Raw genomic sequence first — 119985 nt, 5'->3', positions numbered from 1 at the left:
ACATCACTTAGCATTCGCCTTGTTCCTGAACAAGCGCTTCAAGCGTGGTATTATAGGGAAATACCACATCACCTTCGCGGGAACTCTCTTCTTGGGAGACTGCCCCTCGACATCACCAGGATCATCTCGCCTGATCTTATACCGCAGGGCTTCGCAGACGGGACAAGCATCCAATTCCTCGTATTCATCACCACGATAGAGGATACAGTCATTAGGGCATGCGTGTATCTTCTGAACATCCAATCCGAGAGGGCAAATAATCTGTTTAGCTTCATATGTTGTGGACGGTAATTCATTATTCTCGGGGAGAATCTTCTTGACAATTCTCAACATCCCCTGAAATGCCTTATCGGACACACCATTTTTTGCCTTCCATTGCACAAATTCTAGTGTCGTACCTAGTTTTTTATGGCCCTGCTGGCAACCTGGGTACAACAATTTTTGGTGATCATCTATCATGCGCTGCAACTTTGCTGCTTCCTTCTCAGTTTCGCAATCTCTGTATGCATCTCGTATCACCTGACCAAGGTCATCAGTAGGGTCATTTTCTGCAAACTCATCTTCATCAGCCTCGCCCATTGTAGTACCTGCAAAAGCTTGACCTGCAACCCAGTCCGGAATGGTGTCATCTTCCTCCTCCTCCTCGCCATCTTCCATTACAACCCCTAGTTCACCGTGCTTGGTCCAAACCAAATAGTTAGGCATGAAACCGTATTTAAACAAGTGGCTGTGAATAGTCCCCCAGGAATCCTTTGAATACTCCTTCCTGTTATTGCATTGGAAGCATGGACAACATATGAACCCATTCTCTGCCTTGTTCGCTTTTGCCACTTCGAGAAAATAATGCAAGCCATCAATAAACACCTTGCTCCGTCTGTCTACATTATACATCCAATGCCGGTCCATCTGCATCGTATTACGCACGAAAATGGATTACACTTGACAATGGATTACGCATGAAAATCGATTAAAGATCCAAACAACATGGTACAATACAACAACATGAAGATCCAAATACACATATTTAAATTAAAGTCCCAAACACTGCATAAGTTGTTCAACTAGAAGGCCGTGATCATCTCGCGAGGATGTCCTCAACTGGGCGGCACCGCACTTCGTCATGAAAGAGGTTAGATGCTACGGAAAAGGGGACACGGTCACGATGTCCGTATCCACTCTTTCTCGTAGAATCGAACCTCCTTCTTGACATACGTTGCTACTCGGCGGAGAACATCCTCGCCGAGGCGAACACGGTATACAAGTTCAACAAGTAGCAGAAGTCATCTATGTACAAAAATTCTTTCCTTACCACTACAGAAGTTGTTGAACTTGAAGACCGTGTTCATTTCGCGAGGATGTCCTCAGCTAGGCGGCACCGCACTTCGTCATGAAAGAGGTTAGATGCTACGGAAAAGGGGACACGGTCACGATGTCCGTATCCACTCTTTCTCGTAGAATCGAACCTCCTTCTTGACATACGTTGCTACTCGGCGGAGAACATTCTCGCCGAAATGAACACGGTATGCAAGTTTAACAAGTATATGGATTTAAAAAACCATATTAAATTTGATAAGATAAACCGTCTAGACAAGGTAGCATCATTTTTAAACCACTGAAATAATGCATACTATATATGACACATCAATCTCCCTCACATTCTAGCTCAAAATACCTCTCCATTTTTCTACTTCATCATCACATTGTAGCAAATAATCTTTCCATCTCCAAAGCATAAATCAAAGCATAACACGAGGATGAAGTAGCAAACCTTCGCAGCACTTGTTGGCTGAGTCAAATTCCCACAAAAATGAGGGAAAAAACTTCGGGCAGCACCTCCCTTGCTTGGGCACCACCGGAGAGTAGGTGAAGCTCAGCTCTCTATCAATGTGCTGGACTGCTCGGGCTGGAGGAAGAAGAAAGTCTCTGTCTCGGGATATAGTGGGGGATGAGTTTTTATCCCGGTTAAAAACTCCAACCGAGACAAAAGGAAACACCTTTTGTCCCGGTTGGAAGTTAGTCCCGGTTGGATCCTCCAACCGGGATAAAAGGGTCCCGCCACCGACGCCCCCCCCCCTAGCCGTTGCAACCGGCACTTAAGGGGGGCCTTTAGTCCCGGTTGCAATTACCAACCGGGACTAATGCTCCCCTCCAAATTCCCGCTCCCCCGCGCACCCCCTTTTGTCCCGGGCCACTTTTAAACCGGGATAAAAGGGGGTGGATCGAAAGTCACTTCTCTACTAGTGTGTGTTAGGCGCAAAACGAACATGCATGCTTACTACACCTTTTGTCACCCTCCCCCCACCCAGATCTCCTTAACTATATGTAGCGTCGGCCGGTCACGTCGGTCTCGCATGCTTTGCAGATCAGGTAGGTAAGTGATGGCATTTTATTAACAAGGTTCCTAATGAGCTACGCCATTGGCTAAGCGCCAAAGTTTGAGAGGGACTGAGGGAGTTAGGGCAAATCAATCCCCTCTTCATTTTATTCATCCACCTCTTGACAACGCGCCACGTACGCCATCACTTTAAAAGGCTAGCTCTTTCTTTTGGACCGGAGCTTTGCAATTGCTTGCTACACTTGCATTACAAATTGAGTTCATGATTTGATACTGCATGTATAGCGAGATAGTGCACGCGTGGGCCTTTATATCCCCACCTTTAAATCGCTACGGCAAAAAGGAAATCATAAAATCTAGCTAGGACGAGTGCATGAAAGTACGAAAAACTAATGGGAGATGACTAGATTTTATGATTGGGTGATATGGAAAGGCATGGATATCTTTTGTTGACATCTCTGTTGGATTGAAATACATATTGAGGCTTCAACTTTTCATTTCAACTCCATCCATCGTGAGTTTGTCTCTTACTAAGCGTGCCAAACTCTGGTCTATATTAGCGGATCAAAGTGGCTCTATAAATTTCATGTATTTGTGGCGTTGAAGGTTTTATTATGTACTACCTGGTGAACTAATATATAAAGGGACTAAAATTTTGAAATATAGGTATTGCTCTCTCGTTCCAAGAATTTTAGAGTAATGTATGTGGCCCAGATTTTATTTTAAGAACTACTGTGGTTTGGAACCCACAAGCCCCCCTTCATTCAAACAAGTTCTATTAATTAAGTGGTAAGCACAATTATTGGCTACATTTGTCGGCAAGGTTGCATGAAAGATGGAATATGGCAATATGCGCAGGCAGCTCTTTTCACACAATTATAGACTGTATTGGCCACTAGATATCGATGTACCATTAGCTTATTTTCTGGTTAATTACCAAAAAGGAAGATCACCACTAGTATTTTTTTTAAGCAAACATCCTATCTTTGATCCATGTACAGTTGCATTTCCTGTAAAATAATATTATCGTCTCATTGTATCAAGGCTAAATTAACCTAATCTCTCAAGGGTCCAACACAATACGAACAACTTTCCAATTCTTTCTTACTCATAATTGCATCTACACATGTAGATTCATTCATCCATAGCAAATAAATACTATACCAAAAAAAGTATCAACACCTTTTTCTCCATATCACTCCTTAACTTTTCTTAGAAAATAGCTGTGGAATAGTCCTATAAAACCATATCGAACAAGCTAGATTGGTTAATATAAAGCAAGCAAAATCCTACATCAAGCGCACACATTTGGAAACAGGAGGTGCAGTATGTGTGCTCTCTCCCTTGCATCGCATCTACCTAGCTATATAGTAAAGTATATATACATGTATGTGATGATGCTAGCATCTACTTTTCTTTTCATGTACCACCAATTGATGTAAGAGTCCATCTAATGAAAATTGTTCTTTCTGTCACAATTTACATTTTAATTATATATTTTTTATATCAACGATAACCGACTATATCCTATGATTATGGTTCTATTCAATTTGAGAGATTATGGTTTTCATGATTTTTTTTGTCAACTGTATGATTTCAGAATGTTTATATAGTTTCGTTCAGCTGATCTGTGCTATATCTGCAATTACTTAATCATAAATAATTGAAGAAGATAGATCAACCTAATGGCTACAAAATCAAATATCAGTTCTCAGAACATTAATGGCCACTAAACTGTCTTTCAGTGTTTTTGCAGTGAACATGCTGTCTGGACAACCAGTATCTTTTTGAGACTGAAAACGAGCAGAACATTAGAGGGTTCGTGCTTTACAATCCTCAGTGCAAGACATGGAGTACCGAAGAATCAATCTGCATAGTCCTTGGGTTAAGAATCATTATGCATGCACCTGTCCTTGTGTCCGATACAAAGGCACAGGCGCACAGCTGTTCATGCAGAAATTCGTTACCTGAGGCCTGTGCTTCTTCTATGAGATTTCTAGCAAGTGGGATGTGCGTAACTTATAAAGTGCATTGTTTGGCCTCTTGGAACCGTCAGATTATTGCGCACAGCATCTTTAAGGAAGAGTCTTTTCCGGCACCCACCCTCAAGAGCAAAAGGGAGGGGATCTAGCTATCACTAGGTACCTGCCTAACCAATGGCTTGTCAACTTAGTTCTCCTGTTATGTGTCCTCTATTTGGTCCCCAATTGGGTCTGGAATTAATAGGCTTTGGAAAGGACCTTTGACGTGAGATGGTGCAGTACTAATTGTAAGCAGTTCATGTGCGTACGCTCCAATGGAATTTTAGGATCTATACCTGTTGTCTCTGAGTGCTACAAGAGAATCTGCATATGGGCATGTAAAATTATTCTGTTTTCTTCCGATTTACTGCGTTGGTGGTATCCACTACTGCATCTGTTTTAGTTTGCTGAAGAATCGTATTTGTGCTAGATGTGCACTAATGGTAACTGCAAAAGCTCCATGCATGCTGCGTGGGCCTCCCAAGTCCCAAACAAGATCTTTCTTTGTAAAAAAAAAAATCTTCACATGCATGATATGGCATCTCCATGAGTGCATGTCACCATGGTTTCTTTACAAGTGCACCTCCGGCCAGTATCCTCTCTCGTTCATCACCCAATCAGAACCCATACTAGCTAGCTAGGACGAATCAAGATCTTTCTCTCTTTTGGCCCCTAAACACATTAGGTTCTCTTGATCACATGCACACCTCCGATCCATGTTTGACTACCAACCAACGCCCATATCTCACCTAAACTCGCTGGAACCATCTCAAAATTAGCATCTTCAAAAGTGACGAGCCAGATCGTATCGTCACATTAGGCCAGGCCAGCCTTTGATCGTTGCACGCACGCTTAGCTTGCAGCTGCTGCTCATTTTCGTGCGCCTCGAAGTCCGTAAAGAGACGAATTGTTAACAACGTGTTCAGCTAGGCCGGCAGAGCACTTTATTCTTCCTACAAATGTGTCGTCGCTGATGTGCTCGTGTAGCGCTGCGAGTGATCGATGCTGCTAATGGCTACTCCGTAGAATCAAGCGTGCAGTTGCTGCTCAAACCTCCTATAGGCCTTGGAATCTTGGAAACCTCACGCAGGGACAGGCACGCCGAGTTCAAAAGTTGCACGCTTGGACATTAGTATAGTGCGCACGTACCTGCAGCTGCCAGAAGCCCAGAAAACCTAACTGGTTAGCTTCGGCGACTCGATCGCTCGCTGATCTTTGACCGGCCGGCCTGACGACGACGACGACGTGCTCTTCTTCTCGGTCGCAAAATTAAAGCTGCGCGTGCATGAGCGAGAGGCACATGAGGCGCCGCGCGCAGCAGTGAACTGGTGGTGAGAGCGATCGAGCTGACCAAGCATTGCGTTGCTTGCGTATGATATGATTGTGATGCGATGCGTGAGTGTGATCGACTTGATCTGAAGGGACGATCCAACTGCGATGCGATCGATCTGCCCCTACCGTCCCCTTTTTCATGCATCTGTCGTCGTCGGCGCCCTCGCTCGGAGGTCGCCCGCCATCCAATGGCGCAATCCGCACGTGTTGTAAAGCACCTGGGAAACCGAAAACAAGACGGCCACGGCCAGAGGACGACGGCCACTATTGGCCCTTGGAGTATTACCAGAACAGCCGAGGCCAGCACACGCAGACCACGCAGTAGCAATGGCGCTGCTAGCTTTTTCTCACTGCTCTTGGGTGGGCGGCTGGGCGCCCCTCGTTTTGGGATCCGGCCGGCGGCCAATTAGGTGACGGGAAACTGCCGGTGAGCTAGATGATCCCGAGAAAGGCGCGACGCCTTTCTTGGAGTGAGATGCCTGCTGCGTGTCCTTGGACGACGCTTTTGTTTGCTAACTCCTTTGGTCCGTTTGCTTAGTGCTCTAGTGTTTCCCGGTTGGGAGTTCATTCAGAAGTGACAAAAGGCACGCAGCAGGAGTCTGATGAGTAGCAGTGCGTCCACTGTGCAGCTTTGGCGTGCATGGGCCTCGAATTGTTGAGGCTGGTCGAGACAGGCCAATAAAGCACCCAACTATGATGGACCCAAAGGATTGGCGCTTTTAGTCAGTGATAGGCTCAGGTGTCCGCATAGTTCCTTCCATTCAGAACTGAGGGATGAGCAAACGAGCTTTTGATTTCCTGTTTTTTGCCAGAACTTGGTGGTTGTGGTTTCGGTAACTTGAGCTTCCTGGTTTCAGTGGAACTATATACAGACCACAGAGGCCGAAAGCCCGAAACGCCCCGGCACTACCACCACCTTTCGCACCTACAGCCCGGCCCATCGAACTTGCCGACGGATGTGCCGGGCCACACGTAAAGCCCCGCGATGCGGCCCATCAGACAGCAGCGATCGTGGCCCCTCGCCACGGGAGCGGCCCAGCAGAAATACGACTGTTTTTTAGTGGGCTGCAAATTTCAGACCTGAGAGGACATTATGCTGCGAGGAGCTTCGGCCTGCGTATAGTTTTGCTGGGCCTGGGCCTTCTTTTGCAACAGCCAACAGCACGAAGCTGAACACCAAACTCCCCATCAAAACTAACACTGAAACTTCTTTCTCAAAAAAAAAAAAAAAAAAAAAAACTAAACACTGAACTCCATCCGCACAGCATAGCTGTATATATGAAATTATGAAGTGACACATGCAAAGACTAAGGACTGAAAAATTGCACATCTTTGCCTGCAGGTCTAGCAACTAGTACACTGCTTTGCCCCTGGAGTCGGGTGTTTCGCCGTTGGCCAACTCAACTGACATCTCACTTGATAGATTCAGAAATCAATCAGAGAACAGGGCATGATTGCCTCTGGACTGCAACCTGAAGACAGTTGAACCGTTGGACTTGCATGTGAGAGCTTTTCGCCTGCTGCAGCTGCACAAGTCACCGGAAGAGAAATATAATCCTGCCCATTGACTGTCTTCTATCGCTGCTAACAAAGTTGTCATGCCCATCTTTCTGCTGATCTGCTGAAGAAATCAGAGTCACGCCCTGAAGAAACCGGAATCCAAAGCTGCTGGAACTTGCAGAAATGGTAGGCGCACATGACTTGCAGGCTGCCGAGTCCCAGGTGGTGTCTATCTGCACGTTATGACACTGTCATATGCTAAAGGCCATTCCATGCTTTGCTGCTTTGCGTTGAAGCATCAAGCATACGCACACACTCAACTGACTGATCAGAAATATGTAGGTGCAACCAACCCGTACATGGTTGAACCAAAACTGTTGAAAAGCCTTGCGATTTTTTTTGGGGAATCTGAGGCCAAGAAGCTGAAGCTGGTGGTCTCAAGTCTGAACAGTTGACCTGAATCAAACAAGCTGGAGGCTCTATTATACGTTAAGATTGGGTTAAAGCGGCGATCACACTCCAAATAATTTGGTCAACCAAAAGCACGGAGCTGATAAAGATAGACCAAAATCTAGCACAAATATAATAGGCGTCCAATGGATCTTTTAATTAGAAGCTAGATGGGGCATATTGTGCTCATCATCTTTTGTACTGCGGAATCTGGAAAGTTAATCTGCACGCCTCAACATTTGAACTCCATTAAAGTTATGCATGCATGCGAATGTTAAACGTTTTAGGTTTTTTTTATTCCCGGCGCAGTCCAGTCAAAAGTTTGATTCTAATTGTACGAAGGCAATCATGCACACAAGGAAATGATTCAGAAATCAAAACTGAACTTCTTTTTCTCTGCTGATAATGGCTTCTCTGGATTAGTATAATGACAAAGACATCATCAGTAGTACGCCATCAGAAACGTTACTGGCGCCTATATCACTACATGATATCAAAGATTTTCCGATCGCTCTTTCTAAATGCCCTAGGGATTTTTTTTTCTTCATAATTTCTTATCAAGTGGCCGAAGCCATTCTAGTCTGATTTGAACATTTTCAGGAAGGGAAAAGTAAATTAGCAACAAAAATCCCCGACCAATACTTTTCAAACATAAAAAAAGCATCTGTTACTTATAGAAAACTCTTGAGGATTGCCTCTACTATTAAAAAAACCTAGGGTATTTAAGAAGATTATAAAGAAGACAAAAACCCGCCGGGCATTTCTAAAAGGCACTTGGAAATCTTATTATGCATTTCTGCCAAAACGAGGGTAACAGCTTAACAAATGTTTGCAGATGCTACGACCCAAACGGCAGTACAATGTAGATTCTAGGCACGAAGAAAACAAACACGGGCAAGGCTAGGTGCTTTCTTGATGTGCAAGTTTATTTAACCCCTTTCAAAAGTCTGATGAGCTAGAATATTTCTTTGTTCTACCACTGGGAAGGTTTGCTTATAGGCCTTTAGGGTAGAAAATTAGAGCTCGAATCGCGCTGTGACGCGATTTATTCTGTTTACCATGATGGCGATTACCTTCTGATACGACATATTGACAGTTTGACATCACTTTGTCAAATTTATGTTGATAAGTAAATAAATAAAATTACTGTTCTTGGTCTAGGGTTTATTCTTCACCATCCAGACAACTGTACGCTCGTCATGTATATATGCTCGAGTGCATATACTGCGTATATAAGCGTGTATGCATGCGTCAAATATGCTTGTGTGAGAGATGGGAGGGACAAATAAAGGGTTAGCTCGATTTGTTTCGAGTTCAAGTACGAGCGTACTCCGTAGTTTAAACGCTTCGGCGTACGTTGTACGTGCAGGCCTAAAATCTGTACAGGATTTAAAGGATTCCGTACAAGAAATCAAGAGCAGTTAACTGGACGGCTCATCAATAATATCTCGCTACGGATTTATATAAACTAATAAAACGAGCAATAATGTTAACGGTTGCTGAGATTCTATTTTTTAAAAAAACAAATCAGCTACTGCAGTACTGCTGGTGGATTGAAAGGTGTACACACTAACACGCTCCTGTCGTAATTCCGCCGAGTCATCACTCACTCTCAGATCTCAGTCACTAGGACCTTCCTAGATGTAGCATAGATTGCTCCCCGGAGTCATTGTCAAATCAGGATTATTTTCCAATTTCAAGGGTGAAAGAACATAATACCCGCACTTGATGACCTAAAGTTATCTCCAATGCAAATGACAACGCAAGGCTATGGGTGGTGGTAGCACCATAAATAATGTGAGCGTAAGCTCATAAACAAAAGTTTAGCAAGGCAAGGCTATGATCATGGATCTAGGGGTATCAATGTACAAAATAGCGGGCTATGAGATTTAGCATAGAGCTGTGCTCAACCGTTATATCTCACTATAACGCCACTATAGCCCGCTAATTAGTACAACACTGTTGTAGTGACAGCTAGCATCAACTGCTATAGCGTCGCTATAGTGAGCCCGCTATTTCGTACATTGAGTGGTATATATAATTGTCGTATTGGCCCATCAGAAGGTTTGGATAGTCCTAGATACAGGGCTGGACACCGAAACATGTCTAACATGGAGACTACAGTGCAGGATAGCGTGGTCTACGTGGCAGGACAGGAACTAGTCAAAGATTAGGAAACTACTCATAACAATTAGAGTAGGACTCGCCTAGTCGAATCCGACTAGCATTCTCGTAAACAACCGACCTGTAACTCTGCCCCCGACAATATAAGGCGAGGCAGGGACCCCCTCCAGAGCAATTCAATCCAACCAACACACAGGACGTAGGGTATTACGCAATCTAGCGGCCCAAACCTATCTAAATCGTGTGTCTATATTCACCTTCGAGTTTCTGATCTCAGCGAGCCCCACAAACCAAATACAACCTCGGGCACCCCCCCTCGGTAGGTTGCTGGGTCTAAACACCGACAGCTGACGCGTCAGGTAGGGGCTCTCACTGAGAATCCACTGGCGAACTCGATGGCCCAAGTCATCATCAAGCCAATGGCCGCGTTCAAAGTGGGCACGACCTTCATTTTTGGCTCCTGGGTTTGCGTTGCAGATGGCGCTGGAAACTTCCACCACTGCATTGCGCCGGCCTCGGAGAAGAAGCAGCAAGCCATGAAGCTCCAGTGTCAAGCTCTGGAGGATCTCATCGAGAATTTCGGCGAATTTTGAATTTCTAACTTAGTCAGAGGCTGGGGGGACGAATCCAAGTACGTCCAGTCGGACTGATTTTCATGAGAGGGCGCTTAAGCTACCATGCGAATCAGACTACAACCCAAGTCGATTCCCGTTCGGACTCTGAAACATGGTTGCTAATTACCAAGCTACCCTGTCCAGATCACAACGCGACATGGATATGATCGAGAACCCCGACTACTACTCGGACCCAGTCGAGGAGACCCCTTTATCAGGTCTGTAGCAGGGCCTGGAAATTACATCAACTCTACAAGGCAGATTCGTCTACTGGCCCAACATGAAGCCACCTGCTCTTACCAAGAACGACGATTCACACCTTATCACCTACCTGACACCCTCCCACCCTCCCGTTCCAGGAGGAAGCTCCTTTGTCACCCATCTACGAAGAAGGCGGCTCCACGGAGGTCATCACATCAAGCTCGGGAAGCTACTCTCTGAAACGAGAACTCTTCGCTCTCATTGCGGGATAAGAGGGCGAAGATGAAGAGCAACCAGAGAGAAATCCGCAGCATGAACATCACCCGGATGATGTCTCGCAAGATGAGCTCACCACCAACGTTGCTGGAGAGGAGACTGAAGCTCAAAGAACTCGACAACGAGCAAGAAACGCCACAAGAGCAAAGCCCCACCACCTTGTAGCAGACTTGCCAATCATGAACTTGGATAGCGCGTTTGAAGCAGTTCAATCGTGTCAACATCGTAATCCATTGATCTTATTAACCGCGCAATGCCACAGGACAAGTACACTAGACAATTGGCTGAACTGGCAGAGCGCGTGTATGAACAACTCGATCAGCAAAAACCCATACATTTAGTTCAGCATACCCCATCCCAGCATAGTCAACATGGCAGCAACCATAGGCGTACTCCATCCAGACCAAGTCAAATTGGAGGTGCCTAGCCAAGCTAAATTGGAGCAGAGGGTAGTCAGGCGGGACCCTCGGAAGGCCGTGGCCACCATGGGGCTAACCCAGAATGCCCAGTATAAGATCTCATATTCTTTGAAATATGAGAAGGTACCACTGATGTTGTTAGTGTCGTACATACATCTATGGGCCCACCAGAAGGTTTGGACAATCCTAAATATAGGGCTGGACACCGAGAAGTATCTGACATGGAGACTATGATGCAGGACGGCGTAGTCTACATGAGGAAAATAGAAACTAGTGGAGGATTAGAAAAAGTACTCGTAGTAATAAGAGTAGAACTCATCTAGTCGAAGTCAATTAGTATTCTTGTAACCAACTAACCTGTAACCGTGCCCCTAATAATATAAGGTGAGGCACGGACCCCTCCAAAGCTATTCAATCCAACCAGCACACAAGACGTAGGGTACTACGCTATTCAGCGACCCGAACCTATTGCGTTTACCTTCGAGTTCCTGATCTCGACGAGCCCACTAACCAAGACACTACCTCGGGCACTAGGTTGCCGGATCCAAACAACGACAATTAGTTTTATATAAAAAAATATAAATTGTAACACTTCCAATGTTTAAAATATTGTATTTCATTGAAATTGTTAGACGAAGTATCCTCTCGGTAGACGTCTTAAACGACCCATATTGTGGACGAGAGGAGCATGTCAAGTTCCACACAAACTTTTCTACTACTTTGAACTATGTTGGAAAATGGAAATGTCACCGAGTTAGCACACGCATAGTCAAAACCCAAGCTCCGCCACTCTCTCTTCTCGCAGAGGCACACGCAGACGTATGCTCGTGCATCAACCCACGTCAGCAAGACACCAACCCACTCATATAGTCTCCAACCCTCTTCCCCACCAAACCCTACATCTCCATCCCACCCCCTCACGCCCTCCGATCCTCCCATGGCGTCCACCGCCAGCGACAGCCCCCCGTCCTCCCCGGCCGCACCGGCCTCCGCTTTCCTCGACGATCACCACCAGCTCTTCCTCGACCCGGGCGCCACCAGCTCCTTCTTACCCGCCACCTCCTCGCGGGAGCCCCTGCCGCCTGCCCCGGCCTCATCATCAGCCGCGGCGCGCAAGCCGCCGCGGAAACGCCCGAGGGCGTCGCGCCGGCCGCCCACCACCGTGCTCACCACCGACACCTCCAACTTCCGCGCCATGGTGCAGGAGTTCACCGGCATCCCCGCGCCGCCGCCGTTCGCGCCCCACCTCGGCGGCCCAGGCGTGCTCTTCGGCGTTCCCCATCACGATCCCGCCGCCGCGGGCACGCGCGCGCCCCTCGAGCTGCTGATCCGCCCGTCGCCTCTCAAGCTCCCCGCCGCACCGCACGCCTCGCCTCCCGCCGGCTCATTCGCGCACTCCCTGTTCCCCAGCAGCAATAACCCGAATCCTGCTGGGTCGAGCTCTGAATTATTCTACAGCGGCTTCGCGCCGACGCTCTCCGGTGACGTCCCGCGATACGACGGCGGCGGCTTCGAGGTCGAGGCGGCGGAAGACGAGAGAGTGGGACATGGCCACGGCCTCTTCTCGTCTTTGTTGCACTCCGGTGATAGGTACCACAGCCACTAATCGTGTGCATGTGGAGATGGGAGGAAGATGCTAATTCTTTCATCATCTACTTGGCAAGGCTCTGATGACAAGGCTAATTCAACATATACGGTATGTTTAGTTGAATAATTCTTCTTGATTTTGGTGTGAGAGATGTAAATAATATACAAGGTTTTCATCTCTTGTTTTGCTTGTGTTTCTTGGAATGAAAAGACTCAATGCATTGTAAAAGGTACTTTCCTTACTGGTGTTTGTATCCTCATCAGTTCGGCTCACGTCCCTGTCGAGATGAGACGATACGATGAAACTCTTTCTTATGGTCATTTTTGTTTTCTCTTCTTTTTCAATGCACCGTGAAGGTTATGTTTATTTCCTGTACCCTTTGGACTTTGGGGATAATTCAGATTGTGGTTAGAAATCTGTTATACTTGCGTTGCATATCTTAGCTGAAAAGGTGTCCCTTGATTACCATGTTTCAGGGGAAATAGAAAAATATATACACCCACTAGCGGAAAACTCAGCATTCCCGAGGCTCAGTGCCGGTTGCATTTTGGCCTAGTATTAATGTGAGCATTAGTACCGGACCTAACGGCTAGTCCCCGAGGAACCCGCCATGACCCCCTTTAATACCGGGTGGAGGCTTCCCCGATACTAAAGGTCACCCATTAGTACCGGTTGAAGCCTCCAATCGGTACTAATGTGCCTAAGGTTCTTTAGTACCGGGTGAAGGCTTCACCCGATACTAATGGGTGACCTTTAGTACCGGGTGAAGTCTCCACCCGATACTAAAGGGGTAGCCCTCTCTCCCCATCCACACATGCAGACCCCATGCAAGCCTTATCCCCTTCCATTCTCCCATTCTCATCCAATCACGGCACCCCCTTCCCTCTCCGTTCTCTTGCTCCCACTCTTGCCGACCCTCCACCGGCCCCCTCCCTCCAAGAGGTCCCGACCCCCTCCCTCCCCCTCCACCGGCCCCCTCCCTCCCTCCCCGACCTCCCTCCTCTGCTCGCCCCTCACCTCGTGCATGAGGCAAGGAGCGGTGGCGGGGCGAGGTGCGGCGGTGGTGGCCATCGGGGCACGGAGCGGTGGCGGCTAGCAGGCTCGGCGTGACAGGATGTAGCAGCGCGGATGGAGCGACGGTGGCGGCGACGAGATCCGAGGATGGCGGCGGCGACGAGATCCAGGGGCGGCGGTGGTGACGAGACCCGGTGCTCTTCACTCTCTCTCTCTCTCTCTCACCCCCTCCCCTACTTGCCCGACCTGCCCCTCTCCCGGCCGCATCCTGCCGGCTGCACCCAGACGCCCCTCCCCCGCGACTCACCGACGCCGACAAGGCGCGGTGGCGGGGCAGCTAGGTGCGGCCGGCGGATGCGGGGCTGAGCACCTTTTATTTTTTAATACCCCTGTAGTACCGATTATTTGGCCTGGTACTGAAGGGGTACCAGGCCCCCCTTTAGTACCGAAGTAGCAATACCGGTTGCACAACCGATACTAAAGTGGGGTTAGAAACCGGTACTGAAGGCACTTTCCCTAGCAGTGGCCTTTGAGTCTTTGAAGCTTATTTGAGTCTTTGAAGCCAAATAAGCAATAAATTATCAGTAAAATTTGGTAATGAATATATCAATTGAAGCAACATTTAGGGAATCCAAATGAGATCCTCAAAGTTTGACAAACAACCCTTGAAAAAATTAAACCAGGTGAAGCACATGAGTTCTGAATGTCTGATATATATATTGACGACAAAAGTATGCAAATGTCTGCAAATGTCCTTGATATGCATCAATTCAAATTTTTCTTTTACACAAAAAAGCATTTCATGGTGTCGAGTTAACATGACCATGTACCATGTGCTATGATCCACATATGACAAGGTGAATCCTTTCTGCTATCTGTCTACACACATGCAGTCTTGCATGCAAAGCTACGATCTGGGTTCTTATATAAAGCAAGATCAAAGAATCACCATGGATATCACCAGCTAGTGCAAAAATGGGCATCACATCTCACTGTTCCATTGCACCTGAGACAGCAGCTCTGTGCCGCTGGAACTGATGGTGCGCCATAACTTAATAACTACTGTACCTTTTGTGTCATACTGTCATCACGTGCGAATTGTTGAATCGGTAGAGGTACATCCATGTGGAAAAAATCAATTCTTGATGCGCGTATGTGTACCTTGCTGCATTCATATGAACTTCGTACAGAAGCATATTTCTGATGCTGAAGCTCTCCACATATAGCGTGTGCAAAGATGCTGGCGGCACGCAGCCGTAACTACAGGGAGCCGAATCTCTGGAACGACGAGGCAAGGTGATCTTTGCACTGTGAAGCGAAGCGAGGATATCGTTGTCTTTGTCCGGACAGTGAAAACACGGACAGGACGCGGTAGGAAGGATCTGTCTGTTTTTGCACAGAAATATGCATGTCAATGTCCTGCTCACTGTTCGTGTTCATGTTATGATGCGCTGACATGTGACCTGAAACATGCAAACAGCAAACCACATGCTGCTGGATCGTGTAGATATTTTGTCTAGGGCCTTGTTGTAACTCACAGTTCGTATAGACAAAGTGAGTGTGGGTTCTAAAGTTTAGCCTATTTTAATTTATCAGATGAGAAACTTTATTTGATCTCCTTGCATGCTGAAAAACTGAAGCCAGCATTATGTTTAATTTCGTCTACAAGGGTCCGAGAGCTAAGCAGCCAGGCCCAAGGAAGGATTCAACCAACACTCTTCTCTATCTGGTTCACCAAAGAAATAAGTAAGTCAGGCCGTGCTGTTTAAGCCCAGAAGAGGCCCGGTCCATATACGAACGGTCTCGGCTGATCGATCCACGCAAGGTTGGTTCTTCTCCTGTAAGCCCATTTTATTCACCTTTTGTGTGCACGCACCTTCTCTTCGATCGCTGTTTGTGTTCACCTTTGATCGTCTGATAGGCCAGTTTGAAAGCAAAGAACAACCCTAGCCATGTCCATGAGCTAGGCCAAACTGGCCCCTTGCTCGTATCAAGAGCTAAAGTTACAGCACACCACACACCCAGTGACCCCGTTCTTGTTGGAGCTTGCACTCGCTTGCCAAAAGTTACACACACCTACACCCTTCCTCGATCTCCACGGATAGCCCCATGCACGTATAAATATTAAATAGCCTCGTCGACTCTTCGTTGCGGCAGCCATGGATGGTGATTGCGGCGTCATCTGCCATCTCCAGTGCGAGATCACCTCCGTCAGCGTCACGGGCCTCGGTTGCGGCGGCGGCAGCGGAGGCGAGCTCTTCCTCCGGTGCCACGTCCCGGCGGGCGGCGGGAGGGCGATCCAGATCGACAGCAGCGGCGCCGAGCAGCCGGACGGATCAGGAGAAACGACAACGGGCGCCAGAGCCGTGTCGTGGCGCGACGTGGCGTCGCTGAGCTGCGACGGCTCGCCGGCGTGCGTGCGCGAGCTCGTGGACCGGGGCACCGTGGTGTTCGAGGTGAGGAGGCGGCGGGGAGGGCGTAGGCGCGCGGTGATGCTGGGGAAGGTCCTGGGTTCCGAGCTCGTGGGCCGCGCCGAGGTCCCGTGGAAGGACGCCGCCGCCGTGGCAGTGGAGCGGCGAGTCGAGCTCGCCGCGCCGAGAAGCCGGCCGGGCCTGGGAGAGGAGGCGCCGGCGGTCCTGTCGGCGAGGATGAGCGTGCGAGTGTCGGAGACGCCGGTGCCAGCCGGACGGAGGCGGGCGGGCTCGTCGGCGCATGCGCACCGGCGGCAGAGCGGCTGCGAGTGGAGCGTGGGCGACGAGGACGTGTTCGCGGCAGTCGCGTGTGCTGCTGACGATGCGTTCGAGTAGCCACTCCAAGCTGCAATGCTGATCGCGTTGGTTTGGGAGGAAACTGGTGTGACCGTGTGAGTTTTTCGATGAACTCACGGGTTGTTTCAGTGAACCATATGCAGTTCTTCTTGATCGTTGCTATCGTCTCAGAAAAAGATTTATCTGGGAGGATTAAGTGGCTCATGGCCAGGGGTGTAGTATAGTTGAATTAGGGCCTCAGTTGCATTGGAGGATTTCTGAGGAAGTTCAAAGAATTTTTCTGTAGTATTTTCTGGTGTAGTATTTTCTGCATTTTTGGTACAGTACCATTGGGGTGCATGCTAGATTTTTTTTTCTTCGAGTATTTTCACGCTTCTTGAATTTTCGTGACGAAATTTAGAAGAGGGCGATGAATTTGCTGTTGTCGCGTCAGTTAGCCGAATAGAGAGTTGGGCCTGTATGAGGCTCCCCATCTTGGCCCATACGAAGATCTACACGGTTTTGCTCGACCTTGACCCATGAAAGAGGTTGCAATTGCACCTTTTGCATCGCTTGGTCGACGTATTTTGCGCTATATCAGGCGACCTCACATCGCACGTGCCGACATACGCAAACCAGCCAAGCTGCCAGTATGCAAGTCCGATAAAATATAAACCTGTTATGCCTTACTCATATTTAATTTCTAGTGGACTTAGGCCGTGTTTTAGGATTTTTGGAATGCAGGATTCTCGAAACACAAGAATAGTAAAATCATAGGATTTGAATGCACAAAAAATGAAATCCTACAAGAATCTTAAATGTATGAATGTCACGAACAATCTGATGGGACGATGGCATGATGAATATAGAAATCCTGAAATACAAAGAAAAGAAAACATGAGTTTGGACCTCATGGTTATTTTCCAATAAAATTCTCATGAAGTTTTAGATTCCATAAAAAATTAAAATAGATAGAATTGAATCTTTCATTCCAAAGTCTTACATAAAAATCTTAGGGTCGAGGGCACATGCCCCCACTCACATTTAAATTCTAGTGGACTTAGTTCGTGTTTTAGGGTCTTTGGAATGCAGGATTCCCAAAAACATAAAAATAGAAAAGTCATAGGATTTGAGTGCAAAAAAAAAGAAATCCTATAGGAATCTTAAATATAGGAATGTCACGAACAATATGCTGGGACGATAAAATGAAAAATATATATAGGAATCCTGAGATAAAAGGAAAGAAAATATGAGGTTGGACCTCATGCTTATTTTTCTTCTAAAATTCTCTTGAAGTTTTAGATTCCATAAAAAGTTTTAGGAATAGATAGAATTGAATCATTCGTTCCAAAAGCTCACATAAAAAAAAATTCTATAGGAATTGAATCCTGAATAATTCATTTACTTCTGTTCTCCTCCATTCGAAAGGGGTCTTATGAAGCTAACGCTCATGCGCAACGATGTTCCCTCAGAAACATGCAATTTCAACGTGATCACTGCCCAACGATGTTCTCTACTGCTTTGCGAGTTGGTCTGGACACCAGTCATCTCGCAACCGGATCGAAACCTGACGCCTCAAAAAGAACCCGGCACTCGGTGGCATGGTCACCGACTCGCCAACCAAATACACGCACGCTTCAAAATATATCCAGACTTTGAGATGGCAAGGCGACCTTTTTTTCCTTTTACAGCTCCGCCGTATCTTGCTCACAATTATACGACGAGATCGATGGATATCCAGACGCGAGCGAGCGAGTAGCTAATAATAAGTTCTGAGCAGACCAGACAGATCAGAGCCGAGCCCAAAGTTGAGACCGACCTGGCAGGCTCTCTGCAGGCGCTCCGCCCAGCCAGCAGCCCAGCACCCAGCAGGCCAGCACAGCCGGCCTGCAGCCTCCCAGCTCACGCCCCACGCATCCAAAGCTCCGCCGCTCCGGCGAGCCCCCATGTGCGCGCCACCACCGGCCGATCCGGGCCGTCCATCTCCCCCCGGCCAAAAGTAAAAGCGCGCGCGGGCACGTGAAGCGCCACGCCTTTTTCAACCGGCCGGGCCGGGCAACGGTGAGGAGCCAGTAGCTTTTCTGGAGGCTTCGGTTCGATGGCTTCTTCGTCTCTCCGATCCATGCCAGCCATCGCCATTGGTGCCGTCCAGCCAGTGCGCGTGAGCTGGCCACTGGCAGGGGTTGCAGGGGATCCAAGCAAAGCGAAGCGAAGCAAAGCCGCCTCCGATGCTGCTTCAACGGCAAGGGATGGATGAACCGAGTGGCTGGCCGAGCTAGCTTAGCTAGATCAAGGCAGGGTTTGCACGAAAGCCCGGAGCAGCAGGTGCGCGTGCAACTGACCAAACACATGCTTACTGGCAGCTGTTACGTGCTGATGACTTGATGCTGTTAGTACTGTGTGTGCCTGATCTGCTTTGTGTGTTGGGGTGCATGTGCTTTGCTTGGGATGGGGATTTATCTTCTTCCAAATGTCAGGCGACGACGTATATGCAAATGGGCACTTGCGTAGACGAAACAATACCGCAGAACAGATACCTCGTCTAGGCAGGCTACTACCTCCGTATTAAAATATTTATCACTGTTGACTTTTAATTTTAGCAACGGCGTTCGACCATTCGTCTGTTAAAAAAATTGTAATTATCATTTATCACCGTTGACTTTTAATTTTAGCAACGGCGTTCGACCATTCGTCTGTTAAAAAAATTGTAATTATCATTTATTTTGTTCGCAATTTACTTTGATGATATCAAAGGTATTTTGATAGTAATTTATTTTTTTATAGTTGCAATAAAATTTTAATTACGATGAATGGTCATAAATATTTCAATACCAAGGGTACTTATTACCTGATCTTCAATTCCTCTCGACGCCCCGGAATTCCTTGCGCGAATGTCCTCTCGATGGCGATGTACCCGTTGCCAGCCAATTGCATGCACGTGGACAGGCGCAGAACTTGGCACGTGCGTTCTTTAAGACACACATCGTATGCATCGTTCATGCTTGTCGTCCTATGATTTGCCTCTCATTCCACCTTTTATTTCTGCGTGAATATTGCCCGACTTTTCTCTGACGCTAGCTACTGGTGCATGCATTGGTCCCTGCTGGCCGTGCACCAGCAGTGATGCACGGGCGGCAAAAAAGAATGCATGCTACGTTATTTCAAGCGTACGTAAAAGGCAATGGATCGATCGATCAGTGTCCACTTCTCCTTGTCTTAATTCGGACACAGCATACCTTATCTTCAAGTGTTAGAGTAAGTACATTGCTACACCTCAACAGTCTCATAAGTCCATGAAGTGCCACGTATAATTTTGGCTGATGTGGAGGAGAGAGGGCGAGGAAAGAGAAAGAGGTCGATATTTCGCGAAACAACCGTCTCATAGGCTAGATTTTATGATTATAAGACGACTACTCCACCATTGTACGAGTTGTGGTTGCAATGCAACTCATAATATTTTTTTTCTATGCACAAATTAAGAAAATAGAATCCTATGAGATAACTTAACAAGATAATCCATTGTACGTGCATGTTGTTTGTTAAATCATCTCAAAATTACGTGTTAATGCATGAGACCGTCTATTAGACAACAACAATGTACTTGCTCCTTAGATACAAACAGAAGGGACAAACAACACCTGGTCGATCGAACAACCTTAGCACACGTAAAATTAAGCAAGCTAATCATGTCTTAAGGTCGAGACACTGACGTGCAGTGGGGCGTAAGTACGTGCCATGCGACCACGGGGCACAAGCAATGCTAGCTTCTACGTAAAGTCAAAGCTATACACACAGCATGCAGCTTTGGAAGTAAGTGCCAATTATTGGGAATATTTTTCACCGGTAGAGATAATGCCAGCATTGAATCTCTATGCTCACCTTTTTGTTGAACTCATGGCTGTCTTTTAAAGGGATTTTAGTAGGGGCCCTCCTCCCACATTTACCTAAAAAAGGTTGTACACACTATTGTTGCATAGTTGAAATCTATTAAAGAATGGTTAAGCTTGCAACCTCAACTCCTCCTCAAGGGCACCTTGCAGCATCCTTTTCTTTATGAGCGTGCAAAAGTGATATTCGATTTGCAAAGGAAAAAAAAAAGAATTGATGTAAGATGTGTCATTTTCTCTTATGAATTAAAATGCAGACCAATTGCGGTTAGCGATTTAGCACTAAAAGAATGAATATTCCTGTTGCCATTAATGTAGTTCATAATCAGAAAAGACAAAATGAATTAATGTCTGAATGGTGCTTTTGTTTTTGCCATGCTTGAGCTTCTCAACGTACTCCCTCCGTTTATCTTTATAAGGCGTACGTGCATATCAAGATTCAAAGTCTACTATCTTTGACCAATAATTTAACCAATAATTTTTTTATTTTTATGATGTAAACTTGAATTGGTTGGATTTGTAATCAAATGTACTATCCAATGATTATAAGTTTATAACCATAAACAATATAAGATAAGATAATTTAATGGTCAAAATGTAATTTGGGAGACCATGTCATATCATACCACGCCTTATAAAAATAAACAGAGGGAGTAGTTAAATACATTCAATCCCAACATCTTTCTTACATTTAGTTCTTTCCTATTTTTTAAAACAAACAGGAAGGAAAATGAAGCTGCTACTTTTATTTGTTGATAAAGATCTACTGAAGCCGAAGCGAGACATTATATTAATTTCTTTCCCTTTGGAGCCAAAGTGAGAGATAAATTGCAATTCTTATTTGGCAAAATGATCCTACATGCTAAGAAGAAAATTACCTGTGATTACCTTTTCTTTGTATACGAGCAAGAATATAATTTAAAAAGGAAAGGTAAAGTAACCATCCTAGACTAGGACCATAACACCCATATTTTGCTAGCTAGACTAGGACCATAAGTCCATAACAGCGATAAAAAAACATTTCCCACATGTGGAGTAGAAGCTCGACCTATAGTACTAGCTAGTAGCTAGCCCATAGAGTGTTTGTTTGTTTTTCCTTATTTTAATATCCCACGGATGTCATGCTTATTTTATATGCATCTTTTTATTCATTGCTTCATTTCGCAGTGTTGAGCATGAGATAATTTATCGGTGACATTTGCTCTTGCGAGTTAAAAACCGTTGTATCGCATTCATATTGATCCTCCTTTTACATTTTTTATTCAACTCTAGGTACTACACCTTTTTTTTCCTTTTCTTTTGCGACCATGAGCGGTCCAAACAAAGATTGCATTTGTAGTGGCACGGTACAGTCATTTCGTACCAAACAAAGAATTGCATTTGTACTTTTGCAGTAGACAATTACTCCTATAAGCTCGAGATTGTATTACTCTCTATCGTTAAAGAAAATCAATCCCCTGATCTTTCCTACCAGTGGCCTAGTGCTTTGTTGTTAGGACATGTTAGGTGTTTCTTGCACGTTTGGTACGTACAGTCACCCTTGCTAGCAAATCGATCTGAAAACGGGTGCTCCATTGGTCATTCCGTCGTAGCCTCAAGGGAACCGTTGCTTTCTTGATACTACTGCTTGTCACCGTGATTTGTTTGATTCTGGTTGCTGTTTGGTACGATAACGATCGCAACGCAAATCAGGACGAAACGGCCACTTCGTCGGGGCATTAGTGCCTGCTACATACAGTGCTACGAGAAAGCCGTTGGCCCATCCGCTCCGATGGCGCCACCGTACGTTGATTATGGTTGGGAGTGGTTCCAAATCCCCTCACTTTCTTTGGGGGTCGCAATCAAACTTCCATCAAAGATTTCCTCTAAAAAAAGTTCGATCAAATAGTGAAATGGCATGCATGCACCTCCATGCGACCATGCCTAAAGAACTTATTTTACATGTAGAGAACACAAGTAATCTTTTTCTGACTTTTCTTTTTTAAATGATTTTCTGACTTTTCTTGGTTTTGAGCTTTCTTCTGTCTTATGGCTATATACTGATTACTGATTATCACTGACAGAGGGATGAAAGCGGATCGAACGGAAATATAGAATACAAATACACATAGTTATTTTTTTTCTCGAATTGAATTCGGATACAAATAGTGTCAAGATGTGTTGAATATTGATATTCGTCCTATTCACATCTTAAATATTCAAGTTTGTACTCTTTTTTATTTTGAATTAAAAAGTAGAGTGTACGCACAAATGTTAGGGGAAATGTCTACTTTAGAGCCTTGAATCATTCATTTTGTCTACTTGACACTTTGTATAGGAAATGTCAACTCAATTTACTCCTAAGTATCCAAATTGGCAAATTAAAAAATGATTTTTTTTTCTTATCTAGGTTCAAGGTTATATTTTGAAAACATGATAATATCAGCGAGATAAAGTGTATTCTAAACGAGCTACGTGCTCTTTTTTTTTTCTGAATCGTAATGGCAGGAGCTCTGCCATTTATAATTCATCAAGCTAGAAAACGTGCTCCCGCTGCTTCGTCACAAAAATTTAACCATCATGATACGAATCCTTATCCAAGTGTTGCACGAATACCAAGGTAAATATACGACCAATAGTATAATCGACCGTAGCTTGTACTTGCATTACAAGAATACAAGATCCAGAACATTCTTGACTCGTTGTCAGCCTGCTCCTGCTCCTGCTCCGCGTCCGTAGCTGACGAAACAGACAGGGAGAGAGAGAGAGAGAGAGAAACGGCGACCGTTACGGGAGCCGATCCGGCCCGTTCCGTGCGTGCCGCCCGCACGCGGCACGCGTTCAAAATTTCAAATACTGACGGGCGCTGGGGGAAGGGACGCGCACCGCACGGCGTCGCGACGCGATCGTTACGGGCGCCACGGCCCCGTCCCGTCACGCGGTCAGCCCCCCTCAGCCCGCGGGCCCCGCCGGGCAGCCGCACAACGATCCCCTTCCGCCGACGACCGGGCCCGCCTGTCATCGGCCGCGGGGGGAGTGGGTGGGCGTGGGTGGGGTCTTTAAAAAAGGGTGGGGGCCGTGAGCCACCACACAGCGACCCCTCACCTTCCTTCCATTCGACTCCACACTCCACTCTCCTCCCACCTCACCTCGCCCTCGCCTTTTTAGAGAGAGAGAGCCCCCCAGCGAGCTAGAGAGAGAAACGCAGCGGCACCTCCCCTCCGTTTCGTCCCCGGCAGGAGTGTGTGTGAGAGGGCTGTGCGAAGTGAGGAGGGCGGACATGGAGAGGCCGGCGCCGGTGAGGAAGTCCCACACGTCGACGGCGGACCTGCTGATCTGGCCGGAGGGGGCGCCGCAGGAGCCGCTCGCCGGGGCCACGCCGCCGTCCAACCGCCGGCCGCACCAGGTGAGCGGACCCCCGGGTCCCCCACGAGGCGCCGCGGGGGCGACCAGCTCTCGGTCGTCATTGTTGACAAAGCAGGGGTTTCGGCTTGTCTCAACTTTTTTCTCTTCGGTGCAGCCGTCGGAGGCGGTCAGGAAAGTGGTGTTCGGCGGGCAGGTGACGGAGGAGGAGGCCGAGAGCCTCAACAAGAGGTGAGCTTCCGAGCGTTTACCCTGCCGGGATTCTTTCGGGGTGGAAGGATTTGGTGCTCTGTTCTTGTTCAGCCGTCTGATGACGGGTTTTTGGTCTTGGCGATTACTAGATCTCTCGAGATTTACGGCCCCAAGTTACGGAGAAGTTTAAATTTTTAGGTTTCGGTTATTGATCTGTGGAGATGCGAGCAGAGAAATCCGTTGGATTTGAGTTTTAGCTAGTTTTGCATATGCGCGCCGAGTTCCGACTCTGTTCTTTAAGATTTTTCTGTTTTCGGTTCTGCTCTGCAGGCTCCAGAAAAAGGAATTGCTAGTAGTGTATTCTAGTGTGGCATGGTTTCGATGTTCATGTAGTTGCCATCTCACCAAATATGTTGGAATCTTGAAATCTGACCGTACCTTTTGTAATGTTGAAGGTCAGTTGTGAGACAAACAGAAAGAGTTTCCTTGAAGATCACTTGCACTGTTTAAATAAGTAATCATGCTTTCGAGCGCTATTGATGAATTCGTGTCGATCATGAGGCTGCTGATCCGTGTAGGTTTCGGCAAGTTCTGCAAGCCATCTTAGTTTTATTGCTTATTCAGATTTCAGATTAGCTCCTGTATGGAGCTGTGATTTACTAGCTGTGGTTCACCAAGCTGTTTGGAGCCTTGATTTACTGGTTGTATTTCACCAATCTGTTCTTCTTTCTTCAGGAAACCATGCTCTGCTCCTAAGTGGAAGGAGATGACAGGAAGTGGCATATTTGCAGCTGGAGGCGAGGTTGAAGAGGATGAATCTGCCAATGCCTCTGCTACTCCCATCCGAACGGCTCCAAAGAACTACCAGGTACAGCTTCTGGTTGTTTTTTGAAGGACTATGTAGGCTGATTTCCCTTCAGTTTTGGTGCGACATGGTCAGCTAGGCTGTACTCCTGGCAATGCTGCAGTGTTGATAGTATATTTTTATTTTCAAATGTTGTGCCAATTTTTTATTTTGCGGTGAAGAAGTTGATTTACATTCTTGCTTTACTATGCATTTAGAATGCCATTGATAAGCTGCTGATTGCTATGATCAAACTTGCTAAATGTTATACCTGTCCTAAGAGTCAGAGGTTGTTGGGATGAATCTTGAGTGAAGGGTTTGTGCAAGCATTATTAGTTTGTATACGCATTGGTTGGTGAGTGGTGACCTTTCCTTGTGATAGAACCGAACGTTTTGATTGGTCAGTTGGACTGAAGGAAATATTCAGAACTTTTATTGATAGACAAATTAGATTTAGGTACTTATCTACTGTCGGTACCTTTTGTTGCTTAAAATGTCAATACACAACAAACCTTGACTAAATTTTAAAACATTTTAGATTACAGCAAGTTCTGTATTTTTCCTGCATAATTAGCTACTGGAACTGAATTTTTGTACTGACTGCTAAGCCTCTCTAAATCTATCATTTAGTAATACACTACTTGCTGCATGCACACTTAAGCAGGTTTTTAAAACTTAATCATCTTGATGTAGCCTTCAAAGTGAAAGGATGAATATCCATTCCCATTGATTTGATGATAGGTTTAACTGAATTAGTAGCTGAAGTACAGTTACACGGATAGACTAATCCTGCTGAGTTTTTGTCTAATACAGGCAATTAGTACTATAAGCCACATCTCATTTGCCGAGGAAGAAAGCGTTTCTCCAAAGAAGCCGACTTCCATAGCTGAGGTTGCAAAGCAGCGCGAGCTAAGTGGCACGCTTCTGAGCGAGGATGACAGCAAGATGAAGAGACAGATATCTGACTTGAAATCCAAGGAGCTCAGCGGCCACGACATCTTCGCTCCTCCTGAGGACCCGCGGCCACGCAACTCGGAGAACGGCTCGACCTCACAGACACCGGGCAAAAACGCTTATGTCCTGATCTCTCAACTCATTTCGTTCTTAATTGAGCCACACACACACAAAAAAAAAAGTTGTGTTGCTTACTGTTTGTTGTCGTTCACGCAACAGGTAAGCAACTTCAAGTTTGGTGAAGCCGACGAAGACAGCGTGGTGAAGACGGCGAAGAAGATCCCCACGAAGAAATTCAGCGACCTGACCGGCAACGGCATCTTCAAGGGTGACGAGGCCCCCGGGATGGCGGAGAAGCACCTGAGCGCTTCGAAGCTGAAGGAGATGACCGGCAGCGACATCTTCGCGGACGGGAAGGCCCCTTCCCGGGACTACCTGGGCGGGATCCGCAAGCCTCCCGGCGGCGAGAGCAGCATCGCGCTGGTTTAACAAAAGCAGCAGCAGCTTCAACAACAACCTGATGGACATAGCAGCCCCTACACCATTCATTTCCTCATCGCCGTCGCCGTCCTCTAGGAGTGATCTTTTAGGAGTTCCTTTTTCCTTTCCCCCCAAGGACTGATCGATTGGAACCGCCGGTTTGCTTTCCTGTTTCCCGCGACTTCGCGCCAGGTTTTCCCTCGTGATCGTTGTTAATCCCCCCTCTGATGGTGGTGGTGGTGTGTGGGTGCGACAGCAACGATGGTTATCTCTCTAATTTAACATTGATGATTTGGTTTGCGCTTTTGTTGGTTGGTCGGACGTGCCGTGCCCGTGGTGCGCGTACTGATGTAACAACCTAGCGGTGCATTGTCTGATTCCGTGACTGGATGTCTCAGCTGCTGGCTGCTGGATCAAGGATCATGATCCTTGCTAGCGCTGGAGCTGCTGCCTTTTTTTTCTTCCGTCTTCTCAAGTCTCCACTTTCAGTTGCATGAAGCGTCCCTGTTGGTAGGTCAGGAGGATGGGGATGGTCCCTTGATTGATGCCGGTCAGTGGCACCTAATCCCATTTTACTAAAATTGTGAGGAGCTGTAGCACCATCACCGCTGCTACAGTACGAGAAAGAAAACTGAGAGCGTAACGAGCTTGTCATGTTCTGGTGGTCTCGTTCCCATGGAGGCATGGAGCGAGCCATTGGTGGTGGGCCCAAGAGGCAAGAGTTTCTGTTACTCCTCCATGTTAGGGATAGCCCTGAGCTGCCTGCTGCCTGGCACGCTAATGATGGTGGCCATGCTGCATTTGCATCAGTGGCGCAGCCCATAGGATTCCCTGCTTCTGTGAAAGGCTACTGCTCTGGCCGTCCCGGTGAGTGACCACCGGCCGGGAATTATTCCACTCTCCATTGCTGCCATGGCAGACAATTGGATCTGGTTGAGTCATTTAGCTCCAGAGACTGTAGAGTCTTGTAGCTGTAGCATGCTCTGTTACTCTTTGAGAGTAGCCGTGTAGGACGGTAGGAGGGGCCGTTTCATATTTGATCTGCAAGCTCTACACTTCTACAGTGAAGTCTGGTCTGTAGTCTCCAGCTGCAGCCTGGAGGAGTAGAACAGTTTTTTTTTTTTTTTGAGAGTAGGAGTAGAACAGTTGGCCTAGAAGGACAGTGGCCCATGCGCTATGCCTCGCCCACCACACAGCAAGCAAACACCTTCACAGAGCGGCCCAACCAAACTCGTCGCGCTGCTGCTTCCCCCCGCCGCCGCCGCCGCATCCCCCCCCCCCCCCCCCCCCCCCCCCGACACGGGTGGGCCTCAACGCTTGACGGGCCCGTTGATATCCCTGTTGGGCTGAGACGTAAGCCCAAATCTTCCGATGCCACACACACCAAACAGGTCCACAATACGACGAAGCGACGAGAGGGAAGCCCAGCCAGAGTCCGTGTCCGTGCGAACCAACGCGAGGAAGAAGAAACCGAGAGAGAGAGAGCTCTCGAGGAGAGGAGGGAAGCGAGCAGGAAGCGGGGGCTATCGGAGCGGCGAGGATGAGGGGCGGCGGCGGCGGAGGGATGATGGACGACGACGACCGGGTCACGCACGCGCAGATCCCGACTAGCTTCGGCCCCGAGCTGCGGGCCTGCCTCCGATGCCGACTCGTCAAGACCTACGACCAGGTACCTTCCTCCGCCGGCGTCTCCTCGCTCTCCTCTCTCCTAGGGCTATGGTGTAGGTTCTCTAGCGGTCCAGCCAGGGTAGGGTTCTAGGATTGGGGATTTGTTGGGGGGGGGGGGGGGGCGTTTATCCGGGAGCAATCCGTTCTCGGCGGCGGCAGTGGCGGACGCAGGATTTCAGAATTGGGTGTACAGAGATTCCAAACTTAATACCTCCATAAAAGAAGGGGAAAAAAGTCTGCATAAGCAATTATAACACAGTCCACTATACTTCGCGTCTAGGTGATTGTCATTGCTGCACGATTTTACACTTATCTTGGAAAATCATATCCTCAAGGTTGTCATGGCGCTAATGCAACATATCTTCGTCTTGCAGAGTTGCAGTAGCTTGCTTGTTGACATCATAACCTAACATGGCACGGCACTCATCCCCCCGTGGTTATACAAAAGCTAGCCAACATCATAAATTGTCCATCATCTTCAAGAATTTAGTCATGTTAATCTTCATGAATTATCAACACCACATGATGTCCCATCAACCCGACATTTTGTCCTTGCAATTTCAGTTTCTCTACTGCAATGTCAGTATCCGTTTGCAGATGAAGATTAGGGGAATTTCAAATTTCTTTCTTATTGATGTACAACCGAAACTGCCAATTTTTTATTACTGAGTAGCTAGTAATCGTGTACCAACTATAGCAAGATGTGGCCATTGCGGAGACACAAACCTTCTATATAGATGAGATGCTAGCTGATGCCCTTCCCTTCCTCACTTCCACTCGTCAAAGAATCCACAATGAGCTCGATGCCTTCTCTCAGCTTGCGGCGGGCCGCTGGCGTAGCAATCCATGATAGCATTTCCTCACTCCCGCCGATGTTGGCTTGCCCCTTACCTCGGCGCTCACTGCTCGCATCTGGCCTGGATAGCGCGCGCTTGCTCCCCTGCCTGACGAGGTGGCTTGAATTGTGTAGACTGCACATGTGGGCAATACTAACAGGCCGGACATCATTGCATGCGAGAGAGAAAGAGAGGGTGGAGGGAGTTTGGGATATTGGCTGGGCTATTTCTAGTGCTGGGGCTCAAATATACACATTCTGGACAAACTGTGAGTACGCATATGGATTGTATACATACAAGATGCTAGTGTTTTGCAAAAAATATTGGGTGTACATCTGTACACCCATGTCCCTATACTAGGTCCGCCCCTGGGTGGCGGCTAGGGTTATAGCGCGCTGTCCCCTCGGTTCCGGATTGTTGTGTGTTGTGGCATTGAATTCCTGGGGCAAGTTGTATCGTTGACGCTGATGCTGGTGGCGTTTGCACCATCTTGTGTCTGATTGTTCTTTGGGGGATATGTGTGCAGTTCAGGCAGAACGGTTGCGAGAACTGCCCATTCCTGGAGATGGACAAGGAGCACGACAACGTCGTCAACTGCACCACCCCGAACTTCACTGGGTAACTCCACACATCATTGCAACCAGCTTGTACTTATTATTGCTCTGTGATTCTGGAGAGTAGCTCATGAAAGCAGTTTTAATTGCAAAAATTCAAAGGATAGATTGATATGGAATACTATGCTAAGGAAGGTTCTTTATGGTATGCAGAATAATCTCTCTGATGGACCCCAGTAGGAGTTGGGCTGCTCGTTGGTTGAGAATTGGTGAGCGTTCAATTCTCTTGTATCCTGCAATTTGTTTTATCCTCCTAGGTCTACTGCATTATTTTTCCTTTCTTGCACTTGTATATGTTTATCTATTAGCATAGCTTACCATGGTATGCATATTTTTGTTGAAATGCCATTTTGAAGGACGCAGCCTGTATTGGCATATTCGTTTAGGGGGAAAAAAACTGAGGTCAGATACATGAACTGGGCTTCATCTGCTTCATACTTCTACCAATTCCTGCTGACCTGTTTTGTGTGGTTATTAATTGTCAAGGATTATAAAACCAAGCTAAAAACCTTGGCCTGGGTTTTTTTCCCCCAGTTTTAGCAAGTTTAAGCCCAGCAGTTTGCCCCAAATCATGGCACTAAATGAAAATTGCTTGTTGATTAGTTCATATCATCTCACAAAAGTACAGAACGAATTGTTTTGTCAAGAATTTATGTTAATGCCTATTTTGCAGTGCCTTTATTTTTGGTTGACTTGTTACAATCTTCCAGAAGTATACTGTGCTTAAATTCCTTTGTTTCCTCTCTGAATTCTAAGGAGGCTTGCACAGACTGCTGCTTCATAACAGATCTAATTCTTTGATCTTTACACTTTTAACTTGAACCGTCTAATGATATCTTAGAAATTATGCTCAAACAGTGAGCAAAGTCTCACTCACATCAAAGTGTACTTCGTACTAAATGTTATTGTTATAGACAGATATTGAATTGCGTGTTACATTTGTCAGAACTTTTAGGTGGCTGGCATGTTCTTTTCATATGATGTTTAAGTATGTGGTAGTGATCAAGAGCTTAACAAAATCATTACTGTAAAGTTGTTGAAAGATCACTTCTGTTTTGTGCAATACATGAATTAAGATACGTTATAGCTTCCCGGTGATAAGCATGCCATTTCCAAATTATGTGTAAGCTTGCAGTTTAGAGCTTAACAAAATTAATGCCTTACGTAAAACTCTTTTTGTGTATTTGTGCAATTCAAGATAGATATACATTTGTTGCTCCATGGCACTACTAACCAAGATCATCCACCTTCGTCATTCTGCAGGTAGGTTCATTCCAGGGTGCTACACACTGGCAGTCTCGGAGGAACTTCCGGAAGAGTACCAGGTAAAACCACATACATACATTTTAGAAACGCTTATGCGGCAATGCTATGCACTTTCCAGAAACCTCATGTTTCTGTTTATCATCGCAGGGGATTTGCCAGGACAACAACGTGCAGTATGTGCCGCCCAAGCGTGTCTAAGGGGCTCAGTGTGTTCACGGCAACCAATCCTGAAGCAGTATGATAATGTAGCATAGCTTGTACTGGTTGTTGCCAAGGGGACTACTCGCCTCGCTCGTCATATCAGAGATTGCAGCTAATCTGGAACTGATGTAACGCTTGTGTACTCAAGGAGGCTATTTAGTAGGCGGTGCTGGTTGAGCCTACGCAATTGTTATGTTGCCTCTTTAGCTGCTTCAACGTGTGATCATGCCGTGCCTATCTGTCGGAGCAAGTAGTAGTTCTGTGTACAAGCTTCTGCATCTGTACTACGCTGCAGTGCCGTACGTTCAAGGCCTTGTGCATTGACGCATTCTTGCCTCCTCATACTCGTGATTTTTTTTAAAAAAAATGCTCGTGATGTTTTTTGGCCAAAGAAGTATGGCCTTCGCCGGACAGAATGCGAATGCTGTGGTTCTGCACGTTCTGATATATGGCCTTCGCCGGACAGAATGCGAACGCTGTGGTTCTGCACGTTCTGATATACCGGTTGAACTGGTAACTTGTTAATGAAGTCGTCACAAGTCACAACATTGCCAGTGAATGTGGTGAATTGCTCAAGAAACTATCAGGTGAATGTTAAATATGTTCATGAAATTAGCCGCTGAATGTCAAACATGTTATGGTCCATGCCGTCGGGATCGGGGTCGGGAGATTAGCTAGCAGCGCATGCGTTATCACTTCAGTGTTTCTTTCGAATTTTGTGCGTCCGTACGAATCAGCTATCTAGCTTCTTTGAACTGCTCCGGTATGTCAGTATGCCTGGGGTAGCCGTTGCACCTGGCCCCGATTCAGGATGACGCACTGGCGCTCCAGGCGCATGGTGCACGGCTGCAGGCACCACACCACCACTCCATGACTGACCAAGTGGCCAGCAGACTTCACGCAGGAGGCACGCTCTGTACCCGCTTCTTACTCTTTCTTCACTTCAATACCATCACCTTTGCGCTACCAAACAAAGCACGCAAACGGTGATCCCACCTCCAAACCCCCTGTAATGCATTTTCAATACCATTACAGTTACCTATGTGCCAACCAAACACTGAAGGTTTACATCTTCAAGAGCTACCAATGTTTATCGTGCTGGGGAAGAAAAGAGCACAGCACATCAGTTGTCGAATTTCAATAACTGGATAAACGCTCAAGCATGCATAGCAGAGATTCCCTTTCTTCACACGAGTGTATCAAAGTCAGCGTTACAAATTATCGCAGGTTACAGAACTTAATAAATTGGTCAGCAAACATCTTTCATAAGGGCCACGGGACGAAGTCTCTCAGCAAACCATCACCATTCAACCAGTCGATCAAGCGAACGGAAACCAGTTCGGCTTCTGTTGCTGAAACCTCTCCCACACGCCTTCTATTGCTGAAGAAGGGTCAAGAGCAACAACAGATCCACCTTTCCAACTGCACGATGCATGAGTGCGAGTGCAAAGAAAAACTTTTCGTATTCCACTCAAAACATTAACTTGCATATGTTAGTGACGTTCAATGTTGAGCATAGAAATAAAAACGTATGACAAGACCCCAAACAGAAGAAATCAACAATTGATCTCTATGTTCATGAAAGGCTCATGACAAAAGAGATCTAAAACGGATCTGTAAAAACATCACCGCAGACGAACATTAAAATCCAAATATTGAAGAGGGACACCCAGCAAGTAGAAACTTGGGCAAATCATTTCAAGATTATAAAAGAAATGAAACTCTGAACTCAGCTAAATCTTTGGAATCTTACTTGTCAGCATAAAAGGTGCAGACAGCAAGGGATGCAGGCAGCTGCAGTGCCACTATCATCTCATCATCACCATCAACTCATCATCATCAACAAGGCAAACGGCACAGATAATATCAACTTCAACAGTAAGCTACGTGCATGTTGACCGCATATCAGCCATCACATCTTCACTCCATCATGTAACTAGAAAGGTGCAGTCACCATGAATAGTAAGTACCCATTACTGGAAAGACAGTGATAATATGAAGTACTAATAGGAAAGGAAAATGGAATGGAACTGGTGTACACAAAGTTCTTGACAAGCAGTTCTGGTGCCAAATGAAAGTAGCATTCGAAGATTGAAGCAGCAACTGACAGCCAGCGTTACAGAACTGTAACTGAAGAGGGCCCACCATCAAGCAAATGCATAGCCTCTAGTTCATCCATCCTTCTAAAAGCAAGGAATTTGCATTAACAAATATTAGATATAAACTACAATCAACATAAAATAAGATGAACAATCTAGGGACCTGAGCTGTTCAAGATGTGCTGCAAGTGATACACTGCTCATGTCGAAGGGCTCCGAGAACGAGGAGACCGGTCATCATTGCGCCTGACAGGAGATTTCTCAGGAGAAGGTGATGCCTTGCGAGGAGGGGAGCGGCTAGGGCTCCTACTTGCAGGTGACGCACTGCTACCAGTTATGGAACAAAAAAAAAATGTTCAGTACAATACAGAAAGACAAAAAAAAAAACACCAGTACTCTCAAATGTGCAAACCTGTCTCTGCCACGCCTCTTGTAATCATCAGGACTATAGCTGCGACTTCGGCTACGACTAGGGCTTCTACGTGCAGGAGACAAACTGTTCATAATCATAGGACAATATTGGAATAAATCAGTGCAAACCAGCAAGATGAAAAAAATATAATTGATGTTTTAATGTGTATACCTGTCTCTCCCATGCTTTTTGTAATCATCAGGGCTGTAGCTGCGGCTCCTGCTACGACGACGATAGTCCCTCTCTCTGTATCTGTCACGTGTGTACCTATCTCTACTCCGACTCCGACTTCGCCTTCTATAATCTCTATCCCGATAGTCATCTCGATAATCATCACGGTACCTTCAAACATGTCAAGAATCACGATAGAAAATGAACAAGACTCCGGCATTCAGAAAATGAACAGAACAAGACTTGAATAAGCTTGAACATACACAATAGAAAATCACAGCTTATGGTGGCAATGCGTAGTTCAGAAAATGAACTATCATGTTTGTACACAGGCATGGAATCATGGCATGTGCATTGGCTTTGGCTAGATATTGGCACTTATCAATCGATGATATGCATCATCATTAAACACACACGAACTGATTAAGTTTACACTTAAGTACAGTAAAAGAAAGTACTGGGTATCATTTATTCTACAAATTTTGAAGAGTTAAGGTTCAAAAAATAATGGTAGTGTTATACCTCCGTCTTGGACTGCGGCTTCTGGAACGGCCCCTTGACCTTGGAACTGGCTCGACTATTCTTCCTTTGTTACTGTGAATATAAAAAATAAGAATATTATGAATGGTTCGGAAACTCACACCATATTGCTTTCCAGTGAGATTTTTTAAAGGATCAGCTGTGGTTGATTTGGTCACCATGTGGCACTATAGACCATTTTTAACTATTGTGAGTGTTGTGGATTTCATTTTATACATCCTTCTTGCTAACTCCCAAAGAAAATTACATTAAAAAAATCAGTATATGCACTTAGTCAGTGGTGTACCAACACAGAAGACATAATGAAAGAAAACAAAAGAAGACACTCACGACTGTTGTGACAGCAAAAGTGACAACTATATTGCGTAAGAGACCAGCGCGACTAAATAAATGGCGAGTAAACTCAAGACATGTAGACACTCATAATGACAGGTAAATGTAATGGAACTATTTAAACAGTCATTCTTAGCATTATAAATCCTCTACCTACCAGTGTTTGCTCTAACATAAGGTATTCTGCCATTTGAAAAGGCAAAACAATTTCAGAATTTCGCTGTTGCTTAATGTATCCAACCAGTAGCAGATAGCAGTTGCATATTTGCATTTATGTTTAGCAAACAATTTACATACTACAGCTATATCATTTCAGAACAACAGATAGAGCAAAGGTAAGTAAAAACTAAGTTACTGATTGAAGATCTCATTAGTAGCCATAAAAACAGCGTAAATAAGAGATAGAGATATCTTACATCCGTTCAGCATTTGGGCCATACTTGGCAAACTGCACCATGATCTCCCTCCCATCTACCAGTTTCCCTGCAAACAAAACACACCAAATGAACAACAATCCAAACACAAAGCACACATGACACACATATATTTCCGCCGGTGAGGAATTTAGGCGCACCATCGAGCCTATCAACTGCCTTCTGCGCCTCGTCCTCGTACTTGTACCTCACGAACGCGAATCCTCGGGAGTCACCAGTCCTACAGCCATAGCCATAGATAAGCATACACAAATCAATGAATCGAGCATAAATCAACTCCCGGCACCTATACAACGTCACTCCCTAATTCCATATTCCACACCACTCAGCCTGCCTACAAATCGCACACAGGTCAACACTCGAATCGGCGAATGAGACAACCAGGGGTCCATGGCCCCAGTTCGCCTCACACTCACCTGCGGTCCCTGGGGATGTAGATGTCGACGACCTCGCCGTACTTGTCGAAGAGGGGGAAGAGGTCATCGGCCGTCGTTCCTGCGAGGCCCCCAAACACAGATGAGCTGCCAACTCAAACCACGCGAAGGAGACGGAAGCGCCGCAGCGAGAGGGAAACTCACGGAAGGTGATGTTGAGGACGAGGAGGGAGTAGGTGTCGCGGATTGGCGGCGGGCCGGATCGCCCGAAGCGCGACATCTCGCCGGAGATGCGGCGGCGCGGAGAGGGGGTCGAGGCGCGGCGGGGTGGATGGAGGTGGGAAAGCGAGGGAAGGAAGATGACAGGAGACAGGTAGGGGACGGGAAGGGGAAGAAGAGAGGGGCGGCCACAAAAGCTGCCGATTCTTCTAGAGGCTTGCGCACGCGGCAGGGGCCAAGAGGGCAAGTGGGCCCCGTCCACACAATGTTAGACGGGCTATTCTTGTGTGGGCCATGCTGATTTCACCTCAGACCGGCCCAACTCGGCCCCTCTGTTATTCTACACGTCATTTTCTCTGTCCCTGAGATCGAGCTGAACAGTAAATTCCCAGAAATAGACATCTAAAACATTGAAATAAAAACTTTTAGTGAGGCCTTGGGATGCAGGAAGCCACCCATCAACACATACAAATTTGGACAATGTACCAGTGATACCAGATTATCTGCACATGCTGAGTAGCAACACGAAACAGCGCAAAGGTAAGTTTAAAACAGACAGCGCAAAGGTAAGTAAAAACATGAAAGCTATCCAAAAGTTCAAGAGACTAATATTTATCTTTATAAACAGCAAGGAATACAGAGGAATGAAGAGCGGAGTCATGTACACTCCTTGCCTTGCAACAATGGCATGAGATCTTAGCCCATGAAAAAGGAAGCACTAGAACACTAGCACTAAGCCTGAGCTCCATGAGAGGGAACACAGAAATTCGGGTTGCAAAACTCTCCCGGGCTCCCGGCAACGAAGACAGACGATGTTGAAATGAACCATGTGATCATTCATGTGACATCACTTATATTCAGTATCAACTTTGTTTGGCTTCATCTTAGTCTGTGAAAGAGTTTTAAAAATAGTGTTAGTGGAGTTCATAGTACATAAGAGATTCTGTTTCAAAATGCTAATGAAGATGTTGCAGTAACCATGAACCCCAAACATACTTCAAGCTAAGACCTAAGAAAACTTAACTTCTTTCCATAAATAATACGCGTATATGCTAGGAATCTGTGTTTCAGAATTCCGATATGAAACATGGAAACATTGTATTGTTCAATTGAATTAGGATACTCATCCAATGGGTTGATATACTTCTAACCAAATTATAGCAGGAAATATAGCTGATTCAGTTTTGGTCTACTCTGTACAATGATTATAAAACATGGTCTATAGATTCTAGGACTTCAAAATTTCCAAGGAAGTATCCGCATTGAAATTAGTGTTTGATTGGTAACTTCCATAGTTTAAAATGAAGAAGCAGGAACTTCTTAATGTAAGGATTTAAACAACTCAATGTATTCATTGGCCACCACAAGGATAGGGGAAAAACACATGGCCATTTACCTAATTGCCTTGCAGCCGAGACTCAAATCCACAAGTGCCAAGGTGTTTAGCAAGTTTCTCTCCACATAGCTTATGCCAATCATCTGATGCCCTAGCTTCAGCTGTTGTCCACACGACTGCACTTGCTTCCTTAAAATCAACAGTAGCAGATGTAACTTCTGGCTGCAAATGGGGGCAAAGGCAAGTATCCCAAGGTATAAGTATAAAGGAGCAGAAAAATTATTCAGATCATTGTTCCGCAAAAAGCCTAAAGGCAAGTATCCCAAGGTGATGTTTAGCAAAGTGGGGTAACTACAGAAGCAACATAAAACCAACTGATCAGATAATTGTTCAGCTAAAAGCCTAAAGGTAAACAATGCCCCAGTAGCAAAAAAAACTTTTCATCACTAAGCATCCACAACTTTTGTATCCTCTGAAACTACATGCAACATGTTATGAACTTGTCCTTTATGAATTCTTACTAGACTTGCAGGTTGCAACAGGAAACCGTTCCATGCTGATGCATGGATATTCTCAGAAGAAGAAAAAATGCTGGTGCATAGATGCTGCACTGGTGCAAATGCCTAACAGCAAAGAAAGTTAGAAGGCTTGTCTGATCTACGTTCGGTAGTTAGCTACTTGAATTTCTTCGATTATTCTTCACTTTTGATCCTTCAGCATCATACTGCAAACCAATAACCATGCTCCATTTCCTTCGGATCCTCATCAACCCCTTAATTCTTAACGCAAACAAATAACTAAGAGATAGAAAGGAAAGGGGATGCATACTTGGCTCTCCAGAATCCGCTTCACGCTCGCGGCGCACCCGTCGCACATCATCCCCTGCAAACAAGAGTCAGGCAACAGCACGTCACAGTCACAGCCTCACAGACCTGGGCTGGCTGTGGCTAACCAAAACCAACCATCGAAATCGAACAGGCGTTCGAGAAGAGGGCACGAAGGGGAGGGGAGCTTCGTATTCGGGTAGGGTACCTGGACACTGAGCAGGATGGTCTCGGAGCAGCCATCCGCTGCCTCCCCAGTCGCTGCGGCGGCGGAGACCGAGGAGCCAACGCCGGCATACTCGCGGCCGCGGCGGGAAAACAGGGCGACGCGGCGGCTGCCGGAGGAGAAGGAAATGGAGGTGAGGCTGCGAGCTCTGGTGACGGAGGAAGGGGAGATGGGTTTGGAACGGGAGCGAGAGATTAGAAGAGGTAATTGTGCGATTAGCGCGGTAGACTCCATTGCTGACTCGCGTGCTGTGATCTCTCGTCGCGTCTGCCCCGACTCCGGAAGAGGGGCTTATCCGATTCAGCTTGTTGTTCGCTGCGAGATGCGAACTGCCACGTCATCATCTAGTATGGGGCCCGCTTGTCAGTGAGCAGAATTGTGTACGGGATCTATGTGGGTCCCTTATGTCAGTGAGCTATTCGCTCAACAAAGAACAGAGCACAAGAGCTTATTTCTGAAGCATACAGAGCAGGACACATGAAACTGTAAGAAATCATATGGTCTTTCGCCGTACACAAAATCGAGATGGAAATGAAAAAAAAAAGCAAACTAAAGATGGACCTTCAGGTTCACTACAGAAGAAGCATCAGGAAATTAAAGGGCAGTATCAACACTACCGAAAAACTGCGTAACAGTATCAACACCTCTGTCAGGCGAGCGTATGTGCAGAGCTAGCGCTGTTTCTAGCATGCGCATCCACTCCCCGCCTGCTGCTGCGAGTTGGTGGCTGGAGGTCGGCTTCAGGTTCACGTCCACCATGTCCTCCTGCTTCGCCGACGAGAGCGTCTCCATCCCCGGCAGCGCCGCGGCGATCTTGCGGAACAGCGGCTGCACGGATCACAGTGCAGTGGTGAGGTGCGGAGTAATGCATCCAAGGCAATTGCATCAGAGCATTTCGGAAAAGAGGTGCCATCTGAAATCTGAATCTGACCTTGATGTTGAACCCGGCTTTCGCGCTGGTTTCGATGAACATAACGTTGAGTTCTTTCGACTTGCTCTCCCCTTCCTCTGTGGACACTTGTCTGCAGAGAGCGTGAGGCATAAGCATCAGGCACTCGCAGGTTGTATCAGCCTGAACAAGTCCCACAGGAAAGAGAGATGAAAGCACAGGTCACCTCTTGTCGACAAGATCAGTTTTGTTCCCAACGAGCACGACAATCACATCACCACCCCTCTCGGTGCGGACTTCGTCGATCCATTTTGAGGTGTTCAGAAAAGACTGCCTATCTGCAGAGATAAACATTTCAGTAAATTTATAAACGAGAAGTCAGGTTATATATTATGTTTTCAGAAAAGAAAACTGAACAGTAACTGATGGCCAGCTGCCCGGCTGCAATAGTATGGATTTGATGTGTCTTCGGTTCATTAGAGTTGAAATTTTTTGGAAAAAAAATCTGCTGATATTCTGAGGCATTAAAAATGCGAATCGTGTACATGAAATTGTTCGCTGAAACTAGAAAAGACAGGACAAAATAGTGTCATACAATTTTTTTGAGCAACTTACTGGATACATCATAAACAACCACTGCAACAGATGAGTCCCTGATGTAGCTTGGAATAAGACTCCTAAATCTCTCCTGTCCCGCAGTATCCCTGACAATGACGGGGATAAAATGTTAACTGTTCTCCAAAACGAAAAATATAATGTTGATTACTTAAGCTACTGAAGCTCAATTTAGTCCTGTGAATCACTAGAAACTTGGGCACAAGGCTAGTAATTTCATATTTCATTACTGGGCATTAATCGTCCTAAGGATTACCGCTCGAGCATTTCAACATTTACCACTGTGGCTGAACCTACTGAGTTATCTGGTTTTTGCCTTCTTGGCAGACCAAAGAATAATGTACTTACCAAAGCTGTAGACGAACAGTGCGGTCCTCAAGATACATCGTCTTTGACAAAAAGTCAATGCCAATCGTAGCCTGGATAAAGTGCCCCCGTATGAGAACAGAGGAGTAAGAAGCAAATATATGAAGCAGCATGGCAATCCTCACTGCAATATCTGTCCTACCACAATACGTCATGCAAACTCCGCTCTCCACAAAATGGGTTATATGAAATGAAATTCAGGGAAGTGGTTAAATTTGCAAAGATGCATTCATCCAATCAGCAGAAAATAAACCAGCTGTCCTGCAGCGTGCTCGCGCATTGTCCAATCTTGGTAATATTTTCTTCAGAGTTGACCCGTTGGGCAACAACCCACGCAACCACTACGTTTGGACACTCCACTCCTACGCGATCAAACACTTTTGCGCAACATGTGAAACTATGACGTAATGGCAATTGGCATATGTGGCATTGCCCGCAATTGACGAAAGTATCTTTATTGGATACATTTTATCAAGACCGAGAAATGCTAGATTTAACGCCAAGGACAAGGATCAGTCACCCAAGCTATCCTTTACATGAATGCTGAGATGATGGCATTAAAATCTCTTTCGAGAAAAAAAAAAGATAATGGCATTAGAATCAGAAGACATCAGCAAATTGGAAGCCAGTGGCAGATCATAAACGGCTCTAAACATGCATCCTCGTACCAGATCACTGAAATGCACGATGCAAGAAAGAAGGCAACGCTGGATCGATGAAGAACACGCGCATTCACAGAATCTGATCGATCGGCATTCAGGCAATCGATTCCTCCCAAAAAACAAACGAAGAGGTACGATGCAGTTACGCGAATTGACGAAACGGTGAATACGATTTGCGATTTCGGTTACCTGGTAGGTGGTGTCGAACTTGTCGTACATGAACCTGGTGATGATGCTGGTCTTCCCCACGGACTGGTCGCCGAGGAACACGAGCTTGTACTTGGCCAGCGCCGACACCACCGGTGCCATCGTCTCCCCGCGCCACGCCGCCTCGCTTCCCCGCGTCGGCTAGGCGATCGGGTTCTGCTCCGAGCCTCCGATCCTCTCGATCCGGGAACCGGAGGACGGCCTCCCGCGATTCCGAGATCTCCCGCTGTTCTGGCGAGGGCCGAGGAGGAAGTGGAAGGAACGCAGGCCGGTCACCACGACGCGCGCACGTCAGTGCTCGCCGCGGGGACGTGGTTGACGAGAGAGAAGGGAAGGCGTTTGCTGGGTTGCGCTCGCGTTAAATGGTGTGGTGTGGAATGCTGCCCGCTTCCGCTGGACTGAGAGCCAAGGCCCAGTCACACGGGTTGTCCCTGTTATTGGGCCGGTAGGTTGACATCCACTTAGCAAAATCTTCTCAGCTACGTTAACGAATAAAAATTCAAAATTTTAATTTTGTCAAAAGATGTCCAATGACATTTTATACATGATTTATTTTAAACAAAACATCAACCGTTATATAATAGATCATGCAAAAAGGAATATGAGGATCAAATTCGAAAAAGTCTTTTCTCCACTGCCTTCATCGGCCATCGCAACCATGTCCACTCTGTGTCGATCCTTTCACAACTATTATAAAAAAGTATTGTAAAAGAATTTCAATATGAATGTGTATGCTTTCGCTTTCATGAGTGTCACCTCTACTGCACCATGGCTCACCTTCTCCCAAAAAACTATTCTGCAATCACAAGAAAATTGATGCCATCATGTGAGTGTGACAGCATGGAACTAGTTTAAGAAAGCCAAGGGTGAAAAGTTGAGACAAATATGTTTTCAAGACGATGACAGGACAGACCTTTGCCTATAGGACACCTTTTATGTTCAGCATAGACTTCAAGGCTATGCAATTCTGTGGTTTTGTTCATAAGACAATGGATAAATTTCTCCACACATATAGAGATTATAATAAAAAGAAAAGATGCAATATTCTCTTCCTCTAAATATGTTACGGGCAAAAACACGATTTTGCAATGCCGTAGGGGTAGGGCCAATATTTATATTTAACATAAGTAAGCAAAGTCCTTAGTCAATGCCCCTGTTAAACAACTCAGTTGTAGTACAACAAATTGGTCCTGCAAACATCCTATTCTATCAAGAAAATGTGCATGTAAATTGTAAGCATCTGCGTGCTAAAGTCCGAGACGCGAGAGCAGGAAGCAAGCAGGCAGTGTGGATGCACGTGCGCAATTTATGTGACGCACTCAGCAACCACATCAAAATCAAGCAGGTACAGACTCGTGCTAAGGCCCCCCTGATTAGTGGCCCTTAATCTCGGAGGGCAGAAAGGTCAATTTCAATTCGTTCCGGGGAGTTACGTCGCTATCTCCGGCCCTCACCTGCGTTCCCGACCGGCATCATTATAATCAGGCAATTTACCACCTTACCCACCCTGTGAAAACCGGCTTCTATGGTTGCTGTTTTGAGTAAAAGAAACCCGGTTCTGTTTCTATGGGTTGAAACAAAATACGGCAGCATTCAACATCCAATCGCTAATCAGGATCATTATTTCTATGGTTTGAAATAATCTGCTAGTTTTTATCTTTGGTGAACTTTACTTCTTTTTTTCTAACACAAGATGCTCCGTAGTCCGTATACTTGGCAGTTGGCACACCTGGCAATCGTATCTTTAAGCCATGAAGCGTGTCCTACTATCCCATGATCCGCTTATTTTTTTATTAATAGCTTGGTCAGTTTGACCAATCCAGGCTCGGGGCTGCTAGCGCCGGAATACATGCCAAATAAAAATATGTATTAAAATAATCCTAAGTTTATTTTTGATAGGTGCGGATAGAGCCAAAGTTTTAAATTAGTATATGAACTAAATTTGATTTCTCAAGAGGAAATGATTGATATCAAATATTTTTTTTTTGCAATCCAAATTGATCAATGCATAGAAAGCCAACCAAGAATCCATCGCGGATTATGGGTGCCCCTGGGATTCCTGCTAAGCCGAAGACGTCCAAGCACTAGCGACGGCGGAAGCCCACCCACCGAAGCGACAGTCGAGGCAGGGGCATTCCGGTCATTCCCCACCAGTCCCCTCCCTTCTACTGCTACTTTTTTTCTCCCTTTTCCCACTCGTCACACTCACCGCCGTCGCAGCAAATATTCCAATCCGACGGCGCCGTGTCCTCAAATCCCGTGAGGCACCTCGCCGCGCAGACAAAAATCCCCAAATCCCCTCGAGAGCCCTGCGATTTTTAGCCTCCCAAACCCAGCGATTCGAGCCGGCGGTGGCGGCGGCGGCTGCGGCGGCCCCGGTCGGATCGTGGCATGGCGGAGATTCGCAAGTACGCCATGTCCAACCAGCCCCCAGGTACGCGCGGGTCGGCCTCTCGGTTTCCGCCACAGCTGAGTTGATCCGTATGCCTCCGCGGAGGCTGGTCTCCTCGGAATTTAGGGATATTTTTACCGTTTGTTCGTTTAGGGCCGAGCTGATGCCTTTTGTTGATATCTGCTTAGGGTTTTGTGGTTGCGTGTTTGGGTGTGATTCTAGGGCTTCACGTTATACTTAGAACAACAACTCATCGTTAGAAGTAGAACTAATCATTTTTTGTTTCTGTTTCTGGATTTAGAACTGATTTATTCTTTCAGAGGCTCACAAGGTGTTTGAATTTGTCAAAAATGAAAGGATAATGGTTGAGCATAAAAGGAAATATAGTGCATGTGCTAGTGTGGGAAGCATGGCACTAGTGGTTCCTGGTGTCTTTGGCTAATGACTGATTAATGTCGCCGTTAATCTGCAGATATTGCTCAGATACTGCTGGAAGCTCAGAATAGGTGGTTGCGGCCCACCGAAATCTGCCAAATCTTGTCAAACTACAAGAAGTTCTCCATTGCACCTGAGCCGCCGAACAGACCTCCAAGTATTGCTTCTTCTTAGTTGCACTATTCCCCTCCTGAACACATTGGCAGGCAGTGTTATCCATTTAATCTTTTTTCGGTTTATTAGATGCTGGATTGCTGTAGACTTGTGCTCAGTTGGCATGTAGGATGGTACAGCATAGAGGATGCATATTGAGATTTTTTAATTTTGTAGGAAGATTTACTCTTACCTCATTTTTTTCTGGAATACATCAGGATTGCAGTTTATTAGTTTTCCCTTTTTGTTTTGTTGGATGCCGTACACTTGCGCTCAGGTGATTTATAGCATGGAAGTGGCATCATGGATACATTATGAGAATCTTTATGCCGTAATAAAAGAAATATTTAATTATGCTCTAACTGCAAATATTTCAGGTGGTTCGCTGTTTCTGTTTGATCGGAAAATATTGAGATACTTCAGAAAGGACGGACACAACTGGAGAAAGAAAAAGGATGGAAAGACAGTCAAAGAAGCTCACGAGAAGCTTAAAGTTAGTGCAAATTCTCTGTACAGAACTTTGTTTTCTCATATTCTCATAAAATTCAAAGGAATATTGAAAATATGATGCCTATTGCTGTGGTTCATGAAACACACTGAGTCACTTCGTACCATTAGTTTCTGGATGTAGTCTGTTTCTAGATACTGATCTCTTATCTACATGGTATTATTATAGAAGTAAATGAAGTTCTACTCTCTTTTTTTTCATAGCAGTGTTAAAACTTAAGAAGTTCTGAGTAATGTGTCACTGATATTTCTGTTATGCTGCCAATAAAATTTAACTTTTTATTAATGAAAAGGATGATGGGAATTGCATGGTCATTGGTCATATGCCAAATGACCGCAGCATTTTTTTTTCTGGCAATCTGTTGTTATTGACTGTGATTCAACCACCAGACTACTAAAGCTGAAAGCTTGTTTCTTTAGGTTGGAAGTGTTGATGTACTTCATTGCTACTATGCACATGGGGAGGATAATGAGAACTTCCAAAGACGGACATATTGGCTGCTAGAAGAGTAAGTGCTAGAACAGTATTATAACTTAAATGGATATAATGTAAATAAAAGTATGAGATGCTGCCATTATAAAGTGTCATGATATGACTATTCTCCTTTTTTCAGGGGTTTCATGAATATCGTTCTTGTCCACTACCTTGAAATCAAGGTATGTTTACTTTCATACACGAACTTGTTTTTCGGCATTTTCTTTTTAAGTTTTGATAAGTGTCAGTTGAAAGGCTCATATTTGTGAAGCATCATTGCTAACATTCTTGATATTCGCACCTACTCATCCATTTGTATTAGTCACACGCCCCCCAATGGAAAAGTAAGAGAACAAATGAAGAAGAAAAATTGTCAGGGTACCACAAATTGTGACTGGAATAGTCTATGCTAGAGTATGGGTATTTGCATACTAGAAGTTTGCTCCTGTTGTACCCGGTTCTCCATATCACTTGCTAACTATAATGAATTCTTTCTGGCAGTGAAATAACATCCTGTTAGGGTGCAAAATTTTTCTGAATCCAGCTTTTGCTTTGACCCAAGTCCTTTATTAAGATTATTTTATTTCTATATCTGATTGCTCAATCTGAATTATTTTTTTGCAGGGTGGTAAACAAAATTTCAATCGTGCTAAAGAAGCTGAAGAGAATGCAGGATTATCTAGTGCTGATAGTCCTGCATGTTCAAACTCTTTCGCTAGTCAGAGCCAGGTAGCCTCCCAATCTATGGATGCTGAAAGCCCAATTAGTGGACAGATTTCGGAATATGAAGATGCTGAAACAGGTCTTGCTGTTTCTCTATCTTCGTTCTGCATCATCTGCACTAAGTATACAATAACTGATGCATGATCAATAATAAATCTTTCGGTGCGTCTAAAGCATAATTCATTGCAACAGATAATTGTCGAGCAAGCTCCAGATACCACCCTTTCACTGAGATGCAGCAGCCTGTGGATGGGATCATGATGAGTAACTTTTTGGGTGCTTCAGCTCCAAGTGCTTCTGTAAATAATCTAGGCAAGCCTTTTACTCTATCTTCAAAGGTTTCAGAAAAATGTCAGCTTTCAGCTCATGTTTCATTTACTACAGGTGCAGGTTATCTTGGTGAAATGCAGCCTACGCCAGCTAACTTTACCAATCATTTTGTCACTCACGATGACATATCTAGTGCTTTCAATGAAACTGGAGCTGGGTTAAGAGGTGGTCCCAAAACTCCAATTGATTCAATGCGGTTTGGTGAACCGGTTCCAGAATATCCAGGTGGCTTCACGGAGCCAACACTCTATTCTTCTGTTGCTACAGTGGGTAACAATCTGGATGATAGTTTGCAGACATTTATGTCTGAGGCACTTTACACCAACAACCTCACTCAAAACGAAGTTGACGCGCTGAATGCTGCTGGCATAACATCTTCACAGGTGATTTTCTATTTTCTTGTCATCTATCGATGTCTTGCAATGTCCTAGTTCCTATGCTGCTGTGCTTCTCTACACCCACTCTTTACTGGCGACAGTTGTGTCCAGTAGACCAGTCCACCTGCAGAGGTGTACGTTCCTTCCTGCTCTGCAGCATCTTAGTAGTGCATTGTTTGGGAAGTGCCTTTCAATTTTATCTTTAAATCTTTGAGCACTTACAATTTGGATATCAAAGGCATAACCCAGGAGAAATAATATTCACTAGTGGTCTTCTTGTGCGAATAATAGGTCAACTTAACATGTCCGCTGCTGCCTTATGTATGTCGAATTACTATGTAGAAAGCACTAAATTCAGTGGAGCACTTATGGTTGACACCTAGCTGTAACAAATTGTCTTGAATAGTTCAATATATCTATGCTTTGTAATTTACAGTAGTATCCAAACGTGACACATGAAAAGTTTACCTACTTCTATATACTGATATGATGTGATCCTCTATTTTCAGGCTGAGAATGATGGTTATACAGATCAAAGTGCCAGATATCCACTTTTAAAGCAGTCTTCATTAGATCTCTTTAAGATTGAGCCAGATGGTTTGAAGAAATTTGACAGCTTCTCAAGGTGGATGAGCAATGAACTTGCAGAGGTTGCTGATTTGGATATTAAGTCCAGTTCTGATGCTTTCTGGAGTACTACTGAAACTGTGAATGTTGCTGATGGATCTAGTATACCTATCAATGAGCAGTTAGATGCATTTGTAGTCAGCCCCTCGCTTTCCCAAGACCAGCTCTTCAGCATCATTGATGTATCTCCAAGCTGGGCATACAATGGCACGAAGACTAAGGTTTGTATTTTGTACCATCTGTTACTATTACTACCATTATCATTTTTAGTATGCTGCTTTCCTGTCCGTAGGCCCATTGTATATGAGGCGCCCAAGACTTACTAGCATGTTGAGTGCTCTGTTCTTGTAATTTCAGTAATTAACAGTGTTCTGTTTCTATCTTTTGCTTCTTATACAATGCAGGTCTTAATTACTGGTACATTCTTGGCAAAAAAAGAAGATGTGGAAAATTCCAGGTGGTCTTGTATGTTTGGGGATGTTGAAGTAGCTGCTGAAGTTTTAGTGGATGGCTCCTTGCGTTGTTATACGCCAGTGCATCATTCTGGACGGGTTCCATTTTATGTGACATGTTCAAACAGAGTAGCTTGCAGTGAAGTGCGAGAATTTGAGTTCCGTGATTCTGAGACCCATTATATGGAGACTTCAGATCCGCATACTACTGGCATAAATGAAATGCATCTACATATTCGTCTTGACAAGTTACTTTCCCTGGGGCCAGAAGACTATGAAAAGTATGTTTTGAGTAATGGAAATAAGTCTGAGTTGGTTGACACTATTAATTCCTTAATGCTCGACGATAAATTGTCAAATATGGCATTGTCTTCTGGTGAGAAGGAATTATCGACTGTACGGGATCAGAATGTTGAGAAACAGGTGAAAGAAAAGCTGTATTATTGGCTTATCCATAAGATACATGATGATGGAAAAGGTCCAAATGTGCTAGGCAAGGAAGGACAAGGTGTGATTCATTTAGTAGCCGCACTTGGCTATGATTGGGCTATAAAACCAATAGTTGCTGCAGGCGTAAAAGTAAACTTTAGGGATATTCGTGGATGGACTGCGCTTCACTGGGCTGCATCTTGTGGAAGGTATTGCAAAAATAATTTACATATGGTAGTTCTGAATCTACCTTTTCATGCTTAACTTATTGTATCTCTGTAATTTTAGGGAGCGTACAGTTGGTGCACTGATAGCAAACGGAGCTGATCCTGGTGCTTTGACAGATCCAACACAGCAGTTCCCATCTGCGACTCCTGCTGATTTAGCATCAGAAAATGGACACAAAGGCATAGCCGGTTTTCTTGCCGAGTCTGCTTTGACAAATCACCTTTCAGCTCTTACACTAAAAGAATCGCAGGGTGGCAATGTGGAAGAAATAGGTGGATTAACAGCAGCTGAAGAGTTTGCAGAGCCTAGTTCTGCTCAGCTCGCTTGTGTGGATTCTCAGGAAGAGTCCTTAAAAGATTCACTTGGTGCGGTTCGTAAATCAACTCAAGCTGCAGCCAGAATATTTCAAGCTTTTAGGGTGGAATCATTCCACAGAAAGAAAGTGATCGAATATGGAGATGATGATTGTGGATTATCTGATGAACGCACGCTTTCACTTATTTCGCTTAAAAATGCGAAACCTGGACACAGTGATATGCCTATGCATTCTGCTGCAGTTCGTATTCAAAACAAGTTTAGAGGGTGGAAAGGAAGAAAGGAGTTTATGATTATCCGACAGAAAATTGTGAAGATACAGGTATTTCTATTTTCTAGTCTATAATCTTGTTTTTGTTTGCTGAAATTTCATACCGCATCTTTCATTTGTTCATACTATACTTAATATCGTAAATTAAGCATTGTACAAACCAGCTAAAAAGTAATTTGACGAAATTACGCTCCACACTATGGATTGCTCAGTGCCAAACATTTTTGAGAAATCACTGTTTAGTGTTGCTTGTCAGATTTCAGTCATCTGTATCAAACTACCTGTTTACACCCATTTGATATTTTTTTTTTCATTGGGCAAATCATTCCAAGCTCCATTTCTTCGGTGATGCAGCAAGTTTTTTCAGCCATGGGTCATTTAGTTTGGATCAGATGCAAAAAAACATAAAGTCAAGTGTTTGTTACTCCCTCCGTTCCAAATTGTAGGTCGTTTTGACTTTTCTAGGTTCATAAAAATTATTATGCATCCAGACATACACTGCATCAAGATGCATAATAATATCTATGCACCTAGAAAAGTCAAAACGATCTACAATTTGGAACGGATGGAGTAGTACTGTAGTAGTCATGGTCTTGACATTTCAGTTGACGACGCTACATTTACTTGACGATAAGAGTGACGCATTAAGTTAGGTTGTCAAGTACAACTGTAAAATTCCCATCCCTTATTCTTTTCTGTATCTAACTGTACATTGTTTATTAGGCCCATGTACGAGGACATAATGTAAGGAAAAACTATCGGAAGGTGGTCTGGTCTGTTGGCATCGTGGAGAAAGTCATACTGAGGTGGAGGAGAAAGAGAAGGGGCTTGCGAGGTTTCCAAGCTGAGAAACAACTTGAAGGCCCATCATCGCAGATCCAACCTGCAAAGTCTGAGGCTGAGGATGAATACGATTACTTGAAGGATGGCAGGAAACAGGCTGAAGGCCGGCTACAAAGAGCACTCGCTCGTGTGCATTCCATGACCCAGTATCCTGAAGCAAGGGACCAGTACCGCAGGCTGCAAACCTGTGTTAACGAGCTGCAGGAGTCCCAGGTCCTCTTTATTTTTTCTCTAACAATAATCATCGTTTCCTTGAGCACTAACTAACATGCCATGGGTAGCGATCGATTTAACTTTGTGTATGCTGTTTGATATTTGAACAGGCAATGCAGGATGGGATGCTGAGTGACGCAGCTGGCACCGATGGGGGTGATTTAATGGCTGAACTGGAGGAGCTGTGCCGGGGCGATGGTGATGCGCCAATGTCGACTATTTCATGACATTGAGCTTACTAGATCAGTTAGGCAGTGACCCGTTCTTTACCAGACTAGATGTAAATTCCTGTTACTAGATGGTCTGTTCTCACCGTTGGACACCATATATGATATAGCTAATACAATGGACTTTATAGTTCGACTTGCACTTGCACCTCGTTATTGCGGATGTTGGTTTTTGTTTTTTCTGTAGCTCCATGTATGCCGTTGGGTGGGTCGTTTGCAGGCATCATGCTTGACAATTGACCTGCGCTCGATGCGATTATGTGTGAGGATTGTTCGCCCGTTCGGTTTTGAAGTTTCGTTGTTTAATCCAGCAACAAATGCTTCTGGTATTCGAACAATTTGTTCAAGCCAAAAATCCAAAATAGGTGCCCCGTTCGCTGTTAGCCCTATCCAATTGTCGCACCAGGCCTGTATTTCCTGAAGCTGGATGGTTACCATCTATCTGCCTGTTGAGTTTACGCATTGGACATGGATTAGCGTATTCCTTCTAGCCGCCTTCTGCGGCCGTGCGCGTGTCGCATGATCCTCCATGGTAGCGCGAATCTCAAAGCAACAAACCCATCCAAAACCCTTTCTCCCCTGCCTCCCCGAATCTTCATCAGCCACCGTCCAGCCCCCATTCCCCCTACTCCGCTAGGGTTTTTCTCCGCAGCCGCAGCACGCCGCCGGAGCAGCGCGAGATCACCTACGCCGTCGGCAGAGGAGAAGCAGCAGCTCGGATCCCATCCAATCGAGAGATGAGGCTCCTGACGCACAACATGCTGGCGTCGAACGTCCGGGGTGCGACGACCGGCTACCCGCTGAAGCTGGAGGCGGCTAAGTGGGTGACTAAGGAGGTGGACCTCAACGCCGACTTCATCCGCGGCCTCCTCCCGAAGATCGACTGGCGCGCCCTCGTCGCCGCCACCCGCGCTCTCGGCCTCCCCGAGCTGCTCCCTGAGGAGCAGCCCCCCGAGGAGGAGATCTTCGCCGAGGGCGCCGCCGACGTCGAAGGCAGCGCCATCCGCCGCATCCACCACGCGCTCCTCGAGATCCACGTCCAGGAGGGCTCCCTCGTCTGCCCCGATACCAGCCGCTGCTTCCCCATCGACAAGGGCATCCCCAACATGATGCTGCACGAGGACGAGGTCTGATGCGTGAGTCTCGCCACGGTCGCCTTTGCTTACCTGCTCGTTGTCGGCTGTCATAAAAGGGTTCAAGGGCTTGTGGCTGTGAAATATAAATGTGGATGATGACGTTATAATTTGAATGGATGACCGTGTTCTGTTTGGAATTTCGTTTTTGTGCCAGTAATTTGATACGGCTGAAATTGGATACTGCAACTTTATGTGTGCCTTTTAGTGTGGAATTGGGGGTGATTTGGTGGAACCAATAATTTCTCATTGAGTTTTGTGTTTGCAGTTGTTCCCAGTGGATCAATTGTTCCACAGAAAACTTTATGTTAATCAGGTTCGGTTATAGCAGTTCCAGTGAGGAAATTGCTTTTTGGTTGAGTAGTTTGGTGCCAAACTATGATGTTTTCTTGTAATTGTGTTAGAGGTGCTTGCTTAGGTGGTTAGTCAAGTTGATGTGAGCTTTGTGAACTTTGACGCTGAACTTGCAGCTTTGCTCTCACTGAGGTGATAGTAGATCGATGCATATAGTTGCACTTCGCATTTGTGCAGATATCAAGTCTTGGCCGCTGTCAGTTTGTGGTGATGCATAATAATACTGTTTAAGTGAAGAAATTTACTTGCACATCCTTGCAAACAGCCGATTGGATTGCTTATACACTTTGTGTAACATAATATCATCCTTGCAAATTTGAGTGAACATATAGTTTCTTGGTGCACAGATCCAAGAATATATTATCATAGGGTTTTCTCTGCATCTCTATCATCCATCTCGAATTAGCTCCTTGAAGTTACCTATGTAAGATATTCAAGTATGTTGTGTCTACAACTTGCATTTGTAAGTCCAAGTCGTGTTACTATGTTTTACTTACAATTTAATTGTTAATTGATGTACCTTGCCCATCTCATTTCCTCATCTAGCTGTTCACTATGTGATAGGATGATCATATCATTATACTATTGTGATTTTTACTTTATTAGCTTGCAATGACAAGTATATGCCAGTTAGGATGATTATGTCTGTGCATTGCTAATTGTATGGTGTGGAATCCAGTTATCGGGTGTAACCCCTATAAGTCAATCATCTGTGTCCGTGAGCAAATATTTCATCCTCCTGCATTTATACTACGAAGATGCATGCTTGTACAATTATTGCTATCTGATTTGGGTAGTTTCAGAAATACCCTTTCAGAGGAATAGCGCACCAAATACTTACAGGTTTTATCAATGATATACCCTTTGGCCTTGATGCACAACCTATTTGCTGAATATATGTTGCATAACATTCTTCTATGTGTTTGATAACGGTGCTCAACCTCAGTTTTCTTGATTATGAAGCTGAAATCTGGGACTACACATCTGAATTCATGTTGGATTTTTATGTTTTTTTGAAGGAACCAATTTGTGTATCAGTCACCAGCTTATCAGTGGGTGAGTTGGTGGCCAATTTTTTTCGCTATTGTAAGCATTTAGATTTTTTCCATGTACAATATCCCTATTTTACCAAATACAAGGTCTCCTTTCACTAGTGATGAGCTGAGCTTATGACAACATTCAAAAGGAAGCTATTTGTTAGCACTTATGGAAATTTTGGCACTTTGACGATTTATTTATTTTATATTATATTATTTATGGTTGTAAATTTATAATCATTGTAGAGTATATTTGATTACTAATCCAACCATATAAAATGTACATTATAAAAATAAAAAATTAATAGTCAAATTATTGGTCAAAGATTGCAAAGTTTGAACCATGATATGCGTGTGCGCCTTATAAATAAAAACGGATTGAGTATTTGTTAATCTTCATGTCTTCAACATCTCCTTTCCTCATTTGGCTGTGTTGATCAATATACTTGCGTTTGATGTTCACTATGTGGTATGATGACATTCATTGTGGTAGGTTTAAAGTATTGCCATGTCAGCTGCAGTTGTAGCAATGACAGTATTTGAATAACCGATATGCCAGTTAAGATTATTTTGACTGCATGTTTTTTTGGTTAAGATAATTTGATGATTCTGATTCTGTAGCAAGGATTTCATCCTCATGCATTGATCTTGTGGTCTTGCACAAATATTTCGTGGATAGATAAATATTCAAGGTAGTTGCACTGAAGATGTTTGTACGATCTTGTTATGTGATTTGGATACTGTTCAGAAGTCGCATTTTAGGATAACAATGTACCAGACCATTGTGTTTCTCACAAATATTATGCTTTTGCCTTCTTGTTGAGTAATATTTGTTGAATCCATGTTGCACAACCATTCTTTGTGTTTGACTTGAGCTGTGCTTGGGACGGGCTCGGAGCATCCCTCTGAATCTCTGATGCCCGAGTTTTGTTAACCGTGAAAGCCAAATCTAGCACCCCATTAGATGAAAGCACAGTTGTATGTCCACCCAGCTCATCGAAGCAGCAACCCGCTATCTATCTGTGGGTGAGTTGGTCACCAAAAAGTTGTCTTTGACATTGCAAGCAGCTTAGAATCTCCTCTAGGTAAGATATCATTATATTTCGGCAAACTGATGGTCCGGGCGACGAGTTGATTGAGCTGACGAGGACATTGAAACTGAAGCATCTGATAGCTCATGCCATATTGGGCGGTCAATGCGATCATCAGTGCTACATGATGTGAGTACTCATTTGCTTAATGATGCTGGTGACATCCGGCCCATACGCAGGACAACGACGGCTTCAGGATCCTGGCTTTTTGTTTCGCCCTGAGCTTATCCTTCAGGCTAGCACAGAGTAGCATCTCGAACCTTTTTTCTTCTTTACTGATAAATTAAAAGGTCCTTTAATCGTGCGCCAGAAAAGCCAAAGGAAATAGCCAGATAAATAAATACTGCAGAAGTCGCGGCAAATTGATAGAGACAGTTTGGGTGAAGTGAAGGCGATGGAGATATGGAATGGCCGGAGCTTGCGGTGGCCCGTTGAACGGTGGCGGGGCGATGTTTTGGATGGCTGGGTAGTCGGTAGGTGCTGATGCGCATAGCTGACAGTGGCCCCTGGAGCCACTAATCAGGATATTCCCTGCAAATTATGCGAACGTGAAAAGCGAGTCAGGATAATTCTATGCAGTTCTGCAAACGTGAATAGCGAGTCCATGGGAGGCGCTGCTTTTGTGCCCTGAAGAAGTGCAGACGGAAGCTAAGCCATTCCTATAATCCTATTTATAAAGCGTGATGCTTATGGCACGATGTTCCGATTAAACTTTAATCATTTATTTATCCTATACTATATTATTTATGATTACAAATTTATAATTATTGTGAAGTGTATTCGATTGCAACTCCAAACATTTTAAGTTTACATTAAAAAAATATTAGCTAAATTATTGTTCAAAGATTGTAAAATTTAAATTTTGATATGCGTGTGCACAAGTATATATTTGATTACAACTCCAATTATTTTAAGTTTACATTATAAAAAAATTATCTAAATTATCGATCAAACATTACAAATTTCAATTTTGATATGCGTGCGTGCCTTATAAATAGGAACGGAGAGAGTACGTATAATACTGATAGGTTATCCTAAACACCACATTTAAAAGCTGAGGTAGTAATATTTAAATCTTCTAAACTTGATGTTATAGGGAATATTTGTTATCCGCCACGGTTTACCACGCCAAGGTTTGACGGAGCCGCAAATACAGCGATGTGCTTGGTTGGTCATTTTTGTGCCGCTGGCGCCAATTCTGAGCGCCACAGTTTCTGCGTGGCTGGTTGTAGCCGCCAGCCAAACAACCTCGTAAACGGAATGCACCTTGTACAAAATACCTTTCAACTTTGCAAAAGCTATCTTTAAAAAAAACAAATAAACAGGCCCCTCGTAAACTTAGGAACAATTGAGAAGGAAATAAGTAGCAGCTACAATTCGTATCTTTGTTTTCGATGAAAAGTACAGTTCCTTGTGCCGTCCCACATGGAGGAATCCGGTACCACGACCCCGCAGAATTACTCCAAGACGATCGATCGATCGCCACTCATCGGATCCTCAACCCCCCTACTAAATGCAGCGCAATGCCGAATTGGCGATCGATGCGCGTCCATTCAATGGGGACAGGGAAGAAAACGTCCACTACTCTGGAGTGCATACCATAGCAGGCCAAACAGTGCGTCGCAGTTGCAAGATCAAAGCGTTTACGCGTACCCGAGTACCGATCCATGATCGATGAGATGGAGCACTGTCCAATGATGCTACGCCACCACACAATGTGTCAACGTTGGTAGCAACAGGCCGCTACCAGGAGGACCGGCTGAGATGTGGTGTCCAAGGGCACAGGTTTTTGCTCCACTGTCGATCTTTGCATGAAAACAAACTTTCTACAGATAGTGTTTTCCTCTCATAACAAATCAACCGTATCAGCTTTTCAGCTGGCTTATAAGCTGAAGCGAACAGACCCGAAATCATGGTGTTTGCGCCTTGGAGAAGACTGAGATCAAGTGAGCTTTTACCAAGTCATTGTATTCTACAAAGAAGCTTAACGAGCAAAGCTCCAGCTAAATCAAATTTGTCCACTCATCAGTCAACAACACCTTCCTGCTCCATGAGCACGCACGCTGCACGCGAGGTGCGTGCGTTCCCCGTCCCCCGACCCGGAGAAAACTTCCGCTGCGGTCTATTCCGGCCGCTTACCGACCGGTGGACCGGCCGGCCACCGGCGACCTCTAGCCTGGCGTGTGCGGCGGCGGGGAGAGGCGGACGCGTGCACGACACCCGGTCTTAAAACACCCCCACCTGTCCCGGGCCCGCCGGCTGACCGGCCATCTACTCCTCCTCTACTACTCCCTGCCGCGCCAGCCGGACGGGATCCTCTGCGCCGGCCAGCTCCCACCCCCGCCGGGTGTCGCGCACCGTCCCCTCCCCGTCGGCGCCCGTGCCGGAGACGGGGAGGGCAACCGGGCGCCGTGGGCCCGGCGGTGGCGGTTCGCTGGACCAGACCAGGAGAGCCGTGGCCCCACATGGCATTGGGCGCGGTGGCTGCGTCTGCAGGCCGACGGGGGAGAGCTGGTCGCTTTTGGAGTGCGCGATTAGGCGACGGCAACCTCGTGCCGCTCAGCTAAACTCATCTGGGACTGAGCGTGTTTTACGTGCCATCTGGAAACATTTTTTTGTCTCGTTGCATGACCATCCGATCAATTCCGTGTGCAGGATTAAGTCGAGTACTGCGTTCAAACTCGGCAACCTGCAGCTTTCTCTTTCGCCATGGAGGATGCAACTGCCAACTGGGTAGCCTGCACGACTACACGCTATAACCCTAAGGCGAGAATGAGGAAGGGCCCGCTATAACCTGAAGCTTTCTCTTCTGCCATGGAGGAATGCTTCAAGGCGTCGAGTACGCTCATGCATGGGTTGGTCTCCCTCTTTCAGAATGGAGGATGCATGCGTATTCTGTTAGCTCAACCAGATAGATTCGTCATCATAAACTACTTGTGCTAGTGCTACCAACATGTATGCAACATAACATTTCCTTTAAAAATACAATCCTCATTCCATTAAAAATACTTGACCTTTTTCCATCTCCGAAGTGTGACTTTGCTTGCATTTTAGAACCGGTTCATCATGAACAGTTGAAAACGAGAGTTTCCAGCAAATCGATCTGCGAAATCGATAGCGTTTTGTCAACACATGTTGTTGGCGGTTGTCCACGAACCCGCCCTGAAAGCCCCCCCTGGCCTGTGCCGTGCCGTCTGATCTCCTCAGCTAAGCTGCGTGACACGTGGGCTAATAACTTCATTAACTCCTGACAGCGGCCTGCTGATCCACTGCTGCTTGCGGTGGGCCCCACGTGTCTGCCTGTTAATTCCCCCCTCTCGACTTGCCCCCACGCCATAAAAATAGACCGAGTCCATGTCCCCGCGCCAGAGCCCCCGCCCGAAGAGAGACCACCAGCAGCAAAGCGAGCCGGACGGCCAGCGGGGAAGGAAATCGAGACAAGCGGCGGCGGCGGCGGCGGCGGCAGCAGCAGCGCAGGGCGCACGCGCTTCTCGTTTCGTGTCCCCAGGAAGGGGAAGGGACGGAGGCAGGGAGCCGAAGCTTCGAGAAGGGTTGTTCGGTCGAGGAGGAACGGGGAGGCTGGCGGCCGAGGGCCCGGGCGGCATGGGGAGGGACGAGCTGCTGCGGCGGAGCCTCGTGGCGCTGGCGGCGGTCGTGGTGATTACGGGGCTTGCCACGGCGTCGCTGCGGAAGGCGGCGGCCACGTACGGCTTCGGCATCCTGGCCATCGCCGGCGTGCTGCTCCCGGACTGGGAGTTCTTCGACCGCGACTTCTCCCAGTGGCTCACCCCCATGCCCGCCTCCCGCCGCACCGCCGCGGCCGCCGCCGCCGAGCGCGAGCACGACGTCTGGAAGTAAGACTCCGCAACCTCTCCCTCCTTCTCCGTGTTCTTTGATCTTTCGCCACGGTCTCTACGTCTGTGGAATTTTTTATTGGGGAGGCTCGAGTACTGCCAAACATCGCTCCTTTCTACGCTTCTCAAGTAGTGAAATTCTGGTTGATTTTTTGGGTATATAGACATCTTGCTTTATTGGGGATCGAGATGGGGTACAGGCCGCATGTTTGCATAGTTCCGGATCGGATGATTTGTTTCTCAACTTTTAATTTCAGAATTTTGATGCAAGTTCTTGCTCGTTGTTCAAAGTGGCAGTCGAATTGCGTGGCTGGGTTTGTGGCACCTGAGAACGATAAACTTTTAAGCAATTTCCACTCACCAGGATTTAGCTTCCTTGACAAAAGGTCGGGGTTTTCATTTGTTCTGAAGAGAGTTCTAATGCACGCTAGTGGATAGCTGAGGTACTGAGATTTGTTCTTGATCTTTTGGATTCGACACAATAGATCGAACGCGCCATGATCTCTGTATGGCCCAGAATATTGTTGCATTAATTCTTGATCTAGAATCATAACAATCGATGGGCCCTGAAGATACAATGCGATCACGGAAAGGAAGCAAATTGCTTGAATGGTACTGTTTAGAAAAGAAAATGTCTCGCCAGTAGCAGTAATATTTGAGATAGGGACTTGCGGACCTATAACTAGTTTAGTTGCAGAATAATAGGGTCGCTGGCGGGTGGTCCTCTCTGCTTTTATTGCTGCTATCGATCGCATTGGTTCAGTGTCCTATTGCTCCGTTCTATAGAGCAGCTGGAGGTTGGTTTATGGTTGTGTTTGTGTTGATGAAACTTTTAGAAGTCAAAATCATGTGGATGTAAGTTTGAGCCATTGATTCTTTGCATAACCTAATAGCAGTTGAACAGTTGGTGTTTTAAGTAGTGGATTAGGTTTTGTAGTTTGACTATGAGAAGCTGAAATATCGCCTTTCGGGACAACTTATGTGTCCTTTGATGTACAAGTTTCTACAGGTTGGTTACCTGCTTGTCGCTATTATATGTAGAACGTAGAGGAAGTCAGTTTTTTTGACTTGGAGAAAACTTAATGCATTTGTCTAGAAGTGACCTATACTATCTGATGTTTTAAAAAGTGTTAGAAATGAAAGACAACTGCTATCTTGATGGTGCTTGTTTATTGGTCGATGGAAGCCCAAGTGTAGCAGGTATTAGCATGAGGTGTAATATAATGAGTCCACCAGCGAGAGATGAAAATTGACCCTCCTTGGAACAAACCCCTTGAGCACGTACATGCCTGAATTCTCCTGACTGTTTTTCTTGATAGCCTGGATATTCTTACAGCATTGTAATATTAGCACCCAAGAGAAGTGATATCAGATAAAGATTTTGAGTGTTGGTATTCTGATCATGGTTTAGATTGATGTCACTCTAGTCATTCTGCTTGGTCGTATCTCTGAACGTCTGAAAACGTTACTATCAAAATGATCAATTGCTGTCCAGTTGTTTACATAGGTCACCTGGTGTATTTTTAGTTGGAGGGGCACTAAAGTAAAAGGTCAAGCCAGCTCTGACCTCTTAATATCTGGTGAAACCTGCAAACAGAACGGTCCTTTCCTTTCTGAACCTTATTCTTGATATAGAATAATCTGGAAGGCATATTTGACCTACTTTTAGGTTGTTAGTAACAATTGTATAGACAATAAGCATGTCAGTATCCTTTTGTTTCAAGGGTAATTACCACCATTTGGTTTCATAAGTTACACTTGGCGCCTAACAATGAATTTAGTTCCTGTACCAACAATAGCTATCCTATCATATTCAGAGCACTACAATATTATTATTACTTGAACATGTCTGCATGAGGCTTTGCTGGTTCTAACATACTTAGGTCCATGACCTATAGAAGTGCTCACATGATTTCCATAGTGACTAACTTCAACAGTTATTACAGAGTAGGCAGGTGATAGTGCTTTGAAGCTCATCAAAATCTGATGATAATCTCTGAGGTTTGTCGGTGACAAGCCTCGCGATTTAAATAGCAAAATTTGTCAGTGTTTCAGTTAAGGGTTGGCTGCACTGACTGGTGTAGAATATGGACTTTATATCACTCAGCTTGTCCTACTCTAGAATTTTATATCACTAGGTTATTGAGCTTTCACCTAATTTTGGCATCAGATTTTGACTGATGTTTTGAAACAGTTATGGGACAAAGCTCCTATCATTTCGAAGACAATTAAACCAACTGCAAATCGCAAGTCATTGCGCTCACTGCAAACAAATGGGCATCTGCACCATGCCTTAACACTTGAGTTGAGCACCGGCATTTGTGGCTGCCAGATCACAGCTAGAAAACTAGGCCTAAGAGTTTTCTTGATGCCATCAAGAAGAATATTTCTCTGATGAAGTATGGAATACTATTCGTTCCTAATGGTGGACGTGTAGCTGTTTACTGTTGATTGCTATTCTTAATCTTGCCTGTCCCCTGCATGCTCAGTGTTACTCTGCATTTAGCGCGCGTGAAAGTGAAACAATTTCTAGTCCTGCTGCTGATGTAGCTCCAGTTTTATTTTGCTGTCAACACAAATACTAACCTTCATGTCCTGTTTTTTTTTTTTTTTACCTCGTGCAGATTCAAGCCCTACCCGCTCAGGATGGCCATGCTGACGACGATCTACGGGTTCGGGCTATACAAGTGGTGGATGTACGTATCTAGCTAGTGGATCCTCCTCTTTCCCCCCTGTAGTAAAGTTCTTTTTTTGGAAGAAACACCATGACATTGCCTTCTCATGTCCCACCATTCTTCATTGTGATCAGATCAGCCAGTTATATATTTGCCTGGTTATACGCTGCTGATACGAAAAAAAATCTTCTGATGGGAAACTCCCGACACAAGTTGATTGTATGTAACTAGCGGGTTTTGTAATGTGGAAACGCCATCATTCTTATTTCTTAGCTTGAAAACACGAAGCTAGGTTTTATTCCTTCTCCTCTTCGTCACTCTTGCAGCCTTCCTTCATGAATCATGATGCTTCTCCATCAGAAACCTTTGATTTTCGGAGGAATATGAATATATATAGTACTGTGCCTCACCCTGTTCTTGCACAACCTGTTTCTGATGCTGTGACAGTTACTATGTTGAGCCGAGGCCGAACAAGAACAAACTTGGTTTGGTGTGAGTGGCTTTCACTGGTTTATACGTTGCAGACTATGCCATATCTTGTTGAGGTTCTGAAAGTTTGTTCTCTTGGCTGGCGTATGTGGCTTGCTGGTTGGCCAAGGCCAATCCCACAACGGCCGAACAGGCCTCCACTACGTGTGTGATCCGGAGACTGGGAGGCGATCCCGTTTGAAGAGAACGCCGCGCGGCAGGGTTGGCGACGCCGCGCTGGGCGCCTGGGCGGGTGGGCACGCCGCATACGACCCATAATGCTTGGCATTCCGGCAGGAAAGGGGTTGAGATGCCGGGGCCCGGGCAGCGGAAGCGGGGCTTCCGTTTCGGACTCTTGGCCGCGAACGCCGGCCTGCCAAGTGCCAAGTGACCCGGGTCACGTCGTGATCGTGAGCGTGTCGGCTGGGGGAGCCAGATGGCCATGCGGTGGTGCAAGGGTTCCTTTTCTTCCGTGGCTCGCATTCAGGTCGGTTTCGGCCATCGTCCAGCACTTCTCCGGAGGAATCAGGAACGGGTGGGTCCATTCCGGTGACCATCCTCTTCCTGCCTCCGGGGAACATTCGCCCAATCGCCACGGCTGCCTTCAGGCGCGGGAAAAGAATCAGAGAGTCCTCTCGACGGCATGACGAACCGAACTCTCTTCTGAATCCTGATGCCTTCAGCCTCTATGATCTACTCTCAAACGTTATTTTTTGTTACTTATGACACGCAAAAGTTTCAGAGTTTAGGAGGATCACTTGAGTGCAGAACGCCTCTGTTTACACTAAACAGTGAGTTCTCTCTCCTTGTGATTTACGCTAGGTGATTAGCATTTGAAAACGCCGGCAAATAACTACACACGAGCCGGCCGACACCAATCCGCTGCCACAAACACCCTGCGATGCGAGCGTGCCGCATTAGCAAGGCCTCACCGCATCACCGCCCGGCGAAAACCCCCCACCAAAGTTAGCAGAGCTCCAGGATTAACCACGCCACCCGCCCTCCCCTGTCCCGCGATCGCCGGCGGGCCACCGCCGTCGTCCTCCCGGGCAGCAATGCCTCCCCCTCCGCCGCCGGCCGCCGGCAGCCGGGGCCGGTGCGTGCTCAGCTTCGCGGCAGCGCGGGACCGCTGCTTCAGCCGCCGGTTCCTCAGGGCGGGGCTCCGCCCGCTCGCCGTCCCGCTCCCCGCGGGGCCCGACCCCACCACCACCGTCCACATGTGGGTGCCGTCACGGCCGCCACGGAACCCGCTGCTCCTCCTCCACGGCTTCGGCGCCTCCGCCACCTGGCAGTGGGCGCCCTACCTCCGGCCGCTCATCGCCGCCGGCTTCGACCCCATCGTGCCCGACCTCGTCTTCTTCGGCGCCTCCTGCACCAGCCTCCCCGACCGCTCCGACGCCTTCCAGGCGTCCACGATCAAGGCGGCGATGGACGCCATCGGGGTCGCCAGGTTCGGGCTGGTCGGCGTCAGCTACGGCGGCTTCGTGGGGTACCGGATGGCCGCCATGTTCCCGGAGGCGGTGGAGAGGGTGGCCATGATCTGCGCGGGGGTGTGCCTCGAGGAGAAGGACCTGGCCGAGGGGCTCTTCCCGGTGGCCGGGGTCGGGGAGGCGGCGGCGCTGCTCGTGCCGCGGCGGCCGGAGGAGGTGCGCCGGCTCGTCAGGCTCACCTTCGTGCGACCGCCGCTCATCATGCCGTCCTGCTTCCTCTGGGACTACATCAAGGTTAGTTTCAGTCTTCAGTGTTCAGATGTTAGCGAATTTGGCCTGAGATTCCTATGTGCTCTACTGGATTCATCACACGACTATAGGATACCTGCTGGGATTATAAAATCACATTAGGGGGCAGATTTAGGCACCTCTAGATGGGAGAATGTTGTGTTCTGTGTTCTGTGGGATGGTAACTGCAAACTGCGTTGAAATCGTAGCAGTGTTTCACTTTTCTCATTGAACATTGTCTGGTGCGTGTGCAGAGACCAAAAGTTAACCTTGGAATCTGGGCTACACCATTTGAAATATCTGAAATTGCTAGGCTTCAGTGATCACCTCAAATGCATTGAACCAGCAGACGTACGGAGTAGACGCTTAACAACTCACTAGATATCTTGTGCTCATTCTTCCCCTGAAAGAGAATTGCTATTAGTGGACACTAGCTCACTGATGAATCCACTCTACACGTCGATTTGATGGAGCCGTCAAAGCCTCATAATGCTTACACGTGTCACTAGTGGGAACAGATCATCGTTTTGACTTTTGTCCCATTCGCTTTTTTGCTTATGATTTGCGGCCTTCTGTGGAAGGCAGAGGCATGGCCGCACAGCCACCAGCCATTTGCACGTGCAGGGCCCATGGTGGGCTGTGAGTGGTGGCAACACACCCAATGTAATACGGGTATTTTAGTAACTTTGTCTTTGCTTTGTTCCCATGATCAATACTGAAATACACACTCTTATGTTCTTGGAGCTTCCCTAAGTTGTATTACAGAAATTATTGAACCAGAGCGACGCCTTGTTCACAAGCCATTCATGACATCAAGCTTAAATTGCTTTACCACATTTTTTACCGCTCAAAAAAAAATGCTTTACCAGATACGTGTTAGGAATTTCAAAAGATATTGAAGTGCATGCTTGAAGCTTCACTTTTTATCTGAACTTAAATTTCCTTCTTTTGTATTCCCAAAGTATACCCAGAAAGTAGTCCTTTTATTTGCAAGTGGAGGCTGTTTCCACCTTCCAAGTACTAGCAAAGCTCACCTCCATGACGCGCCTCATCGTTTTTATGCAAAGCTACCTTCTTTATGTAAAGATTATTCAAAGCTACTTGCCACTTCCCCTTTGATCCGGTACTTTCACGACTAACTACCTAACTTGAATCATCCTTCTGACAGTGGCTGTCTGTAATGGGAGAATATTTTTTAGCGAACCAAGTACGATTTGTAAGCTTACACATTTGATAAGGTATTTAAGTGTACACTATTCACATGGATGTGCTGCTCAAACGCTAAGTGTTATCTGAAACAATATAACCCGACCGATTTAAACCTATATCAACACCTCTACACCCCAAAAAATTATACATCATCCATCCACGCTGAAGAATTAGCCCGCTTTTGCGAGAAGCAAGTATTTTCCATGCTAGTCCAATGAATTCCAGGCATATGGATGCATACCTCTGCGGCTCTACATCCTAAGCAATGTTGTCAATCCACTCTTGTTTCTGAAAATTAATATGCAATTCTCTGAAAAACTAGCTAACAATCCTGAGATGCAAATGGTTGAAGATTGAAATATTTGTTAACATGATATATGCAAAGCTTTAATCGTCATTAAGATTAGGATACTGAAGAACAACATAAGAAACCGAATAGTTACAGGTTCAAGAACATTCATGGAAGGCTGTACAGTAAAACATCATTAATTTGATTTACCTGTGACCCTAATGACTAGTCTTCTAAGTGTGGCCTTGTTTTTCTACATATCAGGTGATGGCCTCGGCCCATATCCAGGAGAAGGCTGAGTTGCTATACGCTTTGATTAGCGGGAGACAACTCTCAACCCTTCCAAAATTGACTCAGGTAGTTTCTTTGTAAAACCTTGCTTCTCAAAGCTGAATGCCAACATGTTTATATCCATATACTAGAGAGAGTTATCTACCACCTGCTTGTGATAATGCATTCATGAATTTGTTTTATCAACTCGATAGCTATGACACTAAAAGGGAACAAATGATTGCAGCTTGTTCTATTGATATAGTTTTCTCAATTCAACCTAATGCAGCCGACGCTTATAATTTGGGGGGAGCAAGATCAGGTGTTTCCAATGGAGCTGGCGCACAGATTGAATCGGTTCGTTGATGCTACCTTTGAAATCCTTTTAGAGTCATGAAGTTTACTTTGCCAACGTCCCCATGAAAATTGTTACGATATTGCTCATCACTTGACAAATTCACAGGCATCTAGAGGGGAATTCTCGATTGGTTGTCATAAAAAACGCTGGGCATGCAGTCAATCTTGAGAAGCCCAAGGAGGTGTGCAAGAACATCATTGAGTTTTTCAAAGAGCCGGTTGCTGAAGCTGCAAACGGGGTTGACAAGGTATGAGAATCTTTGCATCTTTAACCAAGAGACTAAGCTATATCAATGTGCAGAGTTCCAGGACTAAATTTTTACTAGCTCAATTCCTCAACAGTTGTATAGCATTCTCGAAACACACCTGCAGTCCTGCACACAAAAGAACACATCCAGAAACTTGATAATTGATATGAACATATGTTGGCACGGTTCCTGCATATCCTGTAACCTTTTGTCGATTCATCTCGCAGGTATAGCTTCACCAATGGCGGACAGGCCTTCGCTGGGCATCTGCAGATCCGCCGCTACAAACGCAAACCAGGACAGATGTGTGACACACTGTACATCTCTCCGCCATTATCTGTTGTATCGTATCAGATTAGTTGCAAGCATGTGTAACGGAGAACAGTGCAGACCAGACCAGTGAAATCCCTGTGCTGTTGCCGTTTCTCGCATGCCTTCGCTTCCATATTTTTGCCGTGTCGGCTGTCGCTTCTCACTTGCATCACCGCTTGACCATGGGGAGCATCACCGCTTGACAGGGAATCGCGATTTGGTTGACCATGGGGAATCGCTATTTGAGCATTTGAAACTGACGCTGCTGCATGTGAGCACGCAGAAGCAATTGACGCATATGACTTGCCATCCCTGATACCTGTTCTGCTGTTCAGTGTTAGCCCGAACAAACCTCCACTGTCCCGTAGTAACTCTCAACCTCAGGATCACTCACGTTTAGCTACGAGACCTACGAGCTAGCCAACAGGGCGACCACCCATTGTTATTAATAATTTCTAAATACTTATTTATGCAATTAATGCAGACGAATAAATTTGTGTAATAAAACTCGGCTAATGGGCTTAAGTTGCGCAATGGCACGGCAACTAAAGTTTGGGAACAATCGTTACGGTGATGTTGCTCCTGAAGATGGCCTAATAAGCCTCGTCTCGCAAAAGAAAAAAGAGCCTAGAAGTGATCAAAATGCAAACATTAGCTTCAATTTTACTGTTTTACATCAATCATCCACCGGTAATCCATCCGGCACACGCACGTATGGTATCACAAGACACGCCTGGCGCACGCAATCTCCTCCTCGATGAATGGATGGGGCTGTTGATGCAGGCTCGGTTGGGCTGCTGTTTGGTTTCCAGGTTGCATGAGCCTGCACGAATTTTGTCACCGTTCCTCACGACCGGTGGATAAATTCATCAGGTTTAACGAGTTTTACAAATCATCAACCTACACCAGCTTAGCTTACAGGAACAAAATGATGCCAAATTGAGCTACGATAATCAGATCTTTCCAATGGAAACGCACCATGGATGGAACATCAACAGTGTTGTTAGATGCACAAACCGCATGTACTCAGCTAACGCAGTGTCCCTCGATGCAAAGTTGTTTGGGAAACGATGCATTTGCTCATGACATGTTGCCCATGCCAGGTCATTGCCACCTATGGTATGAATGTTCAGAGTAGTGGCACAGTAAAATTCACACAATTCCTTTGTGAAACCAATAACAAAATAGTGAGTTTCAACAAAGTGGCTAGATCACACTGAAACAGGAGTGTTAAAATCACCACTGTTCTGCTCAACACATTAACATGATCCATTGTACACTAGCAACCTAACAGCATAACATCCAGCACAAAGAGCTACAACTAGTAAAGCCATAACACAGCGGCCTCGCCCGACTACATGGAAATGCCACATGTGGTTTGGCCACCCACGGAGATGGTAAGGCTGACACACGACAAACTTTTTCTAGTATTACTGAAAAGTGAGAATCATGATTTTTTTAATAAAGGAATAGTAAATATCCCGGCCTCTACGTTGTAGAGCGTATCCAGCCACTATTACAAAAAGGAAGCACACATATCCTTTGCAAACCCAAAAATGGTGGATAGGTTAAAAGCAAAACCTTTTACTAAACCGCCACCTGTTCTTTGCGAAGATTTCAATATCTGTAGATTCCAACGCTCGACAAGCCCATGAAATAGTTTCCCGGTCTCCCTCCTTATGAAATAGAGCCCAAAATCTGATCCAGTCTGTAGCCCTGAAAAGAATTTGCAAACAAGTTTGTTTGGATTTACAGTCCAAAGGGCCCAGGCCCAGCGAACGAAAGAGGATTTCCTGTTGGTTTTAGATATGGTTAATGTTGACACATCATATGGCAAAAGGGACAAGTGCTTCAGTGTATAACTTACATAGCAGAACTGATTCATGTTTTCCCTAAAACATGTGATAACAATATGCCAGAGTGTGGTTTTGATGATGTTGAAGGTGTAGATGTCGCCTTCCTTGAGATTATTCTCCTGAAAGAACCTCTTCCAACCCAGCACAAGTGTGTAGCTGCTATTCTTGTATGATGCACCGTGCACCTTCCAAGATTGAGTGCTGTTCATTGAGATCTTCAGCATGATCGTGAAATGTCCCCGCAACCCAATCACATCACAGAAAGCTGTTGACAAAGACTGCAATGATTGCCATCACAAAAGTTTTAGTAAGGAGTCAACAATGCACTATATATCACAGGGGATGAATGCTGACTGCTAGATCTATACTCTGCTTCTTGGGTTTGATAACAAGATCTTTAGTGCATTTAAGCAATAAATGTTATATAGTGCAGCTGACGTTATATCAAATCCAAGACTGTAATACTCCCTCCGTATAGGAAAAGAAAGTCGTTTTGGATAAGGTTTGGGTCAAACATTGGGAATATAAATCATGAATAACTTTTTAAGTTATTGAGTTTGGAAATGTGAAAGCCATATAAATAGATTTGTCTTGAAAAATACTTTCATAAAAATATACATATATCACTTTTTGATAAATATTTTTATAAAAACAAGGAGTCAAAGTAATGCTTTGGAGACTGTGTCGCTGTCCAAAATGACTTCCTTTTCCTATACGGAAGGGAGTACATTCTTTTGTTTCGTCCTGCCACCATGTACATATATGATCAGTATTTAAAGAATCAAATGACCATATGAACATGCTAGTATCTATTCCTATGTAAGGAAATAAAAGTTGTTAACAGGAGTCTCTGATGACATAGGCCCGGTCACTAAATCCGACAGTTAGCCCGGCAGGTAGGGGTGATCGTGAGATACTCCCCAGCGAATTTGATGGCAGTTATTCAAAGATCGGGTGAGTCGTTCCAACATGTTGATATTAGATTCATCTGATTTTTCCGTAGCTATCACATATTGGCTTTTTCGTTCTGATCCTTGCGCGCGGATCCTCTCTCGATGACCGAGCGCCGTCAGCATCATGCGGCATCACCCTGGCGCAAGAGTTGCGGTGGGTGCAATGCGCTCCCAAGCTGCACTTGTCTACGCCAAGCCAGCTACCGCCCAGAAACCCATCTATGCCGGCTTTGCGAGCACACGAAGGATGCGGCCAGCAGATTCCTACGTCCCTGCACGTCTGCATGCGGCCAGCAAAATCGATCTACAAGGAGCATACGTGAACAGGGAATACTCTCTATTCTATTTTTTTCCCTTATCCGATCATAAGCAGCTGCTTTGTCTTTTGATCCGAGGATTATTCTAATGAATCTGTTTTATGAATTGTGATGCGTGCATCTTCTTTGTCCATGTGACTTGCCGAGAACCGGAGGACGGATCCTGTGGGTCAAAATTCGTGCATGCTCAGGGCGCTTGGAGGAGGCATTACTGAGGCGGCGCCAACATCGTCTTCACCAATGCTCTAGCAGCAACAACACCGCCGACCACCTTGAGTGCGCCGGCCACGCTTGATGGATCGGCTATGATGAGTATGCAACACCAACGCTCCAGCGACAGCTGCATCCACACACTCAGACCTAACATACTAGTCGGGCACAAGTCCCCACCACTCATTCACTTCATCAACTGTTCGCCGACCACGACGACTAAGATCACACCTAGGACTTCTAAGCCCTGATTTTCCGACTCGACCACAAATCAAGCTAAGTCATATATTCAACTAAATATTTTACGGCTTCCGTATATCTCCACACGCCTCAATTCTCCTATGTCCCGTGACTTTCGCCGACCACCCTATCACACCTCGACTGCTTCCACAGCTTGGTCCGTCCACTACACGGGCAGTCGGGGTTGCGACCTACGAGTGCCCAGTGCACGTTCTCGCTTTTCCGCACAGTTTTGACTGCTTTGCGGCTTGTCTATCTCTTTTAACTGTTGCTAAAGTACTTGGGTAGCACACGCCTTAATCCGTGAAGATTGGCCCTCATGTGTCGCTTCCTGCTAAGCACGCTCGAGCCCGCCTAGGCAACACCCCGGCAGGATCATGTACTTAAACGTAACGGGCTAACTACTCGAAGAAATTACATGGGCTACAAGAGCAAGATGTGAAAGAATTTACTTCTACGCCAAATAAAACTCCGAGTTATTCAATTATTAAATGCTCTACATTATGCTACATAATCTTTGTATTGTTCTTTTACCGCTCCAAAACTACTTGGTGTGCCTCCCATTGCCCGGCCGACCTCTCTGGCTTGTGGCGGGAGGCAACTCGGCGTGCTTCCGTGGCTCGGCTGGCTCCCAGGCTCGGGGGTCGGGTGCGGCAGGCGATTTGGCGTACTTCCACGACACGGCCGGCTCCCAGGCTCGGGGGTTAAGCGTCTTATTTTGGTCGGCGTGTCTCCTTAGCTCTGCTAGTCCTCGCGCTCGGGGGCCAGGCACCGTATTTAGATCGGCGTGCCTTTGTGGCTCCGCCAGTCCTTGCGCTCGGGGCCTAGGCACCTTATTTTGGTCGGTGTGCCTCCGTGACTCCGCCAGTCCTCGCGCTCGAGGGCTAGGCGCCGTACTCAGGTCGGTGTGCCTACTTCCGCTTGACAACCTCTCAGGCTCGGGGCGGGAGGTGACTTGGCGTGCTTCCGCGGCTCGAACGGCTCCCAGGCTCGGGGGCTGGGCGTAGGAGACGACTCGGTCAGCTCCCAATCTCAGGGGTCGGGCGCTACAGATGACTTGGCATGCCTCCTGCCACCCGGCCAACCTCTCAGGATCGGGGGCTGGGTGCGAAAGGTGACTTGGCGTGCTTCCATGGCTCGTACGGCTCTCAGGCTCGGGGGCTAGATGCCACGGATAACTCGGCGTGCCTCCTGCCACCAGGCCGACCTCCCAGGCTCGGGGGTGGGTGCGGGAGGTGACTTTGCATGCTTCCGCGGCTCAGCCGGCTCCCAGGCTTGGGGGTTGGACGCGGGATCTCACTATATGTGCATCCATGGTGTTTTCTCAAGATGAAGACTACAAGATCAAGGATTTTTCTTTGAGAACTACGCAGCTTCTCGGCAACTAGACGACGAAAGCACTCAGGCAAAGCTTATCCAACTCAGCATTCACATCGGGATGCCGCTCAACTCCACACCGCTTGGGGGCTTGACAGTTATGGATACCTTGGTACCCTCATGGAGGGCCCAGCCGACCACTAATGGGCTAGCCCAACTTGATGAAGAAGGTAGAATCTAGGGCTCCTCACAAGCAGTTGTGATTCGACTAGATCTCATCTATAGTAACCGAATGGGGGTCCTGCCATTTAACCATATCTCTCGGAGTATATAAGGGGAGGTAGGGGTACTCCTAGGAGGACAGCCAATCCCTCGACACAACAACCAATACCCGAGTGCAGGGCGCAATACAATCCCCCAAAATAGGATGTATTATGCTACACTGGCGGCCCGAACCTGTATAAATCTCTGTGTCTTGTGCCTTGCATTACCATCAAGTTCATGGTCTTGTGATCCTCTCTACCTACAAATCAACCATCTGGGTACCCCTCTAAGTGGACTGTCGGTCACTAAATCCGACAGCCGCATTATTCAGGAGGAGGAGCGCTTCGAGGTCACCCCCGTCATTTTGGAACGGGAGGTAGGAGGTCATGCTGGATCCGGAAGAGCTCTAGCGCCAACCCTACCATGCGGAAGAGCTCTAGCGCCAAGATTAGGAGGGATGGCGGCTATGGCGGTGTGGATCTAGTAGGGATGAGGGAGCCAGCCGCCTTCATCCATTTATATAGCCCTAGGGTTTGCGACGATCTGTCCTCTGCTGTTGGATGCGATTTAGGGTTTGTTAGGAGTTGGTACGATTGACTCCTACAGCTTCGAAGCTTGGTGGGCCGGCTTGCGGGAGGGCAGGCAGCTGGGCCGGGCCGGGTGGTCTACCAACAGACGTTGGGCAGACTGGTTATCCGAATTTATTTTTATTTCTATATTTTTTATTTTTGCAAAACTAGTGTTATGAGTATCGGTACATCCTTGATGCAGAGCAGAACGAGCATCACTTCAACTGTCAGCCCAACGCGACAAGAAGACCAGCAAAAGCAGCGCGAAGACATGCTCCCTTGTACCTTTCCCACGCCACGACCGTTCGATATGGACGAACAAACAGGCAATATCATGCGATCCATCCGTGCCCGGGCGGCATCACGCACCGATCTCCTTGGCGCCGTCCATCCAGATGATGCACCGGAGGCACCTCCCCTGGTCGAGCAGGTCGAACGGGCTGTTGATCTCGGCGAACCCCAATGATTCCGATGCGTCGCGAACTCGCCCAGCTCCAGCTCCTGCAGAGAAAACCAAGACGGCGACGTCTGTTACTGCAGAAGATGGAGTCCAGATTTACGAAAACAACCACGGTCCACGGATCACGTGGCCTGACTGATCAGTGATCACCTTGTCGAGGTACTTGTGCGCCAGCACGGGGATGTCGTCCTTGGGCTTGATCCCGCCGAGGAGCGCGCCGGTGACGGACCTCCCCCGCTTGATGCCCGACGACGATATGCTGACGGGCGCCGCCGCGGCGTCGGTGCCCAGGATGATCGTCCTCCCCCACCCCTGCACGCGTGCAACCGTTATTAGCATTGCACGAGATCGCGCGGCCGGGTTCCAGATGTACAGTGCTCTGCACGAGTCGTGCGTACCGTGCGAGAGCTTTGGAATGCTTCCGCCATGACCGAAGGGATGCCGATGCGCTCGAAGCGGCAGGGCCGGCTCAGGCCCCATGCAACAGAGGCGACGGCCGGGGGCCCTGCAGCCTGGGGGCCCAACGGCCAGCACGTACGGTAAGAGCTCTGCGCTTCGGTAGGCCTTCAACCGTGCGCAGCATGCAGGCACGCGATGCGACATGGTGACCATCTGGCTGAAATTCTACCAATTAGTTCATAAACAATTAGCAACAAGATAAATCAAAACAAGCTGCATGCGCTCGTAATAAGCATGATACGTACCGTTGGTTGAGACCCTTCTACATTCGCGATCTGGCAGCAGAAGGGCGTGCCTTTATGGTGGTGGAACTGGAATTATTAGAGGAACTTGGATTTATATATTTCTCAAGAGCTTGAGCATGGAAGAGGGGATAAAAAACAATTGGGGTGAGAGAGGCTCGAACTCTCGACCTCAGGATCACTCACGTATAGCTATGAGACCTACGCGCTAGCCAACTGCGCCACCACCCCTTTGCGTTGTAACTATTAGTAAATATTTATAAAATCACACTAGGAAAGGGTACCAAAAGCCCAAAGATCATGCTCTCATTTTCGGCTCGTTGCCTCACACATCAAAGTTAAATATATATATATATATATATATATATATGTCGAGGACCAATTTTGCTAAGGATTAAGAGGTGTGCAAGAACATCATGGGTACGATGTATGGAGCAATATATCAACAGAAAGGTAAAAGGGAGTAAATTTCATCGCTAGTTATCCCGATCCTAGTGTTAAAAAACCTAGTATGCGTCACTTAATCCAGGTTTTGTGTGTGGATGGCATTGTGGATTATGGCCTTGCGCAATGGTATAATCGAAGTTTGGAAAATCGGGTGATGGTGATCAAGCTTTGACGAAGTGATTAAATGGCAAACGTCAGTTTTATTTTTATGTTTCACATCAATCATCCACCGATAATCCATCCGGCACACGCACGCACGTACGTGCGTGCGGAATTACAGCACACGGCCGGATTCAGCATTTGGCGAGCGCCATCTCTTGGACGAACCTCTCCAAGTTGGCGCACGACGACCCGCCCGGCGCGACGGCCGCCCTGGCCTTCTCCTTCCACTCCGCGGCCTTCCTCCTCGCCGCCGCGCCCCTCCCCTCGGCGCCCATCAGCTCCCTCACGGCCGCCTCCACCTCTTCGCGGCCCGCCTCGCGCGGCATCTCCAACCCAACCCCCCACTCCTCGCACGCGTACCGGCAGTTGGTCACCTGCTCCGAGAAGAACGGCCAGCACAGGAGCGGCACCCCGGCGCGGAGGCTCTCCAGCGTGGAGTTCCAGCCGCAGTGGCTCAGGAACCCGCCCGTGGCCGGGTGCTCCAGCACCGCCTCCTGGTCGCACCACCCCACCGTGAGCCCGCGCCCGGCCACCGCCTCCGCGAACCCCTCCGGCAGCGCCCACCCGCCGCCGTCGCGCACCATGTCCGGCCGGACCACCCACAGGAACGGGCTCCCCGCGGCGGCGAGCCCCCACGCGAACTCGTCCATCTGCTCGCCCGTCACCACCGTGATGCTCCCGAAGTTGACGTACACCACGGAGCCCGCCGCCTCGGCGTGGCCGTCCAGCCACGCTACGCACCTGTCGTCGCCCCGCCACAGGCTGGAGGTGAGGGAGGGCAGGTACGACGGCGGCGCGACCTCCGGACCGAGCGGGCCCACGGTGAAGGTGTTGGGGAGGCGGGCGCGGATGGCGCCCAGCGCCCGCCGCTCCAGGTCGTCGAATGTGTTGAGGAGGATGCCGTCGGCGGCCGGGGAGTCCAGCTCGCACTGCTTGATGTTGATGGTGAGCATCGTGTCGTCGGGGTCCGTCGTGCGGATGAACGTCGGGAGGTCGCGGAGACGGGCGCCGGGCAGCATGCCGGCGATCCAGTCCACCGGGGTGTCGAGGTACCCGTTGGTGAAGCAGCTCTCGTCTGCGTTCATATACGATCCATTATTATTTATGACGAGTATATTAGCCTAAATTCTAAAATAGCCTTAAATTCTAAAATAAAAATCATAGAGCTACAGCAGAACCATCACATCCTAAACTAACGAACCCATCTCCAGTTGGTCCGATCTGCCTTAGTCAATCAGCTCTCAGTGGGACATCCCAATGGGACACCCTTATAGCTAGCTCAGCCGGCCCACTTTGGATTTGTTCTTGTGGAATACAATAGGTTATCTCCTTGTGCGTGTGCATTAAGCTTTGTTTTAGTGGTGTACACTTATGAAGCTGAAAGAGTTGGACACGGATGATGCCATATCTTCTTCAAAACAAATGATGCCAATACGCCATCTAATACCACTAATCACTTTCACAGATGAATGAAACGTCTGAAAGTGCGGGCAGATGCGTTAGATAATACGCAACGACAGTCAAATTATGTGTTTAATTTAGTAAAATGCGGTCGAAGAATTCTACTTGTGCACATCTACAAGGACTGAAAGGCTCCATGCCAAGAAAAAGAAGACGACGAAAGAAACCTAGAGGAGGAAAAAAGCACATCCTCTGATGCAGGAGCATCGATCTCCTTGTGATTTCTTTATTATATACAAAAGTTATGATAGTGGACTATTACGTATGATAGAACATATTTTCATTTTAAAAAATTCTCATGGAGCATTTAGATGCCCTCGGATCAGCACTTGTATTCAAAATTCATAGTAGATTTTGGGATCGCATCCTTTGATGCTAGTGGAGTAATAAGTCTCATTTTTTCAAGTCCAAGCTAAATGTTTAATCCTAGCGAGAAAAGAGCAAGTGCTCAGGATTTGCTTAATCAGGAGTTCGTTACGTATGAAACACACAATTTAGTCATCGATCCACAAGCTTGACATCAGTCACTCATAAACTGAATTAGAACTTGGCTCATGATCCAAATGATTGCAATCTACTACTAGTTTGTTCTAGGTCGATGGTTAGAACTTAATTGCAAATTTGTCATGCACACTGGCTATATTTGGTTACCTTTGAGAGGCACGTAGCCTCTCTTGACGAGCTGATCGAAGTTGAGGTACGCCAGGAACCCGCAGCCGCTGGGCGTGAAGAAGAGGTACGCCGGCAGGCCCATCTCCTTGGCGACGTGCACCACGTACCCCATGGCGCCGTCGGCGACGACGCAGCTCACCGGCGGGGCGTCGCCTGCGCGGTTCAGCCGCTCGACGAGCCCCCGGACGGCGGCCGGGCCCGTCCGGCGCGTGGCCTCGCAGAGCGCCCAGATGTCCTGCGTGGCGTCGAGGTCGGAGAGCGGGAGGCCGTCCGGGATGGTCTCGAACCGGAAGCCCTCGTCGCCGGCGTCGAAGGCGGCGGCGCCCCGCGCGCGGAGGAGGCGGCCGTGGTTGTACTCGGTGTGGACGAAGGTGACGTGGAAGCCGCGCGCGTGCAGGGCCTTGGCCAGCTTCAGGAACGGGTTCACGTGGCCCTGCGCCGGGTAGGGGATGAGCAGGACGTGCGGCTTGGCCGGCTTCGGCTGCGGCTCCGACGATGCCATGTTGTTCTCCTCCTCTGCTCAGGGCTGAGGCTGCTGTTGATTGGGCTGCGTGGTTAGGGAGGATGGGAGGGGAAGAATATATCAGCTGGTCAAGATAAGAAGGTCGATCTGCGGACTTAAATTTTGCTCTGTTGGAGGCAACGCCGGAAGCCCGGAACAAAGTGAGATTATAGTACGTTACAACTTGGTGTGGAGCATGGACCATGGAGTGGGCACGACAAAACTAGCTGCTATAAAATGAGTTCAAATCATATAAAGAGCATATGGTGGGATGGCAATCTCGTTGGTCTTTATGTCTTTAGTCAGAGAAATAAAATAAAATAACTAAAAAAATGCGGCAGCAAATGATAGCAACAAGGTGAACTAAGAGCTTAGCTAGGGCTCGAATTATTAAGCCAGCACGTGTACTCGTATTTTCTAAAAAAATCGTGTTAAAATTAATAAAGTTATTTTTCTATGGTAGAATATCTATCAGCACAGCGAGACCGTTTGCGGTGACTTAGTCAATATCAACACACGCAACCCAGCATCTCAAGGTGCTCGTAATGATAGAGTTTGTCATACTGTCTTCTTGACCCATTACAGTTTTTTGCCACGTAGGTACCAAAATCACATAGACGCATCTCTTTCCTAGATCGTCTTCCTGATGCTCTCACTCACCGCAGCAGGGAGCTGCGACGCGGCCCCGATGCAGTTACTGCCCTACACCATCAGCACGACCGGTGCTCGTGCTCCGGCCTCCGTGTCAGCAGCCACCATCCCCATCAGCAGTGTGCGCTGATGTTTTTGGTCCGTATGCTTCTGAATGGTTTTGCCCGTGCCCTGCAAGTCAGCGAGTCTGCCCTTCATCTTAACCTTCCAAGCATTTCTCTCCTTCAGTCCCACCCACTGTCCGGTTCATCGACGGCCATAATGTACTTGATTCAGGTTTCCTGAGAAACATCAGTGGCAACGCTGTTACGATGAGCTCACGGCTAACTCGACACAACGGTGCCGACACTTTGAGGCCGTACACCAGCCGGCCCACTGGGAACCATCCAAATATACAGCGACGAGTGCTGCCAATTGGACTGGGCCATTTAAGCGGCCCATCGTGTCCGTGTCCCTAAACCCGCGAGGGGCCCCCATGAATGGTTGAAGCCCATTCGGAAAGGCGTCAAAACTGAAAAGTGTGCACGTCGAAGTGCGCGACGAGAGACCTTCTCTCTGTACCAAAATAAATAAATAAAAGGACCTGCTGCGGCGTGCACCAGGGCCGACCCCGCCCCCCACCCCACCCAAGCCCGCATACCGATCACGTGATTCGCGTGGCCTGGAGGCTGTTGGACGAAACCACTGCGCTAAACTTGGCCAGCCGCCCAGCCGTGGTCACGACGTCGTCTCCATCTGGTGAAACTGCATGGAAAATAATAAAGAGGTGTTTTGGAGCGTTAAACTTTAACATAGTCATATTGGATGTTCGAATTCTAATTAGGAGAGTTAAATCTGAGCTAATTATAAAACTAATTGCAGAACTCTGTGCTAATTCGCAAGACGAATCTATTAAGCCTAATTAATCCATCAATAGCAAATGGTTACTTTAGCACCACATTGTCAAATCATGGACTAATTAGGCTTAACTAGTAGAAATGCCCGTACGTTGCTATGGGTATTTTTATGTTGTTAGCTTGGTTTTGTCTTGTTGCATTTGTGGTCATTTTTTCTTAAAACAGTATGGTTGCTTAGCATGTATATTGATGTTGTTGCTTTCACGATTTTTTTTCGAGTTTTTCATTTTGTATGAAGATTTAAAGCATCCAAGAGAGATATATTAAATTATAAGATTTCATAATGTTTGAATTTTAGATAACTTATATTGAATACAAAGGTAATTAAATGGAGCTCTAATGTGTAGACATTAAATTTTCTGCAAAAACGAGTAATACGTATAATACGGAATGATTAATACATCCCAAACCGGCCTAAATCCGCCCACTACAAGCAATCAGCCCACTGCAACATCACCTCGCCGACACCGTGCTCGTCTCCGACGCGGCTGTCCTTATCCTCAACCCTAACTCCACGCTTCGATCTGACGCTTCCGGCCCCCGCTGCTCCCACGGCCTGCCCTTGCTCGTCGCTGACCGTCCGCGCCGCCTTGCCCGCCCGTCGGATCCCCTAGGCCTGCCGCGCCGCCACACGCTGCAGGCTCTAGGGCCTCCCGTCGGCCCCGCCGTCGTCCCCTCCGGGCGTCCGGTCCTCTGCGGCTCCCGGCCTGACGTGGGATAGGGGTGCCCGGTCGCCCGCAGGGCCGCGGCTGTGCTGCTGCAGCCTAGCGAGCGGATGGTGCTTCGTCGGAGCGGCTTCAAGTCGTCCGCCACCACCGTCGCTGACGAGCCCATCGCGGAGGAGCACAAACGTCGGGCGGTGCTGCACCTGGTCAAGCGCTCCGCCGGCAAGTCGCTCCGCGACTTCGTCGATGCGGTCGAGGAGATGGCGGATCAGCTGCTGGAAGCCTACCATGGCCTCGATGAGAAATGGCGTGGGGCGAGCAGAGGTCGCTTCGTCGAGATGATGGTCATGGATGGGTGCTTCTTGCTGGAGCTCATGTCGGAGAATGGAAGGCAGGGGGACTATACGACAGACAATACGGATCGGAACGTATCTGAGAGAGAGTGGTGGTGGGGGTGGGGGGAGGTGGGGCTATACCAGGAAGGGCGGGCGGAGGACTCCTCGTGCGCGGCAGCCATTCCCGCCGCCGACGGCCATATCTCGGCAGGCACATCTCCTCCTGCAGCCGCTCCTTCCCCCGCCCAAGTAGGAGCGGCCGGTTGGGGACGCCTAGACCCCCCTCTTCGTGCGCAACCACGAAGGTTCATCCTTACCTCCGGCGCTGAACCTTGCCGCCGCCATGCTCCGGCCACCGGCGCGCCGCCGGCCACGGCCCTGCGACGCGCCTCCAACCGCGCCGCCCGCCGCAACCCCGTGCAGCGCGGCCGGCCACGGCCCCGCGCCGCCGAATCGTCATCCTCCTCGCCCCATGACGGCCGCCGCCCTCCTCATCCTCCGCGGCTGCCCTCCATGGCGAAGAGGAGAGGCGAAGGGCGGGCCATCGGTGTGCCGCCAGAGCGCCGCCGTCGCGAGGAGGCGGAGCCGGGTATGGGGAGGGAAGGAGGAGGAGGAGGCCGCGGGGAGGGGGTGAGGAGGTGGCGGCCGCGAGGAGGGGAGCGGAGGAACGGCAATGGCGACATGCAAATCGGCGGCGTCAGGTTGACCGTGCCCCGTGCGGGAGGGGATTTTCACCCTGCAAGTAGTTTATGCAAAAAGATCCTCAATGTATCTTATAATTTTCGGGAGCGCGGACGGAACAGAAGGGGAACATAAGCTTTTTCGGCTTAACCCCCTCTCTTCCCTTCTTTTTCCGCCCGAGCTCCCCTCTTTCAAAATTGGACTGCGGGTTGATTACTGAAAACTTGAAGGGTTTTTTCGCAAAATGACCATGACGGTTGAAGGATTCGAAGAAACATCCTCTCTTTAATATTAGGTATAGATAGATTCATCTCGGGAATTAGACTCCATCTGTGCAATTAGTTTTTTAATTAACATATATTTAATATTCCTAATTAGGGCCTGTTTTCTTCCACTTGCTAAACTTTAGCACCCGTCACATCGAATGTTTAGATACTAATTAGGAGTATTAAACGTAGACTATTTACAAAACCCATTACATAAGACGAATCTAAACGGCGAGACGAATCTATTAAGCCTAATTAGTTCATGATTTGACAATGTGTTGCTACAGTAAATATTTGCTAATGATGGATTAATTAGGCTTAATTAGGCTTAATAGATTCGTCTCGCCGTTTAGATTCCACTTATGTAATTGGTTTTGTAAATAGTCTACGTTTACTACTCCTAATTAGTATCTAAACATTCGATGTGACACGTGCTAAAAATAAGACACGGGAAGAAAATGCCCCTTAGTATCCAAACATCTGATATAACAGGTGCTAAACTTTAGTAGGGTGTATTTAGAGACCTAAAATCGAGTAGCATAGGATCCTCTTGCGTAGTTGCATGGATATTCAAGTACCAAAGGCCATGACAAGACGTTGCGCGTCAGTCAGTCGGTCGGTCAGTCACAGCCGCTGCTCGTGAGTTTGTGAGTCGCTGCAATGCAAGCAGCAAGCCCTGGGAAACCAAAATAGAAAGCAGGTGAAGGTGATGGATCGATCGCGCCGCGTCGCTTTCTCGCTTGACCTCTCGTGTGAAACGTTGCAGCCTTGCGGGGTGGGAGGGTGGTAGGTGAGGAAACAGACCCTCCCCGCACCAGCAAAGCTCGATGCTAAAAGCATATTCCAGGAGCAGCGGGGGGGCAGGCAGGGATGCATCTCCAGCGACGGACCGGAGCAGGAAGCGCATCTGGATATGGTCAAACTTGCCGGCCGGCCCGGGTCTTAGAATTTCCAGGCGGCCTCCTCGATTTGCCGTCGTGAACATGATCGATGACGCCGTGAATCCGCGGCAGTTTACCGGCAGGGCACCGTGCCGAGACTGAAATCGCTTCGCACGCACGAGTAATGCATTGTGCGGTCGGGCTCGGGCACCTGGTTTGAGCAGGGCAGGGGGCGATCCGTGCGGATTTGTTTGTCTGATTTTCTCTTGATATGTCTTCAGGCAAGATCGACATCTTGACGTCGGAGTGGTTAGCCGTCGTGCACACACAATCCCAGCTTGGTCGCTTGGGTAGCGAGGAGCGGAGGACCCGTGCACGTGTTATAAGCTGTTGGATCGGAAAGGATTATATAGAGGAAGAAGCGAGGAAGCGGAGGCTCCGCTTATTTTAAGATTACTATTATCATCTTAAAACCCTGTTCAACCAGCCAAAGGCAGGGGAAATAACGCTAGTTGCTTCACTAGAACTTACCCTAATTACCCGATTGATAGCTCCATTGACAAAGTAGTTGGCTTGATGTTTTTGTCCACTACAGCTTCTGCTCACCCATTCCATCATTCAAACCAACAAGCAGTGACACCGCTATCATGCATGGAGCAGGAAGTGCCGAGCAGAGAGAGAGCACATTTTCTGGTCCCGATCGCAACACATGGGCGTATCTTCACGATGCACGCGCCCGGCCCTTGTTTTTTCTTTTCCATTTGCCGCGAGGCAAATTCCTCGGGAATCTCGATGCGGCATCTCCGGTTCCACGCATGCGGAGTATTATATGCCGTTTCGTCAGAAAACGACGCCCAGGTCTGTGGCATCTCGTACGTCCAGGACTGTAGCGCACCACGTGGAGAATCGCCGTGCAATCAGAGAGGGCAGCGCAGCGGGTCCGACGCCTGCGCGATGAGGCCGCTACGCCGCTGGCCGGGCGGGCAGGGAGCCACACGGAGAGGCACACAGTTGCGCTGGGCCCCGGATCCCCCCGGCCCGTGCGTGCCACCAACCATGCAAGCCCCGGCCCACTCGTGGGGCACACGTGATGGCGAGCGCGGCTGATTTTGATGGCTGGTCGCGCTCGTCGCTCGGTGGCAGGTGGAGACCGACAAAAGGGATTGGGGCCTACATGTCAGCTCCAACGGAGAAGCCGTACTGGCGCAACCGATAGTTTTGGTTGGAGCCGCTGGCAGGCCACGAAGCTCTGAGCGGAGCCGGATACTGAGCCGCTAGCCCACTACGATGGTTAGTGCGCGGCCAACAAATCCACACTCCATCTAAAAAAACCCTCGACGCAGCATGATTGCCATGGAAGGCCAATCCTAGATTTCCATGAAGTCATCAGATACCAACAACCATGTTTTTCTGTTCCAAAGAAGCACTATACAGGAAAACCACTTTAATTATAATAATCGACACACATATGAAATTTGTTTTACAGAATCATATTATTAGTTTTAGTATAAATAAATACATGGATTCTTAGAGTAGGACAACGTAATTAGTTTTAGAAAAAAGATAAGGGCAATGAGACGTCTAGTTCAACAATGAATTGCGAGGATTTGAAGCCAACGAAGACTCACTGATTATAGGAATTTTTTTCCAATAAACTTATTCCACCCTCTCGTAGCCGGATAAAACTAACTATGTTAGCATCTAGGCAATGTCAAATTTGTGACAAGAGTAAGTGCGTGTCTAATTTGGACCGAGTCAAATTTAGTGGTAGGATGAGTGGCTGATGTCATCAAGGTCACGTAACTAAGATTTTCCCGCAGGTACGAGGCAAAATGCACAAGCCGTCAACTATTGTATCAGGTCAGCGGCTCGGTCGATTAATAGCCGAGCCGAACGCGGAAAACCTACCTTCCACGCATACTCCCACGGTCCCACCACCCCAGGCTATCTGTGACAGGGCCCTACTTGTCATTGACGCAAACTCCTTACCTAACCCGGTTGCTCCAACCCTGTCGAAATCCCCAAACTGCCCTTCCCCTTTCGTTCCACCACCCGGCGGCAACTACCATCTGCATCCACCCCCGTCGTCGCTCACCGCTACCAACCCCCTCCTCCTCCGTCCGCCAATAAATACCTCCCCGCTCGCCGCCTCCATTTCCTCAGAGGAGACGCCTTGCACCGTACGACTCCTCCCCCAAACCCTACCTACCCCCCTCTCGCCCGCCTCGCAATGGCGCTCGCCACCAACTCCGCGGCAACCGCCGCCGCGGCGGCGGCCGTATCCGGCGGCGCGGCATCCCAGCCGCGCCGCGCGGCCGCGTTCGTCCCGCTGAAGAGGCGCACCATCTCCGCCATCCACGCCGCCGACCCGTCGAAGAACAACGGGTCCGCCGTCCCCGCCGCCGCCGCCTCCTCCAAGGCCTCGTCCTTTGCGGTGGCGACGCCGGAGAAGAAGCCGGCGGCGCAAGGGAAGTGGACGGTAGACAGCTGGAAGTCGAAGAAGGCGCTGCAGCTCCCCGAGTACCCGAGCCAGGAGGAGCTGGACTCCGTGCTCAAGACGATCGAGACGTTCCCGCCGGTGGTGTTCGCCGGGGAGGCGCGCCACCTCGAGGAGCGCCTCGCCGAGGCCGCCATGGGCCGCGCCTTCGTCCTCCAGGGTGGAGATTGCGCTGAGAGCTTCAAGGAGTTCCACGCCAACAACATCCGTGACACCTTCCGCATCCTGCTCCAGATGGGCGCTGTCCTCATGTTCGGCGGTCAGGTCCCGGTCGTCAAGGTACCAACCAACCCATCGATTCCACCATCAATTTCGTCCATCCAATCATGTCGATTTGCTAGATCTGATCCGATCTGTTCGTATGGTATTGGTAGGTGGGGAGGATGGCTGGCCAGTTCGCCAAGCCAAGGTCCGAGGCATTCGAGGAGAGGGACGGCGTTAAGCTGCCGAGCTACAGGGGCGACAACGTGAACGGAGACGATTTCACCGAGAAGAGCCGCGTGCCGGACCCGCAGAGGATGATCCGCGCCTACGCGCAGTCGGTGGCCACGCTCAACCTTCTCCGCGCGTTCGCGACTGGAGGCTACGCTGCTATGCAGCGCGTCACACAGTGGAATCTCGATTTCATGGATCACAGCGAGCAAGGTGATAGGTGAGAAAATTCGTCCCTTTCCCTGCGATTTTTTGCAGCACTTTCTGTCTTTTGGTGTGGAGGTTGCTACGTTGCTGTCATCTTGAAACGAATCTCTTTCACATATCCCTTTATCATGATAAAAGAAAAATAACTAGTTGCCCGTGAGAACACAAATTTACCTCTTTTTGTGCTAATTTTACCAATGGATAGGCAATGAACATTTGTTGAAAGTTGAAAATATGGATGGAATTAGAAATATTCTTGAAGTGTTTAGATATTTTTCCTGTGGCTTGGTTAGGTGAATAAATTGTGCTCAGCTTTTTTGGTGGTTCTTGATTGTTCATTAGTTGGCAGTGTTGTAAAATATCACGTGGTTTTTTTAAGTCAGTAGAATATGTGCGATCTTCCTTTTACATGTCCCTTTCCTTCAATGAGACTGCTAACAGGGCATCGCTTTCTTCCTTTGTATCTCATTGTCACCAATATTGATTGTTTGCGTCAACGTAAATTGAGAAATCACTATTGTCGGTCAATAAAACATGTCATTGTCTTACTGCACGGTAGCAATTTTGTATTTAAGAGTATTAAATTAGTCAACTTGAGTATGGAGCTCCACCATGCAATCCATTTTCTTATGGGTCATACATATTTATCTTGTTCAAATTTCGGAATTTTAGTCTATACTGTTTATATTGATACAAATAATATAATGTGGGATGAGTGTTTGGCTTTCCCTGGAAAGGTGTTTTCATAATGGCATGCATGAAACAAGACTAACTCGTGAATAGCTACTCATATTCTGCATGACTATATGAGTTGTGGTTGCAATTTAGTTGAATCTAGAGCTTTATAATTGTCAAATTAAAATTCTAATCTGATTGTTTGATTTTTTTTTCATTGGATGCTGTATAGGTACCGTGAATTGGCCCATAGGGTGGATGAGGCTCTTGGATTCATGACTGCAGCGGGGCTTACAGTTGACCACCCGATAATGACGACTACTGACTTCTGGACCTCGCACGAGTGCCTTCTCTTACCATACGAGCAGGCTCTTACCCGTGAGGACTCCACCAGTGGCCTTTTCTATGATTGTTCGGCCCACATGCTGTGGGTTGGGGAGCGCACTCGCCAACTTGATGGGGCTCATGTTGAATTCCTCAGAGGTGTTGCCAACCCTCTTGGCATAAAGGTCAGCTTTATAAATCCATTTTTGTATTGGCCAAGTGAATTCTAGTTATTGTACTCAATATCTTGTGATGCTGATTGTCAAATTGGCATGCAATTTGTGGAAATGTAGGTGAGTGACAAAATGAACCCCAGTGACTTGGTGAAGCTGATTGAGATTTTGAACCCTTCAAACAAGCCTGGAAGAATCACCATAATTACAAGGATGGGGGCAGAGAACATGAGAGTGAAGTTGCCTCATCTTATCCGTGCTGTCCGCAATGCTGGACTGATTGTCACATGGATTACTGATCCTATGCATGGAAACACAATCAAGGCCCCTTGTGGTTTGAAGACTCGTCCATTCGACTCCATTCTTGTGAGTTGCCTTCCATCAGTAACTTCCATGTCATTCTGTGATATTATGCATTTATAGTATGATAAATCTGATAGAGGCTCAATTTTGTTTGGGCATTCATTTGTATTGGACAAATGAGATGATATCTGAACTTATTAGTTTGGGCATAGGTATCCTCTGTCAGAAGAGTCTATCTGTTCTATAATTTAATAGACGTATGTCTACTTAGGCTACTCGACAAGTGAATAAATTGGAGTAAAATTATTAATACGTTTTTAAGCATACTGAGTCTGCATTTTAGGTGGTGCTATTATACGTGTTTTCACCTGTGTTCTGATAGTAGCCATTTTACTTATGTTCCATGTTTATTTGTTTACTCTAGCTTTGTACTTCTGGAACATTTACAGTTTATCTAGGAGCATCCTAGCCTTACAACCAATATGTTGACTAATCATGAGCTTTACTACCTAACAGGCTGAAGTACGTGCATTCTTCGATGTGCATGACCAAGAAGGGAGCCACCCAGGAGGTATCCACCTGGAGATGACTGGGCAGAACGTGACTGAGTGCATTGGTGGATCACGGACCGTGACCTTCGATGACCTGAGCGACCGCTACCACACCCACTGTGACCCAAGGCTGAACGCCTCCCAGTCCCTTGAGCTTGCCTTCATCATTGCCGAGAGGCTCAGGAAGAGGAGGATGCGGTCAGGGCTCAACAACAGCCTGCCGCTGCCACTGGCTTTCTAAAGTGCCGAAACCAAACAGAGAGGGTAGAATAGTTGCGACAACTTGAAAGCAGTGACCGATGCCTATTCATTCGTTGGTGCTTGGTATGGTGGGTGCTCTTGGCACAAGTTACATGCTCTTGAGCTATAGGAGGCACTTGTGGAGCTGTGGAAGACAGTAGCTAGCATTATGTGTTGTAATAGTACTATGTTTTTGTTTGATGTTTTGGGTGTGCGACTTGCCGACTTAGCTGTTTCTGGGGTTTTGACCTTGGTAAGGAGAAAATAAAAGAGATAATGGGATTGCAATGCCTAGTGAACTGGTACTCAATAAATTGATCCCTTGATGGTTCTGTTTGGTTATCTTCTGAGGCGCCTCTCTCAGATTCAGTGATGTGAAATGTTTGTTTGTGTGGTTCCTGCTCTTTCGGAGGAAATGCAGTGAACTGTGTGCTTGTGTTTGTCTGTGCCTTTCTGTTCCTTGGTTTCTGCTGCAGTCTGCTAGACCTCCGGCGTCGCCTGCCGGGCAAACTGCAATCATGTGAATTACATCCAATGCCTCTTTCTTAGACAATGCACGGATGGGATCCGGGAACGAGTTAAGAGGGTGTTAAACTTTAGCACCTGTCACATCGAATGTTTGATACTAATTAGAACCTGTCACATCGAATGTTTGATACTAATTAGAAGTATTAAATATAGTTTAATTATAAAACTAATTGTATAGATGGAGTCTAATTCGTGAGACGAATCTATTAAGCATAATTAGTCCATGATTTGACAATGTGGTGCTACAATAATAATTTGCTAATGATGGATTAATTAGCCTTAATAGATTCGTCTTGCGAATTAGACTTCATCTGTGCAATTAGTTTTGTAATTAGCTCATGTTTAGTCCTCCTAATTAGTATCTAAACATCCAATGTGATTCTGCTAAAATTTAGCACCTCGTATCCAAACACCCCCTGAATTATTAAATCACACCCATTTGGATGTCACAATGCGCTGATAATACACTTCCCAAGCCTCCCGTTTGCTACACTCTCGGGCGCGTGTAGTCAAGAATAAGCGGGCAGAATTACTCAGTAATTTCAGGTAGTTTTCAGCGAGGTTCCGGATCATACGACTTACCATGCTTTGACACAAACTTTCACCATGCACCTGCTGTCGACTTCAGCAGAAACAACACGACGAGAAAGCTCAAGACGTTAGCAGAAGAAGATTATTACAAGAACATCTCACAAGCAAATTGGTGACTGGCCAATGCTGGATTCAGTTTCCAAATTGGGTGACAGAAACTTACAGCCGCGTGCCAATTTGAAGTTGCTGCGAGACTGGGCTTCATGAGCTCCGGCACGCCGTCGGCGCTTTCGGCCACCTGCTCGGCCAAGCTCGCCTCGATGGCCGCTAGCCACGACCCCCGCGGTCTCGGCGGCGCACCACCATCTGCATCTCGGCCGTCCCCGTGCCCGTGGACGAAGACGAGGAATCCCAATCTCCGACGGCTGTCCCTGCTCAGCGGCATTCTATGGCGGCGTGCTCCGACGGTGCCGTCCGCCCGCCCGCCGTACTCCGATCAACTAGTTCCCATCTCCTCCTCCAGAGACTGGGTCCTCCCACGTCAGATCCCGAGCGAATCAGACGAGAGCAAGATGGGGAAAACAGCAAGAACAACAATGTCCAGGCAAATTCAGAGCACGAGGTCGACATCCCATCCGCTCCGTTTCCTTTTTCCAGGCCTCTGTCGGTCCGCCACCTTCAGATACAGCCTAGGAACCGTTCCTTTCCGCCGTCCCGCCCCGCCGGTGCCGGGCTCTAAGGCGGAGCCCGCCGCCGTCGCGCATGCGCCGGCGCCAGGCGCACGCCAAGGTCTAATCCGGAATCAGGGGTTTCCGCAAATATTTGGATCGCGATTAATAGTCGCGATCCATTTAAGGGTTTTATATGTAAATATTCAGATCACGATTAATAGTCGCGATCCATTTAAGGGAGTTTTCTGTAAATATTCGGATCGCGATTAATAGTGCGATCCATTTCAGGGGGGTTTCTGTAAAATACGTTAATGCACGGTCTTCTTCCGTCTGCGCCGGTGCCCCCACGCTCCGATCCTCCAGCGTGCCCGCGCCGCCGCGATGGCCATGGCTCCTCCTGCCCCCTCCCGCCGCCAACACCGACGGCTTCAGCGGGGACGGCCACCTCTTCGTCGCGGATGGACTAGTCGTCTCTGAAAGCTTATGGTTCTCATCCACTACAACCGCCTCCCCGGCAAAGCCACCGCCACCGCTACCGCCGCCGCCGCGGGCACATCATCCTCGCCTCTTCTCCACTGGAAGTGCCGAGGCCAAGGACCAGAAGCGCCAAATCCTTCGCCTCCGTGAGGAGCTCAAGCTCCTCCAAGGTATGTACGCGAGTGCCAATCCATCCGCCGCGTTTGTTCGATTGCCAACTCCCATCGCCGGTCTCGTGTAAATTCAATGTGTTGTGGGATCAGACGGGACGCGCGGGGAGGAGATGGAACCGCCTTCCCGGTGGCAAGCCCGGTGCCACTTCTTCGACGGGTGCAAGGATCTGATGCCACAGACGGGCTGCGGCGGCGGCAGAACTGGGTTGACGAGGTCCTGAGGAGGTTCATGAGACTGGGTGCGTCTCCCATCAAAGATAAGAAAAATGCAAAGCTTACTCCTGACGAAAAGGATAAGATATCTGTTGTGCGCAAACAATTCCAGGCAAAGTTTTCAGAAGAAAATGCCAAAACTCTCTCTCAAGCGCAAGAATGTATATGAAAATAGTTTACAAGGACAAAATGGACTCAGGAGGTATTCCTATGCGTTGTCAGGTGCATGAAAATGGCCTTGAGTTCCTAGTCAAGTTTGCAGCAAGTTTGTCAGGAGCATGGTAGCATGCATCTGCTCCCTTATCCCAATATTATGAAGGTAAGAATAACTTCAGGCAGTGTGTTGAATCGGTGTTTAGTGTACCAGTAATTAGTTGAGGCTTCTACGATCAAACCCATATACATTATATGACCATCTGATGTTCTTCTTTGCTGGTTTACATGCGTGATTCGAATGCAAGGACCTATTGGAATTTCCTGAAGGCAATGAAATCTGGTGTAACAGGTTACAGGCTCCCTCTTCGTGTATAAACTTAGTTAAAGTTGGTCATCAACGGAATTCATAGGGTCAACGGGTACAAAAACGGAATTCAATGCAAGCATACTTGGTACGGGCGGCAGCTGTGTGGGAAGAATTGGTACAAGATCATGACGGTTGCATTAGAAAAAAGGCAAAAGCTAAACCGAGAGGCCTCTCGATTTAAGCTTATCGTGAGAGGGCTCCCAATTTAGCAATCCGAGGAAGGGAGGAAGAGATCGAAAGCTAGAAAAGGGGGGAAAAGAGAAAAGTAACAACTCCGGCGGGTCGTGGGCGGAGTGGCCGGCGGCGGGTCGCCGTCAGGCGCGGGTGGCGGAGGAGGTTGGCGGGGCTAGGGTTTAGGTTCAGGGTTTGGGGTGGGGGAGCTTCCATGGCTGGCGGCCTTAGAGGGATGGCTGTTGGCGGCGGCCGGCCCGATGGAGGAGTCGGGTTGGGGGTGGCGGAGGTGAGCCGGCGAGGGCGCCGGCCGCCAAGCAGTGCAAGATATCCGGTTGGGGAGGGTTGGGCGGTGGGGGCGAGGCATGGAGTGGTTAGGAAGGGCAGGGGCGTGCGGCGGGGGTGGGAGGCGGGCGGTGCGGCACGGCGGCAAGATCACCACCGGTCGTAGCTGGTGGTAGAGGCGGCGGCAGGGGAGGGATGTGCAGGGAAGGTGAAAAGGGGATGTGAATTGGGAGGGGGAGGTGGAGAGTAGGACGGACCTCGCCAGCTAAGGATGGCAATCGGGCGGGTTCAGACACGAAACCTGCGGGTTTGAGACCCGGCGGGTGCGGGGGCGAGTCTGGTTTCTCCCCCGCGGGGCTACGGGTTCGAGGTCCCGAAATGGGTTGGGGCGGGGCCTGGTTTAGTTAGGTCAACCCACGAAGCCAACGAGGCCGGCCCACAACGCTCGCCGCTGCTCCATCTCTACTTCAGCCCACGAAGCCGGCCGGCCCACAACGCCTGCCGCTCCTCCCACCTGCACCCGACGCCTCTGTGACAGCCCGTCACTCCTCCCACCTGCACCCCACACCTCTGTGACAGCCCGCCGCTCCTCCCACCCGCACCCTGTTCTATCCCTCTCCGCGAGCTAGCCAGCCAGTACTCACCGGAACCCTAGCCTGCTACCGCCGCTGCCATGCCGCCGCGCCGCAGTAGGAGGAAGGGGACTAGAGGAGGGGCATGCCGAGGTCGAAGGCCGTCGAGCTCGAGCCCGAGCCTGCAGAGGAAGCCGTTGAGTCCGTCGGCGGAGCCCGCACGGTCATCCGACGCGACGTGCTGACCGCCGCCAATGGCAGCGCCCTGGATCTGTCACCAACGGCCACGGCGAGCCCAGTCGCGGCGGCAGCCAGTGCCCCCGCCGCCAACCCCGCCCCGGCCCCCGCGACGCTCCGCATCCAGGTGACCCTGATCCCGAGCGAGCGGTCGAGCGCGATACTGGCTCCCCTGCCGCCCGCCCCCTCTCCCCTCCCGCGACTAGCGCTCCATCCTACAAGGCCGCCACAAACGGCAGCCGGCGAGCCCCTCCCTCGGTTGGCCCTGTCCCTCGCGACGGACTCCGTGCCGAGCTCCTATGCCTCATGGCCACCTTCGTCGACGGCTCGAGTGTTAGGCCCCCCCGTCGGGTGTCGGGGCCCATCGGGTTCTGGTGAAGTTTTTCACCCGTTTGTTGTTTCGGGGCCGGGGCGGGTTTTTGGCTCGAGTTTCGAAGACAGGTCCGCGGAAGCTCCACCCGACCCCGATCCCATGCCCATCGGGTTCGGGTGAAGTTTTTCACCCATTTGTTGTTTCGGGGCCGGGGCCGGGGCGGGTTTTTGGCTCAGGTTTTGGGGTGGATCCGCGGAAGCTCCACCCGACCTTGACCCGCCCCGTTGCCATCCCTATCGTCGATGTCGAAGGCGACGCTGGCGAGGGCAAGGGTGGGAGCGGCAGGGTGCATCAGGAGCCGTCGCGTGCGGGTGGAGGACGGCGTACCTCTTTCTTTTTCACACGGCGCGGATAGATAATACATGGGGGCTAGGGAGGGCACTCGATCGAAACTTATCGGGAGAGCCCTCTCCCTTAGAAAAATAACTTGGCCAACCAAATGAATGACAAGAATTACTGAATAATTTGGCCTAGGTATTTGGAGCGATGGTTTGGTTTGAATGACAAGAATTACTGAATAATTTGGTCAAGGTATTTGGAGCGATGGTTTCAATGACAAGAATTACTGAACAATTTGACTATGGTATTTGGAGCGATGGTTTGGCAGCTGACCATTGAGCGAGCATGAGGGCGAGCAAGAGGAGGTAGTTTAGCGACGCTATGGACATTTTCACCAAACCAATCCAGGAATCCAGCAAACCCTCCGCGCGAAACAGCCATCGTGGCTAGTAACGAATCGGAGAACAATAAAATTGCAAGATTGCAGAAGGTTGACATATGACGGTGTGCAAAGTAATAAAGCTATCTGAAACTTTCACAATAGAAACCAACATGGTAAATCTCCAGTACTGGAAAAATTCCGACAAGCCAGCAGCATGTTCATGCAAAATTGCACTCGAGAAAGCTAAAGGGTAGGGGGTCGACTGATCCAACACAGAACATGAGGGTTCTTCAACTATAGCTTAGGTAGGCATTCAAACATCTCTCAAGCTCCATACAATCTTAAGCGGAGGTGGCAGCGGAGGCCTTGGCGGCGGAAGAAAGCTTGGACCTCCTCTTCGCCAAGCTCTCACTCCGGCGGTCCCTCTGCTCCTTCAGCCTCTGGGCGAGCAGCTTCTGGTATTCAGCAGCCTCAGACTGCTTCTTGGCAATCCTCTTCTTCTTGTCAGCAATTCTAGCGCGCTTCCTCTGGAGGGTCAAGGGGGTCACCAGACGCTGGATCTTAGGAGCCTTGCTCACCTTCTTGCCTGGCAAAGAAGTAATCAGGTTAACATAGCAATTCAGAAAACAATGGCTATAAAAACACATTTCGCTAATCCTCAAGTATCTCTAGCCAAATATAAAAGTAAAACAAGGGCTGAACAATAACCAAGTCACAGCATTCAAGCACTAGACACTAAATTAACTACTATATCTAGACGCATAATATCTATGCACCTAGAAAAGCCAAAACGACCTACAATTTGGAATGGAGGGAGTAGTTACTTATTTTCAAGACTAGGAAATTCCTCCCGTCTGCAGTGAAATAACTAGGCATGCACTTGAATCAACAAAATTGTCAAGGCAGCAACGCAGTTCGACATGAGAAAGCTTACCGTTCTTGGTAGTGAATGTCCTGCGATAGGTGTTCACATACTTGCGGACATCATCATCCTTGGAAAGGTTGAACAGCTTCCTGATCTTGGAGGCCCTCTTGGGTCCCCTCATTCTAGGCTTCTCAGTGTCGGTCAGGCCAGGCAGATCATTCTCACCCTTCTTGACGATCACCAAGTTGATAACAGATAGATCCTGGCTGACAATGCAACCACGGACAGACTTCCTCCTGCGCTCACCATCGCGCCTACCGTAACCACGGAAGCATGGAGTTCCTACAGAATGCATAACAAATGTTCAGCTAATAACCTCAAGGAAAGAAGAAAGAAGCTGATCAGCTAGGGGTGCTGTGGAAACAAGAGTACAGCTTCTCACCCCTGTGGAGCAGAAGGCGGACACGGCCAGAAGTTAGCACTCCTTGTTTCATGGGGAAACCTTGCTTGTCACAACCCCCCATGATCTTGAAGACATAACCCTTGAATTCCTGCAAACCAAGATTTTTAAACATTATTTGAGCATGAATCAGTAGATGGATGAAGAATCATCAAGAAAAAAGTTATTCGAAGATTACCTCGCCCAGAGCATCACCACTGACCTCCTGGGAGATCCTTTTGTCAAAAAAGGCACGCCTGCAGTTGATATATAGGTATTAGATATTGGAACCAAAAACAAAGTAGAGCATGAACAAACAACATATCTGAAATATACACCCTAATGATAAACAGCGAAATAGACAAGGCTGTGAAGAAAATGCAGTCGCACTTCAATAAATAAATAAAGTAACATATCTTCAGCATGTTACCATTCTGTTTTCAAAGTGTAACTTCAAATTTTCCTATTTCATAAACAGTTATATGCCCTAAAGACATCATGACTGCATGACCTAAGGTTTGGCAGCACTAGTGAGCACAATTTATCAAAAAAGATTTGTGAATATTTGACTGTAATGACCTAAGAAACAAACACTAAAATGTCATCTCATAGCAAATCAGAGATAAAATCACAATCAAAACTATTCTTGCATTCTGATTAGATTTAAACAACCTCAACTGCAAATTAACAAGCATGTCCTAGCCAATTTTTACTGCCCTCATTCTAATTAGTCCTCACACACCAGGAGGCTGATCCACTCATAACCCAACATCTACAAAACTTGTGTTCAATGGATACTACAGTTTACAACCTAATGTAGTCATAAAGCTAAGCTGCCAAACTGCTGAAAGAGATAAACGATTCCTAAACTATATCGTGACGCCCAATCGCCTGACCAATAGCCAGAACAGTGCTCAATTGAAGCAATACAGCGCTCACACGGATCTAAGTTAAAAAAAAGGGCACAAGAAGTGGAGGACGAGAAATACACAACAAGTGGAGGACGAGAAATACTCACAGCTTCTGGTCGTCATCAATCTCAAGCTTCTTCTGGCACCCGGTGGTCGGGTTCGCGATGTTGAACTGCAAGCATCGCCAGAGGCACGCACATCAGACACTAGATAGCCACAAACCCCATCTAAGAACACCCAGAGTTGCAAATCAGCGCGGGTACGGAGAGGAGCTGCGTACCTTCATGGCGGCGTTGCAGCGCGAGCTCGCGGGCGGCGAGGAGCTCGAGCGCTAGGGGCGGCGGCGGCGCGAGGGCTAGGGTTTTGGGCGAGAGGGCTGCGTGGAGAGACGGGTAGAGCTTATATAGGTGGGCGGAGACTATTAGGAGTGGGCGCCGCAGGTCGCGGCTGGGACGCTCGATCTGGACCGTTCGTCGCTTCCTGCGCCGTTGGAATGCGTTAGCGAGCCGAAGCGAGAAATGGGCCGCGACCTGAATGAATGCTAGCCCATCCGATCGGCCTATATCGAACTTTGGGTCAGGCAGAACTGGAGCCCATCTAATTTTTCCTCTAGAGAAAATTTGCTTCCCTCGGATGGGTTCGTTTACCTTTTATGGTCTGATGCTCTCTGATCATGTGCCAAGTGATTTTATTTTTCTCGAACGTGTGTCTCTATTTCAGTGATTTAGTAAAATGACAAAGAAATTATGATCAGTAAGTTCAGTACATAAAGATGGTTCAGTGGAATGAAAAGAAAAACAAGATGAGCAGTGGCGTCGGCATGCAGATGCAGTACATAAGGCTAAAGGTCACGGGAAAGAACAGGCCCACGAACATACACATTGCGACATTCATGAAACAGCCCCTTCATACAGGGCAAACAGAGGATCCGAACACTAAGAATTCAGCAAGAATACAGCCTTAAAAAGTCTTATTTATCCACAGCGTCACTACCTCGGTTACAGAAAACAAGTGAAGTGACAGTGATATCACAACAACAAAATGGGAGCTCGGAGCACGCTGAAACAAACGTCGTGGATCAACAGCAGAACACATGACCAGAAGAGAAAGGAATTTCAAGGCGGCTTCGGCGTCGGACGGCCTGAACCAACAGCTTGCTCGTCACAAGGCGCAGACGAAATCACCGCTGTCGTCGACGTCGATGTCGTCGACGTCAATGTCATCCAGCTCCATGCTTCCCAGGCCAGGGAGCTGCCCAGTGAGCTTCATCCCGTCGCCAGGCTTCCGCGCCTCCTGTATGATGGCCATGATCTCCTCCAGGCTTTGTGAGGGGAAGTTCATGTCGGCCGTTAGCACGCTCATCTGGTACTCGTCAGTCATCTCGATGGGCAGGTTCTTCAGGAACCACGGGTGGTTCTTGATCTCCGGGATGGTTATCCGCTGCACCCAATGGATGATGAGAATGCAGAAATTCTGTGTTTCCTTTTTCATCTAAATGTTTTGAAAAAAAAAATTACTTGTTCAGGGTTTGCAACGAAAATCCGGGACAAAAGATGCCTGCACTCCATCGAAACTCGGACAAAATCAGGAATGGCATATTGTACGCTGAGAATCCGCTGCAAGAAAATTGGAGGTATGAGCTGAGCAGAACAAGGTGAAATGCATAAGTTCATATGCATAATTGATTGTTGCGTGACACTTGGGGTCAACTCACAGTAAGAGTCTTGCGGAAATTCTTTGGTTCATCAGGGTCCTCAAAGGGATAAGCCCCGACAAGCATCACATACAAAGTTACTCCACATGACCAAACATCGGCGACCTAAATTGAAGAAGGTGAAGGCTGAGTTAAAGGAATTAAGATTGCATTTTTTTTAGACTATGCAATTAGTTTTTACCATTCCAAAAAACAATAGACAATTAGAAAAGGGAAACAGCAAAGGTTTGGATCACCTTTCCATCATATTCCTTTCTAGCAAGCACCTCGGGAGCAATGTAAGCTGGTGTGCCAACAGTGGATTTGGGCTGTGAGTGCAACACAGAGGACTGAAAAAGACGAGTGTGCAACAGTTTAGTTTGGCAAGGTGGTTATTATTTAAGGTAAGAAGATTGCAGTAGTTTACCTTGGAATAACCAAAATCACATATCTTTAACCGAGGTGCTATACTACCATCCAGCAGAGTATTTTCTAGTTTCAAATCTCTGTGACATATTTGCTGCAGCAACAAAACAAGATATTGTCTTGTCACAACTCACAAATGTTCCACTTAATAGTTGCTCTTGAAAAGTTAGTAATATACCATGGAGTGACAATAGCTAACTCCTGAAATCAATTGTTGAAAGAAGAACCTTGCCTATGGAGAAGAATAAATAAATGTCAATAGCGAAACATCTCTTGGCTAAAATGACAGATTCCCTTGTAGTAAATCTGATCTACCTCATCCTCGCTAAATCTCCCAGCGTTGCAGATCCTTTCGAATAGCTCACCACCAGAAGCATATTCCATAACTATGGCCAAATGTGTGGGAGTTAGCACAACCTGAAAAACTAAGTCTCTCTTTAAGTTTGCAATCTAGAAATGATGACAGATTCAAACTTGTGTGAGAAGAAAAGATGCAGTGACCACGATAGGTCCCGATACTAGTGTTTTCCATTCAAAAAAAGTAGTGATAAACCTTAATGATAGAACTTTTTTGCAGATGTATAGATAAATATATCTAATTAATTCCTCAGCATTTAATGTCAAATGATCACAAAACTAAGTACTTTTCCAGTATTGCAAAATTCAAACTAAGTACCTCAGAACCAGAATGTAAGTTACCACTGAATCATAACTGATCGATATGTCTTGCAGCTAATTCCATATCTACTCAAAGGAACATCTCTTAAAGAAATCCATGCAAACAAGAATATGTAATAACAGAAACACCATTCATTTGCAAAAGAGAATAAGAGGATAAAGAAAACTTCTGGGGTGCTGTCACTTCGAATGGTTACATTATAACCAATCAAAAATTATGAAGTGTTGACAAAAAAAGTCCCAAGCCTGAATGACATAAGTACTTCCCCATCTTAGAGGGCATGGCACTAGTGCAGACTATGCATAGCTGCTGAGTGCTGATAGGCATCCAAGTATCCAACAGATATTGAAACAAGTTGCCAACTAGTCCCACACAAGGAAAAAACAGACAAGAACTCTAGGAATGGGGATCTAAAGGAATTATTCTACCACATAATTATGTAACCACACAGCATATACACTATCTATGCAAAACAGTAAAGGCACATATGACAATCATAACAGAACCTACTCACTACCAGATAATGAGATAAGCCATTCAAGACTACACATGGAGATCCCTTTCGCCTTAAATTCCATTTGTCCAATAAAAATAGGAGAATGGATAACATATAAGCAATACTTTGTTTCTGGATGGTGAATAACCCAGGAGCTTAGAAGTTGAGCATCATATTGTGATTATTTTTTGGATCTAGTCACTCAAAAATTAGATGTTCTCTTATGCATTTCAATCTCAATTCAGAAGTTCTAGCAATTTTGAATAATTTTCACAAAATGGAATGTGTGGAGATGTTCCCATAAAATTATAAAAGTCACTAGCAGCTCTTATGAGATATTCTGCATAACTTCTTCTGTAGTATGAAACAGAAGGTATTGACGCATTTAGACAAAAAAAAAAAACATTCACCACAAGTATTGCACAGAATCAGATGTATTATTGTTCTCAACACTAGAATCGGATGAATATTTAAGTTTGTACTGCTTTCACAAAGGCAAAAAGGAACTTACCTCCTTGAATTTAACTATATTTGGATGCCTCAGCGATCTGTGGTTCATGATTTCCCTTTGGACATTCTCATCAATCTATGGAAGCAGAAGAAAAGATTTTAGCAATTGATAGACAAACAAAAGATACACAAGCATCATTTCGGAAAAGCATTTTACTGAAGTGAGCTAGAGGAGCAGTCAAGTGCGATGAAAAATTGTAACTGGCAAGACAAAATAATGGTTATAGGTAAACAGACGCTGTAAAGAATACGATGAACTCAAGTAAACACAAAGCAACTGATCGACTAATCTAACCCAGATAAATAAAGTCCAACACATCATTTAGCAGCTGTACCACTACAACAGTACCATTAATCAACTACAGAGTTAAAGACGTCCATGGAACAAGGATGATAGCTTAAAACAGATCCTAGCCTCCTAGGAAGCTGAAATTAGCTCGAAGCTGGTATTATTAGCAAAAGTGTGGGAAAGATCAACTAAACCATAAGTGTGTTGTTGGCAGTTTTATCACATTAGTATAATCTTGCAAGTTTGCAATGATAGCATCCATTTAACTAGTAATATCCTCTAGATATGATAGTATGAATTATTTATAGTAAAGCATGTCCACCTACCATAGCAGATTTTGTTAACTCTGGACCGCTCCAACTTTACCAGCTTCGTCGAAAATGAATAACTAAGGTTGCATAGTCCTATAAATGGAACTAACAATACATGCAGTTTGCAGTATTAAAAATAAAAAGAAGAAGTTTGCAGCATCTAATAAAACGTAGCACAGGGAATAAATTGGACGGACCATTCACTCAGTTTGAAGTTCATCTAATAAAACGTGGTGCACATTTTGGAAGTGGTCTCAAGCTCAGATGTAAAAAAGGAATTTCCCAACTGAAGCTATAGCTCTTTAACAAATCACATCAATGGCACGAGATACATAATCATCTAAATCCAACAGAGCTAGACTGATGGATGTACTAATCAGTAAAGAGGTGGCCTGGTGCAAGATTCAGCTCTTCGTTTGGAAACAGCGAGAAGCAGAGTAACATCTGCATTGATCAGCCAAGTGTGACTTGAGGCCAAGCAAGCAAAGAGTCATGCATCACTGCTAGCAAACATATTGTACGATCTGAATAATGGAGGTGGTCCAAATTCACGCTCCATATGTAGAGCCTCAATCATTCAGAGGAAAATTTCAGACACAAAAAAACAACAGAGCAGATCGGTGGGGAAATAATGGCCACACCATCTCCCGAAGAAGCTATACCAGTAACGCAGATACATGGCAGGTAGGCAGTAAGTGGCAACAAACCAAATCATCAAACAACCAAGTAAACTGTACCGACCAGTACCAATACCAACCCCAATCAAGGAGTTCCTTTTATGCACTACAGGAGCCCAAGCAAAACCTAGGAGGCCCGAAATTCGAAAATCCGATCGAAACCCACCTGCAAGAATTCGCATTAACCGATTGCGCAAACTCCATGACCAAAACGTTTTTGACGCGAGAGATGAACCCGATTGAGGGAGGGGAGAAGGTAAAGAAGTCAAAATAAGGTCACCTTCATTCCCCTCTCGATGAACTTGACGGCAAAGAGATCCTTAGTCCTGACGTCCCGGACCAGCTTGGCCACCCCGAAGTTGCCCGATCCTATGTCCTTGATCACCTCGTACCTCTCCATCGCCACCTCCCTGGCGCGCACGAGCTTCTCGGCCTCTGACACCCCGTAATCGGCACTGGTATGAACGCGAGAACCGGAAGCAAGAAGCAGCTAACAGGCTTGCAAGCTACCTCCACCAAGGCACCAATCGGTCAAATACCGAGGTGCGGGGCCGATGAGTGGAGTGGACTGTGGACGGGGGAAGGGAGGAAGCAACGGAGGAGCGAGCGAGGAATGGAAGGAAGCAGGGGAGGTGGGGGCAGAGGAGGGGAAGGTGGGAGGAGGTGAAGGAGTGCGGGGTGGAAGGGAGGAGGGGGGCTTTTGATAGGGCCGGCCAGGTCGAAGTGGGAGAGAGAGAGAGACGTAGCCATGTAGCCATACCAGTATACCGTCGTCATCGCAACGGCCGTCGTGGTGATGGTGGTGCACTCGTGGGCTCGCCCGAGCTCTGAAGTGGTCGCCGCGCTGGTAATCGCCGGGAAAGAAACCCCAACTCCCCAAGCAAAAAAAAAAAAAAGGAATATTTTTTTCAACGGTTCGGGCGGACCGGGAGTAGCCAACTGAACCCGGTCTTGCTGTCAGTCTGTCACCTCTCTTTTCTTCAACTTTTTTTTTTTTGAAAATTTCTCCTCCTCCTCCTCTATGGCTTCATGCAATCAAGTAACAGTGTCACTGCATGACACCTGCTGATGAACCTGAACCATGGGAAATTCAGATGTCTGGACCATGTGAACCGATGCAAAGACACTGGGAATGATCCCCTCTTGATTCTCTAGTCAGGTTCCTCTGGACTGAACTGCAGGGTATATTGCAAAAGTTTGGAATCTTCACCTTCAACAGTCGATGATTCGTCAAAGATATGCCTGATCGATTCAACTTATCAGGCCTCCGAAAAGATCCTAGGTGATGCCTGTAAAGCTGTGTGGAAGTGAGAGGATAACAAAGGCATAATCACGAAAAGATGCTGCTAGCCTCCGATAAACCCATGGCGCCTTTTGTTTCCTCATCTGATTTTCACAATCACACACCTGCAGACTGAACCCACCGAATTCCCCTGAGCCCTGACATGTCCACCCAACAACTGTCATCCGGAAAAAATAGTGTCAAAAAAAAACCCCCACCACTGAGAAAACTATAGGATAGATGCTGTGGATCCAATTGGGGCAGAGCTGGTGAACATAAAGAACTTGGAATGTCCATGTGGCATCACCCGAGCCATAAAGGGAAACATGGAGCTAGCCCTGCTCTCACGTATGAGCAGGAAAAGATTCGCTCTTCTGAGGTCGTATGTGCGCTAACTGAACAATACGGCTATTTAAGGTGTGTGTGGTTAGGGTCGTACTACTCCAGAAAATAATGCCCAATTTAGTACTTTAGGTGGTTCTACCTGATTCAACTGAAATAATTCAAAGCTGCATAGTACCGTCGGTTTTGAATATAACAAAGTATTTCCGTCATCAGAAACAGAAGAATGTAACAAAGTATCATCGATTTCATAACTTAATGCAAAGCAAGAACCTAAACTTCCACGGCACTGCCTTAGCTTTCTGCATTCGTTGAAAGCTGTTCTATCTCCATCTGCTACTAACACGAGCCAAAAAGCAGCACACAATCATCAACCAGACAATCACTGGGAACAAAAACCCTCCCTGATGATTTCCGTAGCGAGCTACTGATAAGAAGATCACTTTAAAATCCATCAATCAAGCACTCTTGAATCTATCTTCCCTTCTGAAGCCATGTGATCCTGCTTTATCTCGTCAATCAGATAGCTGCACGCGCGCGTGCATTGCTCTCGCCTGGAACCAACGGCGCGGCGGATTTTGAAACGGGAGAAAAAGAAAACACTCTACCAGGAATGGAAACTTCTGGATGGCGAGAGCTGTCTCTAGAGCGGGGCATGGTCATGGCCTGATGGGCACTTGTTTACGCTACGCCCGGCGTGCCTGGCACCAGACGATCAATAAACAAGTGACCAGACGCGGATAAAAGAATTGGGCGGGGTTACTTGAAGTGGAAAGCAAACTGCAGCGGCCGCAGACTTTTGCTCGCGCTTTTGCTTTGACAAATTTGCTGCTTGCCCCGAAGCAAAACCGTGCTGTCGTGGCCTAATCGACACATCTGAACGCTGCAAAGTGACACTCTGATTATTGCAAAAAAAAAAGTCGCAGATAGTAAATTTGGCTCCACTATCTTGGTTATCGTGTCGAGACCGTCGCTGCATGCAGCGCCAAGCTTGCTTCTCTCTCCTCCCCTTTCCTCTCCAGCTCAGCAAATGAATCGACCATTGTTGCACTTGCTATTATAAATACGCTCCGTATCGTCTTGCTGCCACGTAACAGTACCTAAATTCAAAACATTTTAAAAATTAGGCTATTTGTATACGTGTATGGACGTACTCTATGGTTGTATCCATGCTCAAGTAGTGGTCCCACGGTAAATTACAGAGCATCATGTTCGGACGACGACGGAGCTTGACCGCGCCGCTGGGCGTGCATGGAGTGGCCGGGTTGGACTCCCAAGAAGGATAGCCAGCACAGGTGGTCCTCCACGTGGGATGGTAGCGGCGGCCGCAGGCATGGGCGCCTGCTGGCTCCCCACCCCGCCGCCGTGGAGGCCCGAGGGCGGAGTACGTGGCGGCCGGTAAACACCCGGGTATCGATCGCATTGCTTTGCTTCCAGATGCTGCTTCTTTCCTTGGAGTGGCCTTGGCTTTGGGGACAGACAGCTCGTGGAGCACTGTGCCTTGCTCATCCGATTAGGTCACTGTGCGTTCAAGAGACGGCCTGTGTAGGTGACCGCTGGCGATGACGAAGCGGGTCGAGTAGGGGGCCCGTGCCCTTCACGTTCAGTTCACGGGCGCCATACCGCCGTGCCCCTGCATCGGTGGAGCAGGAGGCGGCGGCGTAGTACTTTTCAGTGGCGAGCTGAGAGCTGATGCGATTTTTCGTTCGTGTGAAACCGACGCCATATCTCCCCCTCAGCGTCGACGTTTTTGTTCTCTTCGTGCCCGTTCGCTGCACCGGTAGGCGTCGCCGGCCCGGCGACGGCAGACAGCAGGCAGCCTCAGCTGCCAAAAAGACCGACGCGTCGCCGCTCGTCGTGCCCCACTGGACCATGCGTGTCCAGTGCCTAGTGCCCGTCATCCTATGACAGGCAGGGACCCATGCCGTGCCGTGCCGGGGCTCGCACGCACACCCCCCGGCCGCGCCGCCCGGGCACATGCCGCGGGAAGAAAACGAGCCGCAGCCGGTGGTGCCATCCGAAAGCGAGGAGCGATCGTTTTTGCACGGTGGCCGCTGAACCGGTCGCTGGTGGATTGGTGGAAGTGCCCGTGCGGACGCCGGACGGAGCTCTCTTTTCAGAGGAACAGGGGTCAACTTCACGCTGGGATCTCGCGTTCAGTCATCCCACGGACTGACGGACAGCTCTGGTTTAGCCATGTGTCGACCGCTCTCCCGTCTGCTAGCCACCGCGCTGACGAGACGAGCGACTCCTGGCCAACGATGACGGTTAAAACCGCGGGAAGAACGACGGTCGGCGAACAAATTAACGACTGGGTCGACCGAAAGAGACGTGTGGCGGTATGCGGGTACTTGCTGCTTTTCACTGGCTCTCAAGTTTACGAGGTGGCATCGGTCCGGCTGGATACAGGCCAGGGCACACATGAGCATGCGCCAGCCCGCGGCTCCCGAAAGCGAAGCGGCTGATAGGTACGCCCACCGCGCTGCAGCTGACTGCGGAGAAGGAAGGAATATCTATCCAGGTTCGTTCTCAACGACCTCCACCGGCCACGCCCCCGGGCCCCGGCGAGCCCCGGCCCGGAACACGGTTTCCACTTTCCACTGCCGTGCCGACGTCGCCTCGTTCGTACCAGGTGAAAGCACGCGCGCGCGCACGTAGTTATCTCGCGCCGGCGGGCGATCGGCAGGCGCCCGCCGCTTGTTGGCCGCGCCTCGTCGGACGATGGGAAAGTGGGGGGGAGAGCCGCGAGTCGCCATCGGCCGCTGCCCCGGTACGTTGGTAGACTAGCGCCGCGCCTGGCGACCCAACTCGCGAGTCGGTGGCGGGTCGCTGTCCGGCTGGGACCGAGCCCGGGCGGCGGGAGAGACCCTCATCCCATCTGAAGCGGTGAGCGCGCGCGGTCGCGGTCGTGCCGTGCGCCTGCGTTTATTTATCCGCGGTCTGGAAGGAAGGTGCATGGATGGCCGCGCGCGTGAGGAAGGACGGGAGAGAGAGGCGACTAGGCGAGGGAGGGAGGCCGGTGCCAGTGGCGGTCGCCATCGACCGTGGGCGGCGCTTGGGGCCGGACGAATTAGCTAGCGTGCGGTCACTGCTTGGCTCTCCTGTTTATGCCTTTTTCTCGCTTTGGAGCATTTTTTTTTCACGAGGAGGATAACAACGTCGTGTCGTATACTCGTATTGCTCGCAGAAATATCCAAAATATAAAAAAGGTCGTGTCGTGCAGAGCCGGGGCGGATCGGTTCTTTTTTATCCTCAAGTCCTGCGACAAACGAACATAGTCGTTGCTGCAACCTCGAATACTGAAGGTTCAATCAAACTTGTGATTCCAAACTTAAGAAAGGTCCGTATATCAAGGAAACGAACCGAACACTGAGGGAAAAAAACAAAAATCAATGCAAAGTTTGCGTTTCTGAACAAGGCCCGTTTAAACCGAACGTCCGTCGTCGATGCTGAAAATAAAGGCCCAGATTAAGCAGGTACCACCTGTAGCAGGCCCACGGCCATGTAAAGGCCGGCCTTTCAAAGCCATTCGATTTAACGGCCCCATTGGTTAACGCCTTAACGGGCCCTCTAGTAACCGCAATGCCTTGTTTTTTCAGCATCGATGCTTTGTGCAGTTAGTCATCTTTTATATCTTCTTGATGCTAGTATACCCCCCTCTCTAATTGTGATCTTGCCCTTCTTGTTGTGTCTTTGTTCGTGGGCTACTTTACTATCGATTTTAGCCCGTTAGAACTTAGAAGTGACGGGTTAGCGGAGAGTTTTCTAGCAGAGTGATTCGGGTATCTCAAAAAAAAAAAAAAACTCGAATTGGTCCAACAAGCCTACAACACCGATGTGAATCTGACAGACAACTTCACAAATTTGACTCTGAATCAATGTTTGTATGGGTTAAAAAAAGGGTTGGATACTGGTTGAAATCCTAGAATAAATTAGCTGAGTAACATGTAGTAGATGCTTGCACAGGCAAAAGGATAAGATATTCCCTTTAAGAAAACAAACAAAGGGATGTCGATGAAGGCGTAGAAACTGTTAGAATTAGAGGTATTTTACGGTTAATTTTAATCCGAAATATAGAATAAAATATGACAATAACCATAGCATAGATAGAAACTTGATCTATCGTATTTACAATGAACATAAAGCATGCAATAGATACTATGAAACGCAAGAACTGACCTAGGAAGTTCATAAGGGAGTACCTTGGGGCGGGGCCAGTTCTGGAGGAACCAGATACGCCATTACCCAACATCATTAGTTGAGCTTGTTCGAAGTAGTCGATCAGAAGTTGATGCTGTGCAGGTGACCGCAATGCAGTTGCGCCTCCAGGAAGTAGATGTGCACAACGAGTAGTCGCGCAGATGTGCTCCTCAAAAACTTGATCGCCCTTCTACTCCTCGAGAGTAGAGTCTCTGGCAAAGGGCGCAACTTCGAAATCCTCGCCGGAACGGAGATAGCAAAAATGCAGCGCAACAGTGGAGGAAAGCTCGTTGGCACCAGAAGATCCTTGATCAAAAACTGCAAAACCTAACCCAGCCCAATCCACACATCACATCATGTCCGGTCGCGTCTCGGCATGGCTCGGCGAGGTGAGCGAGCACGCACGCGCGTGGCATCCTGCTATCCCTCCTTCAACTTCTCAACAAGTGCAGCACGACTTTGGTTAGAGACTCTATCAACTACCAAGTTATTCTATTTGTAACTACCACCACTAATGGACCTTGGGATTTATTTGATCAATTAAGTCATGGGCTAACAACCCAATCATTCTAACAGAAACGGGAGGAAATGACACTGAGAGACAGAAGGTGGCGGCATCTGTTTCATGTTTCCTCCTACCTCACCAGCTGCACCTTTCCTTTATATAATAGGCACCAAGGCACCCCTAATTGCTAGCATATGCCATACGCCTCATCCGGTCATCCCGTAGCGAGCGAGACCAAGAGCGAGAGCTCCTCCGATCTGACTTTGATGGAGCCGAACGGCATCGCCCGGCCGATCAGATGCAAAGGTACGCGCGAACATGAACACACACACCGTCGTCTGTGCATAGTCAGCTCGAACACTTGCTGCATGTCTCGCCGGCTCAACTCTGAAGTCTAAGCGCCTCGCGGTTCGTCGTCGCGCAGCGGCGGTGTGCAAGGCGGCCGGGGAGCCGCTGGAGACGGTGGAGGTGGAGGTGGCGCCGCCGCGGGCGCACGAGGTCCGCATCAGGGTCGTCTGCACCTCGCTCTGCCACACGGACATCACCTTCTGGCGCATGAAGAAGGTAACCATCATGCCATGCGTGCTCAGCTCACTCCCCGACTTGCTTGTTACAATAGAATGTCTGGCCCTGCCAGCAAAGAACTATACGATCAATGCGGCGTAGTTCTTTTTATTTATTCTTTTAATGAAGAGAGCCACTACTATTAATTAGTTCAGTATCATCACATAGCAAGTAGCAAAATGTGCCTTGTTCATCTAAGAAGCTTATGGTTTCCATTTCTGCAAAATTAGTGCGCAGAAACAAGCTAGGTGTGAACTGTGCATAGTTTCGCATATTTTATAGTACCTTATGTATGCACGCCGTTTTTCTTTGTTTCTGCAGGATGGGTTGATCACGTTCCCGTGCATCCTGGGGCATGAAGCCGTCGGGTAAGAAAACTACCTGATGTACACAAAAAATCACAGCCCGTGCCTTGTAGTTAAGCACTGAAAACTTCAGAGTACGTAGACGCCTAAAAACGCCAATGGATAAGCATGTACCATGCCGTTCAAAAAAGGTAGCCATGTGCTCACTGTAGCTGCTTTGGCCGTGTCAAATACTCAAATGCAAGGCCACACCGCGGGGATCCCGTTGGTTTTGTTAATTGAAACCCGTTGATCTTTTATGAAAAGGATAAGATCACGAGTTCTTAACTTTTGATGGAAATCATATCATATGAAGAGAAGGTACAGCACCGAATGATATGGGCCCATAGCGACTGATTCGTATCGAACCCTCTTGCCAAAGCAAAAGATATTGGAGTACGTTTATTCGTTATTAAACGGACGCTCCAATTTCGTGGTCCAAATGGTCAGATTATCAAACTGTGTTGAACATTAGTTGCGTCATCAACATGCTCCTGCTAGTGTGGTGGAGAGCGTCGGGGAGGACGTTGAGGAGGTGGCCGTGGGCGACACGGTGGTTCCCGTGTTCCTGGCGCAGTGCGGGGAGTGCGCCGACTGCCTCTCCGCCCGCAGCAACCTCTGCTCCGCGCTGCCCCACCGCACCGGCCTCATGCCGCGGGACGGCACCACGCGCTTCTCGCTCGCCGCCACCGGCGAGCCCATCCACCACTTCCTCTCCGTCTCCAGCTTCGCCGAGTACACCGTCGTCGACGTCGCGCACGTCGTCAGGGTCGGCGGCGCCCTCCCGCCGGAGAAGGCGTGCCTGCTCAGCTGCGGCGTCGCCACCGGTACGCCCTCCTAATTTGAAGGTCGCAACACGATAAACAACACCATCCGTGTGCTATTGCCAGTTTGCCACTACTGATTGATACATGACGACGCTGCGTCGCAGGGGTTGGTGCGGCTTGGAAGGTTGCGGCAGTGGAGCCCGGCTCGACAGTCGCCATCTTTGGACTAGGAGCTGTTGGGCTAGCGGTAAGGACAACGGACAACCAGATCTTCTGATACCGCTGCATAAAGCTCTGATATACGTAGCTCTCCAACTTTCACCTTTTCTGTTATCGTGTGGACTTTGTTGTTGCACGACGATTCGTTTGTTGGCTCCGATGTATCGGTGTTATCGTGTACCTACCATCTACAATGACTCGACAGTGACTGGCTCTGTCCTGTGTGACTGCGTTCATGACGGCGACGCCTGAACGAGCTGCAGGTTGCGCAAGGGTCCAAGATGCGCGGGGCCACGAGGATCATCGGGGTAGACCTGAACCCGGACAAGTTCGAGATCGGTAATGCCAACTGATCTGCTCTGTTGATTTCGTGTTAGATCAAAAGTGTACACGAGTGGCAGATCGCACTCACCGTCGTTCACTCCTTGCAGGCAAGAAGCTGGGGATCACCGACTTCGTCAACCCGAATGGCATCGGAGAGCAGACCGTGAGCGAGGTCTGAATTCTGAATTACAAACGCACGACCTCTGCATTAGCGATACGATCAGCAATTCAACAACCAACTGATGGACATGCAGGTTATCAAGGAGATGACCAGCGGCGCAGGCGCCGACTACTGCTTCGAGTGCATCGGCTCGGTGTCGGTCATGGCGGAGGCCTTCAAAAGCTCTCGGATGGTACGCACAGCTCGTGCAATGCATCTGCATGTATTCGCTGGTTTCCTACGAGCAGCCATTGATGAATCTTGTGATGTGCCAACTGCCAATGCAAGTGACCAACTGATCAATGGTCCTTTCTTTCTTTTCAGGGCTGGGGGAAGACGGTGGTGCTGGGCGTGGACGGCAGCGCTGCGCCCATCAGCATACCGTCGTTCGACATCATGAGGGGGCGGTCGGTCGTCGGTTCCTACCTCGGCGGGATCAAGCCCAAGGACGACATCCCCGTGCTGGCGCACAAGTGCCTGGACAAGGTGACCACTTCAACCAGCCACAGCGTACACTCTGGCGTGAACTTTACATTGGTTCATGTCGGAATCGGGAGCAATTCAATGGGCGCCATGGCGTCATGATGTTTTGTTTATTTGTCTGTGGGTTGCGGCCTTCCGGCGTCGGCCAGGAGCTGGAGCTGGATGAGTTCATCACGCACCAGATGGGATTCGACGACATCAACAGCGCGTTCGACCTTCTTGCGCGGGGAAAGTGCCTCCGCTGCATCATCTGGATGGACGGCGCCAAGCAGGGCAACGGCGCGTGAGGTTGAGCCGGACATGTCTTCCGCCGCAGTACTTCGTTCCGCAGTCGTCATTGTTGATCTGGACGTGTGTGAAAGTGATCTGTGCGACGGTGCTCGCCCTTAGCTGATTTATGTTGTTGATTTGCTTTGGATGTGCCGTGTTGATGGTGAAACGTGTTGTAACAGCTACGTGCGCAAAGCGAACTTCTTCTTTGATCATGGCGACAATACGGGAAGCGTTGGCTGCTCCAGCATACCCTTAAAAATTATTCGATTACGCTCCTTTCCATGCTGTGTACATCATAATTAACTTATTTGCTTTGGTAGGGCTCGGAGTTCGGTTGCCATCTTCAATGTCAATGTTAGGACTCTAATCAAGTTACTTGTCCATGCTAGTTAAGCCCCTAAAAATTTAAATACTAGTTCCGTGTTTTATTTAGAAAGAATTCTTTTACCTTTTAATCTAGAAATTTAGCATACATACATGTTCAATTTATAATTTAACAAAATAGTCCATCAACCCGTGCTCCCGCACAGGCTAAACATAAGTAGCGGATTTTTTTAAAATAAATTCAAGATAGCTTTGGGCTCATAATTAGTAATCAAAATTGCTTAGCTCGCTTCCTCTCATTCCTTAAATATTCTAACATAATCCTACTTATCTTTATCGGATTGTGCCAGAATTTAGTTAGCAATGACTAATAGTTTTTATCCACACTAATAGTTTTATTCACATCGCACCTCTATATGTGCTTTCCATTTGTTTAATTGAATCCTTAGCAATAAGTTTAATATGAAAATCAGAATTCTCATCACTTCATGCATACCTGTATATCTGGCGACACTCATGCATGTATATCATGAGTTAATATTTTCTATTTTAACGCATTAATAGATAATTTAAAAATCATATATTGGTGTACTTTGGCTACTTTTTCATGGCATATGTAGGGCATGGCAAAGTAGGTTGCAGAGTTTTTTAGTAAAGCTTATGGTTAGCAAATACAATTATAAAATTTATTTTAATACAAAAAGAATATCTTCTCCGACATCAAATATTAAGGTAAATGTGTTTTATATTAAGTAGATTATGGTATGTGATCGTGAAGTGTTGGAGGGGTTTTACATGTATATTGCATATCGAAATTATTAATATTTCACTTTTTTTTTCATAGTCACTTTGATGCTCTGGTCCTCTGATGCTATCTGTCTCTCTCGTATTCTCTCAAGTTATGCCACTATATATGTCTTTGCTATATATGACTATATATATATCTTTCATTCTCTCTCTACCGGTTCTTCCTGATTTGTGTCCAACAATGATAAAATTCACTTTTCTGTAACAATCAACTCCCATGCGCACACCTCGTTCCTAGTCTTTTCTTTTCTCCTTGAGTGTTCTTATGCAAGTTTTGTCCAGCTCTCATATTGGAGGCCACATGTAGAACCGAATTAATCACCTGGCTCCTACACTTATGCACGTGGGACTGCCGGCACCCAATCTATAACTTAAAGAGAACGTGTTCTCTAGCTTTATCTATCACTATCTTGTTTAAGTTTGGAATAGTATAAAAAATTGTACCATGTGCGTAGGAGGGCAGCATGCTATCTGCATGCACGACCTGATGTCTGATGAGATATATGGGCAAGGGATTAAGTGCATACCCTGGGGCCTCGGTCTGAAGCAAAGCCTTGATCCTCCTTCCACGCCGTCCATCTTGGGTCTCCTCTATTAGATGAAAGATAAGACAGATGAACATACAACCAACAATGGAGAGCATTCATGAATATAAGTCATGGTGATCTTTCTTTAATTTGTGTCGTTCAGAATGAGATCATGTAGCTGCATGGCCGCTGAATCGCTGATGGAGGTGCAGGCGGCAGGACCATCATACACGACCCAAGAGCCTGCATTACTTGATGTGTTGCGTATACGTTGTTTTGTCGCTAGGTGGCAATGATTCAGCATCGACGACATATATGACCAAAGACAAATTGATTCCTCGTATTCCTGCAATAGCTAGACATATCAAGCCAATAGCTTACATGAGATGAGCCGGGCAGACGCCAACCTTGTGACAGAGACGAGCACGGCTATGCGCAGCAGCTCACATCTATGAAGAACCCTCTATGGGCACACCTCCTCCTGATTAGATCGATCCAGCACCAAGCCTATTTGAAGACCCATCTTTGGTCACACCTCCTTGCTGATCAGATCTATCTATTTCCTCCTATATCCACCGAAGAGAATGTAAAGTAACAGATGTGTTTGGAAGCGTAGAACCCCGGAGGGCTGCGTACCTTTGTTAAATAGGGGCGACAAAGGCCGTCGCCGTGGCTTACATGGTAGAGATAGCAATGGGTGTGAGTTGGTTTGGCTACGCGAGGGAAATACCGCGTGGGCCGTGGGTGCAGGATCAATACGTTAGGATTACTTTGGGAAGCCGATCAAGGGCTAGATGTATTTCTAAGTTCACATGATAGAAGAAGGATCAAGGGATGTTTTGTTTTTTTGAGAATTTTTGTGAATTATCTATTTTTCAAGAATGTCCACCTAAAATTCGAGATGGCTTCACGTGAAAGTTTCAAAAGGAGTCTCCAATTAGTAATAGTAAGATTAGCTGGTATCGTGATGGATGGTATATACTATAAAGGTCACATTGAGGAAGGCGCATGAAATGATGTGGTAGACATGTGATAATACATGGCAGCATGTATGCCACAGTATCACCCACTCAAAGGCTATCCACTTAGTGAAGGAAGTCTAGTATATACTCTTAAGTTACAACTAGGTTACACCCTAAATCTAACTATAAAACCTACTACTAGATACGACAAAAATAATAACATTATAGGAGTAACAAGCAGTACTAATTACTAAAAGAATCTATGTACTAAGTTTTGCGAAGTGATACATAATACAACTTATATTACTAATGTAATGCCTAGGATCTAATGTGAATGTAAAATGAAGGTTTCTAAGTATCAAATCCTAGGTCTCATTGCTAATTTGTGACTCTATGCCCCGCTGGCAGCTTAGCTCGCCTTTTAAATGGGCAATTTAAATCTCTCTCTTGCAAAGGGTGATCCTTATGTATTGCTCGTTCGAACTGCGGAATTTGTTTGGTTTCCTATTTTGCTAAACCCCGCATATATTTTGCTAAATTAGGAAAGAAAAAAACATAAAAATGAAAATTCTATCGAAAAGAGAATAGTGGAACAAAGGAACCTGTTATAGAGCCGCAGAATTAATATAGATATGGCGTTAGCCAGGATAGATTCCACACACAAAAAAAGAAGGCCAGTCACCGTCAATGGCAAAAAAAAAAAAAAATCAACGCAGGATTGCTTGGCTAGTTCGCAGCAGCCGACCAACCCCAGCAGCACCCCACTAGTACATAGCCGTCGCCAAGCACACGCACACGCACACGCACATAGAGCGGGCAGGACAGAGCTCTGGCTTACTGTGGACTGCGAGGCCGCAACGATGGAGCAGAGGCAGAGCACCGCGAAGCCAATCAGATGCAGAGGTACGTACACACCTGCCTCCATCCCATGCACTTCCAAGCTCCAAAAGCATGAACAGTGCCACGCGATCGTCGCGCAGCTGCGGTGAGCAAGGCGCCGGGGCAGCCGCTGGAGATGGAGGAGGTGGAGGTGGCGCCGCCGCGGGCGCACGAGGTCCGCGTCAAGATCATCTGCACCTCGCTCTGCCACACGGACATCACCTTCTGGCGCATGAAGGTAAGCAATATCTACTTTGGGATGTAAAATCAGAAAAAGGAAAAATGATACAAAAAATCATCGATTCTTAAGCTGCCTGCTTCGAACCCGATTTGGTTAAAGTGTTTCATCGACCCCGAGTTCATCGCTCAACCGTTTGAAATCACTTCTTGGTGAAGCTGAATGTAGTTTCTCAGTTTTGTATGTCACGCACGCTGTTTTTTCTTCCTTTTTGCAGGATTTTCCGGCCATGTATCCATCCATCCTGGGGCATGAAGCAGTCGGGTAAGCTTTACATTCAAGTTAACCACCAAAAGCTTTCAATAGACAATAGATAAGTACATGTAGGTGTTTCTTCAAAAAAAAAAGTACTGTAGGTGCACTAGAACTTCTTTGTCCCTGTCAAGTGCTAGGCCAAACTCACCGTGTGACATCCATTGAATTCTTTTTTAAGAGAACGCATCGGGTTCTAATTCTGTTGCAAATCGAATGGTATTAAAAGGCTAAGCCGCGAATCATTGTGAAAGGCGCATACTTTCAAGAAAAAAATTAGAACCCGATGAACAGAATGCGCCTTGAACAGTAGTACTAGGAGATTCACGACGGCTAGCCGCGAATTAGGAGAACAAAATTAGGAGATTCGCTAGTCGTTACCATAAGAAAAATTGTCGCTAGTCGTTACCGCGAATCATTGGACTTGGACCTACCACCCACGTGCTAATCTGTATAACCACAATAAAAATGAACTGACTTTATAAAAAAAGAACACGAACTGTCAAACAGACGTCTCTCTTTTCTACAAAAAAAACAGTCATAGACAAACATACTGTCCTGCTGATTTGTGCTGCTGGTTCGTTTCCAGCGTGGTGGAGAGCGTGGGGGAGCATGTGGAGGAGGTGGCCGTGGGCGACACGGTGGTGCCGGTGTTCCTGCCGCAGTGCGGCGAGTGCGCCGACTGCCTCTCCGCCCGCAGCAACATCTGCTCCGCGCTGACCTACCGCCCCGGCCTCATGCCGCGCGACGGCACCACGCGCTTCTCGCTCGCCGCCACCGGCGAGCCCGTCCACAGCTTCCTGTCCGTCTCCAGCTTCGCCGAGTACACCGTCGTCGACGTCGCCAACGTCGTCAAGCTCGGCGCCGCCCTCCCGCCGGAGATGGCCTGCCTGCTCAGCTGCGGCGTCTCCACCGGTACGCTACTCTCGATCCATCAGCTGCGGCAATGGACAGCACAGAGCACGTAGCTTGCTGGCTGCGGCAATTCGTACTGATGCTGATGCTGCGATGCAGGGGTTGGTGCGGCTTGGAAGGTGGCGGCGGTGGAGCCCGGCTCGACCGTGGCTGTCTTTGGATTAGGCACCGTGGGGCTAGCGGTAACGACTAGCGAATCTCCTAAACGAGACGTCGCGCTCCTTGAACAGTACTTGAACCTAACACCAGTGTACTTTACTCCTGTTCACGACGGCGACTATTCTTGAACGAACTGTAGGTAGCGCAAGGGTCCAAGATGCATGGCGCCACGAGGATCATCGGGGTCGACTTGAATCCGGACAAGTTCGAGATCGGTGTGCAATTGCTCTGGCATCAACAGTGACGTCCAAATAGCCAGGTTAAAACAGTGGCGTCACACCATTGCTCTTCCATTCCTTGCAGGCCAGAGGCTGGGGGTCACCGACTTCGTCAACCCAAACGACACCGGGGAGAAGACTGTCAGCGAGGTCTGAATCTGAACCGGCGCATGCAATGCAACTCCATCTATCTCCAGCAGTTGTCGTGCTGATTGCTACAATTGCCGACCTCCATCCAGGTGATCAAGGAGATGACCGGCGGGGGCGCCGACCACTGCTTCGAGTGCATCGGCATCCCTTCAGTCATGGCGGAAGCATTCCAAAGCTCTCGGACGGTACGCTACCTGGGCTCGTGCAGGGTACTCTACATCTGGCAGCAGCTGGCCGCACGATCTCGTGGAACGCCAAGTAACCATAACGTGGATGTAGGGGTGGGGGAAGACGATCATCCTGGGCTCCGACGCCGCGGCGGCGCCCGTCAGCATATCGTCGTCGGGCATCAAGCGGGGGAGGTCGGTCACCGGCGCGCTCCTCGGCGGGATCAAGCCCAAGGACGACATCCCCGTGCTGGCACAAAAGTACATGGACAAGGTGATCACTGATCCGTCAGCCCACGTACGACGTACTTGATCCGTGTTTTCTTTTCCGTAACAAACGCCGGCCATCTTGCTTCATCTTCTGCAGGAGCTGGAGCTGGATGAGTTCGTGACGCACCGGATGGGGTTCGACGACATCAACATCGCGTTCGACCTGCTCGCGCGGGGGAAATGCCTCCGCTGCATCATCTGGATGGACGGCGCCAACAAGACCACCGCTTGATGCCGCCGTCGCGCTCGCGCACGGATGGATCGCATGACGCACTCTAAATCGAACGTGTCGTGGGGTGGGAAAGGTTCAAAGAAAATAAGCTATTCTTCCACTTTCTCTCTGCTGCCTATCGGATTAATTGTCACCTGTTGATGGTAGGTTTGATCTAGAGGCAGATGAGGCATTACTTTGGCCAGGTAGAGGCGATTACCTTATTTATCACAACCCGTTGCTTGTTTGGAAGAATCAGCAAATGAATATATGCTTTATTTCCTCAATGATTCTTCTGACGCTCTAAGTGCTGTGAGAAAGTAAACCGGCTAAGAAGAGAGTACCTCCTTGACTAGAGCGTTACGTCCCGCAATATTATAGGCGCTTTGCCAGAAGCTCATCCTGCCAACCACTCTGCCGATTAGAGGCCGGAAGTCCACTCGTCGAAGTCTGTGGATGCTCAGGAACGGGAACCCAACCCGCTTCGCTGGAAAAGGTGCTAGCACCGACCACCGAGTTGAGGTTGATCCCTGCACAGCGAATCGCCGAGACCGTGGGTTTGTCGACGTTTGCATGCCTGTTACCAAACCATGAGATGAAGTAATGATCGTTCTGCTCTGCATCAGTGATATTAGGTTTAGTTCAACGTTGGAAATTGAGGGTGGGGAGCACAACATATAGGTGGGGGCAGTCATCACCCATCCGGCTAGTCTTGTTGTTGTGGGTTCCGGTGAACCTGGACCTGTCAGGTTTAGTTCCACATCGGAAATTGAGGGTGGGGAGCACAACATATAGGTGGGTGCAGTCCTCATCCATCAGGCTAATCTTGTTGTTGTGGGCTCCGGTGAACCTGGGCCTATTGGGGCGTCGGCTTGTGGGTATAGCGAGCCGGATCGAAATCCGCTGCGCACTCTAACAAGTGGTATCTGGACCAAAGGTTAGGAAACCTGGAACGAGGGAGCCCATGAACATCTCCGAAGGATCACACGGGTTGTGTTGTGACGGAAGAGTTGGACTCTTGTTAGAGTGCGCAGTGAAATCCTCTGGCCCGGGTTGCTATACCCACGAGCCAGGCCCAGATCGACCACAACCCACAACAATACCTCACCTATATGGTGTGCTTCCCCACCATCAATTTTTGTTGTGGGACTAAACTAACAAGTGATGTACCAACACTCATAACAATTGTTCTTTTACCGGAATGACCTCACTCAATCAATGGTGGCGCTCACGTATTAGCGTTGCTGTATGTTTGTCCAAGCGACGATCCGAGGAGAACAAAAGCTGTGCAAGTGCAAGCGGTATACGTGGAAAAATACTAGAATGTGGAAAGATATATAGGATCAAAAAATGGAAAAAGTTCTATGTATCTCCCTGAACATTGGGTTGAGTCCGCGTTTCCTCCTGCGATTTGAAAGCCACTCGTTCTAGCTCCTCGAGTGGCAGAGCTAGGAATCAACTTAAGGAGGAGACGGTTGCTACAGTAATTGCACAGTTGGTTCAGCTATGCGGTGGAAGGGTAGAGGTCGGCGCGAGCTCAAAGCAGTCGAAGGGTGAAGGCTGGCGACGGGCACGCGTCGGCCGTAAGGAGTGGCAGTCAGCGAGTGGAAAGCTGTATCGGCAAAAATGGAAAGACGTACAGCAGACTAGCAGCTGTAAGCTTGAGCGTTGATGAAGAAAAGAATGGAGTGCAAGAGTCGAAATGGAGACTTAAGTGGATTATGTGCCGTCGTGCTGCTTGCTGTGCTTAGTGTAAGGAGACTTACATATGGACTTGCTAGAGTTAAACATGCATGACCTGCTACAGCTCAGCCCTACTATAACTCATGTATACCGATGCTTAGAAATCTGCATGGACCGGGGGACGTAGCCCACCTTGGTCAATACCTAGATCCGCCACTCACCATCCAAACCCGAATCCACCCTTATTTCGTCCTACATGGTGTTGACATAGTGTTGATGGCGGTTAGCACGCCAGTTTGAACCGTAAGTGTATGGATCAGTTGTAGCTTTTCTCTTAGAGTATTCTCACAAGATTTATCAATCCGTGGAAACAAGATCACAAAATCTAGACTGACTAAACATCAGGAAACATGATTCGAGTTGCAAATTGATTGTGAATAGGCATGAATAGACATAAATAGATTAGAAGCATGAGCAGATATTAACAAGAGCTAACTCATCTAGAGCAAAGTATAGACTATGCATATGCTGTAGTTCTAGCTAGATGGCAAGCAAACACATGGTTCTCACACAAAGCACCTTTAAACCACTACCTTCGGTCCAACTCCCAAAAACCCCCACCTTACATGGTATTAGACCCCGTCACGATTCTACCTATCAGCGATGAAGTCTGCTAAGGGCATGAACATAAAGCACACGTTTAGCTGTTATGATAGATCAGACATGTAAATCTAGTCACCATGACTACAAGGACACCCTATGCCATCTACTAGTAAATAGATTGGAATAAGTAAACTCATAACAGGAGAAATCATAAAAGAAGACATATGGATCGCTATTGAATCGGAACCAATCTATTACTTCACCATGAATGATTCTTCATCACAGGATCTCCACCGAGGCCATACCCGCGACTTGTGAATTCTAGCTCCAGAACTCTGGCGTGGATCTTCCTCGCAGGGTGATCACGCCGGCCAGAGCCTAGCCTAAGCTAGCCTCCGGACAACTACACGGCCCTCAGCTCTTCGTCGATGGTTGTTCCTCAAGTTCCTCGGCTTCTTCTGCTTCGAATCTTCAATCCAATCTCGTGCTCGATGAAATATCGGGGTATTTATAGTCTGGAGGACCCGTGGTTTAAATTGGAAGGCGAACGGACGAAGGAAAGGGTTGGGCCGATCGGCATAGTGGGATCCAAGCCGATCGGCCTGACCCCTCCTTTTACCCCCTCGCGTCCAGCTTCATCGCCAAGTCTTTGATGTTTAGGAAACTTATTTTTACTTGCATGCGAGCTTGGCACATCGATAATCTCGAGATAAGTATGAATTTTGATATCTTTCCAAATTCCTGCTTGCTTCTATCTTTGATCCTGAGGTGAACTTGCCATATCTTGTGAAACTTAGCCTCTAAGTCTTCTTGGAGGAGTGCTCGCTAAGAATGAGCATGAATGGGGGTCAGAGAACCCTGGGTCGATCGGCCTGGGCCTCTATAGGCCTTTTTTTGGAGCCTCTAGCCTTCGTCTTTCCCTGGGTTATTGCTTGTTATGAGCCTCATCCAAATATACTTCAATTAAGTCCAATTTCTTGCGAAAACAGAATGTCCTCCAAAATCCAATGCATATGCATAAATGGCCCGATTATTGAGTATGATCAATAGTTATGATATCATTTATATGCCAATATTGAAGATAAATAGGGGTAAAAGTATCTAAATAATGAGCATCAACACATGGCAGGAGTTTTGACACCTGTACAGACCTTTTGCTGTCGTGGCCTGTAATGTCACTCTCTTATCATTTTTTCTCTTGTCGTCCTCCCCAGTCATCATCTTCTAGGGACTCGACCCCAATGCAATCTTCATATTAACACTCGTTATTGACACACTTTTACCCTTATTTATCTTCAATAATAACATGAATTTAATATGTAAACTATTGATCACACCTAATAAACCAGTCATTTTCACATGTGCAACATATTTTGGAGGATATTCTATTTTTGCAGGAAATTAGACCTAAAGTTACTTTTGGATAAAGCCTGAAACAAGCAATGAACCAGTTGAAGACGAAGGCCAACGGGCCCAGGAAGGGCCTAGGCCGATCGGCCTAGAGGAGCCCTAGGCAATCGGCCTAGGGTCCTCTGGTGCCTCCTGATGCCCATCTTTGGCAAGCAATCCTACAAGATGACTTAAGGGCTATGTTTGTGAATATATGGCAAGGATCACTTCAGGATCAAAGAGAAATCAAAGAGGATCAATCCCACTACTCCACCAGTGTGCTTCACATAAACATAGCTCACATCTGAGGCACAAACACAGGCTCTTGAACATTGCCTCCAGCTAGTATCCATCGGTGCTCAAACTCCTCCACACCCAGTCCTAGCAACGTAGAATCAAACTTTATTGTCAGTTGCTCATCGTTGATACCAATAAGACAACAAATCGTGGTCTTCTCAAAGTACCTAATGCACTAGTCATGTAATAGGTTTGGTAAAGCTAGTGTTCCTCCTCGCAGCTCTTCTAGGACAATCTTTGAAAAGTTTGACCAGCTTCTAATGAGTTCCAGTGCAACTTCAGCAATGGGTGTGGTAGCATGTTGTATTGTGAATAGAGTATGCTTCCGAAGACCATTTTGCCACCAGGGCGCCTGCAGGTTAATTACATAACAATGTTAAATGCTATTTTAAACAATGAAAGTAAAAGGAATGAACCCCCTAATTCCCAACACGTATTAGAGTTAAGGCATCAGAACTGCTACCAAAAGTAGGAAAATAGTACTCTTATACTCATTTAATCTTAGATATAGCTCTGATAAGAATAAAAGCTTTGTGGGCAATAAACATACTGATATGCTTAACTACATCATCAACTCCTATGAGTTGAGAGATCTAGCTTTGAATGGGGGGTGCTTTGCTTGGAGTAATAACCAACAAAACCCTACTTTGGAGAGGCCAATCAAAAAGGTATAAGAGTATCCTGCAAGATGAGCTTCTCAGGATTGAAAAATTAGAACAAGAAAATATTCTACGTCCACATAGAAATTCAGTTAATGTTGCAAGCTGATTTCTCAAGTCTACTTGACAGCAATGGCAGAGAAATTATCATTTCTACTTTTGTATTGGATGAGAATACTAGGAGAATGGACTTACGCGTTATCATGAGCTGAAGGAATTTCAGTTTGTGTAGCATTCAGAAAGGTAGGCACGATCATCTCCTTGATGATGAACCACCTCCCCAATCCTTGTGCTCCACCAACTCCAGCTCGAGTAGCCTAAAACTACTCCACCGTGAACCTTCCTCTTCGAAATGCAGCAAAATACCAATCATCATCATGAATCAATAGGTCAACTACTTAGCACTGCTCATGTTGTGGAGGCCGCTCTGAGTCCCAAAGCCTGATGATATGGTTGCTAGTTATTCCAGTAACCGGATTGGCATGTGGGGTGACAGGGACACCATGCACAAGGAAAGGTGAAATCTGCATATCCCGATGATGCAATGTGCACCATGTCCGCCTGAAACCCTAAATTCCACTGCGAATATCATGCCACAGTATTGGTATGTCAGCCTCTGTGAGCTGTAGTGGACTAGAGACATTCCCCAAAAATGGCGCAGCCATATTTACTGCAAAATAACAACATGTCAATCAACTAAAAGCGCACACTTGCAAGGGAATGAAACAAGAGGGCAACGGCTATGGCGCTATGCGGGTCTCTCTGCTTCTCTTGCTGGGTTGTTGTGGCAATGTGGTTGGACTGCATTGCAGCGTTGCTTTTGAAGCTAAAGGTGTAGATCAATTTCACGGGAAAGCCTCCAATGGCTGGAAACAGCGGCCTGCACAGACCGCAGAGACACCCAAAGGGGCACAAACGATGCACAACCTCATAGTTTTGTCCTACTTTGAAGCCTCACGGGATGCTCTATGAGGCAACGAATCGCCCAAAGGGGTGGTGAGAGACGGCGGATCAAAGCCCTTCCTTGGCAAACAAAATTGGTCAGTTGGCTTGGGTCAACGAGCTCGCTTCGCCACTCCACCCAAACACCAAATAGTACTGCGGTGGTGGCCGACGGCGAGTAAAACCGCTGGCGGTGCACGTCTAGGGGCGAGCAAGAGGGGATGGGAATGAGTGGGTTCTCACCTTAGAGCCACCCGTCCAAGTTGATGCCGATCATGTCTCTTGACAGTGTGCTTCCTTGTTCCGCGGGCTCCAGAGTTGATCGCGAAGGAGGAGGCGCTTGATCGGCTCGTCGGTCGTCGCGGCTCATCGGAATGCTGCGGTAGTGCTGCTACCGTAGCGGTAGGATTTGAGGTTTTAGAGGGGCTTTCGCCGGGGTCGGCCGGTCAGGGCACTCTTGTCTTTCGCCACAAGTTTGAACGAAATGGGTCCCGTTAGGGTATATGGTGATGTGGCCGAAAGCAGGTGGATGTCAAGGTAAAAGCAGGGACGTGCTAGGAGGAACAGTGAGCTTGAACGGAACGGGGTTTGGTTGCGTTGGATTCCTCTGGCCGCGGCCGGAGAGCGTGACGCCACCAGTCAGTGCCACCCGAGCGGCAATAGGCGACTATTCTCGTGGGCGATGCTCAGATCACGCTAGATTGGGCCGGACCTGGACGAAGCGAAAGGGAAAAAAGGACCGGGTGAGGAATTGGTCCGAGCTGACGAATGGAAATGGAATTTCTACATTTATATCCCGAATTTCCATTTCTTTGCAAGGCCCTTTTCCCGAAATTCAAACAGACCGCTTAAAATAATTCTAGGAAGTTTCCAATAAAATCCAGATTCGATGCACCGTTTTATGCATATTTAAATTCTACCTGAACATAGCAATGTATGGTATGTCTTGGTGGAAGTGGTCCTAGCCATATACCCTTGCTACTTGGACTCCTTGCCACGGTGACCAAGTGGGGAGCGGCGTTTGCCCAGCGCTACTGCGGGGTCCTGCTTCCTCTTGCATCGCCGCAGCCAGAGCGCGCTGTGGCGCCGACTGATCCATCCGGCGTGATTTGTCGTGCTCCGGCATGGTCGGCGGCTGGCCCACGGCTGTCGACATTCTTGCTACTAGTTGATAAATTTATATTCCATATGGATTTTTGGCTCCCCTCATTTCAAATGATCCGGAAACTCGTTGAAGAAGTTAGCCCAGAGTTTATGATGCGAAATGTTTTGTGAATAAGTTTCAGATAATCATCCTTAGCATGGGCGCACGGCGCTTCAATCTCTGACGATACGCTCAGCTCGTGTAGAGCGTTGTACATCTGGCAGCTGCCCGATGAACCTCGTGCATTGCCAAGTGACCAACTAAGGACCTGTTTGGTACAATTTCATCTGATTCTGATTCTTTACGAGAGTTGATTCTCTGCGAGAAGTGATTTTGTGGTTGAAAGTAATTCTTTTTTATTCTCTAGCATAAACTCTTAAAATCAGGATGAAGAATCACTTCACAGAATTAGAAGAAGCTACTTTTTGCAGCTCGCATCCTCGTAGTTCATTTCAGATAATCACTTTACAAAAATAGCAAAAA

General features: G+C 47.5%; 16 protein-coding genes and 1 non-coding gene across 20 annotated transcripts; 10 read left to right on the top strand and 7 right to left on the bottom strand.

Annotated features, from left to right (window-relative positions):
• The first annotated feature begins 12159 nt into the window (after nt 1-12159).
• LOC101754814 (VQ motif-containing protein 22) lies at nt 12160-13226 on the top strand. Its single transcript, XM_004958315.3, has one exon. The coding sequence runs from the start codon at nt 12210-12212 to the stop codon at nt 12876-12878; it is 669 nt and encodes a 222-aa protein (XP_004958372.1). The 5' UTR covers nt 12160-12209; the 3' UTR covers nt 12879-13226.
• A 10359-nt stretch (nt 13227-23585) lies between these two features.
• LOC101753597 lies at nt 23586-26626 on the top strand. 2 transcript variants are annotated; one of them, XM_004958314.2, is made up of 5 exons: nt 23586-23893; nt 24008-24081; nt 24778-24910; nt 25700-25963; nt 26060-26626. In XM_004958314.2, exons 1-5 carry the CDS (start codon nt 23768-23770, stop codon nt 26327-26329), a joined length of 867 nt encoding a protein of 288 aa, XP_004958371.1. In that variant the 5' UTR covers nt 23586-23767; the 3' UTR covers nt 26330-26626. The 2 variants fall into 2 exon arrangements, with proteins under 2 accessions (XP_004958371.1, XP_004958369.1); XM_004958312.2 differs by having other exon boundaries at nt 23586-24081.
• A 1111-nt stretch (nt 26627-27737) lies between these two features.
• Nucleotides 27738-31263, top strand: LOC101752519 (transcription elongation factor SPT4 homolog 1). Its single transcript, XM_004958308.2, has 5 exons — nt 27738-27989; nt 29351-29442; nt 29592-29647; nt 30702-30763; nt 30852-31263. Exons 1-5 carry the CDS (start codon nt 27861-27863, stop codon nt 30900-30902), a joined length of 390 nt encoding a protein of 129 aa, XP_004958365.1. The 5' UTR covers nt 27738-27860; the 3' UTR covers nt 30903-31263.
• Nucleotides 31264-32050: 787 nt separating this feature from the next.
• LOC101752931 (serine/arginine-rich splicing factor SC35) lies at nt 32051-35668 on the bottom strand. Of its 2 annotated transcripts, none has more exons than XM_004958309.3 (9): nt 35473-35668; nt 35311-35389; nt 35035-35114; nt 34877-34943; nt 34110-34181; nt 33588-33758; nt 33417-33500; nt 33168-33331; nt 32051-33088 (listed from the first exon to the last, which is right to left on the bottom strand). In XM_004958309.3, the coding sequence occupies exons 1-8, from the start codon at nt 35546-35548 to the stop codon at nt 33205-33207; spliced, it is 756 nt and encodes a 251-aa protein (XP_004958366.1). In that variant the 5' UTR covers nt 35549-35668; the 3' UTR covers nt 32051-33088; nt 33168-33204. The 2 variants fall into 2 exon arrangements, with proteins under 2 accessions (XP_004958366.1, XP_014660257.1); XM_014804771.2 differs by having other exon boundaries at nt 33168-33328; nt 35473-35667.
• Nucleotides 35669-35959: 291 nt separating this feature from the next.
• On the bottom strand, nt 35960-38197 carry LOC111256281 (copper-transporting ATPase PAA1, chloroplastic-like). Its single transcript, XM_022824056.1, has 4 exons — nt 37856-38197; nt 37652-37705; nt 36884-37045; nt 35960-36376 (listed from the first exon to the last, which is right to left on the bottom strand). Exons 1-3 carry the CDS (start codon nt 38105-38107, stop codon nt 36884-36886), a joined length of 468 nt encoding a protein of 155 aa, XP_022679791.1. The 5' UTR covers nt 38108-38197; the 3' UTR covers nt 35960-36376.
• Nucleotides 38198-38335: 138 nt separating this feature from the next.
• On the bottom strand, nt 38336-40920 carry LOC101786265 (ras-related protein RABH1b). Its single transcript, XM_022824055.1, has 6 exons — nt 40595-40920; nt 39726-39796; nt 39378-39466; nt 38989-39100; nt 38805-38895; nt 38336-38701 (listed from the first exon to the last, which is right to left on the bottom strand). The coding sequence occupies exons 1-6, from the start codon at nt 40712-40714 to the stop codon at nt 38468-38470; spliced, it is 717 nt and encodes a 238-aa protein (XP_022679790.1). The 5' UTR covers nt 40715-40920; the 3' UTR covers nt 38336-38467.
• Nucleotides 40921-42812: 1892 nt separating this feature from the next.
• Nucleotides 42813-49751, top strand: LOC101785318 (calmodulin-binding transcription activator 3). Its single transcript, XM_004958305.3, has 13 exons — nt 42813-43046; nt 43477-43596; nt 43970-44085; nt 44520-44608; nt 44714-44756; nt 45199-45376; nt 45490-45609; nt 45682-46010; nt 46514-46852; nt 47036-47721; nt 47801-48377; nt 49050-49382; nt 49493-49751. The coding sequence occupies exons 1-13, from the start codon at nt 43004-43006 to the stop codon at nt 49607-49609; spliced, it is 3090 nt and encodes a 1029-aa protein (XP_004958362.1). The 5' UTR covers nt 42813-43003; the 3' UTR covers nt 49610-49751.
• A 414-nt stretch (nt 49752-50165) lies between these two features.
• On the top strand, nt 50166-51102 carry LOC101784924 (multifunctional methyltransferase subunit TRM112-like protein At1g22270). The gene has a single exon (XM_004958303.4). It carries the CDS (start codon nt 50347-50349, stop codon nt 50740-50742), a length of 396 nt encoding a protein of 131 aa, XP_004958360.1. The 5' UTR covers nt 50166-50346; the 3' UTR covers nt 50743-51102.
• A 5475-nt stretch (nt 51103-56577) lies between these two features.
• LOC101784524 (signal peptidase complex-like protein DTM1) lies at nt 56578-60162 on the top strand. Its single transcript, XM_004958302.2, has 2 exons — nt 56578-57078; nt 59703-60162. Exons 1-2 carry the CDS (start codon nt 56579-56581, stop codon nt 59788-59790), a joined length of 588 nt encoding a protein of 195 aa, XP_004958359.2. The 5' UTR covers nt 56578; the 3' UTR covers nt 59791-60162.
• Nucleotides 60163-60879: 717 nt separating this feature from the next.
• On the top strand, nt 60880-64787 carry LOC101783848 (2-hydroxy-6-oxononadienedioate/2-hydroxy-6-oxononatrienedioate hydrolase). Of its 2 annotated transcripts, XM_004958300.3 has the most exons (5): nt 60891-61945; nt 63702-63794; nt 63997-64064; nt 64171-64312; nt 64540-64787. In XM_004958300.3, the coding sequence occupies exons 1-5, from the start codon at nt 61277-61279 to the stop codon at nt 64543-64545; spliced, it is 978 nt and encodes a 325-aa protein (XP_004958357.1). In that variant the 5' UTR covers nt 60891-61276; the 3' UTR covers nt 64546-64787. The 2 variants fall into 2 exon arrangements, with proteins under 2 accessions (XP_022679803.1, XP_004958357.1); XM_022824068.1 differs by lacking the exon at nt 64540-64787 and having other exon boundaries at nt 60880-61945; nt 64171-64318.
• A 6867-nt stretch (nt 64788-71654) lies between these two features.
• TRNAM-CAU lies at nt 71655-71742 on the bottom strand. Its single transcript is given in 2 exon segments — nt 71655-71690; nt 71705-71742. It is a non-coding gene; the product is annotated as a tRNA-Met (tRNA).
• Nucleotides 71743-72110: 368 nt separating this feature from the next.
• LOC101783443 (UDP-glycosyltransferase 85A2) lies at nt 72111-74910 on the bottom strand. Its single transcript, XM_004958299.4, has 2 exons — nt 74233-74910; nt 72111-73195 (listed from the first exon to the last, which is right to left on the bottom strand). The coding sequence occupies exons 1-2, from the start codon at nt 74753-74755 to the stop codon at nt 72252-72254; spliced, it is 1467 nt and encodes a 488-aa protein (XP_004958356.1). The 5' UTR covers nt 74756-74910; the 3' UTR covers nt 72111-72251.
• Nucleotides 74911-81360: 6450 nt separating this feature from the next.
• On the top strand, nt 81361-84874 carry LOC101783045 (phospho-2-dehydro-3-deoxyheptonate aldolase 2, chloroplastic). Its single transcript, XM_004958298.4, has 5 exons — nt 81361-81906; nt 82002-82279; nt 83174-83450; nt 83559-83804; nt 84258-84874. Exons 1-5 carry the CDS (start codon nt 81361-81363, stop codon nt 84531-84533), a joined length of 1623 nt encoding a protein of 540 aa, XP_004958355.1. The 3' UTR covers nt 84534-84874.
• Nucleotides 84875-90072: 5198 nt separating this feature from the next.
• On the bottom strand, nt 90073-92581 carry LOC101782633 (40S ribosomal protein S6). The gene is made up of 6 exons (XM_004958297.3): nt 92443-92581; nt 92270-92334; nt 91451-91508; nt 91255-91363; nt 90882-91154; nt 90073-90533 (listed from the first exon to the last, which is right to left on the bottom strand). Exons 1-6 carry the CDS (start codon nt 92446-92448, stop codon nt 90289-90291), a joined length of 756 nt encoding a protein of 251 aa, XP_004958354.1. The 5' UTR covers nt 92449-92581; the 3' UTR covers nt 90073-90288.
• A 444-nt stretch (nt 92582-93025) lies between these two features.
• Nucleotides 93026-97965, bottom strand: LOC101782227 (serine/threonine-protein kinase SAPK2). The gene is made up of 9 exons (XM_004958296.2): nt 97524-97965; nt 95968-96042; nt 94597-94698; nt 94460-94513; nt 94283-94375; nt 94113-94205; nt 93877-93981; nt 93680-93778; nt 93026-93602 (listed from the first exon to the last, which is right to left on the bottom strand). The coding sequence occupies exons 1-9, from the start codon at nt 97641-97643 to the stop codon at nt 93324-93326; spliced, it is 1020 nt and encodes a 339-aa protein (XP_004958353.1). The 5' UTR covers nt 97644-97965; the 3' UTR covers nt 93026-93323.
• A 5812-nt stretch (nt 97966-103777) lies between these two features.
• On the top strand, nt 103778-106986 carry LOC101781826 (alcohol dehydrogenase-like 2). Its single transcript, XM_004958295.2, has 10 exons — nt 103778-103878; nt 103997-104136; nt 104458-104504; nt 104982-105307; nt 105412-105494; nt 105730-105805; nt 105898-105962; nt 106045-106143; nt 106275-106436; nt 106583-106986. Exons 1-10 carry the CDS (start codon nt 103839-103841, stop codon nt 106718-106720), a joined length of 1176 nt encoding a protein of 391 aa, XP_004958352.1. The 5' UTR covers nt 103778-103838; the 3' UTR covers nt 106721-106986.
• Nucleotides 106987-109988: 3002 nt separating this feature from the next.
• LOC101781423 (alcohol dehydrogenase-like 7) lies at nt 109989-113069 on the top strand. Its single transcript, XM_004958294.3, has 10 exons — nt 109989-110229; nt 110307-110443; nt 110661-110707; nt 111285-111610; nt 111710-111792; nt 111909-111984; nt 112073-112137; nt 112227-112322; nt 112417-112578; nt 112672-113069. The coding sequence occupies exons 1-10, from the start codon at nt 110187-110189 to the stop codon at nt 112804-112806; spliced, it is 1170 nt and encodes a 389-aa protein (XP_004958351.2). The 5' UTR covers nt 109989-110186; the 3' UTR covers nt 112807-113069.
• Nucleotides 113070-119985: the final 6916 nt, after the last annotated feature.

This window comes from Setaria italica, chromosome II (assembly GCF_000263155.2).
Source record: "Setaria italica strain Yugu1 chromosome II, Setaria_italica_v2.0, whole genome shotgun sequence".
Classification (NCBI taxonomy): Eukaryota; Viridiplantae; Streptophyta; class Magnoliopsida; order Poales; family Poaceae; genus Setaria; species Setaria italica.
This window is presented reverse-complemented; position numbering and strand designations above follow the sequence as displayed.

Coding starts and splice junctions, on each gene's coding strand:
- LOC101754814 (XM_004958315.3), top strand. CDS start 12,210: ATGGCGTCCACCGCCAGCGACAGCCCCCCGTCCTCCCCGGCCGCACCG.
- LOC101753597 (XM_004958312.2), top strand. CDS start 23,768: ATGGAGAGGCCGGCGCCGGTGAGGAAGTCCCACACGTCGACGGCGGAC. Junction 24,082..24,777: donor GCCGAGAGCCTCAACAAGAG/GTGAGCTTCCGA, acceptor TTCTTTCTTCAG/GAAACCATGCTCTGCTCCTA. Junction 24,911..25,699: donor CGGCTCCAAAGAACTACCAG/GTACAGCTTCTG, acceptor TGTCTAATACAG/GCAATTAGTACTATAAGCCA.
- LOC101752519 (XM_004958308.2), top strand. CDS start 27,861: ATGAGGGGCGGCGGCGGCGGAGGGATGATGGACGACGACGACCGGGTC. Junction 29,443..29,591: donor ACCACCCCGAACTTCACTGG/GTAACTCCACAC, acceptor TATGGTATGCAG/AATAATCTCTCTGATGGACC. Junction 29,648..30,701: donor TGCTCGTTGGTTGAGAATTG/GTGAGCGTTCAA, acceptor GTCATTCTGCAG/GTAGGTTCATTCCAGGGTGC.
- LOC101752931 (XM_004958309.3), bottom strand. CDS start 35,548: ATGTCGCGCTTCGGGCGATCCGGCCCGCCGCCAATCCGCGACACCTAC. Junction 35,390..35,472: donor CGTCCTCAACATCACCTTCC/GTGAGTTTCCCT, acceptor GGGGCCTCGCAG/GAACGACGGCCGATGACCTC. Junction 34,182..34,876: donor GGCCCAAATGCTGAACGGAT/GTAAGATATCTC, acceptor TTATATTCACAG/TAACAAAGGAAGAATAGTCG.
- LOC111256281 (XM_022824056.1), bottom strand. CDS start 38,107: ATGGAGTCTACCGCGCTAATCGCACAATTACCTCTTCTAATCTCTCGC. Junction 37,706..37,855: donor CCATCCTGCTCAGTGTCCAG/GTACCCTACCCG, acceptor TCTTGTTTGCAG/GGGATGATGTGCGACGGGTG. Junction 37,046..37,651: donor AGCGGATTCTGGAGAGCCAA/GTATGCATCCCC, acceptor CCCCATTTGCAG/CCAGAAGTTACATCTGCTAC.
- LOC101786265 (XM_022824055.1), bottom strand. CDS start 40,714: ATGGCACCGGTGGTGTCGGCGCTGGCCAAGTACAAGCTCGTGTTCCTC. Junction 39,797..40,594: donor AGTTCGACACCACCTACCAG/GTAACCGAAATC, acceptor CACTTTATCCAG/GCTACGATTGGCATTGACTT. Junction 38,896..38,988: donor ACTGATCTTGTCGACAAGAG/GTGACCTGTGCT, acceptor CGCTCTCTGCAG/ACAAGTGTCCACAGAGGAAG.
- LOC101785318 (XM_004958305.3), top strand. CDS start 43,004: ATGGCGGAGATTCGCAAGTACGCCATGTCCAACCAGCCCCCAG. Junction 45,610..45,681: donor TGCTTCTGTAAATAATCTAG/GCAAGCCTTTTA, acceptor CATTTACTACAG/GTGCAGGTTATCTTGGTGAA. Junction 46,011..46,513: donor CTGGCATAACATCTTCACAG/GTGATTTTCTAT, acceptor CTCTATTTTCAG/GCTGAGAATGATGGTTATAC.
- LOC101784924 (XM_004958303.4), top strand. CDS start 50,347: ATGAGGCTCCTGACGCACAACATGCTGGCGTCGAACGTCCGGGGTGCG.
- LOC101784524 (XM_004958302.2), top strand. CDS start 56,579: ATGTCCCCGCGCCAGAGCCCCCGCCCGAAGAGAGACCACCAGCAGCAA. Junction 57,079..59,702: donor CGCGAGCACGACGTCTGGAA/GTAAGACTCCGC, acceptor TACCTCGTGCAG/ATTCAAGCCCTACCCGCTCA.
- LOC101783848 (XM_004958300.3), top strand. CDS start 61,277: ATGCCTCCCCCTCCGCCGCCGGCCGCCGGCAGCCGGGGCCGGTGCGTG. Junction 61,946..63,701: donor TCCTCTGGGACTACATCAAG/GTTAGTTTCAGT, acceptor TCTACATATCAG/GTGATGGCCTCGGCCCATAT. Junction 63,795..63,996: donor CCCTTCCAAAATTGACTCAG/GTAGTTTCTTTG, acceptor AACCTAATGCAG/CCGACGCTTATAATTTGGGG.
- LOC101783443 (XM_004958299.4), bottom strand. CDS start 74,755: ATGGCATCGTCGGAGCCGCAGCCGAAGCCGGCCAAGCCGCACGTCCTG. Junction 73,196..74,232: donor AGGCTACGTGCCTCTCAAAG/GTAACCAAATAT, acceptor ATATGAACGCAG/ACGAGAGCTGCTTCACCAAC.
- LOC101783045 (XM_004958298.4), top strand. CDS start 81,361: ATGGCGCTCGCCACCAACTCCGCGGCAACCGCCGCCGCGGCGGCGGCC. Junction 81,907..82,001: donor GTCAGGTCCCGGTCGTCAAG/GTACCAACCAAC, acceptor TGGTATTGGTAG/GTGGGGAGGATGGCTGGCCA. Junction 83,451..83,558: donor CCAACCCTCTTGGCATAAAG/GTCAGCTTTATA, acceptor GTGGAAATGTAG/GTGAGTGACAAAATGAACCC.
- LOC101782633 (XM_004958297.3), bottom strand. Junction 91,155..91,254: donor CCGCCTTCTGCTCCACAGGG/GTGAGAAGCTGT, acceptor TGCATTCTGTAG/GAACTCCATGCTTCCGTGGT. Junction 90,534..90,881: donor GACATTCACTACCAAGAACG/GTAAGCTTTCTC, acceptor CTTCTTTGCCAG/GCAAGAAGGTGAGCAAGGCT.
- LOC101782227 (XM_004958296.2), bottom strand. CDS start 97,643: ATGGAGAGGTACGAGGTGATCAAGGACATAGGATCGGGCAACTTCGGG. Junction 94,206..94,282: donor GTGATTTTGGTTATTCCAAG/GTAAACTACTGC, acceptor CGTCTTTTTCAG/TCCTCTGTGTTGCACTCACA. Junction 93,982..94,112: donor GAAAGGAATATGATGGAAAG/GTGATCCAAACC, acceptor TCTTCAATTTAG/GTCGCCGATGTTTGGTCATG.
- LOC101781826 (XM_004958295.2), top strand. CDS start 103,839: ATGGAGCCGAACGGCATCGCCCGGCCGATCAGATGCAAAG. Junction 104,137..104,457: donor CCTTCTGGCGCATGAAGAAG/GTAACCATCATG, acceptor TTGTTTCTGCAG/GATGGGTTGATCACGTTCCC. Junction 105,308..105,411: donor CAGCTGCGGCGTCGCCACCG/GTACGCCCTCCT, acceptor GCTGCGTCGCAG/GGGTTGGTGCGGCTTGGAAG.
- LOC101781423 (XM_004958294.3), top strand. CDS start 110,187: ATGGAGCAGAGGCAGAGCACCGCGAAGCCAATCAGATGCAGAG. Junction 110,444..110,660: donor TCACCTTCTGGCGCATGAAG/GTAAGCAATATC, acceptor TCCTTTTTGCAG/GATTTTCCGGCCATGTATCC. Junction 111,611..111,709: donor CAGCTGCGGCGTCTCCACCG/GTACGCTACTCT, acceptor GCTGCGATGCAG/GGGTTGGTGCGGCTTGGAAG.